General features: G+C 33.6%; 2 protein-coding genes and 1 long non-coding RNA gene across 3 annotated transcripts; 2 read left to right on the top strand and 1 right to left on the bottom strand.

Annotated features, from left to right (window-relative positions):
* Window positions 1-2,585: 2,585 nt before the first annotated feature.
* LOC129915267 (uncharacterized) lies at window positions 2,586-3,129 on the bottom strand. Its single transcript, XR_008772265.1, has 3 exons — window positions 3,031-3,129; window positions 2,789-2,976; window positions 2,586-2,734 (listed from the first exon to the last, which is right to left on the bottom strand). It is a non-coding gene; the product is annotated as an uncharacterized LOC129915267 (long non-coding RNA).
* A 6,999-nt stretch (window positions 3,130-10,128) lies between these two features.
* On the top strand, window positions 10,129-12,439 carry LOC129915260 (segmentation protein fushi tarazu). Its single transcript, XM_055994746.1, has 2 exons — window positions 10,129-11,073; window positions 11,167-12,439. Exons 1-2 carry the CDS (start codon window positions 10,194-10,196, stop codon window positions 11,829-11,831), a joined length of 1,545 nt encoding a protein of 514 aa, XP_055850721.1. The 5' UTR covers window positions 10,129-10,193; the 3' UTR covers window positions 11,832-12,439.
* Window positions 12,440-63,868: 51,429 nt separating this feature from the next.
* On the top strand, window positions 63,869-142,609 carry LOC129915263 (homeotic protein Sex combs reduced). The gene is made up of 3 exons (XM_055994748.1): window positions 63,869-64,107; window positions 88,354-89,329; window positions 141,585-142,609. The coding sequence occupies exons 2-3, from the start codon at window positions 88,435-88,437 to the stop codon at window positions 141,890-141,892; spliced, it is 1,203 nt and encodes a 400-aa protein (XP_055850723.1). The 5' UTR covers window positions 63,869-64,107; window positions 88,354-88,434; the 3' UTR covers window positions 141,893-142,609.
* Window positions 142,610-144,179: the final 1,570 nt, after the last annotated feature.

Genomic DNA, 144,179 nt, shown 5'->3' with positions numbered 1-144,179 from the left:
TCTTGCGTCAGCTTTTTTAGCACTTGCTTCTTGCAGAAGGCGTTTTCTTCTGGAGTCATATTTTTTGTAGGACTCGCATCCTCTAAAGTTAGCTGGGTGGTCTGAGCCGCAGTTGACGCAAGTGGCCTTGCTCTCCCCCTTGTTCTCCACAGTGCAGGCGCCGGGCTGGTGGTTATTGGTGCATTTTACGCACCTGTATTGGTTTGCACAATTCTTTGCGAGATGGCCGAACTGTTGGCAGCGCCTGCACTGTAGGGCGCCCGTGTTTCCCTTTGGCTTCTCCCAGTGAACCCTGGTATTAAACAAATATTTGATTTTGAGGAGTTCCCCCATGCTGGTGCCTGGTGTTAACCGGACCAAAAAGAGATTATAGTTTATTTTCTTTTGCCTAGACCGAAGTGTTTCAAATATAGAAACCTTTTCCGCGAAAGGGACTCTCATTTTGAGCTCGTCCAAGATCTCGGATTCCAAATAATCTGAGGTGAGGCCCCTTAGGACCACGTTGGTGGTTCTGTCTTCCTTCAAAGTGAAGGAGTGTGCTTGGGCACTCTCTGTCTTTCTCATTAGATCCATAAGCTCCCTATGGACTTTTGCGTTATCGACGTACAGCCTACTGCTGTTCCCGCGATTCACTATCCTATACGCGAAGTTTACCGACTTTTCTCGGAAATCAAATAATAATTTTCTAGTGTCTACATTTTTCATTATAATTGGCGGACAGTACTTACTTGTATGTGGTATATCGCTAGGGATGCTTTCCTTTCCTAAGGTGTTGATTGGAGTATTGTTGGTACCGTCTTTGGTGCTTCCATCGGTGTTATTATTTTGTCCTGGGACATCTTCCTCCACGTTGCTGACTGCTGATTGTGATAATTGTCTCGTGATGTTGTGGTTGTGCGAGTTCTTTTTTAGCGTGTGGATTGTTATGTCCAGCAGAGGGGCGAATTGGTTTTGTGATGGAGCGCCAGTGTCCATGTCTTGGCGGGGTGATGGTGTTGCTGCCTTGTGCCTTTTATCCGGCATCTTCCATTCCTTTGTCAGGAGGTCGTCATCGATTTCGATTTGAAGGGCTCGGGTTGTGGCGCCATTGTTGGAGGTACCAGGATTTCCATCGTTTTGTTGCGAAGGTTGCTTTGGCGGGCGGCTGAGTACAACGAGTTGCTGCGCCACTTCCATCTCGATGGATTTGTTGATGGTGATTTTGGGCTGTTTTCGTTTTCTAATGTTAGAAGAGGTTTTGTTCATCTCTCCGGCTTGTGCCGTGTGGCATTTTTTGAACAAATAAATCAATTAAGATAGCAGGCAATTTAGATTGCTTTTGTTTTAAATATTTGATTATTTAAGTTTTTTGAGGGGTTTTTGTTTGGTTTTAAATGATTTTTATTTAGTTTTTCACAATAAAATTGCTGTGTTAAACACGTGTCTCAAAAAGCCGCCAAAAATCCAACTTTTCAGGGAATTAATGCCTGTGATGCAAATAGGCTTTTTGTTTACATCATTAGTTTGCCTGACGTATACACGTCCTCGTCTAGTAAACACAGAATGCAAAAACCCGTTTTTCCTTAATTCATTGGCCTTACGAAAAATTTTATGGTTGTTTTTTGTTAAGCTTTCGTACACCCGCACGAATTTATTTCCCTCATAGCCTAGATCATTTAATGAAACAGCTCTGGAGTGTTGTCGGTAAAAAGCCATTGCATTTATCAAAACATTAATTTTGTCTTGTGCGTGTGGCAGTTTGACAATGATTGCGCTACTTGAAGAATTATTTCTAGGTTTAGTGCGAATAATGTTGTTTGGCATTGATGAGGGCGAATATTTTATCAAAGAACAATAACGTTGGTAGATGTTCTCAAGGTTCTCATTTGATACAATTGGGATGCCATGAAGCACAAGATCACCAGAAATATTACTCCGCTCAAGTGCATCTATTTGTATTTTAAGCATAGTGTTGTCTTTTTCCATCAACTGTGTCTTAACAAAACTGATTTCTTCTTCATGTGTATCCAATTTGCTTCCTTGTTGCTCTAGTGTGTCCATTCTGCTACCCATTGTAAACAATGAGTGGTTTAAAGAACTTAATCTTTCATTGAATGTTTGTTCGAGTGTTTTAATTTTCTGGTCAAAATCAAGTTCAATTTTGTTGATTCGTAGAGAAAGACTCTCACATATAGCATTTATTTCAGCTTTTAATTGTAACACAATTGATTCCGTCAGAGTTTTGGCGAGCGAATCTAAACGAGTTTCTATTTTATCCCACAACTTAGTTGGAATTAGAGACGTTGCAGGGGAGCTTGAGTAAGGGGAAGTATATGAGTGTTTTTCCGCAGACCGCAGCTTTCTTTGTTGCTCATTTAATTTAGACTCACTTGGCTTCGAACCTGACATTTCGAGTTATTTATTGTTACTAGTGTCCTTATAATGGGACAAACAAACAGGTACGACTCCACTAACATAAACACATTCAAACACAATTATATTTTACTATATTCATGAATGAAGGCTATGAAAGCTTCAACATCATAATCCTGAAAGCATCTATTACAAGCGAGTGTAAAATTTAAAATGTATTTCTTCTATGTTTACCCTCACGCGCGTTAATTTCCCCTTCCTTTATTTATTGGAGATATGACTTCTTGCTTTTTCTTGACTTTGTCTTTCCGCTCAGTGGTGATGTATTTTTCACTTCAGAAGTCAATTTGTATTGCCTTCTTTTGACCTTGATGCCACTGTCCTGTTGATATGACGACAGTAAAAAGTAGAAAAAAGGAAGAAAAATTCTATATACACAAATGTCCTCGAATTGATGTGAATGAAGATGACAATAAGTAGTCACATTATGTTCAATTCTGTTGACAGGTTGTGAAGGACATTGCCGTGTTGGTGGCACACGACTGATATTTTTGTTTTTTGTTTTATTGTTTGTTTGTGAGAAAGAAATGTTTGTCCTTAAGGATCTTCTGTTATGATCTGTATCTAATGGGAATCGTTATTGCGTTATGCTTGTTTATAATATTTGTTGATACTTACTTGATTTTTTTGAGTGACCTTCGGGTAAAAAAAAAATTAGCTGGAAGTTTCAATATATTTTGTTCCAATTGAGCATTCTCGAAAATAGAGAAGAAATTTATATATGAAAATTTTGAATATTAAAAAATATGAATTTCATTACTTTAAAAGCAAAAAAAAAATAAAAAACATACTTTTTCGGGTTTCTACACATTGGATCCTTTCAATCTCATTTGACCCAATCATAAAAAGTATTTTGACAAAATTGATTCACCGACCGTAAAACCAATCTTTAATTGACCTAGACAACCAGCCAGCCTTCTGCCTTCGATTGCTTACTTCAATCATTAAAATGCCCTCAAAATTCATCCGAGTAAAACTATCGTTATCCGAAGCGATTGATAAAATCATCATTAACTTGCTAATCCAGTCAAATAAGGGTTTAACCTCGGAATGAATGTTAGTAGAAATTTTGTTTGCTCAATATCTTCCTTTTGCCATTCTATAACATATCTCAAAAGTCTAGAAAAATCTCATATCCGCTTGTCGCGATTTCAAGGTCAAATCGCGAAATGGAGATTTTCAAAATTAGCAAAAATAGGCTATGGTATTATACACACATATGATACATGATTTCAAGGTATTTTTTAATGCTGATTCCAAAAAATCTAAAATCAAGACAATCTGACGTCTCTGGAAAAAGTTATACCTGTTTTTCATCTGTCAACTCATATTATTATAACAGTTGCAAACTTACTGCCGAAAAACCCTTAAAAGTTATGGTAGATGAACCAAATTTTGCATGAAGATTTTAGAATCCATCATTATTAAAAATCAAAACAATCCATTACAAAAAATACATGTACCTACGAAATAATGGTATTTTTTGATGGAGGGGCAAATTTTAGGATATGCACTAAAGAAGATTCTTGTTTATCTTAGGAATAAGTGTTAATAGGCTAATTTTTTCATTTTAATCTTTGTTTGGATATTCTTTAACTACCCTCAAAAATCTAAAAAAATCTCATGTCCGCAAGTCCTAATTTTCTTGGTTTGAAGATAAGGTGCAGATTTTAAAAAATTGAAAAACTACACTTCACATATTTGTGTCAGATCAACATGAATAAGGTGCTTTACTTTTCAGGGATGGTCAGGTTGACTTGTTTGTGAGTTTTGTTGGAATAAGTGTTAAAAAATACCTTTAAATCATGTCGCTTATGTTGGTAGGTATACATATAAAAATTTAAACTTATCTTATTAATTTTTTAAAATCTGCACCTTATCTTCAAACCAAGAAAATTAGGACTTGCGGACATGAGATTTTTTTAGATTTTTGAGGGTAGTTAAAGAATATCCAAACAAAGATTAAAATGAAAAAAATTAGCCTATTAACACTTATTCCTAAGATGAACAAGAATCTTCTTTAGTGCATATCCTAAAATTTGCCCCTCCATCAAAAAATACCATTATTTCGTAGGTATATATATTTTTTGTAATGGATTGTTTTGATTTTTAATAATGATGGATTCTAAAATCTTCATGCAAAATTTGGTTCATCTACCATAACTTTTAAGGGTTTTTCGGCAGTAAGTTTGCAACTGTTATAATAATATGAGTTGACAGATGAAAAACAGGTATAACTTTTTCCAGAGACGTCAGATTGTCTTGATTTTAGATTTTTTGGAATCAGCATTAAAAAATACCTTGAAATCATGTATCATATGTGTGTATAATACCATAGCCTATTTTTGCTAATTTTGAAAATCTCCATTTCGCGATTTGACCTTGAAATCGCGACAAGCGGACATGAGATTTTTCTAGACTTTTGAGATATGTTATAAAATGGCAAAAGGAAGATATTGAGCAAAAAAAATTTCTACTAACATTCATTCCGAGATTTACCCCTTTTTTCTCCTTATTTGACTGTATTATGCTGGCTTTTTCCGATATACAGCGTTTGATCCCTTTTTACAGTGCTGGTAATCGTACATATGCATCTGTGGCAACACTCATGAACTAATGAACATATACAACATCCTTAACTAAAAGAAAGTGCACTAGCCACGTACCAAACCAAACCATTTAAGGGACTCTTCTCTACCAGTGTAAGTAAAAGAAGATCATGAATTATACGACTCTATACGAACGGTGGCGTGGCAGACGGGTGGGTTGTACCATCAATGTCAAGGTAATTTATTAATTTCTCTATTTTTTCAAAAATGTAACAGCTCAATTCGAATGATTCACATGTAACAATGTGTGATTCGAGGAATTGTATTTGGCGCACGGTGTTCAACTTTAGAGATACTAACAATACCTACGGAAGAGGTCAGAGATAGTCTGATACCGATAGATTTCATGTTTGTAGAGAGAGGGCTTGTGTTAGAAAGGGGGCCAAATATGTGTATAAGGGATCGGCGATGCATGCGGCTGCGGATGCAACTACAAAAATTTTACAATGAATCGAAGAATTCGCACATGATAAAAGGGGGTTGTATTGACTTGAGATTTATGGTATTTTTGACAGAATTTTTAGGGTGCAGCGGGTTGACATTAGAGTAAAATTTATTACCTCAGTATAGTTTGTTTTTTTATTTTTATGAAATTACAACATTTTTTTGAGGAAAAAAATGTTTATTTTCAATAAAAATGAATCCTTTATATGATTTTATATTTCACTTTTTGAAGCTATATTTTAAGGTAAGCAAACAAGAGCTCAGCAATAGGTAGGTACCTATGATATTTTTAGAAAACAAAAATCAAAACAAGAGCTTAAATGGATCTGAGTGTCTTTTTCATAGACTATTCGTTAATTCCATTTTAAGGTAAATAATTTCTTATTTTTTTTATTTCTGAAAATTTTAATATTTAACATAATTTCTTATTTTCACTTTAACGATTTGAATGTTTTTTTAATTTTTTAAAAAATCATCTTCAAAGCAGAAATTAAATGATAATTAGAATTGAAAACTACTAAAAAAACATTATGACTAGATTAAAATTAAAAAAATACCGAAAGAGCTGACGTTCCAACTACATATTTAAAACGCCCAAAGTTTATTATGGAAATGAAAAAAAAATTCGTGTTCGTGCTAGAAGTCTAAAAAGGATAGGTATAAATTGTAACATTTCCAGAAAAATTGTTAATTTCAGCAATACTAAGTCTTGTAGATTACACGTATAGCTTTGGCAAGCAAAACACCACTTCCAGAAAAACCGATGCCAAGTTTTTCAAAATTAAGGGTGTTTTCAGAGTTTTTACCCACCATCTACCTAACTACCTCTTGCAAAAAAGAAAACCAGGTTAAAAGAAGATAACAACTGAAAAGTGAATGTTGAGTTGGCAGAGCCCGCTGAGAGCCGAAAAAATTGTGACCAATGTTGGAAAAACTATTTCTCAACAAAAAACACAAAAAACAAGAACATTGAATCCAATGCAAAAAATGTAGAAAACGGATACTAAAAAATTGTACCCGGTAGAAAAAAAAAACGAATTCATCAATCGTACTGATTGTATACGTGATGATCAGAAAAAACAACTTGTTCCACATTAATTAACAAAAACAAATTCAATGCATTTTCTATGCGGCATCTCTCCCACACATTAAGGGAGAGATGGCCCACTTAATACTTTTTTCTTTGTTATTAATTTCATAAACAAAAAAAGATTTTTTAGGTTAGGAATTTTTAATGATAGTAAACAAAGCCAATCTTACGTTTTTTTTTTAAATTAAATATTTTTCACCATTATATAATTTCAAAATTAATTTTTCAAAAACCGCGGCATCTATCCCCCAATTACCCTATGGGAAAAATAAAATTTTCAAATAAACGTTGGACCACCCCTTAGTTTGGTTCCACATCCTATTGGTGACATACTATTTTCAGCCTTCTATCTTTTATAGAAGGGGGTGCTGATCGATATTGAAAAATTGTATTTTTTTGGAAAAAAAATAAATAAAAAATTATTTATTTTTTTTTTTTGTATGTTAAAAATTGCTTGAAAGTTGTGGTTGTTTTACTTATTCTAAAAATAATATCGAAATAATAATTTCTGGAGCCACTTCCAAGTAAATTTCGTCAATAGTACGCAGACGTTTTATTTATGTAGGTATTATTGGTAATTATTTATTGCTCACTTTTTTTGGAAAAAAAAAAATATTTTATATGTTTTATAAAGACAAGTAAAACTTAATATAAAATAAATATTTGCTTTTCAAAAACATTAAAAACCTAAAAATTGAACTGTTACTAGCACCCTCTTGCGTTTAAGATAGCGAATTCAAATTTCACTACGTTAATATTATAGATAAGTGGAACAAATTTAGCTTGTGGCCCGACCGAAAATCGAAAAAAATATTTTTTTGGACCCCACTAGCAGGAATCTACACTGTGTTCTCGAGACAACTATATCACAAGTTTCTTAAAGAAGCTTGTTTGTTAAGAGTGTAATAATCTTTGGTATTCATCGTTTATGCATTTTATTTATTTATAATTTATGTTACCTTTTGGATAGTAAAAATCTTTTATTTGTAAGATTTACCTAAGTCAAACAAAATTTAATGATCAAAACAATAAATTGCACCTGCAGAACCTTCTTGATTGATACTTGGGGTGTAAGATGTACTGCGACCTGTAAGATCTATTGTACCCCTTCTTATACGAAAATCTTTCATAAAATCGGTTGATACTTACATGAAAGTCAAATTTTCTTCTAGGAAGTTAGAAAAAAAACTTTAACAACTCACATTCTATATTTTTACATCAAATTCGGGGAAGGAATGAAAAGCAATAAATACTTATCCTAAAATGAAACTGTAGGTTGCTAAATTAGAAACACATAACCATATCCACGAATTTCTATAATATAAATTGGAATCCAACGATTTTCTCCGTTCGTGAGGTTAATAATTACAAACCTTTTTTTTTTTTAATACAGCATTTGTCATGTCCAACTTTTCTTCACTTCAAATTGAACACATTCACTAAACTTCCAAAATGAATTCAATATTAATTGTGGATATTTCAGTAGAAATTTAACAAAACGAAAGAGCTGACATGCGAACCTTTTTTATTTTTAATATGTAGTTAAAAGCAATTTTTGCACACTCTAAGTAGATACAATTTAATCCAATGCTAAAATTGCTAAAACCGGAGCCTTTCCAAGCCAACTTGAACAATGAACAACATATTTAATAAAACACGAAAGATTTAATATATTAAAAAAGGTATTGATATTTGACAAATACTTAAATTAAAGTTGGTGGTCAAGAGATGAATTTCGAAAAAAAATCGGGGTTTCGACCAATTCAACCAATTCTTTATCGTATGAGAAAAATAAATTGGGGGCTGTGCAAATTTGCTCTTCAAATATTGGCAGCTTTGCCAAAAGAGAATACTTTTTTATATTATTTTAAGAACAAATAGTTCAATATGTTTTTTTTAGTATTCTAGGTATATTGTTTGTAATTTTTTTCAAAATCCCTCCGTTAGATGTAAGTTTTGAAGAAACCCATCCATTTACCAAAAAATTAGTCATATAAATCAATTTGCCAATGCCAATATTAATTCTAAAAGGGTTGAAAATTATAAACCTGGGTATTCTAAATAAGTTCCTGAAACTAAGATCTGTCTTTAGTTTGTTTTGTGGTCCTTTATCCATACCACTGGATTTAAAATTCACGTGTTCATTTCCTTGATGTTTTATTTGCGCAAAAGAACCATATTCAATATGAATTGAAACCCCTTTTAGATGAAATTCGATATCTTGCTCTCGATATAATTCATACCCATATGCTCTTTGTTATATTATATTGAGGGTGGTTTTGATAAAAATCAATTGACTGAATTAAAGTAAACAAGACAAACAATATCTATATCTCCCGACTTTTTGACTTTTTCACTGATATATTCCAATAATTCATTCAATTTTTTGTCTCCCATTGTGACAGATGTGATAATCCACATATACATACGTTATTTACTTAATACTTACGTGTGAGTGATATCGAAAATAAAAAAATAAGAAATCCGATTAGGTTAACTCATGTGTGGTTTAACAGAAGAAGACAAAAAAAAAAAAAACCAAAAATCTTTTATAAACAAAAACCTAAATACACACGAAACGACCTAACAACACGCTACTGGACCATATAAACTTTATTGCCTAACTATATCATAAAAAGAATTTATTCATACTAAAATCTTTTAGCTACTTTTCGGATCGGTTTTTGAAATTTCTTCAGAATTTTGAATCATAAAATTTTGTCTAAAATCTAAGTTGAAATGACAAAATGTTGTAGGAGTGAGAAAGAGGCTGGAAAAACACAGTCAAATTCCTTTGCCTGGAGAGTAAAGCACGAAAAATAAAAGAAGACAGAATAATCATCCTCGTAAGGACCTTCAGATTCGTTTCAGAGAAAAATCATTTCTCGCCCCTCCACATTCGCATATAGCATCGCGTGTTTCTTTTCAGAATTTATGTATTTATGATTAGGTGCAATTAGGCCTTAAGAAATGTCTAATGTTTTACGTTTAAGGATGAACAATGCAAGAAGTCTTAATTACCCTAAACAACAGAATCCCTCTGATGTACCTACCTTACCTTTACATAGCAAGTACCTTCAAGAAGGAGAAGTTTATACATCTGGATAAAAACTAAATCACAGGTAAATATATCTGAGGGGTAGAACTATGAACGGATAAAAATTTCTTCCTAGGATAAAATATACTTCCACACCATCAGGACTTTCTTTACCCCTTGGTACAATAATATTTCCTATTTCCCTTCGTTACGATGTCAGACGTGCAATAAATAAACATTCACTGACCTGCATTCGTTTGCCATATTCCACTGCCTTGAATCTGTGCACACTATGGGTAAACGGTTCTACCCTCGTAAGCAAATATAAAAAGGACACAAAACTAGGGGAAGCTAGCAGTCAAAATCTATTGTAAGGATGAAAATTTATTGTTTTTTTGTGCAACAACAATATACACAGAGAGGTCGTGTGCCAAAAACACTGTCATATCCCTGAGCCAGCTCGGCGAAAAACTATATTAGGAAGGATCAATGCCGTTTTAGAATCATTCGGCTTCGTGGCCTCGTCGTGATCTCATCTCCTTCGTCGACTTTGAAATTTATTTTTATTATATTTTGTTTATATCTACTTTTTTGAGTAAAAATGACAACAGCAACTAACTTTTACCCGGAATATACACAAGACTCGAGCTCATACAGCATGTATCACCATCAGCAACAACACATTCAGCAACAACAAAACCAACAATCAGTTCCTCAGTTTTACGATGGATATGCAGGACATGCAGAAGCTTATCAGCCAAGTTATCACAGTTGGAATCCAGCAGCTTATAGCAATCAATACTATCGTCCAGAACACAATGCCTATTTTGACTACGCCAATTTAGCGGATTTCACAAGTCCATCTCAATGCGCACTTGCAACACCACCCACAAAAGTTGAATCTTCAAAACCAGTGGAAACAGGTGTTTCCAAGGTTCAGTCATCAAAACGTAAGCATGATGAAGACGAAGAAGAAGATTCCGAACCACCAAGTGCCTTAAGAGCTTTACTCAGCAATCCAGCAAAGAAAGTAAAACACAATCCTGAAACATTTTACGACCAATTTAATAATAAAAAGCAAAGGAAACAATTATTGAAAAAGGATAACAAAACAAAATCAGTTCCATCAGGTTTACCCGACTTGGATTCAACATCCATTTTGTCGCCAAAGAACAGTGAAATCGACTTCCATGATGTTTACACTGCAAAATTGCTGAATCATCCGAGCAAGGATGGATTCCCAACACCACCACCACTACTACCGCCATCATCCAATATCACATCCATCAGCAGTTTGAATTCTCCAACAACAACTTCCATTGTTGAAGGCATTAGCACTCCACCCCTATCGCCAGGGGATGCTAGTTGCTCAGCGATATCATCACCACCAAGTTATTTCAATGAAATCAATCATCAAAATTTGACAGCTGTCAGTGATGGCAGTGAATTCAATTGGTCGCAGAGCGATGAAGGTTTTGCAGGTAAATTAATATTTCAAACCAATATCTACCCTTCTCTTTCTCTCTCCATTTTTCTATGAAAACAAATTACTTATGATAAATTTTTCATTTTAGATTCAAAGGATTCAAAAAGGACTCGCCAAACTTATACTCGCTATCAGACTTTGGAGCTTGAGAAGGAGTTCCATTTTAACCGGTACATTACCCGACGTCGCAGGATCGATATCGCAAGTGCTTTGAGTCTCACAGAGAGGCAGATCAAAATCTGGTTCCAAAATCGTCGTATGAAGTCGAAGAAGGATCGTTCTTTGGCTACCAGTCCTGAAGCTTTAACACAACTTTCATTTGCCCCACATGTATCACAAGATCAGCAGCAACAACAACAACGAAGCGCCGCCATGGCCTATCCTAACCCATTGGAGATGCCTTTGTCTGTTCCTTCGACAACAACACAAAGTTACATGAATTCTGCAGTGAACCAGTACTATAATACTGGTCCTTCAGCAGCCACAACAACAGCATCCTATTTGCCTCATTACAACAATACCTCATCCGGATATGAATCTTCTTCGCACAACATGCTTCCTCCCACAAACCAGTCGGTTGCGGCTGCGGTACCGTCACATCTTGGACATCAGCCTCAGCAACAACAACCTCACCACCATGAACTCTACCATCAACATCATCAGCAGGATCACCACCATTATACCCATCATCAGTATGCTCAGCAGCAGGCATCCCAAATACCAGCAGGATCTGGAATGTATCAGTTGGCATGAAACGGAGTCAAAAACCGAAGAAAAAAGGATCTCGAAACTTTTTCCGTTTTTGTGAAAAGAGGATGATGAAAGTGAAAAAAAAGGAACAATTTTTTTGCTAACACACACAGAAAACTGCTGACTCAAAATGTAGTCCCTTATTTCGAGCAAGATATGCTACAGTGCGCACACAAGAAACGAGGGTATCTATATGGAAACAGAGTTACTATTTGTTTGAAAAAAAAACTAGAAAACCACTGTGTTTCGAGGATATTTGTATTGGCAAGGATAAAAGGTATACACACAACACACACAGGAATCCCCTTTGGCTTGGTTTTGGCTATGTTTTGTGAAGGATAACCAATAAATTATGTGTTTTGTGACACGCACAGCGAGCTCCGGCTAGAACGGAGCATCGAGAGGGTGCGTATAGCTCACAATCATCATATCACGCTGAAGACAAAACAAAAAAATTAAACGGTTAGGAATATTGTGCAATCAACATCTGATGGATGAAAGGATGGAACAGTTGGCGATATTTTTTTTGTAATTATCACTTAGATTTTTGAAACAGAAAATGTTTAGATCGATTTTAATGAAAATTATTGCCAGCATTTATATTTTTTCTATATGAATGAAAAAATAAAAATTAAGACTGAAAAATAACATTGAAAAATCACAAAGAAACTTTTGTAAATATATCACTTTTAGTTTTATTAATTAATAGAGAAAGGATATTCAAAAAATATAATAAATCAAATTGCCTACAATTATTTAAAATATTGTGTTTTTGTTGTACTTTTTTTTAGTTTTATCAGTTAGTGTTCGCTTACATTTTCTAACAGATAATAATTGTATTACAATTTATTTAACCAATGTAGGTGTTGGCAAAATAAGAAATATAAGAGCTGTTGATTGATATGAAAAAACGCAGTTTTTATAAGGATCTTTTTGGTTTATAAAAATATCCGGCTTAAGAAATCGTTATTTTTCTCAAAATAGCTTCATGTTAATTTTTTATTAGCGAAGACTTGTCGTTCTTTAAAGTGATTTTTTTTTCAAAAACAGTTCTTAGCGAAACTTTCTATTATTTCGGGAAAAAAAAACGATTTTTTTCTTTGGGAAGCCGCCATTTTGTCAAAAATCAAAATTTTGACTATTCCTCCCTTCATTACTTGAATTCGTCTATCCTGAAAAAGAATCTTTTGGTTTTTTTAATTTTAAGTGACTTGGATCAGAGATATCTTGCTCACCGCCAGACACTTTTTTTTGGAGGTCGTCTAGGAGATCAACTACAAAAATAACGGAACCCAATATATTTTTAAATACACAGCGAATTCTTATGATACATTAAATTTGCTATATGGATATGTAGGTATTCATTATGTTTATATTAAATGCCTCTTTACAAAAAAACCACAAAAAAAGAAGGTTTTTTTTGCACTTACAACTACACTTAAGAGCAAAAAAACGGAATCAAAAAAGATAATTTTTATTTAAAACAAAAATTGCAATGCATAAAATAATGTTTCTTCAAGTTTTATGGTCTCATTTAAAAGCTTGAATTTTTTACTTTTAATTGCTGGTAAAAACTTCAAAATGCTACGATAGTATCATAGCTATCTGTCAATAAATTGCACTTCATTTTTTTCTAAATGTTAAATTTTCTTGATATTCTCTGCTTCAATTTCAGTTTTTTTTTCCTACCGTTACTATTGACGTTATCTGTCAATAAATTGCACTTAATTTTTTTAAAATGTTAAATTTTCCAGATACTCTCTGTTTCAGTTTCAGTCTTTTTTTGCTTACATGCTTCATTTATGTTGATTGGATCCTTATAAAGTGAACGGGTTTTAAAGTTCCTAGTATTGATTTAAAGCCTTTGTTTCAAGCTTTTTAATGGTGCAATTAACATTCATGTATGTCAATTACATCCTGACCAATTAACGTTTTAAAAAAACGCAAAAGTTTGATTCCATTTTTTTGCTCCTAAGTGTAGATATAACCCCTTAAAGCTCTTAACGATTTCGAATTAAAATTTTATCAAAAGTTATTAAAATCAATGAAAATTAAATTAACTAGTTCATAGGCACCTTTATCTTGGTAGGGATTGAAATTTATTACTCATCTTCATTTTTTTAAACCAGAATATTCAATTTAAATCAAATTGTGTTTTTGTTTTCTAAAAAATATTGCATTTAATGATAATAATTTTTATGATACAAAATTTAAATATGAAAATCAGAATTTCTACTATTTTGAAGGCGTTTTATGGTTTTTATTTCGAAGTTAAATGTATGTGTTAATAACAAAATTTGAAGGGCAATAAGATCAATTAAATTTACAAGTTTGAAAGAGGATTGCTTTTGGTCAGGGACAACGTCATTGGGACTTTGGGAATACGGTGAAGCCATTTTGAATTCTTTAGTTTAGTTTATTTCATCAATTTGATATTTTATTTTTTAAATAATTTTATCATCATATTATATTATATGATGTCCCGAGCATGTCCCGAGCATGTCCCGAGCATGTTCCGAGCATGTCCCGAAGATGTCCCGAAGATGTCCCGAAGAAGTCCCGAAGATGTCCCGAAGATGTCCCGAAGATGTCCCGAAGATGTCCCGAAGATGTCCCGAAGATGTCCCGAAGATGTATCGAAAATGTCCCGAGCATGTTCCGAAGATGTCCCGAAGATGTCCCGAAGATGTCAAGAAGATGTCCCGAGCATGTCCCGAAGATGTCCCGAAGATGTCCAGAAGATGTCCCGAAGATGTCCCGAAGATGTACCGAAGATGTCCCGAAGATGTCCCGAGCATGTCCCGAAGATGTCCCGAAGATGTCCCGAAGATGTCCCGAAGATGTCCCGAAGATGTCCCGAGCATGTCCCGAAGATGTCCCGAGCATGTCCCGAAGATGTCCCGAAGATGTCCCGAAGATGTCCCGAGCATGTCCCGAAGATGTCCCGAAGATGTCCCGAAGATGTCCCGAAGATGTCCCGAGCATGTCCCGAAGATGTCCCGAAGATGTCCCGAGCATGTCCCGAAGATGTCCCGAAGATGTCCCGAAGATGTCCTGAAGATGTCCCGAAGATGTCCCGAGCATGTCCCGTAGATGTCCTGAAGATGTCCCGAAGATGTCCAGAAGATGTCCAGAAGATGTCCCGAAGATGTCCCGAAGATGTCCCGAAGATGTACCGAAGATGTCCCGAAGATGTCCCAAGCATGTCCCGAACATGTCCCGAACATGTCCCGAACATGTCCCGAAGATGTCCCGAAGATGTCCCGAAGATGTCCCGAAGATGTCCCGAAGATGTCCCGAAGATGTCCCGAAGATGTCCCGAAGATGTCCCGAACATGTCCCGAACATGTCCCGAAGATGTCCCGAGCATGTCCCGAAGATGTCCCGAAGATGTCCCGAAGATGTCCCAAAGACGTCCCGAAGATGTCCTTAAGCTGTCCCGAAGATGTCCCGAGCATGTCCCGAAGATGTCCCGAAGATGTCCCGAAGATGTCCCGAAGATGTCCCGAAGATGTCCCGAAGATGTCCCGAAGATGTCCCGAAGATGTCCCGAAGATGTCCCGAAGATGTAACGAAGACGTCCCGAAGATGTCCCGAAGATGTCCCGAGCATGTCCCGAAGATGTCCCGAAGATGTCCCGAAGATGTCCCGAGCATGTCCCGAAGATGTCCCGAAGATGTCCCGAAGATGTCCCGAGCATGTCCCGAAGATGTCCCGAGCATGTCCCGAAGACGTCCCGAAGATGTCCCGAAGATGTCCCGAAGATGTCCCGAAGATGTCCCGAAGATGTCCCGAAGATGTCCCGAAGATGTCCCGAAGATGTCCCGAAGATGTCCCGAAGATGTCCCGAAGATGTCCCGAAGATGTCCCGAAGATGTCCCGAGCATGTCTCGAAGATGTCCCGAAGATGTCCCGAAGATGTCCCGAAGATGTCCCGAAGATGTCCCGAGCATGTCCCGAGCATGTCCCGAAGATGTCCCGAGCATGTCCCGAAGATGTCCCGAAGATGTCCCGAAGATGTCCCGAAGATGTCCCGAAGATGTCCCGAGCATGTCCCGAAGATGTCCCGAGCATGTCCCGAAGATGTCCCGAAGATGTCCCGAAGATGTCCCGAAGATGTCCCGAAGATGTCCCGAAGATGTCCCGAAGATATCCCGAGCATGTCCCGAAGATGTCCCGAAGATGTCCCGAAGATGTCCCGAAGATGTCCCGAGCATGTCCCGAAGATGTCCCGAAGATGTCCCGAGCATGTCCCGAAGATGTCCCGAAGATGTCCCGAAGATGTAACGAAGACGTCCCGAAGATGTCCCGAAGATGTCCCGAAGATGTCCCGAAGATGTCCCGAAGATGTCCCGAAGATGTCCCGAAGATGTCCCGAAGATGTCCCGAAGATGTCCCGAAGATGTCACGATGATGTCCCGAAGATGTCCCGAAGATGTCCCGAGCATGTCCCGAAGATGTCCCGAAGATGTCCCGAAGATGTCCCGAAGATGTCCCGAGCATGTCCCGAAGATGTCCCGAAGATGTCCCGAGCATGTCCCGAAGATGTCCCGAAGATGTCCCGAAGATGTCCCGAAGATGTCCCGAAGATGTCCCGAAGATGTCCCGAGCATGTCCCGAAGACGTCCCGAAGATGTCCCGAAGATGTCCCGAAGATGTCCCGAAGATGTCCCGAAGATGTAACGAAGACGTCCCGAAGATGTCCCGAAGATGTCCCGAAGATGTCCCGAAGATGTCCCGAAGATGTCCCGAAGATGTCCCGAAGATGTCCCGAAGATGTCCCGAAGATGTCCCGAAGATGTCCCGAAGATGTCCCGAAGATGTCCCGAAGATGTCCCGAAGATGTCCCGAAGATGTCCCAAAGACGTCCTGAAGATGTCCTTAAGCTGTCCCGAAGATGTCCCGAAGATGTCCCGATCATGTCCCGAAGATGTCCCGAAGATGTCCCGAAGATGTCCCGAAGATGTCCCGAAGATGTCCCGAAGATGTCCCGAAGATGTCCCGAAGATGTCCCGAAGATGTCCCGAAGATGTCCCGAAGATGTCCCGAAGATGTCCCGAAGATGTCCCGAAGATGTCCCGAAGATGTCCCGAGCATGTCCCGAAGATGTCCCGAAGATGTCCCGAAGATGTCCCGAGCATGTCCCGAAGATGTCCCGAGCATGTCCCGAAGACGTCCCGAAGATGTCCCGAAGATGTCCCGAAGATGTCCCGAAGATGTCCCGAAGATGTCCCGAAGATGTCCCGAAGATGTCCCGAAGATGTCCCGAAGATGTCCCGAAGATGTCCCGAAGATGTCCCGAAGATGTCCCGAGCATGTCTCGAAGATGTCCCGAAGATGTCCCGAAGATGTCCCGAAGATGTCCCGAAGATGTCCCGAAGATGTCCCGAGCATGTCCCGAGCATGTCCCGAAGATGTCCCGAGCATGTCCCGAAGATGTCCCGAAGATGTCCCGAAGATGTCCCGAAGATGTCCCGAAGATGTCCCGAAGATGTCCCGAAGATGTCCCGAAGATGTCCCGAAGATGTCCCGAAGATGTCCCCAAGATGTCCCGAAGATGTCCCGAAGATGTCCCGAAGATGTCCCGAGCATGTCCCGAAGACGTCCCGAAGATGTCCCGAAGATGTCCCGAAGATGTCCCGAAGATGTCCCGAAGATGTCCCGAAGATGTCCCGAAGATGTCCCGAAGATGTCCCGAAGATGTCCCGAAGATGTCCCGAAGATGTCCCGAAGATGTCCCGAGCATGTCTCGAAGATGTCCCGAAGATGTCCCGAAGATGTCCCGAAGATGTCCCGAGCATGTCCCGAGCATGTCCCGAAGATGTCCCGAGCATGTCCCGAAGATGTCCCGAAGATGTCCCGAAGATGTCCCGAAGATGTCCCGAAGATGTCCCGAGCATGTCCCGAAGATGTCCCGAGCATGTCCCGAAGATGTCCCGAAGATGTCCCGAAGATGTCCCGAAGATGTCCCGAAGATGTCCCGAAGATGTCCCGAAGATGTCCCGAAGATGTCCCGAAGATGTCCCGAGCATGTCCCGAAGATGTCCCGAGCATGTCCCGAAGATGTCCCGAAGATGTCCCGAAGATGTCCCGAAGATGTCCCGAAGATGTCCCGAAGATGTCCCGAAGATGTCCCGAAGATGTCCCGAAGATGTCCCGAAGATGTCCCGAAGATGTCCCGAAGATGTCCCGAAGATGTCCCGAGCATGTCTCGAAGATGTCCCGAAGATGTCCCGAAGATGTCCCGAAGATGTCCCGAAGATGTCCCGAAGATGTCCCGAGCATGTCCCGAGCATGTCCCGAAGATGTCCCGAGCATGTCCCGAAGATGTCCCGAAGATGTCCCGAAGATGTCCCGAAGATGTCCCGAAGATGTCCCGAGCATGTCCCGAAGATGTCCCGAGCATGTCCCGAAGATGTCCCGAAGATGTCCCGAAGATGTCCCGAAGATGTCCCGAAGATGTCCCGAAGATGTCCCGAAGATGTCCCGAAGATGTCCCGAGCATGTCCCGAAGATGTCCCGAGCATGTCCCGAAGATGTCCCGAAGATGTCCCGAAGATGTCCCGAAGATGTCCCGAAGATGTCCCGAGCATGTCCCGAAGATGTCCCGAAGATGTCCCGAAGATGTCCCGAAGATGTCCCGAGCATGTCCCGAAGATGTCCCGAGCATGTCCCGAAGATGTCCCGAGCATGTCCCGAAGACGTCCCGAAGATGTCCCGAAGATGTCCCGAAGATGTCCCGAAGATGTAACGAAGACGTCCCGAAGATGTCCCGAAGATGTCCCGAAGATGTCCCGAAGATGTCCCGAAGATGTCCCGAAGATGTCCCGAAGATGTCCCGAAGATGTCCCGAAGATGTCCCGAGCATGTCCCGAAGATGTCCCGAAGATGTCCCGAAGATGTCCCGAAGTTGTCCCGAGCATGTCCCGAAGATGTCCCGAAGATGTCCCGAGCATGTCCCGAAGATGTCCCGAAGATGTCCCGAAGATGTCCCGAAGCATGTCCCGAAGATGTCCCGAAGATGTCCCGAGCATGTCCCGAAGACGTCCCGAAGATGTCCCGAAGATGTCCCGAAGATGTCCCGAAGATGTCCCGAAGATGTAACGAAGACGTCCCGAAGATGTCCCGAAGATGTCCCGAAGATGTCCCGAAGATGTCCCGAAGATGTCCCGAAGATGTCCCGAAGATGTCCCGAAGATGTCCCGAAGATGTCCCAAAGATGTCCCGAAGATGTCCCGAAGATGTCCCGAGCATGTCCCGAAGATGTCCCGAAGATGTCCCAAAGACGTCCTGAAGATGTCCTTAAGCTGTCCCGAAGATGTCCCGATCATGTCCCGAAGATGTCCCGAAGATGTCCCGAAGATGTCCCGAAGATGTCCCGAAGATGTCCCGAAGATGTCCCGAAGATGTCCCGAAGATGTAACGAAGACGTCCCGAAGATGTCCCGAAGATGTCCCGAGCATGTCCCGAAGATGTCCCGAAGATGTCCCGAAGATGTCCCGAAGATGTCCCGAAGATGTCTCAAAGACGTCCCGAAGATGTCCTTAAGCTGTCCCGAAGATGTCAAGAGCATGTCCCGAAGATGTCCCGAAGATGTCCCGAAGATGTCCCGAGCATGTCCCGAAGATGTCCCGAAGATGTCCCGAAGATGTCTCAAAGACGTCCCGAAGATGTCCTTAAGCTGTCCCGAAGATGTCAAGAGCATGTCCCGAAGATGTCCCGAAGATGTCCCGAAGATGTCCCGAAGATGTCCCGAGCATATCCCGAAGATGTCCCGAAGATGTCCCGAGCATGTCCCGAAGATGTCCCGAGCATGTCCCGAAGATGTCCCGAAGATGTCCCGAGCATGTCCCGAAGATGTCCCGAAGATGTCCCGAAGATGTCCCGAAGATGTCCCGAAGATGTCCCGAAGATGTCCCGAGCATGTCCCGAAGATGTCCCGAAGATGTCCCGAGCATGTCCCGAGCATGTCCCGAGCATGTCCCGAAGATGTCCCGAAGATGTCCCGAAGATATCCCGAAGATGTCCCGAAGATGTCCCGAAGATGTCCCGAAGATGTCCCGAAGAAGTCCCGAAGATGTCCTGAAGATGTCCCGAAGATGTCCCGAGCATGTCCCGAAGATGTCCCGAGCATGTCCCGAGCATGTCCCGAAGATGTCCCGAAGATGTCCCGAAGATGTCCCGAAGATTTCCCGAAGATGTCCGAAGAAGTCCCGAAGATGTCCCGAAGATGTCCCGAAGATGTCCCGAAGATGTCCCGAAGATGTCCCGAGCATGTCCCGAAGATGTCCCGAGCATGTCCCGAAGATGTCCCGAAGATGTCCCGAAGATGTCCCGAAGATGTCCCGAAGATGTCCCGAAGATGTCCCGAAGATGTCCCGAAGATGTCCCGAAGATGTCCCGAAGATGTCCCGAGCATGTCCCGAAGATGTCCCGAAGATGTCCCGAGCATGTCCCGAAGATGTCCCGAAGATGTCCCGAAGATGTCCCGAGCATGTCCCGAAGATGTCCCGAAGATGTCCCGAAGATGTCCCGAAGATGTCCCGAAGATGTCCCGAAGATGTCCCGAAGATGTCCCGAAGATGTCCCGAAGATGTCCCGAGCATGTCCCGAAGATGTCCCGAGCATGTCCCGAAGACGTCCCGAAGATGTCCCGAAGATGTCCCGAAGATGTCCCGAAGATGTCCCGAAGATGTAACGAAGACGTCCCGAAGATGTCCCGAAGATGTCCCGAAGATGTCCCGAAGATGTCCCGAAGATGTCCCGAAGATGTCCCGAAGATGTCCCGAAGATGTCCCGAAGATGTCCCGAAGATGTCCCGAGCATGTCCCGAAGATGTCCCGAAGATGTCCAGAAGATGTCCCGAAGATGTCCCGAGCATGTCCCGAAGATGTCCCGAAGATGTCCCGAAGATGTCCCGAAGATGTCCCGAAGATGTCCCGAAGATGTCCCGAGCATGTCCCGAAGATGTCCCGAAGATGTCCAGAAGATGTCCCGAAGATGTCCCGAGCATGTCCCGAAGATGTCCCGAAGATGTCCCGAAGATGTCCCGAAGATGTCCCGAAGATGTCCCGAAGATGTCCCGAAGATGTCCCGAGCATGTCCCGAAGATGTCCCGAAGATGTCCCGAAGATGTCCCGAAGATGTCCCGAAGATGTCCCGAGCATGTCCCGAAGATGTCCCGAAGATGTCCCGAAGATGTCCCGAGCATGTCCCGAAGATGTCCCGAAGATGTCCCGAGCATGTCCCGAAGATGTCCCGAAGATGTCCCGAAGATGTCCCGAAGATGTCCCGAAGATGTCCCGAGCATGTCCCGAAGACGTCCCGAAGATGTCCCGAAGATGTCCCGAAGATGTCCCGAAGATGTCCCGAAGATGTCCCGAAGATGTAACGAAGACGTCCCGAAGATGTCCCGAAGATGTCCCGAAGATGTCCCGAAGATGTCCCGAAGATGTCCCGAAGATGTCCCGAAGATGTCCCGAAGATGTCCCGAAGATGTCCCGAAGATGTCCCGAGCATGTCCCGAAGATGTCCCGAAGATGTCCCAAAGACGTCCTGAAGATGTCCTTAAGCTGTCCCGAAGATGTCCCGATCATGTCCCGAAGATGTCCCGAAGATGTCCCGAAGATGTCCCGAAGATGTCCCGAAGATGTCCCGAAGATGTCCCGAAGATGTCCCGAAGATGTCCCGAAGATGTCCCGAAGATGTCCCGAAGATGTCCCGAAGATGTCCCGAAGATGTCCCGAAGATGTCCCGAAGATGTCCCGAAGATGTCCCGAGCATGTCCCGAAGATGTCCCGAAGATGTCCCGAAGATGTCTCAAAGACGTCCCGAAGATGTCCTTAAGCTGTCCCGAAGATGTCCCGAGCATGTCCCGAAGATGTCCCGAAGATGTCCCGAAGATGTCCCGAAGATGTCCCGAAGATGTCCCGAAGATGTCCCGAGCATATCCCGAAGATGTCCCGAAGATGTCCCGAGCATGTCCCGAAGATGTCCCGAGCATGTCCCGAGCATGTCCCGAAGATGTCCCGAAGATGTCCCGAAGATGTCCCGAAGATTTCCCGAAGATGTCCGAAGAAGTCCCGAAGATGTCCCGAAGATGTCCCGAAGATGTCCCGAAGATGTCCCGAAGATGTCCCGAGCATGTCCCGAAGATGTCCCGAGCATGTCCCGAAGATGTCCCGAAGATGTCCCGAAGATGTCCCGAAGATGTCCCGAAGATGTCCCGAAGATGTCCCGAAGATGTCCCGAAGATGTCCCGAAGATGTCCCGAAGATGTCCCGAGCATGTCCCGAAGATGTCCCGAAGATGTCCCGAGCATGTCCCGAAGATGTCCCGAAGATGTCCCGAAGATGTCCCGAGCATGTCCCGAAGATGTCCCGAAGATGTCCCGAAGATGTCCCGAAGATGTCCCGAAGATGTCCCGAAGATGTCCCGAAGATGTCCCGAGCATGTCCCGAAGATGTCCCGAGCATGTCCCGAAGACGTCCCGAAGATGTCCCGAAGATGTCCCGAAGATGTCCCGAAGATGTCCCGAAGATGTAACGAAGACGTCCCGAAGATGTCCCGAAGATGTCCCGAAGATGTCCCGAAGATGTCCCGAAGATGTCCCGAAGATGTCCCGAAGATGTCCCGAAGATGTCCCGAAGATGTCCCGAAGATGTCCCGAGCATGTCCCGAAGATGTCCCGAAGATGTCCAGAAGATGTCCCGAAGATGTCCCGAGCATGTCCCGAAGATGTCCCGAAGATGTCCCGAAGATGTCCCGAAGATGTCCCGAAGATGTCCCGAAGATGTCCCGAGCATGTCCCGAAGATGTCCCGAAGATGTCCAGAAGATGTCCCGAAGATGTCCCGAGCATGTCCCGAAGATGTCCCGAAGATGTCCCGAAGATGTCCCGAAGATGTCCCGAAGATGTCCCGAAGATGTCCCGAAGATGTCCCGAGCATGTCCCGAAGATGTCCCGAAGATGTCCCGAAGATGTCCCGAAGATGTCCCGAAGATGTCCCGAGCATGTCCCGAAGATGTCCCGAAGATGTCCCGAAGATGTCCCGAGCATGTCCCGAAGATGTCCCGAAGATGTCCCGAGCATGTCCCGAAGATGTCCCGAAGATGTCCCGAAGATGTCCCGAAGATGTCCCGAAGATGTCCCGAGCATGTCCCGAAGACGTCCCGAAGATGTCCCGAAGATGTCCCGAAGATGTCCCGAAGATGTCCCGAAGATGTCCCGAAGATGTAACGAAGACGTCCCGAAGATGTCCCGAAGATGTCCCGAAGATGTCCCGAAGATGTCCCGAAGATGTCCCGAAGATGTCCCGAAGATGTCCCGAAGATGTCCCGAAGATGTCCCGAAGATGTCCCGAGCATGTCCCGAAGATGTCCCGAAGATGTCCCAAAGACGTCCTGAAGATGTCCTTAAGCTGTCCCGAAGATGTCCCGATCATGTCCCGAAGATGTCCCGAAGATGTCCCGAAGATGTCCCGAAGATGTCCCGAAGATGTCCCGAAGATGTCCCGAAGATGTCCCGAAGATGTCCCGAAGATGTCCCGAAGATGTCCCGAAGATGTCCCGAAGATGTCCCGAAGATGTCCCGAAGATGTCCCGAAGATGTCCCGAAGATGTCCCGAAGATGTCCCGAGCATGTCCCGAAGATGTCCCGAAGATGTCCCGAAGATGTCTCAAAGACGTCCCGAAGATGTCCTTAAGCTGTCCCGAAGATGTCCCGAGCATGTCCCGAAGATGTCCCGAAGATGTCCCGAAGATGTCCCGAAGATGTCCCGAAGATGTCCCGAAGATGTCCCGAGCATATCCCGAAGATGTCCCGAAGATGTCCCGAGCATGTCCCGAAGATGTCCCGAGCATGTCCCGAAGATGTCCCGAAGATGTCCCGAGCATGTCCCGAAGATGTCCCGAAGATGTCCCGAAGATGTCCCGAAGATGTCCCGAAGATGTCCCGAAGATGTCCCGAAGATGTCCCGAGCATGTCCCGAAGATGTCCCGAAGATGTCCCGAGCATGTCCCGAGCATGTCCCGAGCATGTCCCGAAGATGTCCCGAAGATGTCCCGAAGATGTCCCGAAGATGTCCCGAAGATGTCCCGAAGATGTCCCGAAGATGTCTTCGGGACATCTTCGGGACATCTTCGGGACATCTTCGGGACATCTTCGGGACATCTTCGGGACATCTTCGGGACATCTTCGGGACATCTTCGGGACATCTTCGGGACATCTTCGGGACATGCTCGGGACATCTTCGGGACATCTTCGGGACATCTTCGGGACATGCTCGGGACATCTTCGGGACATCTTCGGGACATCTTCGGGACATGCTCGGGACATCTTCGGGACATCTTCGGGACATGCTCGGGACATCTTCGGGACATCTTCGGGACATCTTCGCGACATCTTCGGGACATCTTCGGGACATCTTCGGGACATCTTCGGGACATCTTCGGGACATGCTCGGGACATCTTCGGGACATCTTCGGGACATGCTCGGGACATCTTCGGGACATCTTCGGGACATCTTCGGGACATCTTCGGGACATCTTCGGGACATCTTCGGGACATGTTCGGGACATCTTCGGGACATCTTCGGGACATCTTCGGGACATGCTCGGGACATCTTCGGGACATCTTCGGTACATCTTCGGGACATCTTCGGGACATCTTCTGGACATCTTCGGGACATCTTCGGGACATCTTCGGGACATCTTCGGGACATCTTCGGGACATCTTCACGACATGCTCGGGACATCTTCGGGACAGCTTCGGGACATCTTCGGGACATGCTCGGGACATCTTCGGGACATCTTCGGGACATCTTCGGGACATCTTCGGGACATGCTCGGGACATCTTCGGGACATCTTCGCGACATCTTCGGGACATCTTCGGGACATCTTCGGGACATCTTCGGGACATGCTCGGGACATCTTCGGGACATCTTCGGGACATGCTCGGGACATCTTCGGGACATCTTCGGGACATCTTCGGGACTTCTTCGGGACATCTTCGGGACATTTTCGGGACATCTTCGGGACATCTTCGGGACATCTTCGGGACATCTTCGGGACATCTTCGGGACATGCTCGGGACATCTTCGGGACATCTTCGGGACATCTTCGGGACATCTTCGGGACATGCTCGGGACATCTTCGGGACATGCTCGGGACATCTTCGGGACATCTTCGGGACATCTTCGGGACATCTTCGGGACATCTTCGGGACATGCTCGGGACATCTTCGGGATATCTTCGGGACATGCTCGGGACATCTTCGGGACATCTTCGCGACATCTTCGGGACATCTTCGGGACATCTTCGGGACATCTTCGGGACATCTTCGGGACATCTTCGGGACATCTTCGGGACATGCTCGGGACATCTTCGGGACATCTTCGGGACATCATCGTGACATCTTCGGGACATCTTCGGGACATCTTCGGGACATCTTCGGGACATCTTCGGGACATACTCGGGACATCTTCGGGACAGCTTCGGGACATCTTCGGGACATCTACGCGACATCTTCGGGACATCTTCGGGACATCTTCGGGACATCTTCGGGACATCTTCGGGACATCTTCGGGACATCTTCGGGACATCTTCGGGACATGCTCGGGACATCTTCGGGACATGCTCGGGACATCTTCGGGACATCTTCGGGACATGTTCGGGACATCTTCGGGACATCTTCGGGACATCTTCGGGACATCTTCGGGTCATCTTCGGGACATCTTCGGGACATCTTCGGGACATGCTCGGGACATCTTCGGGACATCTTCGGGACATGCTCGGGACATCTTCGGGACATCTTCGCGACATCTTCGGGACATCTTCGGGACATCTTCGGGACATGCTCGGGACATCTTCGGGACATCTTCGGGACATGCTCGGGACATCTTCGGGACATCTTCGCGACATCTTCGGGACATCTTCGGGACATCTTCGGGACATCTTCGGGACATCTTCGGGACATGCTCGGGACATCTTCGGGACATCTTCGGGACATGCTCGGGACATCTTCGGGACATCTTCGGGACATCTTCGGGACTTCTTCGGGACATCTTCGGGACATGCTCGGGACATCTTCGGGACATCTTCGCGACATCTTCGGGACATCTTCGGGACATCTTCGGGACATCTTCGGGACATGCTCGGGACATCTTCGGGACATCTTCGGGACAACTTCGGGACATCTTCGGGACATCTTCAGGACATGCTCGGGACATCTTCGGGACATCTTCGGGACATCTTCGGGACATCTTCGGGACATCTTCGGGACATCTTCGGGACATCTTCGGGACATCGTCGGGACATCTTCGGGACATCTTCAAGACATCTTCGGGACATCTTCGGGACATCTTCGGGATATGCTCGGGACATGCTCGGGACATCTTCGGGACATCTTCGGGACATCTTCGGGACATCTTCGGGACATCTTCGGGGCATCTTCGGGACATCTTCGGGACGTCTTCCGGACATACTCGGGACATCTTAGGGACATCTTCGGGACATCTTCGGGACATCTTCGGGACATCTTCTTGACATCTTCGGGACATCTTCGGGACATCTTCGGGACATGCTCGGGACATCTTCGGGACATCTTCGGGACATCTTCGGGACATCTTCGGGACATCTTCGGGGCATCTTCGGGACATCTTCGGGACATCTTCGGGACATGTTCGGGACATGTTCGGGACATCTTCGGGACATCTTCGGGACATCTTCTTGACATCTTCGGGACATCTTCGGGACATCTTCGGGACATGCTCGGGACATCTTCGGGACATCTTCGGGACATCTTCGGGACATCTTCGGGACATCTTCGGGACATCTTCGGGGCATCTTCGGGACATCTTCGGGACATCTTCGGGACATGCTCGGGACATCTTCGGGACATCTTCGGGACATCTTCGGGACTTCTTCGGGACATCTTCGGGACATGCTCGGGACATCTTCGGGACATCTTCGGGACATCTTCGGGACATCTTCGGGACATCTTCGGGACATCTTCGGGACATGCTCGGGACATCTTCGGGACATCTTCGGGACAACTTCGGGACATCTTCGGGACATCTTCAGGACATGCTCGGGACATCTTCGGGACATCTTCGGGACATCTTCGGGACATCTTCGGGACATCTTCGGGACATGCTCGGGATATCTTCGGGACATCGTCGGGACATCTTCGGGACATCTTCAAGACATCTTCGGGACATCTTCGGGACATCTTCGGGATATGCTCGGGACATGCTCGGGACATCTTCGGGACATCTTCGGGACATCTTCGGGACATCTTCGGGACATCTTCGGGGCATCTTCGGGACATCTTCGGGACGTCTTCCGGACATACTCGGGACATCTTCGGGACATCTTCGGGACATGCTCGGGACATCTTCGGGACATCTTTGGGACATCTTCGGGTCATCTTCGAGACATCTTCGGGACACCTTCTTGAGTGTAGTTCGCGAACGAACTAGTTCAATGAACTAGTTCATCTTGGTGAACTAGTGAACTTAGTATACTAACTTAGTTCAATTTAGTTCGCGAATAGCGAAAACGATTTGTTTCAACAAACTAAACAGCAACCTAAAGCAGTCGTAATATGACATTACAAGATAGCTTGCGCTCACCTTACATTATCATTTTTTTTTATATATTTTTTGGGTGAAAGGAAGTCCCATCTGTATAGGGAATTTTCAAATTTGGTCCTTGTCTTCTTGTCTTATACGACGACAGCGCCCTTTTAACCCGACAGACGTTTAGAAACCAAAGTTCATATGAATTATGAAATTGCATCCAATTCTTTGTTGAGCGAAATCAGTTCTTCTGCTCTACCTCAAGATGTAAAACAAAAGGTCGCTTGTGCCAGTATCAGCGTTTCTTCTTCAAGCACCTTTTACTCTTATTTCTGAGCAAGAACAAAAAACAAGTAGCATATTGGTCCCTGCATTACTATGATTTCCATTTAATGAAAGCAAAACGTACTTCTTCTAGACTTTTGTCAGGAACCAGAAAGCTCGACAAGTATATGAACGAAATTTAGAATTTTTATAGAAAATAAAATATGTACATATCTGTTATTTTTAGGTTGCATTTGTTTTATTATGTAGAATGCGTCAATTTTACATAAATTTGGATACAGTTTGTACAAACTAATTTTGTTTTTAATTCTAACAAAACCGGAGTGACTAAAATAAATTGAACTAAAATGAACTAGTTCAGAACTAGTTTATTAGCGTGATTTGAACTAAAGTGATCGATCACTCAAATGAACTAAAGTGCCCAACTCTACCCCATAACCCAGCTTACCCTTTTTCCCCACACCTATTTAAAATGATTTCAATTTCTAATAGCCGCAGAGTGATCATGTGTTTGTGTATTTAAATTTTTTAACATTTCAATTTTTACTTGAGACTCATTAAACTGAGTAAATGACGCCTGAACGAGCTTCAGAAGTCAGTTGTTTCTTTCTGTTTTATAATCTCGCTTTTAGTTTAACAACTACTCTGGAAAATCTAGTTCCTATACGGGTATAACTTAACATATATAAATATAACCCAAATAAAATTCTTAAATAATCCTCGATATACAATAATTATGTGAAGTCAACAGAAATGCGTTTTTAGAACAAAGTGGTACACCACCACAATATTCATACGAGTACTTTTCTCAGCTCATGCTTTTCCACCCTGCACCTTTCATTTTGATTTCAAAAAGACAGCTGCATTTTTCCAGCTCAACACTTTGCTCAAATGTTATTGATACACTCACCAACCCCCAGAAAAGAATAACATTCCCTTCAATCTGATATTGACTTATCGAGAGTTCTTTTATCAGTTATACCCAACCACCGTCAAATATTATAATTCGACTTCGATTGGTCATTTTTCATTAAACATGTCCAACTTTTGTCCTGTCAACTGAAAGACTCTTTTTCCTTTCATGCGAGGGTTGATTTTAATCCCAATTCTTGTGCGAGTTTTCCTAAAGGGTCATGGGTTTGTTCTAAACATTATCTACCTTTTTGATTTGTAAAGAAATACACATGCCCGTTTGTACACCTTCATCTTCCAAAAATCACTTTAAAAACTAGAGCGGATTAAGCGCTTCTTCAATATGTCATTCAGATATACGGACTAATTGCTTCATCCTTTTAGGTACATTTTACAGAGACAACAAGGCCATTTAAAGAAGACTTCCACTTCTGTTTTGGAAGAAGGCGGCTGGTGGACAAAACACAGGCATTTTGAAAAATTCACAAAAATGCAATAAATACCAGCTCAGGACCAGGTTTCCATTACGTTTTGTTTACTGTAAATATAAAGATAATACTATTTAATCCTTTTCCAGTTAAAAGGATTAAACGCCTAAGGGTTAATTTTTTTTTTCAAAAATTTCAAAATTGCTTAGGTAGGTGTAAACTCATACATAAAATAGCAAGGATAAATGGTATTTGGATGTTGTGTTGATTCATAGGAAAGATACACCAGTTGAGTTTTATGATGCGACTCGCTTGAAACGTAGTTTGCAAATTTGCGAAAGTATTTTAAATATCTTTATGACTTTGTGTTTGGGAAAATGAGATTTTTCGCGAGAAGAAAGATTGTGTCGTTTGTTTTGAAAGGCGGTGTTTTATTTTGGGTTCTTAAAAGGATTACGGTAAAGGATTACAACTCTTTTAAGTTGAGCGAGAGCAGAAAGGGGTGTTTTATTTGATATTTTTATTTTTAAAAGGTTTTTGCATTTTTGTGTAGAATGTTTTGAAATTTTATTAGCGGACGATACTTTATTGTGAAAGTAATAAACCCTTTGCCTGTTTTGTAGTTTCATGAAGAAGATGACTTATTACAAACTGTTGCGTTTGGTAAAAAATGACTATTATATGAGTATGAAAGTCTATGGTGGCCTTCACGTAAGCAGTGAAAACTTACACAATACCATCTAACTCTTTAGGTAAATGTTTTTTAATGTTTCCGAGGAAGATGACCTTGAAAATTATTAATGATGCTGAAAACTAAGGAAAGGAAGGGTTTTTCTTTTATTTTTTAAGGCTAAACTAAATCTATTGTCAAATGGGTAGAAATTTCTCTAGAAGAACAGGGTAAAGAACACTTAATCGAAAGTATTCAAACAAAATATAAGATTCCTATAGAATTTTTTCTTAAGAAAGACCATTTTTGTATTTTTGAAAAAAGAAAATGTTTTGCTTAAATAGGTACTTGGCAGTATTCGACACCAAGTAGTGTGGGACTCTTAACCACTAAAACCACCTCTTAATCAGGACCAATCTTGAAAGATCGACATCAGATTTTTCTTTCTTAACTTTGTAAAATCACTTTGGGGGAAGTTTAAACTTTTAATACTTTCATATGTTTTTTAGACCATAAGCTCATGAGGCTTGGTTCTTCTTAATCTCCGAACATGGTTTAAATTAATAATGCGCTTGATGTACGAGAAGTTTATTGTATAGCTTATAGGTCTCAAACGCTCTAGGTGGACGTTTTAAACCTATGTTTTCAGTGCAATTTGGTGCTGTTTGACCAGAGATATATAGAAACTCTTGTTTCCAATATCCATTTGCTTGGACTAATCTTTTGGTAACCTTTAAATTCGAATGAATAAATATCAGCAAGCTTCCTTCATAGCCGTATTTAGGGGTGGGGTTACAGGGTTTAACCCCCCCCCCCCCCCCCGAAATTTTTTTTAGAAAATCATATGATAAGAATTTGAGCAAAAACGAACCACATACTTGTACAATGTACAACATAATGTATGCAGATCTTGATGGATTGATTTCATATTTTGGTTAGGTATACCTAAATCGAAAATCTCCATTTAAGACTTTTCCAATTTTGTCACGGTTAAGCTTTGAACAAATTAAAATATCTGAAAAAAGTATTTTTTTTTTTGTAACTATAAGTCGTATACACAAAAGTGGATAAACATATATTGAGTGTCTCTTCTTTTTAAACAATTTTTTTTTGCTTCACTTTTGAAATAATACGTCATAAACAGAAAAAATATGCATTTTTGTTTTTTCTTGGGCTTGCAACGAAACAGCTGAATATAAACAAGAAACGAAATGCAAAAAAAATCTTCCTTCAGCCTAAATATTTTTTTTAAACGTTATAATATTGAATATTTAAATCTTAAATGGCGTAAAAGTAATCAATTTTTTAAAATTTTTTTTCTGAACTTCGGAACTAGGGGTTAAAAATTCGAGTTTTCAAAATCATACGTGATATACAATTTATTTTACATAGACATTTAATAAAAAAAAAAATTATTTGAGGTGGAAGATTTCAATCCGAATTCGATATTAAGGCCGTGTGTGAATTGAGTTAAATATTTAGCCAAGGATAAAGATTTACCCTGTTCTGGGTGCAGATTAAATTTGTATCTTCAGAGAATAAATTTTTGATTAAAAGGGTTTTTGTGTATTTTTGTAAATAAATGTTCAAAATAAACAAAGAAATTTGAAAAAATAATTCAAGAACGTTGACCAAACATAAAACTCAAAGCACAACACGTTTTGGGAGTTTGAAATTGTAAATCTTTTTTTTGCAGTTTAAGAAAACTTTTAAGCCACGTCAAAAATGTATCCATTAAATATTCAACACATGTTGTGTGTATGTCAAACATTTTTCTTTGGCTGAATATTTAACCCAATTAACAAACAGCTTAAGAGACAAGAAAATCAATTTTTATTTCTAGATACTTTTTTTATAGAAGCAAACCATCAGTAAGAGAAAAGTTAATTTTTCATTTTATTGCTGTTTAAACCTTTGATTGTATCTAGTGTTTTACGAAATAGTTTTTTTTGTATAAGGCTTAGGAAAGCTTCTAAAAAATTTTTTTTCCTCGCTAACGCTCGCATATAGAAATATGTCAAAAAAATTTCGTCGGTCTAAGCTAACCCTCCCCGAAATGAAATCCTAGCTATGGGTATGGCTTCCCTACACAGAGAAAAATAGACCACATAAAATAGAATAAAAACAATAAGATTTCTCTATGGTTTTCATCCAAGAAAGAAACCTTATTAAAACAATCGGGTTTTCCTTATTGTTTTAAAATCTGCAAAAAAATAAAAAAAACGATGACCAGGCTGGGAATCGAACTGGAGACTTCAAATCATTAGTCGCACACCTTACCACCTGAACCAACCTGCCATGAAAATATTGATCGCCATTTTTGTTCTAGTGCTAACTTGCAAAAAAAATCAACTTTTCAGTCAAATTTTAATAAGATTTTCTCTATAAAAATAATAAGAAATCTCCTTAAAAAAACCTTATTAATCGTTGATTTTAATAAGATTTCCTTATGAAATGTATGGACGGTAAAACAATATGGCAATCTGTTAGTTTTTAGCGGGTCATATTTTTCTCTGTGTATCGAGATACATTTTAGAGAGGCCTACTTTATTGTTAACAAGATGACCAAGAATGAGAAAGGTAAAATGATCTATGAAAATGAGATGCCACTGCTCTGAATAGTTCAAGTACAGGTAAAATAGGCATTTTAAACTTGAAACTCGGCAAAAGTCAACAAGTAAATTAAGACCGAAACTCACGTAAAAAATATAATACCTTCATGATGAAATTCGGAATGATGGTTTTAGATAAAGCACCTAAATTTTTTTTTCAAAAATTAGAAAATATTAAAAAGCGGGTTGTTTTAATTTTTGACGAATTTTGGAAAAATATCTGCTCTCGCAAAATTTGCTGCTTATTTTATTAATTAGGTTGATACTTAGAAGGTATTACAAATTTTTTGATATTCATTTTGTTTTTTTTTTTTTTTTTGATAAATCAATACCTACACAGAGAAAAATATGACCCGCTAAAAAACTAACAGATTGCCATATTGTTTTACCGTCCATACATTTCATAAGGAAATCTTATTAAAATCAACGATTAATAAGGTTTTTTTAAGGAGATTTCTTATTATTTTTATAGAGAAAATCTTATTAAAATTTGACTGAAAAGTTGATTTTTTTTGCAAGTTAGCACTAGAACAAAAATGGCGATCAATATTTTCATGGCAGGTTGGTTCAGGTGGTAAGGTGTGCGACTAATGATTTGAAGTCTCCAGTTCGATTCCCAGCCTGGTCATCGTTTTTTTTATTTTTTTGCAGATTTTAAAACAATAAGGAAAACCCGATTGTTTTAATAAGGTTTCCTTCTTGGATGAAAACCATAGAGAAATCTTATTGTTTTTGTTCTATTTTATGTGGTCTATTTTTCTCTGTGTACCTAAATTAAAAAAAAATATCGAGAAACGGTATACCTTATGTTAAATACCTGCGAAAAATAATTAATAACTATTAATTTATCAAAGCAGAAAAAAAATAAAAAATAACAAACAAAATACAAAAAAATACAAAAAAATAAAAAAATATAATAAAATAAAAAATTGCTTCCTGTGGCTGTTCTAGTTTTTAAGAAGTTTGTAGTAGTCTAAGTACCTAGTTTAAGTAATTTTTATTACTTTGTAAGTTTATCAAGTTTATTATCAAAATCCAAGTTTTGTAAAATTATTTCTTGGTAAAAAATAACAACAATTGAAATATTAGTATTAAAATAGTTATAGGTAAGGCCGAAAGGCTTTAGAATTAAGGGCCAGTAAGTTAGTTGTAAGTAATGAATAAGTAGGATAGTTTGAATGAATTTTTGTTGATGAATAATAAAAATGAGTTTAAAATTCAAAAATTGAAGCAACATTTTTAAAACCAGAATTTTGAAATCAGATTTTTGAGCTGCTCCCAAAAATGGTGCTCCAATGAAAATTGGTAGAAATATCTCATTTATATAACAGAAACCAGGAATTTAAGAAACGGCTCTAAAGATTTCGATAAAAATTAAGTGCGTGTAATGATCTAATTCTAACAAAACTGCATGTTTGGTTTTTCTCAAAAAATTAGGATAATGGAAATATGGCGTTGCAGTTTTTTCGAAAACTGACTGGCTTGAACAATTTTTCACAGACAGATATTTCTAACCATTCTTAATGATTTAGTGTATTCAAATTTTCAAAAAAAAAATTGTAACAAAATACAAAAAAATTGCATTTTGGAAAATATTTTTTTTTTTTTCATTTTCTTCTATAATTTCTAACCAATTCAATATATTTCCAACAGTTATCTAATAATTCGTGCATTTTATTTTCATGTAAAAGGGTGTTTTTTTTTTTATAATGGTTCCCCTTTTAAATTCAATAATTATGTTACTTTTGATAAATTAGAAACAAGTATCTTAAGTGTCTATAAGAATATCATAGATAAAAGGGTGTTTTTTTTAAGTTGAGCACCTCTTTCTTTATTAGAACCTCTTTTCCGACCGTTTTCGGTTTCTTTTCGTGGAAATAGATACGGATAGTGGTTTATAACTTTAGTTGGACTAATTAGGTAGGTATATTGATTTCATACGATTAAGCAATAATAATAATTTAAGATCATGTTATCATATGGCCTCAGCTAATGAAAATTGGGTCACCTAGACCCAGCTTCATGGCTTCTCTATATGTATTCCATTCTTATATAGGTTTATCATGGAAACCTTTAAATACAATCATACAAAATAAAGTAATTTATATTTCCTACACAATGTTATTGACCTTTCACGCCTAATTCTACCTTAGACTTTAAGAAGTGCAGTATATTGTATATAGGCCTTAAATAGTTAAATTTGAAAAGACCATGTTCCTCCAACAACAAAATGTATAACCCTTTCTGTCCCTCAGTTAAAATATTTATTTACTTTTGTTGCCAGACATATGCCAAGGTTGATATACCTTTTTCACAACCCAAAACTCTGCTCTGAATATATCATTTATATCGATCACTTTAAATGAGAAAAAAGAAAAGACACACGCACCATGGCAGTGTGAAAGAATTTTTTAATTTACTTTCCAAATTGGTTCAAGGTTTTTCGAAAAAAAAACACCCCTCTCGTTTTTTGCCCTCGCCTCATTTCAACACTTCGACAATAAGAACCAAAAAAGACTCAGATTTAAGTGAATTTGGAAAACATTTCAACAAAATTTGCGTGTGACGTAGATATTGACGACTTGGCAGAAGTTGTGTTTTTGTTCGATGGTACCTATTGTTGCGATTTTAACACTAAGCCAAGGTCGCTTCAGGAGCATATTGTTTGGAGTTTTCCAACTGGGAGGGTGCTGCTCTCGTTTAGAAAAGGTCTTCCTCCTTCTAACACGCTTTCACTTCCGAATAATCATTTGTCATCCTGTCCGCTCTGTCTCTGCTGTCGGTATAAAAATTGTGTATTTCAACAAAAGTCATCACGCACAATTCGTTTGTTCGTGGCTTTAAATGCATAGACGAAAACTCAACCCCTCTCTCTCCGCCTCGTCTTAAAATAACAAAGAATCCGGAAACCAGATGGGAAATGTTTTGCCATATGATTCAAATTTTTTATGATTAAAAGCTTCCAACTCAAACCCAGAAAAAAATACCAAATTCGTGGTTGGGCACATTTCGGGAATCACTAAGCTAAGTGTTCAAATCAAGGATTTTCCCATTAGGCCCGCGTAAACTCGTTATAGAAGTTTTCCGTCTTTTTTTTTTTTGCAAAGCTTTTTTAAGCAAAACCATGAAGAAAACCAGAAGCAATTCAATTTGGAACATGCAAACAAGGCGCGCCACCGACATCAATTGAAGACGATGAATGACAGCCTTTTTTGATTCCTTAACCCTGCAACACCATGAAACAACAGTGTTACAAAAAATAAAAGTAATTAAAACTCAAATAATGGTGGTGTTTTGTCTTTGGTGGTTTTTTTTTTTCGGGTGATGGGTTCGTTTGAGAAATTTTTAATTGCAAACATTTTGGGCGAAATGGTAAACAATTTGAAGTTTTCATATTTTTCGCGCAGAGCGCATTTGCATGGAATTGTGCAGGATGTGGTGTAATTAAGAATTTTTTTGTTTTTTGTTTTTAATCATTTATGGAAAATTTCCCAAGTGAACTCTGTGGTATATAGGGTTTTGGTGATGGCTGTGCATTTAATTAGTTCTGGGATCGGGAATTGAAATCTCAAAGGAACAAAAAAAAATTTCTTAACGGAATAAGTTCTGCAAATTGAAAATATTTCAATTAAAAACAATGTGAGTTTTTTTTTGTAGAAGGATTTTTGTATTCATGAGTTGAAAGGTTAAACAGCATTAATGCATGCAATATTTCAAATTCAAAACAAAGTTTTGAAAGTTGAACGACTTGACTACAATTCCAAATTTTTGAAAGGGATTTTAAGAAGAAGAAGAAGAAGAAGAAGAAGAAGAAGAAGAAGAAGAAGAAGAAGAAGAAGAAGAAGAAGAAGAAGAAGAAGAAGAAGAAGAAGAAGAAGAAGAAGAAGAAGAAGAAGAAGAAGAAGAAGAAGAAGAAGAAGAAGAAGAAGAAGAAGAAGAAGAAGAAGAAGAAGAAGAAGAAGAAGAAGAAGAAGAAAAAGACAAAGAAGAAAAAAAAAGAAGAAGATGATGAAGAAGAAGTATAAGAAGAAAAAAAAAAAAGAAAAAGTAAAAAAAAATGGGATCGGGTCAAAATTCTGGCTTTAAAATTCTGCTTTTTTAACGAAAATTCTGTTTTTCAAAATTCTGCTTTTTTTCTATTCTGCTTTTCAAAATTCTGCTTTTCAAAATTCTGCTTTTTAAAATTCTGCTTTTCAAAATTCTGCCAGCATTATACTTGAACAAAAAAATTCTGCCAATTCAGTTTTTTTTTTTTTTTTATAGCATATGCGCTGACTAAAGAAAAATATACCTCATTAATGTAATTCAACATTGGTACTTTCCTAAATTTTTTTGTTTAAGTGTCGCAAATATTTTTTAAAATGCATAGACTGACTTTCTTTCAAATAAAATCTATGTTTAGCTTATTGGAACCGATGTTGTTTGATACAAAATATTCCTTTTCTTATTAAAATTTTTGAATATTCATCTTTATTTGATAAATTAAAAAAATTTTAATTATTTTCGGAAATGTATTAAAAACCTTCATTTATAAAACAAAAATTAACTTGCTTTCAAAGAATGACAAATTATGAAGGTAAGTAACCAAATAAGCAGAAAATTTTTCAAGAAGATGATTTTACAAATTTTTGCAAAAAATTAAAAAAGGGTTTGAAAAATGTTAAAAAGCGCGCGCTTTTTAACATTTTCCAAACCCTTTTTTAATTTTTTGCAGAATTTTGAAAAACAGAATTTTGAAAAGCAGAATGTTGAAAAACAGAATTTTGAAAAGCAGAATTTTGAAAAGCAGAATTTTGAAAGCAGAATTTTGTAAAGCAGAATTTTGAAAGCAGAATTTTGACAAAAGAATTTTGACCCCGGCAGAATTTTGACCCCAACCCGAAAAAAATACCTAGTTTGCCAAGTAGGGGAAGTGGGGGCAAGACCGCTTCTTTAGTTTTTGATTGTCTTACAAACCAATAATAAAAAAAAAAAAACTTTTAATTAAAATAAAGTCCCTATTCATTAAGTTAATTGTTTACTTAAGGAACTCTAATTACTATAACAAAAATAGAAAATATTGAACAAAAGATAATAAGTTTTGAAAAAACATCTAACAAAAAACCGTCTTGCCCCCGTCTTGCTACCAGAGCTTCCAATTTCGCCCATGATGGGCTATCTTGCCCTAGTCATACCTATCATATCTGATATACTGGATTATTTTTGTTTTAAATTCATCTTTATGACTACTTCTTCCTCAGAATTTATGTACTATAAAATATTCACTATCTATTAATAAGAAAAAAGAAAAAGTAAAAAATTTTAATTTTTTTAGTGTTAAAAATACATCTGACTTTCACATGAACGATAACAATTTTATGAAAAATCACAAAATTTACCGTAACTCTTGCGCGTCACATCTGAACTTGCTCAAACTTACAGACGTGATCGATCATACCAAAAGGCACCTATTTTATCTTACAAGTGCTGCCAATTTTGCTATTTTTCATACAACAAAGTACAAAAACGGTCTTGCCCCACTTCCCCTATAGTCTAAAAAAATTAAAAAATATCGTAAAAATAGAAAGGTTCGGAAGTTCTGACCCAATTTAAACAATTTTTTTTTTCTACTTAAAATTTAGCTCATAAAATAGTTGTCTTAAGCTATTATATTTAAAAAAATAATAAGGCATTAGGGTGGTCAATTTTTTTTTTTCTAAAACTACAATTTTCATAACTGGAGACAGAAGATATTTACCGATTTTGATTTTTTCTTAAACTCTTTAGTCTTAGCAACTTTTTCGCTCTATTTGGAATAAAAATTCGGAAAACCCTTTTAGGTAGGTATTACTTTTACTACAGATAGTTACTCCATCGCAGATCTGACCTACTCAATTTTAAATATAATACGACATTCTTTGAAATCACCGAAAAACCAAGCCATCTTGACCACAAATACAATTAGTAGGAAAAAATTCGCATTTTTTCTCCTTCTCCTTAACCCGATCCGAAACTATTCAAACGCAATGTGTGATAAGAATCACTTCTTCAGTAATAATTTATTATACTTCAAAAAGCAATTAATTTCGACCCTAATAGGAACACATCTCTTCTGATGGTCATGATGATGGTAGTAAATACATTCGACTTCAATATAGTGTATTTCTCAAGATCCAGATCCAAAAATTAAAGAGAAAAACAAAATAAACAGTTCAACAACTTGGTGAGAGCGTTGTCGGTCGGCAGCGGCAGCAAGCGACCTTTTTTCTTGTATACTCTAAACTCATCGTGCTTACTGTGGAGTCACATTAATATGATAATTTTGAATTTATGGGATCGAGAAATGCTTTATTGTGTGTCCCTATGACTAATTTATAGAATACTTTGATGATGTTTTGTAATTTATAGGCTATATTTACCAGCTTCGGGGGGTAAACCTAATCGGTGCGGTCACGACGACAACGTATACTCCTACCTAAGTTAACTTATAGTGTTTGCCCATATTTTACGCACCTTTGGAAAAAATGTGACCTCGTAAATTTGTTTATAATTTTTATTTTTTATAGTTTTTTTTTTTTTTTGTTTTGAGGAATTATTTACATGGGCGGAACTTTTGACTTTAATTACCAATTTAGGATATTCACTTCTCAGACTTTGTATGGATTAATAATTTTTTTTTTCGAATTTTTGACACTTTAATGTCTTTTATGAGTTCAAGATTTTCCGTTTTCTCTCATTTCGAAGACCCTTAAATTACAAGCAGGAATTTGAGGAATTTGCTTGACACCTAAGAACTAAAGGCGAAAAAATTCGAAACAACTTTTAGAACTTTGAAGTGCTGTTTAATTTGATGATTTTTTTTTTGAAATCAATACCCAGTACCTGAGCTACCGACTTCCTACTTTATAAATGTCATGAATAATTAAAAAGGAATTTTAAAACTCGTTCAGACAGACACATTAACACATAATTTTGATAAAAATCTGAACAAGCCCTGAGAGAATAAATTATTACCAATTCTTGTGTTCAACTTTAAGTTCTTCAAGTTTATTTCCACCTTCTTGTACATATGTGCGCCAGCACTTTTAATATTCACATCTTTCAGATTCATGTTTAAGGAATTGCAAAGTAGAAGGTTCGGCGCCGAATGCCTTTAACCCATTTATTTTAGAGTTTTTTTTTTTTTGCGAAAGAACGCATCACGCATCACAAAATGACAAGGGTTAAAAATCTGAAGCAAAGAAAAGAAGGCCTATACTTTACGTGTACTTTGCATACATGACAGCTTCAGGCATAAGCGGGTTATAAATCTTATGCTTTGAGAACACCACCAGCAGTTTTTTTCTTTAAAAAAAAAAAAACAACAACTTTGAAACCGTTTACTTGTTTGTATAACAAAAATAAAATGGTTAGCTTACGTTTACATACATTGTATTGGATATAATTAGTTTATTGATACTTTGTTGCATACATGGGATTGTAGGTAGGGGAGAGTGGGGCTAAATGTAACAGGGGTAAGAATTAACAGCTAAAAAAAGCGATGTTCCTTTCAATATTAAGAAACGCGTAAAGGAGAAAAATGCTCAATTTTTGCATATCTACCGGCACATTTTCTTCAGATGAAGATTAGACTACAGGGTGAGAAGTTACACTAGTGGTGCCCAAAAAATGCATGTTTGTAACTTTTTTTTTAAATTTTATTTTTGGTCTACCTCTTTACCCGAAAAAGATAGAGTGCTAAGTGTTTTTTTGTTATATGCAACTGTGTTTTGGCTCAAATTGCGTGTATATGTTATGTCTATATCAGTTTCGCTTTTTTTTTAAATTGATTTTATGTGCCAAATTTCATGCTGGGGCTAGTTGTAACATTTTTCGGGGGCAAGTTGTACCATGTAAAAACCTACCTATACTGAAAAACTGTTTACCTAATATAATTAACAACCCTGAATATGAATGCTTGTAATTGAATTTGTATTTATTTTGAAATTGGAAACACATTTTTGAACCACCACTTGAATTCATAAAGCTTATAAAAGAATTTATGAATTCGAATAACTTTTATTTAAGACTACTGTCAAATTTTCTCTGGAAATCTTGGATTTGCTCCACTTTTAACAAATTTGCACCAAAATTTCATGACTGAGGTTTGTTTTTATTGTTATTAATTAAAAATAAATAAATATAAACAAATAAAGGTATTTTTCTCTTATTTTTAGTTCTTGGTACAACCTACCCCGGTATGTGTTACACTTTGCCCCGTATGTGGGGAAAGTTGAAACAACACGATTTTTTTTTTTGAACCTTTATTTTTCAACATTACCGTTATGTTTTGCTAAATTTTTATGATGGATCTTGGAGCTAAAACATGGGTCTTTAATTTAAAAAAGGTCTGGTTGACCCACTTTCAAATTTGTAGGAGAACCATCGATTTTAGAAAAAAGTGTTACATTTGGCCCCACTCTCCCCTATATAGAAGAATTTATTTTTTTGGAAGCTCAGAACGTACTAGGTAGTAAGTTAAATACCTATACCTATAGGTATATGTACATTAGGGTGTCCGTTATTTTCCAAAGTGATGTTTTCGGGGGTGACACCCCCCAGATCGAAAGTTTAGGACCTAAATACGGGGAATTTAGCAAAAAAAATTTTTTTGGAGGTCATTAACCCGTGCCTCTAGGGTCATACTTTCCCCATACAAATTAATGGGAAATTTTTAACTCATACATAAAATTTTTTTTCTCTCGAGTTAAATCATCTATTTTTAAAATGTTTGATCATTCTGGTTGGAAAACAGTTACTTTAAAAGATCACATTCAAAATTTCCCGTTTAAAAATGTTTTTATATTTTATTTCGGTTTTTGAAATTATTAGCTGTTTTCGTGGATTTTGCTTTTACGTTTTATTTTATTCTTTTTAGAGTACACCACCTATCACACAATTTTAAATGCAGTTTTATTGGTTTTTAACTATTTTCAAATATTGCATTAAAAAATGTGTGTATAAATCAAAAAATTTAATTTTTAAAATTTTTATTTGAAATTTTTGCCGTTTTTATACGTTTAAATTTATTTTTTTTCCGAAAATTAAAAAATTATTTTACTGGAAAATTTTAAATGTGATCTTTTAAAGGAACTATTTTCTTACCAGAATTAACAAACATTTTGAAAATAGATGATTTAACTCGAGAGAAAAAAAATTTATGTATGAGTTAAAAATTTCCCATACAAATTTGTATGGGGAAAGTATGACCCTAGAGGCACGGGTTAATGACCTCCAAAAAAATTTTTTTGCTAAATTCCCCGTATTTAGGTCCTAAACTTTCGATCTGGAGGGTGTCACCCCCGAAAACATCACTTTGGGAAATAACGGACACCCTAATGTACCTACATAGAACATAGAAAATAAAATCAAATCAAAAATTTAAATTTTTGAAAAATTTGCGACATTATTTTAATTTTTGTACGAAGAAATTTAAAAAGCCTACTAATATTTTTAGGCTATACAATTTACATTAAACCACTTGTAAGGGTAAATCCGGGCATTATGGATAACTTAATTTCAATCTCAAATAACTTAAGCGTTACGTATACGACGAAGACTATAAATAATAAAAAAATAAAATGCACGACTGGGTCGCACAAACTTGCTCTTAGAGTTCAAATTGCTTAATTTTTTAAGACTTTTTATACATATAGAAATTTGGGAAATGTAGGTAGGTACCTATATAAAAACAAAAAACAATGTATGTATCTAAAAAAACCATAAAATTCTTTTATTTTTCACAGCAATAAATAAAAAACAGAAATCAAATTGCCGTCCAAAACAAGTAGATATGCAGTTTTATTTGATATATTAAGACCGTGTGTGAATTGTGTTAAATATTTAACCTATGTTAAATTTTCAGCTGTATGGTATGGCATATTGTTTAATATTTTTTTTTGCCTCTTTTGTGCCGTGACACTCCTTTTTAATAAAACAAAAAAAAAAATTTGCCAAAAAATTTAACCTAAATTTAACCGGGTGCCAGAGCCCATTAAATTTTTAACAGCTGAAAATTTTGCATTCACCTCAATAGTGTCAAAAATGTAACATAGGTTATATATTTATCAATTCACACACGACCCAAGATGCATTTTCAGAAAAAAAAAATCAAAATCGTTCGAGCCGTTTTTTTTAAAACTAATTTTTTATAAACAAATTTTTTGGAAAAAATTTTTTAAAATAAAATTGTTACGCCATTTTGAAGATATCACTAATAAACATCTGAAAAAAAAATTTAAAAAAAAAATTCAATGCAACGTTTTCGAAAATTTGATTTTTCAAAAAAAATTTCAAAATTTTTAAAAATCCAAAAATAATTTGTTTTAATTTTCTGATTTATATTAAAATTATATGAATACTTTTTTATAAAAATTTTCGTTGAAATACAATAATTGTAATTATTAGTAGTTTGGCAGAAAATCAGATTTGAAAAAAGCGGTTCTATGGCAGGTACAGTTAATAATGATTTTCAAAAAAAAAATTTGTTCGTCAAAAGATACCTAGACCTTGTTTTAAAAACTAACATTTGAATTTTTATTTTTAAATCGTTGAAGCCATTTTCGAAAAAATGAAACTTTTCCGAAATTAGTATATGACAGGTAGCGTTATTTTTGGTCAAAAAAAAATTAATTTCAAAAAACTCCTCTGGGGAGTCTCCAAGAAATGCTACATACCAAGTTTTAACAGACAAACAGACAGACGGACTTCCGGGATCAACTTTTTTGGCATTCTCTATCATCGTAATATCATGAAAAATTGTTATCTCAACTTTTTTTTCTGTATCTACGAATGCATAACTTGATAATATAGTACCTTTATCGCAAGTAAAAAAGGTAAAGTTAAGGTTATCATGGTTTTCAATGGTAGGGGTGACCTCCAAGTATAACACCCCTAAAGTCCTAAAACCAGGACCTTTAAGTAGAAGAGAAAAGTGAATTTCCTCATTTCGTTAGGTATTTTTTTTTAATTAAATATTTTTATTTGAAATTAAAAAAAAAATACAAAAATTAAAATTCTTAACCTACCTATCTAATGGTATTGAATTTATAACAAAAGTGAAGTGAATACTTTTTTATTCATTGATGCGCATATGGTCATACAACAAGCAGACCATAGGTACGGAACGTGTTATTATTGAATTACACACGGAACTAATGCTTTGTCTATGAAGCAATCAAAATTCAATTAATTTTTTTATTGGCCGGTAGAATCAATAAAAACTCATTCACGTGTTTTAAAAAACCACAAATGCACAAACAAAATGGTAGTAGATAGTTGAGAATAAAAGATAGGTAATTATAATTTATTACAATGTATTGCTAATAAGTTTTATTTTAATATTTTAATTATCATGCAGCCTATAAACTATATTGTATAGGTACCAAAGTTTGTATTGATCACTTCTAATTATTACATTTTTTTATTTAAATATTTATTCAACCGGAAATAGTTTTTGCAACGACCTCTACATTTGAAATACTGATACGAATATCTGCACGCAAAAACATCAAGGGTTGAAAATATATAAATCTAATCAGACTTCTAATTCTAATAAGAAAAGAAATTGGCGAACTTTCTGAATTCACCCCTAACAAAATATAGTTAGATTTTCAACATAAGGCTAGTTATTGAAAATTAACGAAACTATTGATGGTAAGGCAGTAGTTATGTTAGTAAATGCACTTTTTGATGCATGTAATTAATGTCAGAATGTTGTTATGTCGGAACACTATTGGTCTTTTATTAACAATGTAAAGTAATGAATCTGTAATGTTAGAATATGTATAATGTATATACATTGTATTGAAATGTTGACTAAATGGTAGGTATGACGAATCAAATGTAGGTATACACATGCACACATATATACTTGGTAAGAAGTAGATAAACATTTTGTTTGGGGCCTTTGCTATAGGTAATCTATAATTAGGCTAATATTATTATTTAATTTTAACTGTCTAAATTTTTAATATTAGACCAGGGTCGATAATTTTTGAAACCAAAAAAAATCATAGTAGAATTAAACCCATTGGAAAAGGAGGTGAATATGATAAAAATGAAACTAAAAATAAATTACGGGCGAACCAAGTTCGGGAAGTGGGTGGGTTGAGTTTTTAATGGTAAAAAATGGTATATCTCGATTTACGGCAAAACTACAAATCCTATAGAAAAAAGTTGTATGGCAAAGTTGTAGGTAATAAAAAGATCTACAACTTTTGTATCAACAATTTTTTCAAAAATTTCAACATTTCTTTTAAGATTCCGTGCAAAAAATAAGCCGATATTCAATTGTTTTTATAATACACCATTATTGGTGCATACAATTAATCGATTCTCAAATGAACCGAAATGGTATATTTTGTGCACTCTCTTTGGTGTAGGAAGTAGGTACACCCTGTGGACATAAAATTCACCAGACTGCATAAGTGGGAGACGTCATATTTTTCCATGGCCGCCATTTAAATAATGAAGACAGCGATTAATTATTATTTTACTATAATAGTACTATATCGGCCTAATTATCCCGCATTCTTACTTTTTTTCGATTCGTTTATATTACAATAAGAGAACGCTTCTAAAAAAATGTAAAAACAACAAAAAAATTATTATTTTTGAAAAACTGATTTTTAAAATCGAAAAAAAAAAATCATTAATTCATTGAAATTTTTGAGGCGCTCGATTTTTAGACGGGGTAGTATCTAAAATCAGTAGATGGAATTTGTTTCGTTCTAAAATTAGGCACTCAAATTCATATTTAATCATTAGTTAATTGTATTGTGATAGAGAATAATTTATTTTCATTTATTTCATAAGAAATCATTTTAATTCATTAAACTATTTAAGGTTAAAAAATAAACTTTGGTTCAAATTATAAATCAGAATAATTTAAATGGTGTATTTTATCCATAGATTTATTGTGTATTTTTCAATTTCAAAGGAATAATTTTTCACCAAAAACCAGTTCATTTTTTATACCACTAGCTATATTTATATGCCAAAATCGGTTTAATTTTTTAACCAGCGGAGTTTATTATATACGAGAAAATGGTATATTTTTTATATTCAAAATGCATATCACGAAAGTGCAAAAAATACTCCAAATATTTTGGTGTATTTTAGACTTTTGTGCTACTTGAGCTTATTATGTTCCAAATACACTGTAATTTATTTGATTTAAAATATTGATTTGTTTACCTTATTTTGACTTAATACAAAAAAAAAAAAACACCCTAATTTTCAATCGAAAATTCACGTGTCAAAATATCCGCTTTTTTCAAAAAGTTGGTGGGCATTTCGTTCGTTAAATTTTCTGATGGTGTAAAAAAAATTTACATTAGTATACTATAGAACATGTTCTCGTAAAATGCAACAAATGAAAAAAGCTTGAATTCGAAAATTTTTTTTATCATTGTTTACAATTTTGGCCTATTTATTCAAATTTACACTAAAAAAACGTAAGATTTCATGTAACATTAATAAATCTTACGTTTTTTGAGTTATTTAAGTGTAAATAGGCCAACATTGTAAACAATGATAAAAAAAATTTTCGAATTCAAGCTTTTTTCATTTGTTGCATTTTACGAGAACATGTTCTATAGTAGGTATACTAATGTAAATTTTTTTTTACACCATCAGAAAATAGACATTTTATCGAACAAAATGCCCACCGACTTTTTGAAAAAAGCTGATATTTTGACACGTGCATTTTCGATTGAAAATTAGGGTGTTTTATTGGTATTAAGTCAAAAAAAAGGTTAAAAAATTAATATTTTAAATCAAATAAAGTACAGTGTATTTGGGACATAATAAGGTAAGTTTTCATCAAATTTCGTAGAAAAATTTTTGTTTTTAAAAAAGATAAAAATAAAAAACCAAAAACTCGTTTTTTTTAATTTTTCACATAAATTTTGAGGTTATTATAAAAATTGTTGATACAAATGTTGTAGATCTTTTTATTACGTACAACTTTGCCATACAACTTTTTTCTATAGGATTTGTAGTTTTGCCGGAAATCGAGATATACCATTTTTTACCATTAAAAACTCAACCCACCCACTTCCCGAACTTGGTTCGCCCGTAATTTATTTTTCCTTTCATTTTTATCATATTCACCTCCTTTTCCAATGGGTTTAATTCTACTATGATTTTTTTTGTACTTTTAATGTTTTTGAAGGCATCGGCACTGGTCTATATGGATAGAAGGAAAAAAACATCTAAAAAGAAGATTTTAAATCAAGTTTAATCGAAATTAAGTAAAGTTCATACAAAATTTTTACAGAAATAAACCTTCAAATTTCAGTATTTTTAATTCTGTATCTTTGATGAAATTTTGAATGTTAAAGTTGTATATGCAATACAGAAAAGGACACATCATGGGTGGGTAATTCACTAGTTACGAACTGCAAGTCTTTATGGAAGTTTCTAGAAAAGATTTTTTACTATAATATCAGTGAAATATAATTTTTTTAATTCAACTCCCATTCCACTGTCAACCCCGACTAAAAATGGAATTCCGCCGCACCATAGCTGCACCACGTCCGCAACCTGATCAAACATTTCTAAGCCGCCGCACCACGACTGCACCAGGTCCGCACAATTTCATTTTGAATGAAACAAAAATCTATTTTCGTACTTATACAAATGTTTAAGTCGTCTTCAAAGTTATTTTGACTTAAGTAAGTGACAAACATGACTTGGTGGTCGAGTGGTTAAAGAGTTGGACTTCTAATTGAAAGTGCTCTGGATACTCGGGTTGGAATCTCTTTCTCTTTTTTTTTTATTTTTCAATAATCCAAAATTATATATCATGGTGCCGCGAATTTTTCATACAAAATAAAATGGTGCGGCGGTGGTGCGCCGAAATTTTTCGAAAAACGATCAGTGGTGCGACGGTAAATTTTTTTTTATTTTTTTCTTTAAAAATTCAATTTCTATTTTTACTCGGGAAGAGCTCGATAATTCGCAACATTCTTTAATCTTTATCCATTTCGATTGGGTTGCGTTCGGGTCAACAAAATTTGAGCAGCGCTATTAAGCAACACGTCCACATTTGATGCACTTTGTTAACAAAGCGTGTTGATCAATAATGTGGAAGCGGCTTAAGCTTGCCAACTACAGAAGAATTTCACATGCATGGTATAAAAAGACAAGGTATGATCATTAGAGCCGCCATCTTATAAAATGGGGTAATAAGGTTTTGACGTTTGGCATTTGGCACAGTCAAAAGCAAAAACAATTTCCAAGACAAATTTGTTTACAACAATAATTTCAATGGGCAGCTGTCAAAACCTTAAGTAGCCATTTTTAAGTTTTGACAGTTCTCGATACAGAGTTTTTTCTAATGATCATACCTTCTCTTTTTACAGAAAAATAAGACCACAGAAAAGAAGATTAAATCTATTAGTGAAGATGACAATATTCACTTGTGATTGCTAAAATAAATTAACATTTAAGCAAGCTTTCTTACACAATATTCGATTTTAAAATTACTCTATAGTGAAAATGCATCTATTCTTTATTTTTGCAACAGTAGATAGCCGGTAACATGAGTTACTAAATGATACCGTGAATTACCTAAATATATTTCAAATATTTCCTCGAAATATGGGTTTTTTCACTAATTTTAAAAGCTTGTAATTTTTAAGATTCTTAATTTTACAGAAAAACTTCATATGGACGGACTCTTAAAACTCGTGCCCAAATTTGTGTAACGTGAGTTGACAACAGACTTTCATTTTTTCTTAGTAAACGGTTAAACTTAAAAAAAAAATTACTTTATTATAAAAGTAATAGTAATGCTACATTCATGTACCTACAGTATTTTTGTATCAATTTAAGATATTAAAATTGACAAAAAATATTTATTTATGTATTGGAAATTTGTTGTCTTCTCATTTTTTTTTTGTGTTTGAATACGGATTGCTTTAGCGGCGGCAAACTTAAGCCTTTTACTTATTATACATAAATCTTATTTGCAGTACCTACCAGTTTCGACCTTCAAAACCTCATTTCTCATAGATCCTTCGCCGTTTTGTCAACATTTCTATAACCATTGTGTTTGCCAAAGTATAAATCGTCTGCATTTTTAGTATCTTCAGTATTCTCATTCTCTATCATTTATTTAGCAAAAAGCAATTCAAATTTGCACGTCCGAGATCCCAAAAAATTACCCAAAAAAGTCTTTCATCATTACGTTAACAATGCACCACATAATCTCAAGGACAAACTCCTTACCTATATCCTTTCACTTGTCAATCAGTCAATGCAAATTTTTCGCAAAGCTGAACAAAAGCGATAAACATTAAAAGATCTTTTCAACCCTAACTCTTAGTCATTCCAATATAGAAAAAGGCTTTCAATCAGGTGCTATTGTTCTTTCTAGAACTCTGAAAACATCATTGTCCAGTTGTTCATGTTTAGTATTATCACTTGTCCTCTTGATGTCATAAATTCGCATTTACCATGGCAAAACAATTCGCCCAAAATTTGACCATTACCACTCATTAACCGACATCATTTAAGATAATGACTTCTCCCAAAATACCATCATAGCAAAAACATTATTATATTCAGATCCATATACAAGGTCAACTTCGCAATGAAAAGGATATATTATTCTAATACAGCAAAGAGAAGAACAAAAACTAGGCCATCGGGTCATTCTTTATACCGAAAAATGTCCTTCCCAAAGCAAAAGAAGAAAATCCTTTCAATTTTGGCAATATTGTTTCACTTGTCTGGGAAAATTGCCTCTAATGCGTGGTCCTCTGTTAACCCACATTCTACCACCCGCAAATCCTGGCAACGCTTGATTTGCAAATCAATTACAAAATCATTGACATCGAACTTATACCTCTTTTATCTGTATCTACAAGGATACTCCTAAAATAAATAGATACATACAGAATACCTGTGTATATAAGGACATCTATGTATTTGAAAAAAAACCCATAGTTAGCTCAAACTCTGCCTCATCCTTCAGGATAAAAATGAAGAATAGACGAAATGTCATATAGCTATAGGAAAACGAGGATCAGACAAAAAATGTCTTAGGGACGACGTAAAATGAAAAAAAGGAGCAGATGTCAAGGTACGAATCAATCAAATTGACATGGGAGACCTTTAGAAAAGAACATAGCGGCTGTGCCATGATGCTCTGATGCCTGCCAACGCCAAAGGTTGCTTTTTCATAGAATATGCCTAAAAAGTCGAAGCGGACATGTTGTTTTTATTTTTTTTTTTCTCCAGATTTTGTTCGTACGTGTGAAAGAAATTTTTTTTTTGTATTTTTTCCAAACTCAAAAAAAAAAAAAATCCAGGGAGAAAAGAAAATTGCAAATTCATATCGCACATATGGCGAAAGGTGGAGCTTTAGATACATAGATACTCTCTTATGGCAACCGAATGACTATATGCCTCAGCATCCAGCATCCCACCACCCACCACAATATTTTATAATTTACGACCAGACATCCAGTGGTTACTGTGACTTGCGTGGTAAAACAATCTCCAAGTGGAAGCAGGCTGAATATAATGCCATAGAAACGTGCAGAGAAAAGTTAACCATCAGATTTCCTTGAATCTAGATGACTGGCGAGGGGATAAAACAAGGAGCTTTTTTTTTCTTCTCTGGTTTCTATCATACCTACATCTAGTATAGGTATATATGAAAGTTTGAAAGGCGATTTAAGGCTTTAAAAATTTAAAATATATACAAAATTTAAATTCAAGTTAGGTTGTTTTGGATATACCTAACTTTAATGTGGCGGCTTATATTTTTTTGTTTATATGAGAAACGAGATAGAAGAAAAACTGGAACATATTGTAGATGAAATATTCATCAAATGGCACTCAACCTCAGCTGTGTTTTTTTTTTACTGGAGCAAAAAAAAAATTGTGTAAGAAAATGGAAATATAATGAATAGGTGTAGGCTTGTTTAGGCTTTTGGTAGAACCACACTATCTGATATTTTAGACTTCTAACTCTTATTCAATATTTTGCATGTGCAACAAATTGAGCTTTTAAGATTCTATCACTACCAGATGCAACTTCGTTATACCTATTTTTTTACATATTGAATTCTAAGCGGGTCGTTATTTAATATTCTAAAATTAATGTCAACGTTTCAAACGTATTAACGTTCTTCGTAAGGACAAGTATGCTATCTATTTAAAACGTCTTTTTCAAGACTTTAAGGCCCAATTTATTGACACTCCATTCAATTTAAAGTATCCATTAAAAATTGGAAATTTTAAAATTTGTATGTGATTTGACAGATTTTTATTTTTAATGGAAACTAAATTTAGAATTTTTAAAAATTTATTGAAATTAAAAAAAAGCACCAACAACGAAAACCGACAATTTTAAGAAAACTCTTAAAATGAAAGCATAGGTGCCTACTAGTCCTGATGAAGAAGGTAAACATGTTTGAAACGTTGACAGTAATTTTAGAATATTCAATAACGAACTAAAGCCCGCTTAGGATTCAATATATTGATAAAAATGTCACGAAGATGGAAAGGTACAAAAAGTACCTAGAAGGATTTGTTTAAAATGGCTGATTTTTGAACAAAGTCTAAGTTTTGCAAATCCTTATAGGTATTGTAATTACCAATGTCAACTTTAACAAAAGTTATTGTTGATGTTAGCAAATTCAATGACACGAAGCGACACCCCCGAAAGATGTCAAAAATGATTTTTGAGACGATATCTTTAGTAAATTTGGCACAATTAAAGACTTTAGTGAGCCTAAAAAATTGTAGCTCGCATGGTTTTTGAGTTATTGACTTTTCGGCTAAAAAAGTCTAAGGTTAGCGGACAAAATCTGAAATGATTAAAAACAATAGGTTTGGCTTGCATCCACATTTTAAGATTTTAATATAGTTACCTACCTACTTTTCAATTCCACAAACTTCGTATCTATAGCCTCAACAGTTTTTTTTTTTGTGTTTCATGGTTTTTGAGTTATTGATTTTTCCGCTAAAATAAGAAAATTATTATTTATTCTATATCCAAAATTGTGAGTAGTTAGTTAGTGCTAATTTGTTGCGCAAAATATAATTTTATATATAAGTTTAAAATGTGTTTTGCAAAGCTACAATTTCTTTCTAGAAAAGAAAAGAAAATTACAAATGCAACTTTTTGAAAATTTTGACAGTTACATATGAGGCTCATTTAAGAGGAATCTTAAATGACAAGAAAACTGATCGAGCTACAAAATCGTGGTCATTTAGCGTTTCATCTGAGCAAAAGGTTATTTTTTAGGTATTTTGAAAGTTTAATTTTGAACTAACGTTTTTAAACAAAACCTTGAATATTTTAAAATAGTGTTTGTTTTCAAATGCTATACAATTACTGGAAAAAGTAATTGAAGTTAACTTTTTAAAATTAAAATTGAAATACAAAATAATTACTGAAGGGAACTACAAAATTAAATTTTGTGCAACAAATTTGCATCTATTTAGGTAACTGCTTACAATTTTGGATATAAAATAAATAATACTTTTTTCTTTTTCGTCTGCAAACTTCAGCTATATTTTAGCGGAATTTTGAAAAACAAAGCAAAAACTGTTGAGGATATATAGAAGCTAAGTTTGTGAAATTGTGAAAGCATTTAAAAGCTAAAAATTTGGAGGTCAGCCAAATCTATTGTTTTACACCGAAAGAAAAATTTGATAATAACAGCTATCAAATTAACATTTTTCAATGACAAAAGTCGTCCAACAATTGAACCATTTATTTGCAAAACATGATAAGTCCACTTTTTTTCAAAATTCGTTTTTTTGACTAAATTTGTACTCCAGGGATAACCACGTCTGTCTTTAAAATATGAAGTATCTACTCTATCTATATCCGATTTTACAGCTACGCGAAATATTTTTTTAGTATCAAAAATAGAATAAGTCCCGGACTTATCATATTTTGAAAATAAACAACAGCTTCTTTTTGTGTTAATGGTATATTAGATTAATGGCTGAAAATCTTAAGTTTAAAGCTACTTTTAAGTAAAACAATTAGTCCGGACATTGTATTTTATTCTCAAATACAATTGTTTGATAGACTGGGGCTAAAAGCAAAATTGCATATTCATTTAAAAACTAATTTCACATCCGTTTATTTTCAAAGTATGATAAGTCCAAAAGCGTTTTTATTTTTTATCTTTTGAGCTATCGCTCCAAAAATTAAAAACGAAACGGTATTTTGTAGCTAGGCAAGAGTTCTACAGAATATATTTTTTATAAATTTTTCTACGCATATCAAAAGAAAATAGAACGGTTTTTTCTTCTCCTCAAAAATTTAAAATCATGGACTTATCATGTTTTGCAAATAAATGATTCAATTAAAATATCAATTTTGATATTTTATCATATCATTTTGACATATTTTAATTTTAGGTGGATATCTAATGAAATTTTCACTTTGACAATTAAAATATCATTTTGACATTTTTTTTTAAGTTTAAGTGGATAGTGAAAATTTCACTTTGACAATTAAAATATCATTTTGACATTTTTTTAAGTGAAAATTTCACTTTTAGGTACAATTAAAATATCAATGTTGACTAGATTTTACGTTTTAGTTTATTATAATGAAACCTATTTCTTTCCTTTTCTTTTTTATTATTTTTATTATTTTAAGTATTTTCTTTCTTTTTTCAAAACATTACTGAAAGTGAATATTCTTTACAAAATAGTGGTGATATTATTTTTTCTATTATAGGTGATATAATTGTTTTGTTATTTTCTCCCAAACTATGTGAAGTAAAGTCTTATTGCCGATCAAATTTTCTCAGTAAATCATACATTTTACTTCGAAAAAACACAAAGCGTTTTTAAATTAGAACACATTACGAATTTTGTATTTAATATTTTTCAATAATTTCCAAAATGTGACATTTAAATATCATCCTGATAGTAAAAATGTTGTATTAACATTTTAAATGTCATAAAACACATTTTATAGAGCATTTTTGGCTGATATTTAAAAAATGTTAAATTGATATTGGTTTTTTTTTTTCGGTGTAATTATTTTAGATTTTGTCCGCTAATTTCATATTTATTTTATCATGGCTCAAAAACCATGCGTACTTACCAACTTAAAATATTTGATTTGAGCAACAAATTTGCATTTAATTATCTACAATAACTGAGATTAATTTTTTTGGATTCCAAAATAAGAGACATTATTTCTATTATTAATGTAGTATCCATTACCAGATTTCTTAACTTATCAAATCAGTAAAGATATGAGTAACTGTAAAGAAATGAAAAGGTGTGAACATCTTTTACATAAAAGTGAATAAGAATACCTAGGTAGGTATCTCTTTAATCAAAATTCACATGTTGATACGATAAAGCGCCGCACCATTTTTATTAAAATTTTTCCAACCACCAACAGAACCAAAACGAAATAAGTTAACAATTTTAACAATAAATAAAATAAATTCTTAAAGATTTATAACCTAAAATAATTTTATTTTAAAACAAACATCCATAAAAAAGAGAATAGATATATGAGATTTAATCTGAAAAAAATCTGCCTAAATGGCCAAATCTTAAAAGCGGCAAGCATGTCCACTGGCAAAGTAGGTATAAACAAAAATGGAATTAAAAGAACGTTTCAAGTCCAAACTGAATCCCAAAAAAAACAAAAAAAAAATATACAAAAAAAAAAAAAAAAATGAAGAAAACAAAAACAAATTTAAAAGAAAACTGGTAGTCAAGTTAAGTAAATTAATTTAAATTGTCTTTTAATGTAAATGAATTTTTCATCCATTTCAACTTTGTGTGTATGGCAATGGCTTTTAGCTCCATATACAAATAAATAAGCAATCTAGTAGGTATAGCTATAGCCGAACGAAATTCAGTCTTATTTTTAAACATTTAACACTACTGGAAGGAGATTTTCTTGTCTTTTTAGTTCTCTCATTTATTATCGGGAATTGGAGTGTGGTGCGTTTGTTGAAGAAGAAGGGGCACTCTGATTTTGTTTTTTTTTTTTTTTGTTGGGAGGATTCAGTCATCAGCTTCCATTTGCCCCGATGCAATCCTTCGCACATAAATTAATATAACCACATCAGGAGGCAACATGCGACGAACCGATGATAAAAAAAATCCGTCTCTTAAGTAACCAAAAGTGAAAGAAAAAAAAAAGTATCTTACAGTTTTAACTTAAAACGAATCTCAGATCAGATAGAAGCACCATGCTGCATCCCCAACTTAACTTTGAGACTCTTTTTCTTACAATTTTTTGTTGAATTTTTTTTTTTTTTTTTTTTTTTTAAGATTCGACCACGCAGAGGCGCATCCATCTTTGTTAGATTGGAGCAGCAAAGTCGTCGACGTGGAGTCAGAGCCTCGAGTTTGTTGGTCGTTCTTGGGGTCGTCGTCGTTGTTGTCGTTGTTTGTCGACATTTTTGCGGTTTTTTCGCATCATGTTAGCTGGCAAATCGATGAGAAAAATGGTCGACGTTGCTGAGTTGGGGTCTTATACGCGGAAATTTATAATATCATCAGAGGCTCTGATTTAAATCTGTTGGCTTCTCTTTTTCCTCCTCATCTACTTTATATTTGTTTAATTGAAAAGAGACGTTTGTTGTATTGCCATTTCCACTCTGATGGAGGCTTCCTTTCGGCTTCAAGCCTTCGAGATACATCTAGATACCCTTCTTGTGGTTCCATCTCTGCGAATGGAGCTCGTTTTTAATTTGTTTTTAATTCTTTTACTGTATATAGTTTATCTCCTTCGGGTGAAGCTGTGGCACCACCGCACCACATCGCATGGCATCGGTTAGATACATTGGCTAAAATCTGAGTCAAACTTGTGGCATTTGTCTGGCTGCAGCAACTGTGTGCAAAAATCATGTAGAAAATTAACACTGGCGCAAGCAAGCAAGCAAAAAAAAAATATTTAAATACAAAAAAAAAAAAAAAAAATACAAAACATACATATTAAACTTATACAAGAACGATTGTGAAAAATTGCTTGCAACATACTGTGGCTACTATGACAGTATTTAATTTATAAATGGCTTCATGCTCTTTTTTGTATTTTTCATTTTGCGAGCCGCTTTTGGCTAAATGGTGAATATAAATTCGTTTATAAGTTTTATGTTGTTTTTTTTTTCTGTTTTTCAGTTGTTTTTTTTTTTTATTTGGTGTCCAGTGCTGCTGCATGTTGTGTCAATGGGATGTATTATGTATATTTTTGTATATATTTATATATTAAGCAGTCGCATGTTTCTTGATTGAGTCATTTATTTTTTTGGATCTACCAGATACGAATGCGTGCGTATAGGTTTTTTTTTACTTTTCGCATGATTAAGTCCTTCTGATAAAATTTAAACAGTTAAAGAAAAACCATTTATTAAATATATAAAAAAAGTTTTTTTTTTTTGTGAATGTTAGAAACAACTTTTTTGACAAATTTTAAATTAATATTTAATTATTTATATTTGTTATAAAGAAAAAAGAAGATTTGTAGCATCCTCCGCAAAAATAAACTGGTATGATATTGATTTTAAAAATTTAGATAAAGTTGTTTATTTGCTGAACTTAGATAAATAAGTAAAGAAATCTTGTGGAAAAATATTGCTGAGAAAAAGTAATAGGCAAAAATAAAATTTACAAACAGGTTGCATGTTTATACTCTGCCCAGAAACTGTCTTTAAGTTGACCATTAAAAATAAAATACTGAGGAGTAAAAAAATTTCAATCTTTTCAAAAAAATTTCCAAAATTTTTGAGAACACAATGCCATAAACATAATACAATTTTCGTTATCAAAATTGAAATAAGATCGGTGGACTTGTCAACGAGAGTTACAGAAATAATTTTATATGTACATTAGGGTGTGTCAAAATGCAAAAGTATGGAATTTTCAAATGTAATAGCTTTTAAAAGTTGCATTGCTTATCTAAACTAAATCCTGCGTTTACAATTTTCATTTTAACTAATATCTTTGGCTCGCTCAAAATATAGGAAGAAATCGAAGAAATTTGGATTTTTAGAATTTTTTGAAACCTATTTTTGGATACAAAAAAAATATATTAAATATTTTTAGGCTTTCACGTGAAAAATAATTGCAAGAAAAAAACTTTAAAGCTTATATTTGTTGGAATTGAACACTTTGTAAAGAAGCTGCGAAATAATAAGTGAATAAAAAAAATCATTTTTTCATATAAAATCGTTTTTTTCTTAACAACTTCAACTGATTTGAGCGAGCCAAAGACAAGCCAACACATCATTAAATCTCAGACCCTAATACAACTTTTGACCACTATTACATTTGAAAATTAGAGTAGGTACTTTTTTTTCATACAAAAGTGACACACCCTAATGTACATACCTATAGGTATTAATCAAATTTCACAAAAACCAACAAAAGAAATATTAACATTATTCTTTTAGGAAAAACTATAAAGAAATTTTTATTGAAAGGAGATTTTAAAACCAAAAGTTAAAAAATTGAACAAAAAAAATTACTCATACGCCATACACAGTTTTTTTAAATGGAAGTTATTACTGCTAATCTTTTCTCGAATAAAAATTTGTTTTATGGTGCAAAAAGGAATCGAAATGCAAGAAATTTAAACATTGCGCATTCCATAACCGGTAAAAAATTCTGTCGTAGTTTTTAAGACAGGGGTTTTTCAATTAACAATAAAGGCAGTTTTTAATTTATATTTCGATCTTATTACACACTTTGGTGAAAAAAAATAGGAGTTTAAATATTTCTTTTTTTATACTGATGGTAAATGTGAATATAAATAAAATTTCTTGTTTATGGTTTCACTCGAAAATGCACCTACCTTTAAAAGTATTTTGTTTAAAAAAAAATAGGTACATTTGGTAGCCTTTCTTCAGATGAAAAATTTAATATAAAAATTTTAATTTGTACCTAGTAATTTATTGAAGGTTCTTTGTCTGTTTTCGATAAAATTTCATTGAATTTAAAAATGTTAAATATTCAAAGTATTAAATTTAAATAATTTTTGGCATTGTCTCATATGTACCTAACCCAAATTTTTGTAGAATAATTTTTTTCAGTGTGTTTGTTTACAAAAGAATTTATTTTAGTGAATTGTTCTTATTGTTTAGGAAAACGCGTGGTATTAAAAATAGTTACAAATTGTTTTTTACTTAAATCTAAGTTTTTTGTATTATTCTTGTAACTAAGCTTTCAATTACAGGAAAACATCACAAAGTAGTTAAAAGCAGAGATGGCAAAAATGCGATTTTTTTTTTATTTTCTACATTTGTTACGTCTACCACATAAATGAGGTAGTAAATGTAGTTTAATGTAGTTAACGTAGTTAAATGCAACAAAAGTAGCGCTAGACGTCAAAATGTAGTTTGAAATGCCAATTTTACCACCAAATTGTCAAAGTGTTATTCAAATCGAGGTACATAACTGTGATAGTTTGAATTTGAATGGAATATTTGAAACCAGATTGACTTGGGGTGATTTCTGTGAAAAGGTTTTACTTTACTAAACCAAATTCTCAAGAAAACACAGCTATTTTTCACTTGTTAATACCTATTTTTTTTTAAATATTTTTGAAATTTAACGTTTTTTATGTAGTTATTACACGTAGCAAATGTAGGTAGTAAATGAAACAGTAGTTAACCGAGTAGATTACCTGACGTAATCTACTCTGCCATCTCTGGTTAAAAGGCTTTATGATACGGTCACAATTCTTTTATCAAAATAAAACTAAGTAGGTAGGCCCTAGGGTAAAGTCGGGTGATATGGCACCACGGGTGATATGGCACCCTTTCAATATCTCCCACTTAGTGACTTCTTTTCAAAGCAAAAAGAGCAAAAAAGAATTAAGTCTGACGTAAGCTATCAGTGGATGCATTCGGATCCGCAGTAACCATTGCCACTAAAATTTAAAAAATGGACAAACAAAAAAGTGAGTTCAATTTGAGCGAAAAGTTTTTTTGTGTAAAATTGTTGTACGTGTGGTTCCAAAAGTATTTGACGCAGAGGGTTCATTTTAACACAAAAAGAACGGTAACGGTTATATTCTTGTGTTTGCTCATTACCATAGCTAAGAAAACGTGATTATTCGTGTCATTGGAAAAAAACAGAAGTGTAGTCAAATGGGGGATATGGCACCCAAAAACATCGGGATATATGGCACCGGTGCCATTTCCCCCGCATCTACTTTTGAACCTATTTATTTTTCAACTGACAATTGTATTTACAAAAAACTTCAGCAAACCAGGCCAAGTGGACTAAAACCCAGATCACAGCAGCCGTTGGAGCTGCTGAATGTCAAAAAAAGCAGGACCTAAGCATTTTGCGATTCCCTTCACACTTCACTACATTAAAAAGGCTTCTTAAATGACCAGAGCCTAAAAGTTTGCTAAATAGCTTTCAGATTGGCAGAAAAGTGCGGAATAAGGCAGTTATCATAATGTCACTTTTGGTCTCATGATTCGTGTACGTCTTTCAACAATACATGCAACAAGTGTCACAAAAAAATATCAAAAAGAAATAGGGTGCCATATCACCCTCGATTAGGTGCCATATCACCCTCCATTTTTTCAATCATGTTTTTTTTAATGTTTTTTATTTTTGCAAAAAATAACAAGAAATTATCTTTGAATTACACTTATCTACCTATTTTGTATTTAAGAAATAGTTTTAAAATAAATCCGCTTTTGTTTGAAATAGATGTCTTCTTTATTTCTCAAGTAATAACGAAAAACAAAAATGGGTGCCATATCCCCCGACTTTACCCTATAACACTTCGAAACCTTCACTTGGATTTACACCGCAGTTCGCAGTTTTTTGTACAAAAAAACTTGCACACATAAAGAGATCTTCATATGCGAATTTCCAAATTTGTGAAAGTTAACTGTTAACAGTTTCTGGCAATGGCTAATAGTTACTTCAATTTTATAACGTTATAAAATAAAACAATTAAATTTACTATTATAAAACTTTTACAATACAATTTTTTTAAAAACATATTTCTTAAAGTAATTCTATTAAATTCTTATCATCTAGATATTTCTCTAAGGTCTTCACGAAAGTAGTTACCAACTGCAAATTGTGTTTTATAATTTACAGTTGACCGAAGGGATTTTCTTCAAATTGGCAAACATTTATTTCGAAAAATTGATCTGGTTGTTTTCATTTTTATAGTGAAATTAAAATAATTATTTTATAATGCAAAAAGCTGATATAAGTAGAATAAACGAATGTATAAAACAAACAATAGGTATCTACAAAATATTTTTGGAAATGTGTTGATATTTTTTATTGTTAAAAAATGGAGTTCCGAAATTGTGTTTTTGCTAAGAATTTCACAGCTCTAGAATTGTGCAAGACATGTGTCAAAAAACGTTTATATGAAAAGGATAAAAACACAATTTTTATATTTAAAGACGAGTAAATATGTAGAATGAAGGTAAACAGAAACATAACTACATATTCATTAAAGAATCACCAATTTTCAATACGTAGTCATAGCCAGACTACATTTGCAAATAACCTTTATAATTATTAAACTTATTTTCATTGTTTCTCGCTTTTATATCGCCAAACTTTAATCAATCACAATTATAATTTAAAAAAAAAAAAACACATAAAATATTCTCACAATCCAAAATCAAATGGACATTTAATTGCAACAATTTTTCATTTTCACTCCTCTATAAGTAAACCTAGGTTAGATATGCACACCTATAGAAACTATAGATATAGACACTAATTTTATATGAATGACAAAAATAAAAATAAAAACAAAACAAAAAAAAAAATATAATCTAACAAAAGATAATAAAATATCTTCAACTTGCGTGTGTGCATACTTTTCATATATAAATTGAAAATAAAAATAGAAAAAAACAAACAAGAAAAAAAACAGTAACTAACAATGAAAGAACTTCTGTTATTTTTTGTTAAAATAAAAAAAAAAAAATCAATTGTTTTCTAATGAATAAAGAAAAATAACAAAACCCCACAAATCACACACCATTGTCATTTTTTGATAATCGTAAATTTATAACATCATTTTGTCAAAAAAAAAACTATTTCTACAAAGTAAAGACAGCAAAATTTAAAAAAATTTGTAGGTAAATAAAATTAAAAACAAGACAAATAAATTTATTTAAATTATCAAAAATAAAGCTTTTGAATAGATAGATTTCCTATAGGTACCCCAACGATAGGTAACTTAGGCAAAGTCTAGACTCTTTTGAGCTTTTTTTGTTTTTTTTTTTTGTTTTAAAATAAATAAATTACTTAAGTAATCTTTTCATCGCACATATTCATACAAGTCTCAAAAGATACATCTATTTACATATCCGCATAGATACTTTATAGATATCTACTTTTACCCCCTCCTTATAAGCTTTAAAATTTATTATTTTTAAAATACACATCATAAATTTAAATTCTACTTTTCTCTATAGATACCTACCTAACAGCCAAAACAATAATCAATCTCTGCTTTTCATGCAAGTAATTAAATGGAAATTAAACATTAAATTGCGACATCATTGGCCGACTTGACTCAACCAAAAGATAGGAATATAGATACAAAAGGCATTGTGTGCATCTAAATTAGTACATAAAACGCGTATCTATATCTATTTAAAATGTTTATATGTTTCTACCTTGTACCTATAAGATAGATAGAATCATCATGATTATGACTTGAATATTATTTATATCTATCTATGATTTATATCTTTCTATGAATGCAATAGAAATATTTATCTACACAGCAAAAAGATACATTTTATTTATTTATGCTAAACGACACAGCACATCGTTTGAATGTCAAAATGGATATTTCAACAGGATAATCAAAAATTTCACACTATTTGATATAGTGAAGATATAGGTGTATAATAGATAGATAGATAGATACTTTGTGTGTGCGTGAGGCAGGCGGGAATGATGGTCAAACAAAAACTTAAAAGAACTATACAATAATAATAATAATCACATCCATTGCGTTTGCCAAAAGAAGGTTGATAATAATGACCGACCGACGCACACACAACAAAACAACCAAAAAAAAAAAAGCAATAATAATCTTCAATTATAGTGTATCTTTGAAATACACCTTAAATTCACTGAGTAGTATCTACTACCTGTTCCATCATTAAAATCTTGTATCTTTTTCATTCTTACTAAATTATCTATGTATCTATCGACTTTTTACTCAAGGGGCGTGGTTTATATAAGCTAAAAGTAGACAGAATTATCATTCTATTTCACTCACACGAATGATTTACAACCCTCAACTCTTCCGTTTTGGTTGGTTTTTCATTCCCTCTTCTTTTCTAGATACTTTTTTTTTTTTGTATCTACATATATACAAATCCAATTCGAATTTTTCGAACTTCCATTTATAGGCTATGCATGTGTGTGTGTGTTTTGAGTGTGTTAGTGAAAAAGTAATGAAGTATTATCTACCATCATTCGACAGTGTCACATTGCATTGATATCCACTCTTGTGATTGCAGGCGCTCGCTCTTGCTATAGTGGGTTGTAACTTACGAAAAAACAACCGTCCGAAACCCTGTTTTGTATCTTTTCCAAAGCTCTCTCTCACAGCGCCAGCCATTGCTTGCTTGCACCGGAATATAATCACACATTGAATTTCCACTTAGTGTCGTCGTTCGTATCTATCTTAAAAGAAGGAAAAAAAAAATTATATCTTCCATGTGTTTTTATATATTTCGAAAAAAAAGTAGAGGTAAATAAAAAAAAAAAAAAGTATCTTTGTGTGGTGGCGCGCAAATACAATAAAAAAAAAAAGTATCTATGAACAAGAAAAAAAAAAAAAAAACCTCGAATTGGATGGAATTTCGAAAAAATAAATAAAAAAAAGAATCTATTTATTTGATAGTAGAAGTGAGCGCATGCATTGGTGGTGTAGAGCTTCTATAGGAAAGAAAAAAAAGACGAATAAAAAAGTATCTTGCCGGGCTGAAAAACAACACGAAAAGTATCTACGAGTTGTGTCGTTCGTCGAGGAGCACAAGTACTTTGCTTTTGCTTGGTGCTGCTTGCTGCTTTTGACTATTGTGTCGTTCTTCGTCTCTTGGCGTAGAGTTCTTCTTGTTCTTTGGGTTTTTGGTCGTTCAAGTCCTCTCATACTCGTCGTCGTCGTCGCTGATGTTGTTTGTGTCGTTGTCGTCGTCGTCGTCTTGGATGTAGTTTTTCGTGTTGTTGTTGTTATTATTGTATCGTAAACGTCATCTACTCTCCCAACTTAAACGTGAAAAAATACAAAAACAACACAAAGAAAGAAACAAAAATAAAAAAAAAATGAAATACCAACATTTTTGTATCTGTGTGTAAAACGAGAGGGAATAATAAACGAATATTAACGAATGAAGAATGAAATAAGTTAAAAAAAAAAATAACCAAGTATCTTGTAGATACAATTGTATTTTTATATCACGTCGCTCATATATACTTATATATAGGTACCTCTACTTATATTTTTGCCGTGTATCATTTTATTGATGCTCAGATATTTTTGATTTGAATTATGCCCAACTAGTCAAACTGAATCGTTGGCGCTTTGAGCACGTATTCGCGGATAAAAAAACCAATTTGTTTCAATAAAAATAATAATTCTTTCTTATAGTTTTTTTTTGTTATTTTTGTTTTGGGTTTGCTTTCAAACTTCATCATCAAAAAAATAGATATCTTATAGATACAATTTTTTGATAAAGTATCTGACTGTTATAATGCGGTTTTTGGTTGGATTCGTTTGAATGTCAAACAAACAATTAATTTTAAGTGCAATAAACAATTTATTTGGATAAACTTAAAACAACACCTGTCGCGGAAGGATATTTCAAAACACTCTGTCTCTCTTATTGGATTGTGAACAAAAATTTATAAGGACGAAATTTTGTGTTTTTTTTTTTGGGTTTTTATTTTGTTTTTCGAAATGATTTTGAATCTATTAAGATAACATTGATATCTTATAAGACTCGGTTTGTTTAAATCGAAAAGACAGGATCATGTTCCTTAACGTCGGAATGGATGATTGTCATCCAATGGACTTTTATTTGTAAGAAAAAGGACGAAAGTGACGGAAAATAACAAAAATTCGAAAGTGATAGGTACCTTTTTTTGAAAAACTGGGATACTTACCCACCTTTAACTACCTAAAGATACTTTTTTGGTCAATGAGATCAGAGCTAAAGGTTAAACTTCTTCTTCATATCATATCAAACAACAAAAACAGTGTTTTTGTGTATAGTGCGTGTGTGTGTTTGTGTTTACATATATCGATATTGGATCTATAGATATATCTTCACTTCTTCAGTTTAGAAAAAAAAAATAGATAGATTTATGTGATGATCCTGTTTACCAGTGCATTGTTGAATGTTTGATTTATAGGTTGAATAGTTAGTTGCCTACTAACCAACAAAACGAGAACTATTTAACGTCGGGTTACCTACTACAAGCAAGCTAAAAAAAAAGGATGACATAAATTATAAATTGTTTTGTTGTTTTTGATTTTGTTTGGTTTTATGAATAAGGAACAAGTGTTTTTTGGAGTTAAAAGTGTCATTCAGTGAGATCATTGATCAATATCTATCTAATTCATTTTTGTTGAAAACATAAATAAAAAGAAAACAACTGAAATAAAGGAAGTAAACCACTTGAAATAATATAAGTGGAAGTGAAATATAGATATTAAGTAAAGTTTACTGAGGATTTGGATTCCGTCAGGAAATTTGTTTAAAATATCGGTTTATATCAATCAGAAGGAGCTTTTAAAGGGTAAGTTTGCAAACAACATTAGTTACTATCGATATCGAATCTGTGGAACACAAATCATTGAAAATGATATGTACCTATTTTCAATGCAGAAGTCTAACTTCGAAAATCAAACTATTTTTAAGTACCTATTTAATAACCTTTTCAGAAAGTTGAATTAATACCTTAGTCTCCTATACAAGAGAAAATCTATTCTTAGTAATATCTTGGCCTTCTTCTGATATTAGAGAAATTAACTGTAGAAACTACTGTCAACAAATTCAATTGTTATCAAACTTCATCATTGTTATATCGTTCCGTCTGGAGGTATTTTGAGAAATCAAAATACCAATAACTTTACTTTGTTATGATTTCTTTAACTTTTCTAATGAGACACCTACCACTTTGATTAGAAGATAATTAATTTATCAATGTATTTCTTCAAATAGAATTTGACTATTAAACCTCTGCAGTGGGTAAGTTAAGTATTGGATAATATAATAGTTGGTCGAAATTTACAGTGTTTGCTTATATATCAGTTATATATCAATATCTTTTTTGTTCCACTATATGCCAATTTTAAAACACTAAATTTTTTGTACTACACTGCAGCTAATTTAAAAAAGTATTAATTTTCCCGGCCGACATCGGCTACTAAATCGTACCGAAAATGATTAATAAATGAATAAAATCTTCTAAGTGTCTTCTACCATGAACAAATGCGATATCAGAGAACCAAATTTGTCGAAAAAAATGTGCAAACTCATTCATTAGTAGGTAATTGAAATAACATCTGAAAAGTCTAAATTAGTTATTTCCATATCTGTAAACATGTATGCAATCGGAAAGTGTGATTTCTGATAGTTGACAGTCACATTTCACTCTTACTGGCTACCATAATAAAAATTGGAATATTTTTATCAACTATATCACAATTCACATTGCCGTTCTATCTCTAGAATATTTTTCCATTATCGGTCCGTCACCAAAATAAAGTCTTACGTACCTACAGTCTTATGTTATGTTAGATTCTTCCATCCTAGTAATCTTAAAATGTTTGAAATATCTTTTTTTGATCTTCTGGTTTGGACTTTGAAGTTCAGAAAGTGTAGTGGTTTATCGTCTACTTTCTACAATAATCACGTTTTTGCAAAGCAATTGTTGTTTTCAGTTCTTACAAAAAAAATTTGAAATAAACCACCAAAAGTCGAGTAAACTTTAAAACATATTGACTCAATTTTCAGCACATTTTCTAGAGATCTATCTTAGTGAGAGAAAAGCTTAAGCTCATTTTTATTGCATACGAGCCATTAATTTTTTTAATTCCTAGCAGCATTTTTTGATGTACGGGAACATAATCTTCGAAATGTCTACTGCGTGTTTCTCGTCAAGCTACATTTACTACATCGGCGACCCTAAAAACCAATAGTTAAGCTAATTTTGATAACGGGAAATATTATTTCTGGTCGGAACAATTTAAAAATACAAACATTTTATCCATGAGATCTGCTGGGACGGAGATATTGAAGTTTAAACCCGGTGGTGTGGTTAATGTAACTCAACGAGAAATAGGCCCGTGAATGTTTTAATAGTGCTCTAAAGTATGTAATATTCCTCTAATACGAAGTCAACACCATTTCTCTTCCAAATCAATTTACTCATAAAATTTATAAAATAAAAACACTTCTGTACCTTAGGTATATTGAGACTAAAAGTTAAGTTCAGAAATTTGTACTTTCTTTTCCTGCGAATGTTGATTTTTCTATCTGAATCATTTCTCACTGTTTCAACATCACAGCATGTATGTGCTTATCTAACAACTTTATCAACTCGAAAACAAAACATTTTACTCTTTAGTATCGTTAACTATTTAAAAAAAAAATACAAACTAAAATGCCCAATTTGCTTTCTAAAACTTTTGTATTGAACTATTACCTACTCAAATAATATAGAATCTATATATTTCCCAAAAGTCAACCTAGCCGCCGACAAAACAGACGGTAGACATATTGGTTTTCATTTTGGAAAAAAAAATGGAAGAAATTGCTGAAAGACTAATCAAAATTTTAATATAGCTCTGAATCCTAATTTTCTAAGAAGTGCGAACCCTATGAAGTAATTTAAGTGCTTTGGACCATCACGTATATAATTTCCGTTCAAAAATAAGACAATATTCTCACTAGATACTATAATTCTTTGTAATGTATTAATAACTCCTGCCAGGATATTCCAAAGTATAATTTAGTTAATAAAATTGGATTGAGATGGTAGTGTTCCTTCGAGGAAGTCTGCGTAGTTAGAAAAGATATGGATATGATCATTATACCTACATTCGTTCTTGTTCTGTTACAATTTAAAATGATTGGATTAAACCAGATGGACCTTAGTATTACATTCTCCTGCTTTAATGTTAAGATAGATAAGAAAAATTTATTGTTTTCAAAATTCAAGATTTTATCAAGGTTGTGGTGTGTTTGACAGCATAACACGTTTAACCTAAAATTATTACCTTTTAAATAGGAAAACACAAAAACCACTATATTTAATTATTTTTCTGAATGTGTGTTGTTGACTTCGAAATGAAATTAAATGAAATCTTCAAATTTAAGTGTAAAATATGTTAACCAACATCCCATTAGGTATATTGTCCCTTTTTTTCATTCAATACATACTAGGTATACCAAAAACATAAAAACAGATTCCCATTTTATATATTTTAGTGCAAGAAACTTCCAGTTATAAATCTTCACAAAACTATGACAATTTTCCAAATTTGAATTTAAAATTCTTCTTCAAAGTTTCATCGAACCTTACCAATGGTGTTAATTATTATAAAAGCAACAACTTAATAAAATATTTATGAGGCTCCTAATTAAATTGAATGAATTTATAATTTTGCATTATATAGCAACAAGAATTTTTAAAATCACCATCACTCTTGGTCTTCAATCCATAATTTTATTCAAAACAAAATTTTGCAAAGATTAAATGCAAATGGCCGGCGGCAGCCATGCTGAACACGTGTTTTTTCAAAAGTTATTGAATATTTTTTAAGAATTTCTTTCGACCAAAAGTTATTGATTTATGAATTAATATTTCAATGAATAAGGAAAGAGTTAAAAGTTAATTAATAATATCGCAAGCAGTATGAAGTTTTTATACTTTTTACTTGCCAACGAACTTCGAATTTATTATTTTCAAAAACTTTTCTTTAAATTTAATTGTAAAGTTTCGCAGATATTAAAAAAGGTGTCAACATCTTACCAATCAAAGTATTTAATTGCTCTATATTCCAGCAAACTAGAAGACTTATGTAGGTATGACCTAACAAACATGTTATTTAAATATTTCATATAGTTTAAAATACCTATAGTATATTTATGTTAGAACAAGTTTTTTTCTAAATAAAATCGAAACAAGATAAATAAATGTTAATTTTTGCCAGAAACAGACATTACTTTAACTTGATTAATTGTTTAACAGATTTCAAATGATAGTTATTTTTAATGGAATCGATTAAGTAGAATGAGATTATATGAATTTAGTACATTAATTTTGACTTTACTCAACGAAACGGATTTAGAGCTCTTAATTCACTTCATTTTTTCCCAAAACTGTCAAACTGCAAATATTTATTACAACTATTTAACGGATAAATTTAGATATAAAACCCCTTAGGGACGGAATGTTTGAAATTTATAATATGCTGATTGAGAGCAGTCCATAGATTTCTGGTAATACAGTTTGCAGTTGTTGTTCTTAGTAGTATTTGATAAGTTAATGGCAAAAGTTTGATTTGCCTGCACAATTGAAGTTAATATATTGTGTTCCAAAAGTGGTTTTAAGGCTAAGATTCAGATTTCGTCGGATAAAATGTGTTTGAAACATGGATAAAGAATTTAAAATTAACTAAACCGATATTTAATAGGTACCTACTGAACCGTTGTTGTTTTTCTAAATTTGAAATAAAACAACAAGTTATTGAAGTCTAATAAACAGGATGAAGATGTTTTGTTTACTAATTTATATTTAAAATCGAAAAAAACTACATAAAATACTTTTGTTGTTTTACAATTTTTTTTATTACAGAACACTAAACTTCTTTAAAAAAAAAAAAACAAACAAAACAAAAACAACTGAAATGGTGTTCTGCATACAAATCAATGTTATTAAAAAAAAATCTGAAATGTACCTAGAGTCAGTTGGGGTAGGTGCGCGCACTTTTCACTTTAAGGCAAAATTGTGAAGATTCTATAAGAGATATCAGAATAAAGTTTTTTACGTTTGATAAACCTATATTTTGGGAACAAAAAAACACAAAAAAAAAGTTTTTTAGTTTAAATATTTCATATGATTATAAACAAAAACCAAATGAAGTCAATGTGCGCACTCTTACCCCAAAGTCAGGGTAAGATCGCGCAAAATCTTGGGTAAGAGCGCGCACATAGTTTTAATAGGAATCTTGACAGTTTACGTGAACTAAATTTCTAAAAACTTTATGTTATACTTAGTTAAACAAAACTTTGTTTCAAAACTTCCAAGTTTTCACTAAAATTAATGAAAATATAAAAGAAAAAACAAATTAAGTTCAAATACAAAAACTTAAACTTTATTTACAAAATAAAACAAACAAAATAATATTTCTAATTAAATTAAAAGAAAACTGCCTTTCTTTTTTGAAATTAAGGAATAAAAGCCTTCGTTTCTCAAGATTCAAGTTTGACATTTCTCTGTCTTGTTGAAAAAAGAAAAGTTTAATATGGGAAGAAGTGCGCGCTCTTACCCACAAAAGGACTGCGCGATTTTACCCACAAAGGTACTTTTTTTTCTATTTATCAAATTTATTATAAAATATAAGAAAGTCTAACAAATTTTTGACTTAAATCAAATATAAATAGGCACAATTCAAAAATATATGCTACTTTCGGTATATAATGCTCCCACGCCGACGCCACACACTTTTCCCGCACAACTTTTTTTTTTTTGTTTTTAGTCATATTTTTTCAAGCCTGTTTTAAAATAAAATGGAGCTGAGCACACACTCCCGAAGGTTATCACTTATTGACGTCTTACTAAGCGCTGATTTCCTCATTTACAGTTTTAGTTTTTTTTGGACACAACTCGAGAAATAAGCAGTGCGCGCTCTTACCCACTGCGCGATCTTACCCCAAATGACTCTATAGGGTAAATCACCATAAAGCCCTTTTGGATTGCATTGAACATTTTTTAATTAATTTATCATTATATCAATTACATGAATTGTGAAATTGTATTAAAATTTCAACTACAGAAAAAAAACTCAGTAAAAGGTCATATAGGTTATTTCACACAACGCAACGTAAAATCTATAAGAAAAAAAAACATGATGATTAAATTAAATAAAAGTTTAATGAGATACTAATTGTACAAAGTTTTTATTTATATAGAGATATAAAGTATACCTATCTATCGCAATGCAATAACGAAAAAAAATTATTTTCCTGATATTTCCGATCAAAATAAATTCCTAACAATTTATTTAACAAAAAAAAACTCACCAATTTTCTATTTCTCTTAGCAAATGCCTGATCCATGATGAATGTTAAATATTCTGTTTTGAAATAAACATGATGCCAACTTTTTAAACTTTAAAATTGTTAAGTTTGTGAGTACCTACAAACATTTATCTAATAATTCTTCGCTGATCAATTTTGTTTGAATTGGAAACATTTGAAAGATAAGGGCTTAGAAATTTGATGATGTACCTACTCCTACATATAAATGTGCTCAAGCGTTATTGTTTTCATCATTTGTGTATCGGATAGAAGGCACTGATAAAATGCTTGGAAGCGCAACTGAATTCTAAGCTGTTAGCAATGATTTTCTAAATTAAGTTCTTTTTGCATACACTGCCGATCACTTCAACATAATCCAAGACTTTTTAGAACTTAAATCCTTCGTAGCGAAAATGACTCAGTTTTTGGTAAAATTTTCTAAAATGACGTAAAAAAAATGTTATAAGGAAAAATAATTAAAAATATTACCTAAACTTTAATTTTTTTTATTGAGAAAATGTCAGTGTTGCAGATTTTCAACATTTCGCTTTCTGTGTCATTTTTAACAAATTACTTGCAATTGAATTTTTGAAACAATTATTATTTGTTTTGTTATTGCATAGGCCTACTGCACCCTTTTCACATAAAGTTTGTGTAAAACCAATTTTTTTTTGATAATTTTCTACAATCAATGAAATCAGATTCGGCTTTGGTCTACAAATAAACTTTGACAAATGATAGCTAGATGCACAAGTCTTGTAGCGAGTTCGAACAGAGGTCATGCTTAGGAGAACAATGTTGCAAATCAGCAACATTGCTCCGATGTAGAAAAAAAACGATACAAGCATTTTTTATACTTACAGTGAAATGAGCTCGACTAACAAATTTGCTCCTATAAAGCTTTACAGGTGTTAATGTGGCTCCTGTAAAGCCTTATAGAAGGGATAATGTTTGTTGGGAGGAAAGTTGAAGATCTGCAACTCAGTGCATCGAAGGGTTTAGTTTATTAATGCAAAGAAGTCGCTTTTTCAATTATTATTATTATTTTGATTAGAAGAGTGAAGGGGTAATTCATGTATACCTAATGAAATAATTTACCCTTTAATCCACTTCTTCTCTTCCCAAATGGTATTAAAAGAATGTAAAAAGACCGCTTTTTCAACACATCAACATTCTAACAACATTAGATTTTCAAAGGAAAAACTGTACCTAGTTATTAGGGTTCTAAGATTGAGGTCGATATTCTAACCAATGCCGCTTTTTTGAACCAATGATACCTAATAATAACACGGTGTAACACTCAAAATATACGCGGGCGGAGACCTATCAGGTTTTGTAGAGCTAGTCGCACTGAATACAAAACGGTATTTGAAAATCCCCTAACACCCCCAAAATCTGGAGTTACGGGCAAAAAACGGTTTTTTGGACCTTCACCCATTGAAAAAATTCTAGCTTCGACAATTTTTTAACTTTGAAATCGATTATTTCAAAAACTATTGGTTATATTATATTGATTACTGTAAGTGTTGGCGTTATTTTTTCATAATTTTTTTTTATTTTGATAATTTTTTTTTTAGAAAAATGCCCCTCCTACCTAAACGGAGAGAGATAGACCCCCCTCTCAAAGAAAAAAATGTTTGTATTGAGCTCCTCTACAAAAACCTGTTATCAAATCCTGGCGCCCAAGTTATCCTACTACGTGCCGAAACAACATTTTTGTTCTATACCTAAAAGTTCGAATTTCTGTATCTGGGTTGAAATCGAAAATTTTTTTTTCTAAGCCAATTTTGAAGTGATTTTCATAAAAAATACCTCGATTAATTGGGAAATAGATATAGTTTTAGAACATATTTTTTAAATAGCATTTTGTTTTGAAAACATATACTTGAAATTGATACCGAAGTTGGGCAAATGACAAAAAAAATTGAATTTTTGAACTTTGACATCTTATAAACTCTAAGTGGTTTAACCGAGTTACATGTTTTATACATTGTTAAAAAGGCATATTTATTTTCTATCGAAAATGGGTAAAAAATTGTCGAAGCTAGAATATTTTCAATGGGTGAAGGTCCAAAAAACCGTTTTTTGCCCGTAACTCCAGATTTTGGGGGTGTTAACGGATTTTCAAATACCGTATTCAGTGCGACTAGCTCTACAAAACCTGATAGGTCTCCACCCGCGTATATTTTAAAACCTCATTTTTGTAACACCGTGTAATTATCTTACGATGAAAAAATAGCTTTAATATAACTAAGTTTTTGGTAGTACCTAACCTATGTACCTACATAATGAGCCCATAATTATGAAAGTGGACGAAGTCACTGCTAAAAAAACATTTAAAACTAGCATAAAACTAACTACAATTTTACAATCAATCAATTTTACAATAGGTACCTAGGTACTATTTGAAAAAAAAAACTGGAACTTTATTAGGGACCAGTAACTTTTTTAATCTTCAATCAACGATGAAGTATTACTGATGGTAAACTGGTCTTTTTCTGGTGTTTCAATCAGAATTCTAAATAGGTAGGTAAGCCTGAAATACAAAGTGTGTATGATAAACAAAATTAGCAACAAGCTGAGTGCAAATTTAGCTCTTTTTCTTCTTTTTTCAGTGAACTAACGTTAAAAATGTAAAAAGCGATATTTAAGACTTATCTCCTTACGGGCACCTAAAAATCGAGAGATTAAAAAATCGAAAAAGTTAGCCAAATTAGAAAATATACCACTTGAAATAAGTACAATTTGCTAAACAGCTTCAAATGCAAGAAATAGTTTTTTTTTTAACTGAAATCATGTCTTTTCTACTATTAGGACTAATTTTCTGGACCTATCTCAAAATCAAATCCTAATTTTTCAATTACATAGGATATCTATCTTTTTTATCTTAAACAAAAAACCATATCCCACCCGCATATCAAAATCAAAGTTTTTATAAAATTGTGCGTCCATTGTTTTTCTTTTCTACACAACAAGACCCTTTTGTTACAATTATCACCACAGGAGTCTTTGTTGGCTATTATGCAACATTCAATTTTTCATCAATATGGTGCGCTCTATAGCTATAGCTAACCCACCTTACATTTCTCTGCATGTTGCTATTCTTCGATTCTTACGCAAAAAAGGATCAATATCAAGTGGTGGCTAATTGAAGTCCCTGTCTAATACATATATATTATATAACAGCACATAGATGCCACATGTTGGTCAGTCAAAGTCAATTAGACAGAGAGTCCTTTTGTGTATAATAGTAGCGACATTATTTTCCAAATGACAAAAGAGAAATGGGAATTTTTCACGTTCCAGTGAGTGGACTAGGTATAAAAATGTGGCGGCGGCGGCGTTAGGTAAGGAATACCTATTCTAAAGCCAAGTCAGGTCATATAGTCTGCACGCCATTTCTTTTGTTTCCATTTTTATCTAGGAGGACAAACAAACAAATAAAATTTTTTTTTCAAAGTAGAAATATATTTCTTGACTTGCCTCTAACCCAGTCTAACAACAATTGGACAACGCGTGTATGACTTATGTTAATTTAAAGGACTTCTATTTCTCTCGTCTTTTGAATTTATGACCTTTAATAGCGAGCTTCTATACAATATCCTTAACTAGAACGCAAATAAATTTCTCGTCATGATAAGATACACGCAAATGCCTCCTTCACTTTGATGCCATTGGACACACACACACAAGTCGAAGTAAAGAATATCAATGAATTAAAAGGACATTATTACAAATTTTTGAAAATGATTTAAAATACCTTCTATAACATGCTTATATAAGGTCTATAGAAGTATATTGAATAATTGTGTGATGAAACCATAAATATTGTCATAATAACATGTCCTCTTTTATGGATAACAACACAACAACAACAGACAACGAAAAAAAGCAGGACAATAAATCATCTCCGATTTATGATGTATCTTTCTACACTCTGGGCTGTGATAATGTCCCCAGCACGGGTGGTGACCACAACGACAATTAACAAAAACTAAATACAACATCAAGGATCATCAGGACGACAAGACTATATATAATACACTACCGAATCTCAGAGAGAATCAACATTCAACATCGCACTTACATACAACAAACAAAACAGCACAACAACAAAAACAACACAACACAAAAAAAAAAAAACCTCAACAAACTAAAAAATTATTTATGACTATTTTTATGAGGTGCTTACAAATTTTTATGAGCATTTAATGGACCCATCTTTCACGCCGCACCGACCGGCAAGGCGACCGACAGGCGTTTTGGGCTAAAGAATTTTTTTTTGTTTGTTGTTTGTTTATATGCGGTGGTCTCGGTGATAATTTTTTGTATTTTTGCTTTTGTTTTTTTTTTTTGAAATTTATGACATTGCCACGAGTCCATGAAAAATGATTTCCCAAAAAGGTAAACTGCATTTTCTCACCATCATTTTCTTTTTGGTTATAGGGGCAATTTTAAGGGATGAACCTACATTATTTTTGCCCATACAGAAATGAAGACACAAATTTGAAGAAGATCAAGATGTGCATTAAGCATCTTATAGCCCTTTTTTCGTTCCCATATTCGCTGTCAAGACTTCGATTGATTTATGTATTTTTTTGGTGAAAATTTTCAAAAATCTTATTTGATTTGGGTTAGCTGCACTGAGAAGAAAAGATTAAACAAAAAAGAAAAGAGTATATTTTTATGCATGATCTCTGCATGATCAAATATTCAAAACCAAAAGACAGAAAAAAAAAACCTCAACTTTGATAAAAAAAAAAAAAATATTTATACAATAAGCCTTTGGCACACAGAAGCCAGATACAAAACACAAGAACAAATAGATACTCGTATCTGATGCTGATGGTATATAGATATTTATATAGATACTTCATGATCAAGACTCGCATAATGACAGAAAAATAATTTATGGCAATAGCTGCAGCCTGGGCTTGTCTTTTTAGTGACTTTTTCTTCGGGGATTTAATTAACACCAATTGATCTGTATGTCGCTCTTCAAAACAATTTCAAATAATTTATGGTAATTCCTACTGCTGTTTGGCATTTTTATATCTACTACTATACACTGGGTGATGTTTTTTTTTTTTGTTTGTTTGCTTTATTTTTTCACTTGGTTTCGTTTTGATATTGTATTGTTTTTTGTGAGATGTGAAGATGTTTTATTGGGGAATTTAAATACTTAATTGATTCGTTTTGCGTTAATAGAGCAAAAAATAAAAACAACAACAAAAAAAAAGTAGGAAAAACAATGGAGAAGAGTATGAGTACCTAGTGGGTAGAGTATATTTTTTGTCACTGACTTGTATTTGTTGAATTTGAATTAGGAACAAATTTTTGAATTTGTCAAAGAAAATGAATCTTAGGTTAAAATGTGGGTTATTTATTGCTTGTTGCCTTGGAGTTTTGAAATCGTTGAAATTTGAAAAGACACATTTTCTCGGCTTCGATTTGATACATAGGTAGGTATGAAGAAAAAACCTCCACTATTGTTTATAATAATAGTGCGTAGGTATATTTTTAATTTTAATTTGCTTCCTTAAAAGGCCGTAGGTAAACAACTTTGAAGATGGCTTTGACTCTTGTATTTTTTTCAATTTTCTGATCTAACAAGCAAGTAAAACAATTCCGATTTTATTTTTAATGAAAACCGTTTTTTATACATTTTTTAAACAAAAACGTTTTCTGACAGAATGAAGCTGCCGCTTTTTCATTTTTATTTTTAAAACTTTTTCTTTCATCTCATATTTATGCAGTGTAAATCTCATGCTAAATGCTTTAAGGCCCTGGGACATACCGTAAAACCGGGTGACTTTGGCACGTTTTCAAATTCAAATGTGAATAACTTCTGCAATAATTTTTTTTTTAATGAAGATTTCAACCAATTTACCTACTTCGCTCATTCTATAGGTATGATTAATCTTGAAGAAATCTGTCCGACAGTTCTATAGATAAATGCCAAAATATGGGTGGCCAAAGTCACCCTCCATTCCAGGTGACTTTGGCCGGTAGGACGTTTGCTATATTTCCAGTTCAACTACAAGTAGCACGTCATTCTAACCCAGCCCAAATGAAAGAGCAGATTTTTTAAAACATGTGGGAATTTTTTTTATTTTCGTACACAGAATTGTCGGTTTTTATTTGATTAAAAAAAAAATAAAAAATTAAAATTAGCATAAATTTTGATATCCTTCAAAGGATATGGAAAAAAATAGTCTCTCTCTGCGGTCAACCATTGGACTAGGAAGTTTCTTCTCCAGATCACTTATGGTGACTTGAGCAACGACTTTTTTCTCTGAAGCTGTACCCAGCACCTCTTCGCAGGAATGACACTGTAACCTCATCGTTATCAACATTTAAGATGCAGCCGAAGTAAAATGTTATTTTAGAAGCCTAGGAAACACATCTTTCGGCACTGTTTTGTTTTCGAGTTTGCCATTTTATACGCTGTTAAGGTCTTCATCCATAATATTTTAAGAGACCGAAAGAAGGCTACGTCTAGTGGTTGAGCTGCCAAATGTTGATAGGTATATGTATGATCTGATAAAATTTTAATTATATTGCCAAATATCAGTTTTGTCAACATATACCTACCAATATATAAAAACAAAGTCTAGTGCAAAAATTAAGAGGGTGACTTTGGCCACCCTACTATATGGCATTTTTTATAAACAAATTAAAATTAATTTTTATGAAATAGTTACAAGGGTAGAATAAAAGTAATTCAACTTGCAAAACAATACACATATCGGAATTAAAGTCATTTTGCAATCCTATTTCTGCAACATGTTCAAACCATCCAACGTTTTCAGGTGATTTTTTTTTTTTAGCATTTTTAAGAAAACTAAATTTTAGTATAAATTAATATCTAATTTTAATTAAATAAAGCTAGTATGATCACTTTTGAATTCATCAAATTATACGAATTTACAAATAAGAAACTTGGAAAAAATCAAACAAGTCCTTCATATATTAACAATTTTTTAAAAAAGTGTCCATGTCAAAGTCAAAGTCACCCGCCAGGCCAAAATCACCCGATTCTACGGTAACATTCAATTTTATTATTGTTATTTATATTCCACTTGAGTGAGACCCAAATCGAATTTTGGACTTATGTATGTAGGTACCATCGACTTTCAGTTGTGACATAGGTAACTCCAAATCTCCAAATTTTGGTCTTATATCCCTTTCATATAAAATAAAATGAGTGTTATTTTTCTGGGCGTTATGCCCCCTTGTCTGCTTTTATCTAGTGCTGTTTATCATTTATAACCAATAACTGAATTTTTAATAACCGACAGAATATTAGAATTAGAATGGTTCATGGTTCATCTGCCCAAAATGTTATAAATGTTATTATAAACAAAAATAGGTTAATCGGTTAATCTATCTATCTAAACACCAAAAAATACATAACAAATTTTGACTTTCAAAAACAGAAAAAAATACTGCAAAATCAAAAAATCAGGATTAGATTAGTTCTAAAAAAGATAAAAATGATTAAACAAGAATAATTTTAGTAAAAGTTGAATTTGGAAACTTGTCTTTACAGTGTACAGACACAACGAATGTCTTGTGTAAAAAGGCAAAGGATTTAATTTAAATTTTGAAATAAATTTTTTCCCATATTCTTCAAAAATATACCTCATACCTATACTCATTTTGTATTTTGGTATAACAGTAGAAAAATTTTTGTTTATTGTCAAAATAACAGTATTAACATAGGTATTATTTTTTGCAAAGGTTATTCAATTTAACAAATTCTCCTGCTGTTTTTTTTGAAAATCTATGTAAATTTTGTACACAATTTTAGAGCGAAACAATAAATTTCATTTTACAAGCTGTGCCAATGTACAACAAAGTAGGTATACATCGCGACCGTAAAATTTACTAAAAATTATGTGCAAGTCTTACATTCCAAACCAATTCTATTATTTTATTGTTTTGTAGGGGAACGTGGCCTAAAATGGCACCCCAAGGTTAAATGGCCCCCTTGAAATCGTAGAATCGAACATAATTAAAAAGTTTTATGAACGCAATTCTTTAGTTTATATCTGGCAAAATCAACATATACGAAATTTTAGCAACTTCAAGTCATTATTTGAAATTTGACAGGTCAAACTGTCTCAAACCACCTTAAAAAAATACACTCGTTAAAATTGTGTGAATTTTTTTTTTGCAAAAAAAGTAGGTATAAAAAACATTGTATTTTGGAAAAAGAAGTTAATTTATGTATGCATGAAGTATTTCTTATTAATTTATTGAAATAAGTTGGCTTTAAACGATTTTAGATACTGAAAATGGTTGCTTAATATAAAAGATCTACAGAGAGGAAGTCCTGGACTGAAGAAAGTTCCAAAATCTGGAAAAAAGCATCCAAAACTTTCGAAGTTGCAAAAACTACAGCAAGGAGACGAGCAAGCAACATGAACAGGTTTTTAAATGACTCGTATAGAAAGATCTGGGGGGATTAAGCACCACTTGTTCCAAGAAAATGGAAAAAGGAGCCCTTTGGACTCGATTTTTTATTTAAAATCACGTATTTTTGGACTGTGTGGCATTTTAACCGGATAAATTTGATAAGTTAACGTCTTGATAATCATTTTTAGCAAAAAAACAAAACCGACTTCCATGGATCAAAACTAGGTTTTATGGTTTTTAAAATAGTTCCTATGAAAAAAAGTGAACGAAATTAAAATGGGACCACACTGCAGCCACCAGCTATCCAATACAAAAAGAATTATCAAAATTGGTTCACTCAGTCCAAAGTTATGCGGTAACAAACATAAAAAAAAAAAAAAAAAAAAAAAAAAAAAAAATACAGACGAATTGAATACCTCCTCCTTTTTGGAAGTCGGTAAAAAATTAAAAAAAATTAAATACTTTTAGGAATTTTTTAAAACTCGCAAAGTAAAAAAATGTGAGAGTAATATATTAAACTTTGAAAAGTATATACCATTTAAGTTTGAATGTTACTTTTTTTTTTGAGGTATGGAACATTTTCCTTAGGGGGGCCATTTTAGGCCACATTCCCCTACAGACAAAATAGTTTGGAGTAAATAAAGATGGCGGACAAACAAAATAACAGCCAAATGGAGTTGACATTTTGATGTTACCAATAATGATTTTTTCGTAAGCCATATAGAAAAAAAATTGTAGGTATAAGATTTTTACTTGGAAAATTTATAACTAATAGCTGAATTTCAATGTTTGCAGAGAGTCATTTATTGGTATGGGTTCGTTTATTAAAATTCTAAATTTAACTTTGATTTTCTTCCACTTTATAACCAGTACGTCTTCTCTATTTAAGTTGTTAAAAGTTTCCACAACAAATAGGTACAACTTTTTTTCACAAGTAAACTCAAAAACAATTCTTATTCGAAGTATATATACGACGAGTAGATATCTATTTATTTATTATAATTCATCTATCTACTTTTCTTGTGTGTCTAAAAAACTTAAAAGCAAATTTTTGTCAAAAGCCGACACCAATTGTACCAACAACTAAGTTATTCCATGCTTAATCAGCACAATTGTACAAAGAGTTCAAGATTTTCCTTGTGTCGTGGTGCTGGTGCCTCATATTGTATTTGTTTTTTTTTCGTTTTTTTTTTTATTTTTATTTTCCGAAAAGAAATCGCGTGTATTTCGTGATTCCGGCAAAAACTCGGATAGCTATCATGACATTTGTTATGTTGATGAATTAGTTTCAAGACGTATACAAGAGAAGCAAAAAAAAAACAAAATATAACAAAAAAAAACACAAAAATGAAAACGAATTCCTTTCCCATAGAAACCGAAACAAATGAACAGAAAACATATACAAAAGTTATAACTAATATAGGTACCTCATGTACCTACATATCTGGGTATGTATATAAATAGAAATTTACACACATAAATATTTTTTTGAATGACAAAGTAGGTAAAAATGGCATTTGTCAAATAAATATTATTCCAACCCTTTTAAAGAAACAAACAAAAAATATAAGTCGAAAGGGTTGAGCCGACTAAAATATAGAAATTCTTATTAAAAAAACGCGTTGAAATGTGTTTGCATGCGAAACATTCTTACTTTTGAAATATATACTCTCTCTCATGAAACAAGGTATGACTTTTGTAAATTGTATACAATTAAAAGAAATTTCTAAAGCCATTTGCATCATCGCTTAGAATAATCAATTAAACTTGAAATAAAAACAAGCTGCGATTTTAATTATTGCGCTGAAGCGTGTTATACTTATTAACAATTTGTTTATCGAGCGCAAAAACGACAAAATTTTAATTTATTGCAATTTACTTGTTTGTTTTTTTTTTTTTTCATTTTAATTATTACGTATTTGTACTTAATACAATTTAAATCTGTCATCGGAGGTCCAGTTTAAGTTCAAAATTAATTTATAGGTAAATATGCGAAGATTTATTTAATTTTCTTCTAACAATGTTGTATTTGTTCCGATTCAAAATAATCGATAATATCGAAAAAATGTGAATCTTATGGTCTTAAATATACAAACCAGAGATCAGAAATAAATCTCAATCTTTTGAAAGGTTCCTTAATAACTCTTATTTATCGCCATTTTCAATAAAGGTCATAAAATAACCTTTATTTTTAAAAAAGAAAAATTTCGGTCAAGGTCTGAGAGAAACCTTTATTTTGTATTTTTTTATGTTTCGGTCAACCAGTGAGATTTATCGCTGAGAGAAAAAAATAAATCTCATCTGAAAATGTATCAATTCCTATATATGTACATGGGAGTGGTGCCATATGAAAACTTATATTCTCAGCTACCCGATAGTGGTATAATCGGATTTTTGGATTTTTTTTTTCAAAATTCCGAGAAAATCGCGGGGTAAATTTTTTTTCGAAAAATCCCTCGAATCTTTGAACGCTCCTGGAAGCTAAGCCGCTTGAGAGCAATTTTTGGGAGTTATGTCAAATGATAGCTTGTGTCATAGGCCTACGCTTTGCACATTTTCAGATTTTTAAAAATTCATCTTTCATGTGAAACCGCCACATCATGCCTATTTTTTCAGAATCGGGCTTAATTTTTTTTTACCTTTAAGTTCTCCAGGTTTGAGAACGCGTACACCTACAGGGATGTGAGTTGTACCCAAATGTAGGTTAGGTTGATACCTTTTGGCATCAACAAATTTTTTTCATTTTTTTTTTTTCAAAATTCCGAGATATAGCCGTTTGAAGTTGGAGGGGCGAAAACGCTTCTACAAGCTGAACGCTTTGACCTAGATATTAGAACATCGGTCTCCTGAAATAATCGAAATTATGCATTGGTTATGCTTGTCGTCCCAGCGACTCAAATCACAGTGGAAAACACATTTTCGTCTTTAGATTTTACTCTAAACGAAAAGAGATAATAATCTTGGGTCTAAAGAACTTTGAGAATCTATTTAGTTCATACATTATTAAATACATAAACTTATAGAAAAAAGATCCTTTTCATATTTATTTTTGCAATATAAAGACATTCTTGACAAATTCGACATTTTCCTTTGAATTGACCACTTTTGATTTATTTTCAGGGAAAACGGTTAAAGGTTGATCTTTTCCATTTATTTTTTTTTGTAAAAATCTCAACCATTGAGAGATATTTAAAAAAATAAAAAATTATAAATCTCAACCGATAACCTTTATTTTTCATTTTTAAAAATAAATCTCAATTAACCGAAACTATTTAAAGTAATGTGGTAACTCTTAGAGAGAAACCAATTGAAAATAAAGGTTGAATGTTATTTCTGGTCTCTGATACAAACAGAAAGTTCAACATAATCGTGCTAAAGGTATAACTACTTTTTTTTTTTTTTGACAGGAGGAAATCTTCAATGACAACGTCTCCTTTGCGTATCAGAAGTTTTCGTAACACCTTATTTTAATTCTGAGTTTTGAGTTTAAAGTATAACAATTTTAAATAGAATTTTTACATAGTCTTGTTGAAATTAAAATTTCTGTCTAAAACAAAAATTTTCCAAGTGATACAATGTACCTAATTTTGCCTTAATGCGTAAACTTGAACACCTTCAAGTTTAAAAACAAATTTTAATAATGTATAGTATAGTTACGGTGACCATATTTCTAGGAGCGAAAGTCGGGACAGTTAAAAATTCGTTAGATTGTTTTGAAAAAATTGATTTTTCAAAAAAAAAAAATAATTTTTTTTAAAATGACTTTTCAAAATTATTCCTTATTTGAGGTCTAGATTTCTTCAATGATTTTGAGAACATTTTTATAATAGATACTGTAAATAGCTTCTAAAAAATATTTTTTATTCAAAATCGTGGGAGCTTGTTTTTAACATTTTAATTTTATTTAAATCGATTTTGAAATTGTGTAATCTTTAATTCAACTTTTAACATGCTCTTAAAAGTTTTAAAATTTTGCTAGGTTCTTCTTAAATCTTCTATATATGTTGTTCATTATTAAAAAAAAAAAACTTTTCCTTTGGTAGCTATTCAAGCTGGAACTAAACAATTGATTAATGCTTTTATCTGGGAAATAAGAAAAACTTTTATTTGAATTTTGAATAAAAAATCAGGGAATTTGCAAATACGGGACAATCACGGGACAAATTTCAAAATACGGGACACTTATAGTTTCCGGGTTTTTAAATAAAGACCCGGGAAAAGCTATAGAAATACGGGACAGTCCCGGGTAGACCGGGACGGATGGTCACCGTAAGTATAGTGTAGGCTGTAGGTACGTTGGTGTACCAATGCCAACATAGTATTAGATTTCTTCTTTTACTTACTCTTGCCTTTACAATGTTGCGAATCATTACACAATGTTGCTGCTGCCTTATGCATTTCAGCTTTGAAATTATATTATGTATGAACCTTCAAAGAATATAAGTTTCAGCTTTCAACAAAATCCAAAAGAAAAAAAAAGAAGGTCAATATGTCATAAGCCCAATATTACCTACAATAGTAAAATTTTGCCAGTTTAGTATGTCACTACTGATTTTTTAGCACAATATACAGTTACAATCAAATTTGTTTGTTTTTTTTTTTCTGAATAGAAGCAACCTTGTTCAAAGTTTGAAATTTAATCATTTTAGTGGTCTGAACAAAAGAACAAGCCATCCAACGCAAAAGATGATGCTAATGTGATGTGATATCTCTCTAATATGATTTGAAAAGAAAAAAAAAACACACCTTTGTATGAAAAGACAGACATATATTCTCATGAATATCTGATAACTTCTTCAACTTTGTTGTACCTCCAATATTACCTTTTTTTTTTGCTGAATGGCGCATAAACTTAATACCACTTTGAACTTGTCAAAAAAACCATGAAATGGGACCTTACAATTTTCTGCGAAGATTCAACTTTTAATTTTTAATTGTCTTCAGAAAAAAAAAATAATAAGTTGAAATTCTTTTCGCAATAGGTATAAAAACTGTGTTCACTTTGAAGTTCAACTTTAATACTCTTCCGTTTTCCTCAATCGCATTACTTCTCGATTACTATTATTATTACAATGAAAACCTTAAAGCTTTGCCAGTATAGTGTAAAGATATCTAAAGAAAGATTGTATAGTTCATTGCATTCAAGCATCCGATGAAAATTATATAGTATGAGCTTGTTTTGCTTGTTTTTCATGCACAATGATGGTGTCTGCACAGAGTGTATCTATACATCATACATACAACTACAACATGGGTCTTAAATTTTAAAATGCCCTCAAGATAATTCAATATGTGTTTAAATTTTTATAATGCGTAAGAAATTCAATTAGTTTTTTTTTGTTGTGTTATTGTAATTGAAAATGATTTCCGGCTTGGGTTTTTTATATAAAAATTGAATTGAGAAGTTTAAAAGAACCTTTGAATAATGTTGATTGGGCTATCTATACAAAAGTTCATATTAATTTTGAAAATTTTGAACTTGAACTATAAAAAAAATGTACGATGTCATTTAAAAACGTATAGGTACAGATTCCACTGAGGGAAAAAACAACTTAAAATCAATGAAAACCACGTTGATTCAACTATTTTTCGGAATGATTTTGCGTTGAAGACGAAAATTTTAAAATCAAAGTAGAACATCGTTTGTTTAAAGTGGTTTACCGCTATAAAACATGTTTAAACCAAAGTTGTTTTTACTTAAAAAAAAAAAGCATCAATTTATTAAAAAAAAAGAAAAATGGGCAGCCGCTGGGGATCGAACCTACAACTCTTAGGTTATTAGGCGAATGCTTTACCAACGTGCTATCTCACTGTTGAAAATTAGAGTGATAAAATGCAACAAAAGCTGAAGTCCGACAAAAATAAAAAAAATTCTTACGTTGTTGTTTCAATTTTATTTTGAAGAAGTTTAAGGTTAATTTTTTCAACATTAAAACAACGTTGAACATTTTACATTTTACGTTGCGTTTTTTTCCCTCAGTGTCGTTGTTGTTTATTTTTGCAAGATTTTGGCGTAAATCGGACGGTAAATTATTGACTTTGATTAGCCAACGAATATCAAAAAGAGATTAATCTTTCATTTTCTATGAGCTTCTACTTCCTCATAGTCAATTTTCAGGAACTTTGCAAATATGAACCACTTTGTTGGATCTATTACAAACAAGTAATATTATGGAATAGCGTCCTAGAACAGCTTGTAACATGGAACATGGAAGCCATTCCTTCCAAAACATGGTAAATTTTGTTTTAAACGAGAAAATTCGAGGTCTTCAGTCAAGTATTTCATTTATTCAGCGATCTGGGAGAAGATCAACTAATTCTTGGTGAGCCAGTTTTGTCTTCTAGCGATTGCAAAAATGGATAATAAGCAGGAAAATTGAATTTTTACGTACTGGTACTGGTACTGGTAGCTTTTTCTTTCGGAATTAAAATTCTTTCGACCTTTATTAGTTTTTATGGACCCCAAGATCAGTAATCGTCATATTGACCTGCTGATGACATTTAATTCCGATTTTATTTCGAAATTCTAGGGTTTTTCTAGGATTTGACTCAGTGTGATGGTTTGGTCTATTGTTGATCTATTTCACCGTGACTAGGAGACTAGCAGACTAGTTAGTGCTGGCTAAAAAGTTGCTCTTAGACCATAAAGGTTAGGTTGTTTTCTTAGAGGATATGAACAACGTCTTTTAACTATTTATAACATTCCTAGTTCAATAGTTTTGCAAGTTAGATATTATAGCTCTTTTTTTAGCAGTTTTTAATGACTTTTTCGGGTAATTTTTTCAGCTGATGTGTTTTTTTGTTGATTTAAGCATCTTTTTGAGATTTTTTCGTTCTTTTGAGCCTTGCGGTGTTTAAAAAATTGAGACAACTATATAATTCGGGTTCTACTGAGAGACATCGTGCAGCAATCCATATTTCAAATCTAGTTGTACCAGATTTGTTTGGTCGCTAAATAAATGACTAAGCATTTTAGTAGGTATAGTATATTTTCAGAAAAATTGGACTCAGGATTCTAGATCACTGGAACATTAAACATCTTAAATTGACTCCACCACCTAAAATTTAATGAAACGTTTTTTTTTTTAAGGGTCAGTGTACCCTTTTTTCGATTAATTAACAAGGTCTTGGAGCGGATTTTTGTCAGTCACATTAAGCTCTTAGTCCTCAATTTGGATATATCAGGTAGAATTCGCTGGAATGATTAGAAAAGGGTAATAATAGACCCTGATTTGATATCCATAGTGATCTGGTTAGATATTTGAGCAGTTTATCAATAGTGGTTTGCAACAAAACTGGTAACCTAAACCTGGAGCCTGTTTCATCAGCTTTATCAACGACTTTAAACAGGTTCGGCGTATTGGACTTCTCAAAGGATTTTTTAGAATATTTACAGCATTTACACTAAATTAAATTTTTTATTATACTTTTGACAGAAATCCGATGATTTTTAAATCATTTTTTATTCGATTCAATCAACAGAAAAGCACCCAATATCCATTAATGTCCTCCCAACAAAAAAATAAACTCCTGGAAGCAAAAATTCAAACAATCTAGATAGCGGGCAGTCATTTAAAAACTCATTAAGGTGTAAACAAAATTACACATTACCTACTGCTGCTGCATATATACCATACATAACTTAGTTAAACGAGCGAAATAAAAATCCAATCGAAATTCCCGTTAAATTATTTCGAAAACTCCTCCTTCGGTCAAGGACCCTTCTGACACTTAAAAAATAAAAAAAAAAAAACACAACACCAAAACACAAGGCGAGCACCAAAAACAATTTAACCAACACAGGACAACTTAAACAACGTTCATACAATTCTGGGCCTTTTCCACTTGCCACCACCTTCGCCATTGGCTATTATATTTTGGTAAGCTGAGTGGCGACCACACTATAAAGGAGCTCCTAACACTTCTTCTTATATTGATTTTCTCGGCCATTCCGGATAAATTAATCGATAAAAATGCACATAACTGCGTTCCGTGTCCGTCGTCTTCGTTGTCGTCGCTCTTATACAACTTCTTTCGCAGTCTTTGGTAGGTATTTTCTGTGTAGGTAGGTTCCTCTCTAGAACCGTATCGAGATAAATAGCTTACAACATTCCACAATGTTGGTCTTATGTTGATGCAAGTTTGTTATTTTCAATGCATGCCGGCCGGTTTCTCATCTCTTTTTAGCCTAAAACAATCGAAGGAACAAGGACAACGAAAGGGGCTTAAATGTATGCTATAACCTTTTTATAGGAGAAATGTAATTTAAATTGTCAAGAGTGCGGGGAACAACCGACGAAAGGGGTCAAACGGTTTTTTTTTGAGGTTAATGCCTGATCCTTCAGGCTTCACAAGGGTACACAAAAGTGTAGGTACGTTCTCCAGGAATCCTTATCTCTCTTTTCTTTTGGTATAGATTTCCTGTTTTAACTTTGAAGAACAAAAAGAAAGAAAACATATTCCTCCAAAGGCAAGTTTCTGGATCTTATTTTGTTTATTTTTTAAAGGTTTTTAAGTTTTTTTTTTTTTTGTATTTTTTTTTAAACATGCTAAAGGGCTAAATTGCCCAGTGGTTTGAAATTATATGTTTCGTGAATGAAGTCTCGCAGAGAGAACAAGTTGAGGAGTCGAAGGTGTGCAGAGTGCATATTGTTGAACATAGAGGAGGTGTGTGTTGGTATTCGTTCATTTTGTTACAAGCTCAAACAGAAACAAAACAACTTTATGGATTTTCGATTAAAGGAAGTAAATTAAGCCCCAGAAGAGTAGTTCCCATAAATTCTTTAGCAAACTTCAACTCGTGGTTGCATGAGTGAAAATTATATAGTCCACACATTGAATGAAATCAACTTTAAACTGTTATTTTGAGAGTTTTATAGGTAGGTGCCTTCGTGTATTTAGGACAGTGATTTTGGGGGAAAAGAATGCAGAGTTTTTTTTTAAGGGAATTTTGGGAAAAAACAAAATTAATATCAAGTTGCTTCCAAGATTTACCAGTTAAGGATTTTTTTTTTTGGGCGGCCTTTAATTATTTTGTATGCAAAACAGAATTTCCTGAAGATCAATTTAATTTGTCGTGACGAAGAAGTTATTAAGTTTTGTTGAGTACATTGAAAAAAAAAATCGTTTAATAACCTCTGTTATAAGTGGTTTTAAATTTTTTTAATCCTAGATCCCTTTATAAGCATTAAGGTCATATTCAAAAGGTATTCACAAAGATACTTCGTTTATGATTATAAGTCGAGGCTCGAGGGCTTGAGTCAAAAAAGTTTCCCTACGTGATCCAAAAGGTTCTCCTATTTCTTAAGCATTTAAAGCCGCCAAGGATCTTAGGTTTCTTACAAATTCTAGAAGGTTTTTTGCTCTAAATAGCTTGCCTGGAACTACGGAGTGTCCTAAAAAGTTCTTAAAACAGTGTTATTAAGAGTTCTTAAATTTTTTTTTCTCCCCAATCGTACACTCGGAACATAAGGGTTACGAAAAGGTTCTAAGTTACCCATGAATTTCAGAACACCAGAGTGTCTTTTGAGGTTCCTAAAGAGTTTTTTTTTTAAACAGGTCCAAAAAGGTTTTCAAAGATTGTTCTAAAGAGTCAAGAGTTCTAAAGGTCTGAAAGGCCTCGAAAGGTCTTAAGTTCTCAATAAATTTGAGAAAACCAGAGTGTCTTTTGAGACTCCTAAAGAGCTTTCTTAAAAGTTATGAGGTCCAAAAGGTTTTTTCTCCCGAAATTGAGTTTCCTCAAAGGTCCATGTTAGGTTTCATGAAGTTTTTTTTTCGAGAAATGTACCTAGAACAATAAAATGTTTCAAAAGTTCCCGAAAAGCTTTCCAACGCTACGAGACCCAAAAAATTCCTTCTCCCAATTGCTCACCGATAACTTCCAATTTTCTTTAAAGAAGTTAAGCTTGACTGGGGTACTAAAGTATCACCAAAAAGTCCCAAAAAGCTTTTAAAAAGTTCCAAGTTCCAAGAAGATAATTTTTTGTATGTTAGAGCTTTCTTCAAAGTTACAAGATACAATGGGTCATTTCTTTCGATTGCGTAGAAATCCTAAAAGACTTTTGAGATTGTTTAAGGTTCTCAAAGTTCTTCAATTGATTTCTACGGCAAGCAGTTGTCTATACAAAATAATTCTCCCAGTAAGTTCCATAAGTTTTTTTTTCCTGGATTGTGTGCTAGGAACATCGGGACGATCAGGCGGTCTTTCCTATTGTAATGAAAGTCTTAGCAACTACATATCTTTTTTCCCCTTTCTTCTCCCCTATATTTAAATTTTAAAATTAGTCTAATCTCTCATTTTTTTTTTCTTCTACAGATCATCACACTGGACGTATTGACAGGATATATACCACCTTACTATCGATCGGGAGAGAGTTACAGTGAAAAACCGATCAAAATGGATCCCGATTGCTTTGCCATGTCCTCCTATCAGTTTGTTAACTCTCTGGCCTCATGTTACCCGCAACAAATAAATCCGCAACAGAGCCACCAACCAAATCCTGTTGCGTCAGCAGCCAGCAGTCAAGGGGGTTCGAGTGGTAGCGGACCTGGCAGCGGAGGTGGCGGTGGTGGCGGCGGCGGAGGTGGTATTCCCAATCCCACGGGCGGTGGTGCCACACAAACTCCTAGCGCAAATGACTACTTCCCAGCGACGGCAGCCTACACACCGAATCTCTATCCCAATACACCACAAGCGCACTATGCTAATCAAGCTTATAGCTTAGGTGGAAGTTCGGGGGCGCAGCCAAATCCTGCCGATATGGTTGACTATACGCAATTGCAGCCACAGCGTCTACTCCTACAGCAGCAACAACAGCAACAACAACAACAGCAGCAACACACGCAACAGCAGCAACAACAACAACAACAGCAACAATCCAGCTGTAAATACGCGAACGATCCGACAACACCGACCGGCAATAATAACCAACAATCGATAGCAAGCCCACAAGATCTATCGACACGCGATATCTCACCGAAGTTATCGCCCAGTTCGGTGGTGGAGAGTGTTGCCAGATCATTGCAAGCAAAGAATGTGGTTGCCGGTGTGGTGGGCGCTTCTGTTGTTGGTGTTAGTGGTGGCAGCGGTGTAACATCGTCCAATGTTAATAATAATCACAGTAGCAATAGTCATACGACAAATGTTCCAATGCATAGTCCAAATGGTGGTGGGGACTCCGATTCGGAGAGTGATAGTGGCAATGAGGCTGGTAGTAGTCAAAATAGTGGCAATGGCAAGAAGAATCCTCCGCAAATATATCCATGGATGAAACGTGTACATTTAGGAACAAGTGAGTAGAAATTGTTTTCATTTTAGTTTTTGAAATTCGTAATTTTAAGATAAATCTGGAAATCAATGTCCTTTATGCAATATTGGTTTCTTGAAAAATGGTTTCGCATATGTTTGTGAAAAACGTCAAAAAACTGGTTCGCAAAAACTATGCGAACATGCGAACTTAATAAGGTGTGTAGTACCTTGCAAAATAATTTGTTTGCAATAATCCTTTTAGGTGAAATAAATCCAGTAGGGTATTTTGCGAAAAAAAAAGTTTATGTTGCAAACTAATTAATTACAACAACCAATTTGCGAAATGTAGAAGGAACTGCGAATCTTGAATGATTTTGTTTGCCGATAGTTTTCGCAATACTGCGGCCACTCAAAATGAGGTTCGATTTTGTTTTGCAAATTGTTATTTAATATTGCATTGCAATTTTCTTTATACGAATTCATTACACTTATTTAAGATTTAAGAGGGATGTTCGCGAAAGAAATAAAATTTTAGTTTCGCCATTTAAAAAAATTGCTAAAATTTTCATAAAAATAGCAAAACATTGTGAAAATTTGCGAAATAATTGTTTGCGAAACCAAGTTAGGCGCATTTTCTAATCAAAGTAAAGCAAAATTTGCAAAACGAAATTCGACTTAACAGCAATCACATTGCGAACTAAAATTTAAAACAAAAAAAAAAACATTTGCGAAGTGCTGTTTGCAAGTTAAATTTAACTGATAGAAATAAAAGGTTTAAAATGCCAAAAGAACATTCCTGCCATATGATAACTTTGCAACAAAATCAAATTATATATTTTTGAAAATTTGAGAAATTTTGTTGCCATCACTTTTCGTAAATGCAAAATTTGCAAAAAAAAAAAAGATTTTGCAAAGTTAACATACAACAAAAAGCCTTGAAAAAAAAACTTTACATTTAAATTAACTGACCATCTTACAAACTAAAATCAAAGAATTTGCGAAATTTTGCAAAGTTGCATTTGTGTCTGATTTCATGAGTGCGAAACAAATTTCCACAGTATCCATTTTATATAAAATCATATTTATTTAGTTCCTTTGAAATACCAAGGCGTTTAATTTTTTTCACTAAGCTTTGAGAACTTTAGAAAGTGACGAATGTGTTCAATGAATTTAAAAGTACTTAATTATTGATTTTCTGGAAGTGACCTTATAGACAAATTATTTTCATATTTCCAGGTATTCAAAATATATAAGGCCTTCAAAATTGAGTTCAATTTATTATATTTTTCTTTCGACAAAAAAAAAATTGAATAGGTACAAAATGGATATGTGCTATGATGATGATGCCAATTGAAAATGAATAGCAATTACTCTAATGTTAATGGAAAGGAATGTTGCTGGTATTGCTTCTAAACACAAATAAATTCAGTAAAGCAACATATTATACTTCAATCTTCAACAAATTTATATCTTTCCATCTTCTGCACTCAGCTATTTCAAATTTTAATTTATAGCACTTGTTTATTCAAAGCATATCGGTCGTGAATTTGTCCATCATTGATGCTGTCACGTTTCTCATAAGAGCTACTATTTCATCGACACTTTGCAAGACAAATCGATATTCAATTCCGAAAATAGAAATTTCAAAAAAATAAAAAAAAATAAGTTGTTTAGTGGGGAGCAGAAATGATATGGAATCTTTTGCGTTTCCATTCCAACTCCATGATTTCTGGAGCAATTTTTCAATGATGTTTACATGTTTTGACAGGGTGCTTGAAATGTACTTTCTTGATTTTCCTGTACTAAAAGGACTATACGAGTGTATATGGAGAGAAGAATCTCATTTAAGTAATCGCATATAGTTGATTGCTAAATTTCATCGACCGACACGTTCACAACACAATGCAAATAATTGCTATACACGATGGCTCTTTGGAATGTGCAAGGAATTTCAAAAAAAAAAAGCAAAACAATAACAAAAAAAAAATTAATTAATTATATACAAAGTTTAGGTATATTTCATATACCTAACATTTTTGGTTTTTCTTGTTTTTTTTGTGTACTTTTCTGCAAACAAAAACACAAACATCATGAAAATAAAAAAAAAAAAGAAATAATAGATTTCTACTTATTTAAAAATTTCAACTTGAAGATTAAGTGATACATGAGAGGGAGATGATCTTAAAATTCAATTTAAATTTAAGAGATAATTTGTTTTATTTGATATGATTATTCAGAATTTAATCAGAATTAAACAGTGTGTCAGGGAGTGGGCGATGGTTGTGTGTGGTGTTTGTTTTTTGGGGTTTTTATTTTTAGTTTCGATTTTTTCTGATTTGATTTATATTTACAAAATGATTTACACAAAACAGCAGCATTTTACTTTTTAAGTTTTTTTTTTTTATATTGAATATTTTTAGATTTATTTTACGTTTAAGTTTTATATCAAGACTTCATACGTTGAAGTTGAGTAAATGAAAGCTTATTGAAATTCCTTTAAATGTTTGTTTTTAGTTAAATATTTTTTTTTGTTACTATAAAATTAAGAGATACATATAATGTAGCTATGGTAGGTGTAAAGGTATGGATTTTAAGTAATCAATGATACATTTTTCAGGGAAGTCAGATTATTCGTGTTTTAGTTCCATGAGATGCAGGATCGTAAAATACCCTAACACCATTTGTTTGCTTGTTTTTGGTCAAAATGCTCATGGTAGACAAAAGGACCATTAGATTTACGTGCATTGTCATATTCCAATCTAAAAAAAATTTGAAGGAATTAATTTTAAAAAAAGTTGGTTTAATTCTATATGAGGAGAGCCGATCAAAATTTTAAATGCCATATTCTAACTATAAGTATTTTTTGAGAACAACTTAAAGTGCAGTTTTGTTAGAGTTACTAAAGTATTACTTTTATTAAATTTTATCAAAATCGTTAAATCCGTTTTCCAGAGAATTACAATTACTTAAAAAGTTTGTTTTTTTTTTCTAAAAAAAAAAATACAAAGCAAAAAAAAAAACAACGAAATACAAAAAAAAAATCATCAAAATTTCGAAAAAATCCGTTCACCCGTTGAGGCTGATGGATGTCATGACAAGAACCACTTTTTTGGACTTCTCCATCGTCGTAATGTTAGTTTTGGTTAAAATCTCGAGTTTTTTTTTTGTGTCACTTTACCAATATTTACCCAACAATTTTTTTGTATTTTAATTATTTTATTTCAATAAAAAATTAAAACGAAGTCAGTTGAGTAGACTTTTCTTTATAGAAGAAGATTTTATTAGCACCTCAAAACCCACAAAAGAATAGATACAACAAAGCAACAAAAAAACAAAAAGCCCTGTTCTTGAAGCCGTTTTTAAGTGTACACCTATCAATGAATAGGACTTTAACACCGAAAGTTAATGGTCAGTTTTGCATAAAAGCTAATTGGTAACATACTTTTGTTACCAAAAAAAAAACATTTTTCTTATCTTACAAAAATGATTCAAAAAAGGTTACACATACGCCGCAGTGACCGATTTAATTTAACTTTTTTATATTGATGTGAAATTTGCTACCGCTGTAAAAAAAATTAAAGAAGTAACAACTAAGATTTTTAAACGAAACCTCAAACTAATGTCATGCATTTGAAAGTTGTACGTTATTAAAATTATCAAGAAAAAAGGGAGGCAATTGAGGTAATACGTTAACAGAAAGAAAAGCTATATTCAGCTTATAAATTCCAACTTTGTTTTATTTCTTAAAATTCGCTTCAAATAGATCCTTGTTTTACAGTTTTGATCGTTGCATCTGTACGTGACGTTAATAAAACTAGAATTTTGTTTTTAAGGAAATAAACTTGTAAAAACTGTATACATTTTTCAAAGCAAAGAAAAATAATTGCATTTCGTTAAGACCTACACTTGAAAAAAAAATTAACATAAACTACAATGTTGTTGAAAATAAAGCTAACTATCATAAAATACTATTTATTAACAAACTAGTTAAATGTAAAAAAATTCTTCGGCGAAGAAAGAACAAAAACAAGCCCACACGCACATAATTTTTTGTGATATCTACCTCCTTCATGTATTGCATTTTTAATTATAAACTCCATCGAAGCATTAAAGTAACGCAGGAATTCATATAAAATTACCTATTTCTCATTTGCTATTTAATTAAAATTTAATGTTGCTTCACATTACAATGCGTTTGTGATTAATTTCTTTTAACTTTAAAAGAAACCGAAACAAAAAAAAAATACCTACCAACTAGTTGTCATATAAACGAGGGCATCGTGTCAAAGTATAAAATAAAAAAAACTCAACCAGACTCCGATGATTTCATAGACAAACAATATAACAAAAAAAAAAAAATAATAACAACAAGATAGATTATCCTTAATGGGTTTATGCCTCTGCTCAGAAGCACACTTTCTTATCGCATTCAAAAGAACATTAAGCACCTCTCTATACTATAATATATAACTCGATAAAGTCTACTGTATACCTACACTCTTTGGTCTTGGCAAACTCAATTATTCGCTCGAGGTATGAAATGATCTTCCGATTGATTGCAGTTGTAATAATACAAAAAAAAAAACCTCACAAAGTAGGTGAACTTGCAACTTGTTGTTGTTGCATCTACACATTCTACAAGGTGATGATGAGAGCTTGTGATGGAGATTTTGTATGGAAACCAGCACTTGAGTTTGATGCTGACGCGATGCGACGGATGGCAGCAGCTGAAGATTTATTGAAACGAATCGACTGCAACTTTTATTACCTAAAAATAAAAAATGTCCATCGTATAAATCAAAAAATAAAAAACTCAGGGGAGCAAGGAACTTCCGCGTGTAACCAAGAACTTGTTTAGCCCCAAGGTAAAGAATACTAACAAAAAAAAAAAACTGTATCTGGATTGGAAAAGGAAGACCCAACCTACATTAGCTTGATGCATTGAACTATCACCAATTGAAGCCCACAATTAATTTGATTGCCTGCAAGCGATTAATTTTATCGACCTGAGAACTGAAGATTGTGTTTTATACTTTTTTTTTTTTTATAAAAAACAGGGAAACTTGAAGAAGTTTTTTTTTTTTTTGAATAAAGTATGACCAAACCCACCTCCTAATTAGCGTGATCGTTTCGATCAAAAATACGCCTTCGGCTGACAAGATCGGCAAAGATATTTGTTAAAGTCACATAAACACTTTGAAATAATTTTTTTTTTTAAGACTATGCATGTTTTTTTTTTTTTTTTATAAAATACGTAAACTTATGTAATCAATTTATTCAGACAGGTATAAAATACTAATTATGGCAAATTTTTATAAATAACTTGTGGGAGTATAGGAATAGTTTAACACAGCGCGCGGTTAGGTAAGTTTTTTTTTTTCATTTTTCTTCTATAATTTATTCGGTAAATATGTGCCTTCAGCACTTTTCTAGGTAGGTATACCTACTTGATGGCATAAAGCCAAATCGAATTAATCAGATAGTCTTTAAAACTGTATAGAGTGATGGCATAGAAAAAGCCATTTCTTTTTCAATTGAAATTTGAAAAAAAAAACGAAAATTTTTTATACTTTTTAGCTAATCGCAATTATTTTGAAAAATGATAAGATTTGTAAAAAGGTCGTGTATAAAATTGTGTGATAAATGCAATTCTTTGATGTTCGATGTCTTCTTTGTATTTTTTAATTTAAAATTAATTAATTTTAACAATTCAACCTTAAGATGATTTTTTTTTTCTTTGCAAGAAGAGAATCATCGAGGCGTAGAACAACAACAGTTTGCGCGTCTGTGCATAATTTTAAATTCGAGACATGAGTTTTTATGGTTTAGTTAAGTTGCAGAAAAAGATACTAATCAAAATTATTCAAAAGTGATTTTTTTTTGAAGTAGGTACATATATAAGGTTTGTAGTTACAAACAATACAAACAATTTTGATAGTAGGTAAGTTAAGTTCATCTTCCCATTTTATAAATCTCGATCAGGTGAAAACTGGAGAACCTATTTGATTAGTTTTTTTTTTTTTTTCTTCTAAAAATATGATTCACAGTCAATTTCAACCAAAATTATGTAGGGTTGAAAGAACATAACCAACCATGATGAAATATTAATAATTTTATTTCGGCTAAGAAAGAGTATCATTCCAATGTGCTGGGTAAAATCTACATCGTCTATGTCTGTATCGAAATATCAGTCCTCAGCGTTATGAGGAAGGTAAAACTCGTAGTCATTGAATCGTAGGATTTTTTCCGAACTAAAGTCACCTTATATCGTCCCGACTGCAACCTAGTTCTATATAGCACTTATCGAACAATAATTTACATAGGTACATATATCTCAGAAAAATAATGTTAACTTTCCGGTGAAGTTCCTGCTTAATTCAAAAAATGGTTTTTCACGAACCACGGGCTCACAGTAGTATATTTGGTCCTTTTTGGTATCAAAGACCATTTTCATGTCCATAAGTCGTGAAATTTGGTACACTGAGGCATTTAAGTATGAGAAATAAGAAAAACCTGCCAACTTTTTTTTTCTCAAGATTAGAATTTTCCTTTTCAAATTCAATGAAAAATAAAAAACTCAAAATTTTGAAAATAATGTTCGACAGTGCCAAATTAGTACAACACAGTTTTAGTCCCATTATATTACTATTTCTTGGATTTCTCGAAGATAAAAACTCATCTTGAGCATCTTTTAGGTATCTCAAAAACGTGAAGTCATAGATTTTTCTTTTTATTTTGAAATATTTACTTTTAAAACATACCTAGTTAACAACAATATAAAGCTAAAATAGTAACTATTTTTTATGAAAATAAATAGAAAAAATATGGAAATTGTGCTGATTTCTAAAAAAAATCGAAGAAATTGCGTAATTTTTCGTCAATAAATGGCCTTGCAAATGATTTTTGACTCCAAAAACCACCTGAGCACCACTGTAAGGTGCTCTGTAAATTTGTTTCATTTGTTTTGTGTGGATTGGGTTCGATACCCCGATTTTTATAATGTTTTTTTTTTAAATTCCTGCCATTAAAATCCCGTTTTTTTTTTCAATACCTACTGTTTTTTAAAATCCTGCCTTTTTAAAATCTCGCTTTTTTAATCCCGTTTTTATAACCCCGCTTTTGGAATCAACACAAGGTGTTTTATTTTAAAATCACTTTTTGGCATACCTTTATTCTGTTTCCATAGTTAACTTTAAAAAAAAATCCGCTTTCTTCCTTTAAATTAAATGGCAGGGAAACATTGCAAAAACCCATCCCAGCAATTAAAGAACACCTATCTTCTGTGCAGTGTTAAATTACAACTTTCTTAAAAATCGGAACATACACTGGTGGGTACCTTTTAACTTTTTCCTTCATCCATCATTCACCCCAATCATCTTATACGTAACATTTTTGTAATTTTTTAATTTTTTTCTTAATAACTATTTAAATGTTTGACGTGATAACATATAATAAGCTTCCTCTTACAGTGAAAAGTCTTTAATACATTTGCACGCAAAAAAAAACTAAATTCCACTCAACAAAGTCACGGTTAAAACATGACCAAACCGCCATCGCCACTCCGCCGCGGCACCAAGCCTATTTAATTTAAACACATCACTCTCCGAAAAATAACTACTTTGCATACTCACACGATTGAGTAAACATGATGTGGTCATTGAAATATGTAGTATGCGCGATGTTCTTCTTAATTACAACTTGCAACTTGCTTATCGCTATGTTTCAAGACTCAAAAATGCACTCATACGTATAGTGTGGACCACTTTAAAAGTCAATGTAACAGTACTAATAAAGTAATTTTCTATAACCTTCAAGCGTGTAAGACGGCAGTAATTCACTTTTTTTTCGGTTTGCCAGTATAAATTGTTAACAATTCATGCTTAATATCGTGATGCGTGTATGTATATGCAAGTGGTTGATTGGCTAGATGGATGCATGATACCCAAGAAAAATGAACAAAAAAACACCTGTATCCTACACACCAAAGAAAAGAGGTAAAGAGGAACCTCTTTGCATCGACACCATTTCTTGACCAAAGTCAGTAATTTTCTTTATGAATTTGCATTTGTAAATATGGCTCAGATGATGAAAGTCATGCATCGAACGTTAGCACGGATGATTGGCCATTATGTTAGCGAGGTTCTTCTATAGACTTCCCGCTGAGAAGATAACAAAAGACTCTCTCCCGCCCCCCTTTATACTCTGGCTGTCTGATACCTACGGACCTGTCATCGGGATATGGCAACCATTTATTTTGAACCAGTTTTTTGTTGTGAAGATGACTACTCCCTTCTCCATTATACCCGCATACTATTTCTGTGACTTAACAATCTGGTTTTTTACTTATACAAATTTTTGCTGTTGCTGCTTTTTGCTTCACTAATTAGTTTCCCAGAATAGGTTCCCCAACAAGTTTTTGGCTTTTAGTATAGGTATTTGTGTGATGTTGATGTTTCGAGATGATGATGGTCTCATGATCATCAGTTATTCTGATGCGGACACTGGACAAACGCGTAGTAGTCTTTAAAGCTAATTATGATAAGTGCAATCGATCTGATTTCTTTTATCAAGCAAGCCATCACTTTTGTTGGAAGTGAGCACTTGCAATTAGACTTGGACCATAATTTTTGTTTGCCATCAAGTCTAGCCAGTTGGCCTGTTTATTTTTGAAAAGGTGGGATTAGACAGAATTTAGTAGTATGGTGTGTTTATTATCAGCGGGTTTAATGCGATTTAACTTTGAGTTATAAAAATGAGTAACTTCAAGAAGCTGCTAAACTAAATCAGATGGGACTTTGAGTACTGAGTAATTGACCAAGTCGTCTTGAAGATAAAATTTTTTAGGTACTCTTTGTTTTTTAAAAATGGTCGTATATTTTATATTTTTAGTTCTGTAAAATAATGATACCACCTCCGAGTGAATGCAAATAACCCAAAAGTTTTGTAAATAATACTGTTTGGACATTCATATGTTGACTGTTTGTCATGAAATTTGGTATACCTACTGGATGATGTTATTATGTAGAGTACGAAAAAGCAACTTTGAAAGGTGCAGCTGTGGTGCGGCGGTGGAGCGGCTAAATTTTTCCACCAAACTGTGGTGGTGCGGCGGCCGGCGGCGGTCAAGCATTTTTTCTCTTTCAAAACTCAATTTCTATTTTTACTCGGGAAGCTGACAGTTTGTTGTTTATGTCAAAATAACTTCGAAGATGATTCAAACATTTATATGTGCGCTTAATTATGAAAGTTGACTATATACATATGTATAGGGGAAGTGGGGGCCAGACCGCCCATTTAGTGTTTAACCGTCTTAAAAACTAATAAAAAAACATCTTTTAACTTTAATCAAATGTTTATTCATTAATTTTAATGTTTTTTGTAGAAAACCTCATGATTAAAAAAAAAAAAATAAAAAATACTGAACTGAAGATAATACGTTTTTAAAAAAATAAAAAACAAAAAACGGTCTTGCCCCCACATGGGGACAAGACGCCCTATCAACTTCTGTTGACATTAAAACCGTTTCTATCTTAAAATATGGAATCTTTTTGCAATAATCACAAATGTATGCTATATTTTCATCGGTCTCCAACTTTAATTAAAAAAAAGGAAAAGTTAAAAGTCTTAAATATATTTCATTTAAAAAAGTACAAATTCTTTTTCACACAAAACATGACGATTCGATGAAAAATCACAAAATTTACTTTAACTTTTCGGGATTTCAACCAAATTTGCTCATACTAACAGACGTTATCGATCTTACCAGAAGCCATTTATTTTATATTACTAGTCCTGCCAATTTATTTTTTTTTTTTTTCATACAACATAGTACAAAAACGGTCTTGCCCCAACTTCTCCTATACAAATAATTATAATTACAATTTAAGGGGTTAAGTTAATTTGAAAGCAAAATTGCAGTAAATAAACATCTTTATTGCTCCTTCATTGGTTTCAAGAAAGAAATACAATTTAATCGTTATAATAAAATTATTAAGTAAGTTTTTTTTTTAAGCAATAGATAATGCACAAAGTGACTTAGTCCACTTTCATAATTATGGGTACTAAAAGTACAAGAATATAGTTTTTGATCATGGTGTGGACGGCGGTTTAGAATTATTTGAACATGGGGCGGCGATTAAAAACAGTCCGGCGGTTCTGCAGCGGTGAAATTCCATTTTTACTAGGGTTGACGTGACACATAATATAGCTTTGCACCGGGCTCTAGACTATTGCGAAACATGGAGAATGTGATTAACATCAGAAAATAGCTATGGAGGAGCTCGACAGCTTCTCTAGCCAGGTCTATCTTTAGCTTGCTTCTTCCAGTTTCACTTGCGTGTGCCATTTAAGACAAGGTCTTTCTCTACTGTGCCACCGTTCTTCTGGGTTGGTGTCGACAAATTATCAGGCCGGCTCAAGCAATGTTAACGTGCACCTTTACAATCAGAGCATGATTTCAGAAGACGAAGTTTAGAAAAGACTGAGTTTAGAAATGTAAATAATTATTCCCATTGCCTAAATGATGACTTGACATTTGCAACGTTAAGTTATGATATGAACATAGACAGCTTTTGGTTTCAAAAGCACAAGGACACAACGCCATTGAAGGTGTCTAATAAGTACTCCCAAAATTCAAAATATATTTTTTACTTGCGATAGGTACTTAACAAAATTCAAATGTTAGTTTTAAGACAAGGTCTATCTTTTAATTAAAAAATTATTTTTGGATTTTTAAAAAAATTTTGAAATTTTTTTTTTGAAAAATCAAATTTTCGAAAACGGGACATTGAATTTTTTTGAAATTTTGTGTTTAGATGTTGATCAGTGATTTCTACAAAATGTCATACCAATTTTATTTAAAAACATTTTTTCCAAAAAATTATATACCTATAAAAAATTAGTTTTTTTAAAAAACGGCTCTAACGATATATATCAATCAAAACTGCATACTTGTTTTTGGGGGCTATTTGATTTCAGATTTTATATTATTTAAAAAAAAAAACGATTTTTTTTTTTAATTTTTTTTTTCTGTACCCATATAGAAGGTAGAGGTAGGTACCTACATTTTCCAAATTTCTATAAAAAAAAAAGTCTTACAAATTAAAGCAACTTGAACTCTAAGAGCAAGTTCGTGCGACCCAGTCGTGCATTTTATTTTCATCAGTGGCCAACGAATCTTGACAACACGCTGAAAAAATGACATGAAGGTGTATAAAATACAGGAATTCCAAGTTAAAATAGGGCCAGTCTGAGGTCGGAGCATGGTAATCATGTTCAGAAAAGAAGAAATTAAATTTTCAGAATCCAAATTATCAATTCCGACTCCTTTCATTCGTGATCGCATACCCTATTTACACCATGCGATTTGATACCTTCTTCTATATTTATCGTTCTTTTGATGTGTTTTTGCGATAAGATTTCGGTTCGATCAAGTTCAAGCGCTAAATAGCAAAACTATATGAACCCAACCATAAAAGGTGTAAGAATACCATCCATTTCCATTATAAGAAAAGTTTTGCATAAAATGCAACAACAAAATTCTATAGAAAAGGCCGTTCATCTTGTATAAAAATCAATTAAAACAAACATTCCTACAAATCATCAAGTCAATCATATAATAATAAAATTCTATAAATCTTCAATTTAATAAACTGTTAACTTGTACATACAAATAAAAAAAAAAAAAACTAAATAAAACCCGCCTCTTCATAATTTAAATTCTGATGGATGTCTTTCCAATGAATAAAAATTATATTGCCACTTGGTGCAATTTTCATATAATCGCTGCGCATTCTCGTTCGCAACAAAGTAAATAATGACAGATAAGTTTATGACGAATAATGATTTCCAATTCATGAAAAAAAAAAAAAATGATTAACCCCACCTCATACTTAAATTCATATTCACTTCCTTAACGCCTCTTTTTTTCATATTCTGGAGATACATTTATCAGAATTGGAAGCTTTTTTTTTTATGCGCAACGATGACGATCCGATCTGATCTCGAATTTATAACTCCATGCATAATTATTTAAATTCACAGTTCGCATTTTAGTTGGATGGACAAGGGACGACCGACGACGAAGACGCAAACGACGCACATCAATTTCGTTGCATTTACATGGATTCATCGATGAAAAATCGATTGGCATCGTAAATTGATTCGATTGATTGATTGTTTCGAATTGGCGTGCCATCACCGCGGCAAACTCTCTGGTGGCTACTATATACCTACTACTGGCTGTTGATGGTGCGGTTGATGCGTTCGTTTGTTTATGGACTTCACTTCTTGAAATCGACTTGAAAACACCTTGCCTACAACTCCTGACTGTATATCTCTTTAGATAGAATGGTTGGTATTTGACTTTCGACGTGTGTTCTGCGTCTTGAAATTCTTCGTCGTGGAGTTTTCAACTTCATTCCAACAACCGAAGACGTCGATAATGGTGAAATGATATTTAAGGAAACGTCGAGGTATGCATTCGTCATTAAACGGGTTGTCTGTCTTCGCAGAGTATAAGCTGTTTCCAATTTTGTGAAACGAATAAAACGGTCCTTTGCAAAGAAGTCCTATAATTAAGGTGGTCATTCCATCAATTACCGATGTGATATCTTTCTTTCAATTCTATTTTTGTTTTATTGTTTCTTCTTTTTTGGGTTCTGCAGAATGTTTGTTTTGCCCAACGAGTTGTGTGTATAGTTTGAAAAATTAAAAGATCATTAATTACACTGGTCAACAAGGTTTTTGCCACAAGAACCAAAATATACTTTCCTAGTAGATTTTGGGGTGCTGAATCCGAATCTGAAGTCAGAAAAATTTGATTGGCCTTCGTTTTTGAAATATTACCGTTAGAAAATGCTAAAAAACGTCATTTTGACTGTTTTCGAGCTTCTGTTTTTATATGGGGTAATTCACTATAAACAAATTTGTAACGGTTATTATAAGAACAGATATTCTTCTTTCAAAAACTGTTTAAATTTTCTCGATATCTCTTTTATTGCTCGAGATATCTTAAGTTTCATTTAATAAGCCAAAGAGAAACTAAACTTAATCTAAAGTTTAAGTCACTGGTCACAGAATTTTTGCCACAAGAACTAAAGTATACTTCTCTGAAGGTTTCCGAGTTGCTGAACTCAAATCCGCAATCAGAAAAATTCTATTAGCCTCCGTTCTTGAAATATAACCGTTATAAAAAAACCCTTTTTTTGCATTTTATAACGGTAATATTTCAAGAACGAAGGCTAATAGAATTTTTCTGATTGTGGATTCTAGTTCAGCAACCCAAAAACCTTTAGAAAAGTATATTTTGATTCTTGTGGCAAAAAAAGTTTAATTCGGTTGGCCAGTGCTGTTTTTGATTCAAAGACCGCTACTTCAATTTTAAATATCTCGGGCAATAAGAGAGATATCGGAAAGATTGAAACATTTTTTGAAAGAATAAAACTAGCTCTTATAGGCACCGTTACAAATTTATTCATAATGAATTACTCCACATAAAAACAGAAGCTCGAAAACAGCCAAAATGACGTTTTTTAGAATTTTCTAACGGTAATATTTCAAAAACGAAGGCCAATCAAATTTTTCTGACTTCAGATTAGGATTCAGCACCCCAAAAGCTACTAGAAAAGTATATTTTGGTTCTTGTGGCAAAAAAAAATGTTAAATTTTGTTGACCAGTGTTATTTAGCCCAATGCGATTGCAATTAATTTTTAAACTCCAAAAAAAAACCGATGACAAAAAACACCCCTTTTTTGTGGAAGTTGAAGAAGTTTTTCAATGTTGCTGTTGTCGGTAATAATTGTAATTATATTTGACTTCTCTTGTTTTGGACTTAATATTAGGATTCGTGGACCCTTTTTATTCCGATTCGTTTCGAAGAATTTTACTTTGGGGGTTGTTATACAGGTTTTGTTGTGAGTATTTAATCTTTCCGGAAGAAGGGAATCCCTTGGAGAGTTTGGTATATTTACTTTGGGAAATGTAGGCATATAACGAACCCTTGTTTTAGAGGGTGTAAATTGTATTAACGAATACTACTACCATAATGTGGGAGAACGACTGGCTGTTTTATTTTTTTATTTCAGTGAAACATTGGCAAAGACAAATAATCTTCGTGTTAATTATTTGATTTGTTTTTATTTAATTGGAGTTTTGGGAATCTTGTTCAAACCAAATGCTGGGATTCTATACGTTGAGAGCCAATGACAGGATAATGGAATTTATCATATTAAATTTGTAGGCATGGATTTTCTGTGTAGGATATTTATGTTTGTATGGATTGCTTTGATTTAAATTAGTTTTTTTTGCATTATTATGGAATGAAAAAGTTTTGATTCGTTAGTTTTTCGAAATATTACATCAGGCGCAGTAGCTTTTCTTTCCCTGAATTTTTTTTCAATGTCACTCTAACTTCTTCAACATTTTAAAACTATAGGGTCTTCTTTTGGAAAGTATCCTAGGAAACTGCTAACTTAAAAATCTCATACACCAATTATGAACAATTTTGTGAAGTTGGCCTTTATTAATGGTTAATTAATAATGATTAGGGAATTTCCGAAATATTTTTTCTTCCTTGAGCGACTTGTCACCGTTCCGCAGAAATCCAATTTGCCTTAGCCGGATATAGTATTTGAGTCCGATAAATATAGACCGAGAGCCAGCGACCTAAAGTTTGCAGGTAATTGCTTAGTATTCACCCCTATGAAATATGTTTAAGGACATCCCCAGGCATGTTACTGCAAAAAAAAAGTCTCGTGAGACGTGGCAAAAACGGTCTGCCAAGCACTTGAATGTAAAAAAAATTTTAAATTAAGAACTCGACCTTAAATAAAAAAAAAAAATATTTAAAGAGAACGGCAACACTTACAAAACTAAACGATACCTTTTTTTAAAGGTTTTGGTTTTTATATAAATGTTTTTTGATGAATAGTTTTTGAAACAAAAAATTTCAAACACAAAATTTTGAAAAAAAATTCAAAAAAAGTTCAAACAGTTTTTTTTTTCATAAAATTTACCCAATCAAGTATTATTTTTTTTTTTGTTTTAATTTCTCTTATATATTTTGAGTCAAACACCGAAAACTAAAAGTCAAAATCTCTTTTACTATTCGAGAAAACTGAAAATTACCAAACCTTCTATTTTTTCACCAACGCCAAAATTACGGCTATTAATTATGTCTTTCAGAAAGGAAGTAAGATGTTCACGGGTTTTATTGCAGGAATCGTTCAATGGGTTATAAAAAAGATAAAACCGCGGAGTGCTATTAAATGAGAGGGTGGGAACTGGAGATAGGGGTGCAAAAGCCCCCTTTTTGGTTTTTTCAATATATCTCGTAAACAAAGCATAATTTTGAGATATTGTTCTTAATAAATTTTGTAGAGAATAAAATTTCCTATAATAATAATGTTTTTTAAAAATTTATAAAAAAAATTTTCTTAACAAAACAGTCAAAACAAACAAAAAAAAAAATCAAAAAAAAATCAATTTTTTTAGTTTTTTTACTTTTTTGGTTGTGTCTCTTATTTGGGCTGAGATAGACATTAACATTGCTCTAATAAAACATAGAATATTAAATTTTCTTTGAAATGCTGGTCTCATCAAATTTTTTCATTGAAAATTAACCAAAATATGGCCATTTGAACCTATCTTTTTTTCGCAGATTCAGTTTTTCTCAAGTAAAAAAGAAAAATTTGAGGGGAAAGTACTATAACTTAGCAACCAAGAATTGATAGCGGTTTTTTGTAGAAGGGTTAAATACAATCATTTTTTACTATGGGAGGGGGTGTCTATCTTCCCCCGTTTAGGCGGAAGGGGTTATTAAAAAAAAGAAAAATACTTAAAATCAAAAAAATTTAATAATAGTTAGTTTTATAGTTGTTAGTTTAATAGTTGTTATGGTTTAAAAAAAACAATGAAAAGCCATAGAAGACTGTTAAATTCTTGCATTCTTTTTTAAATCGGAATGTTTTTTTGTCTTGTTGAATAATTCCAAGCAGTGCATTTCAGAACAATCAGACACATTCTTTACATAGAGAACAACATAATATTACGTATTCTGTACTTTCCATTTAAAAGCACATGGTTTAAAATTATTTCGTAGTTCTTAAAACAACCTTTGGAATTAGGCCTTTTTCCAGTTTCGTAGCGTGGTTTTTTGCCGCCCGGGGCAGAACCAATTTTTGCCGTGCCTAATAATTTTTTTTTTTTCTGGTGCATTTAGATTTTTTACCAGATTTTAACAAATTCATATGAACAGCAGCCGCAAAATTAACTTTTTTATGAAATAATTATAACTCATAGATTAATGCTTTATTCATACATTCATTGACTTATCCTGTGCTGATTGATGGAAAAATACACCTCTTTTCCAAAAACTAACCTCATTCATAATAATAAGTTCCGAAAATTTCATACAAATCGGTCCGACCGAGAAACAAGCGTTGATAAAATTGGACGTTTCTGAGGGATTCGCCCCATAACTCTGGTTGTGCATGGTGTTCGAGGTCTCAATTATGGATTTGAGTTCACTAACTACCCCCAATACAATCCACAAAATTTCAGCCTGCCCCGAATTTTTTCCATTTGCTCCATACAAAAATGTCTAGATTTATTGCACTAAGCCCCTGCAAGGGCCGTATTTAATATTATCGATAATTTCCAGAAAGTCAAAGTCAGAAAGTAAAGAAGATTGGTCAGATATGGTCAGTGCATGTCTCAAAATAAGTAAATAAATTTCCTTAGTTTCCAAATCTGTCAGCAAAGTGTTGTTGTCTTCATTAATCAATAAATCTAAAGTTAATTTGGCGATTGCTTAAAAAGTCAACAAGTTGAAAACTTTTGAAATTCTTCTTCAACACTCTACTAAACAAAACACAAAAACATAAAGTTTACACGACAACAGCCAGAATACACATTTCTATCATGATGCATTTCAAAATTATGCATCTTTCAACTTGCCCCATGAATAAACATCATCATGATAGTTTTTCAAATAGTATAAAACTTAGCGCCATGCATCTTTAAATTTTAAGAATTTTCCTATTCAATCTTCAGTTCTATTCATTTTGCATTGGATTATAATTTAAAACGAATTATGTATACCGAAGAGCTCTGTCTCGAATAGATAATCTAATTTTTTTTCTAAATATTTTCAGAACAAACAAAATACAAAAATAGATTTTCGAAAGTTAATCTGGGAATTAAGTCAATAAGGCAACATCATTTGTGAAAACCTCGCGTTCCCTACAAAAAGTTCTGTGTGTTTTTATAATGAATTAAGACCGAAGTATTTTCAAACACTTGGGGATCTGGATTGTTTTCTTATGAAAGCTATAATAGCAAGCAACTTCTTGAAAAACTAAACATCAGATATTTCAAACAAATAAATATTTATGTTGGCGTGCGAAAATTTCAGATTGGCCCTCTCCATCAAGAATATCTCGAAATAAATTTATAAATACATTTTTCAAATATTTTCTTTTTTTTTTTTTTGAAATTTCATTTTGTATTTTGAAAAACTTTTTTTTTTCAAAAAAAAAAAAAAAAACTGTCTGATTCGTCTGAAGTGTGACTAACAAGATGACCGAAGGCACCCACTGTCTTTTCATCGTTGACGTATTTTCGAGGAGCTATGGGCAAATAGTTCAGACCCAGCTGACATTTCTTGTTCGGTTTTCTGTGAGACTTTTTGGTAGGCTGTCAAGTGTTTTGAAAGAAATGATTGCCAGTTAGGGGTGGAAGTAGGTTTTGTTTTTTTTTTTTTTTTTGTCTTTTTTAATTCTTGGCTAGACACCAAGACTATAAAGCAGCAGTCAGTGGTCAAAGAAAAAATAAAAAAAAAAAAACAAAGTGAAACGGAAACGTGCAAGTTATCCTCTCATGTTGCAACATAGAGTTATAAATCAACAACAAAGTGGCATATCTACGTGAAAGAAAAAAATAAACGAGAAACGAAACAAATTCGTCCGATACTAAAGTCATTCGTGTTTATTGGGATGACCCGCATGCCAACTATGTGCTCCTCTGCCACCACTATCTCCTTCTTGAAGGCTTATTTTCTGACACCCTATTAATAAAACATTCAATGTTTTTGCTTTGCAATGAATATATTCATAAGTAAAATAGATTTCATGCCTAGGTATACACTCCTATTGGTGGTTTATATTCATTTTGTGACTTTGTATCACATTGAGAGGCTTTTGAGGTATTTTTTTGCAGATAGAAAAAAAGGGCTTTTTGAATTGAGATGAGGGTGCAGTTTTGGGTTGAATTTGATTTATGCACCTGTGAGATTTTGTATGGCTATATACGGGAATAGGTAAATAATCGAGAGATGATGAAGTTGTTTGTGATGGAAAGGAATTCCTTGTGGCCTTGAATATTTCAATTGGGACTATAAGACTTTGTTTAGTTCTTTTACAAGTTTTATAAATAAATAATATGTATTTGTTATGGATCACAGTTGGATGACTGCTTAAGTGGTTTTTACGTTTCAGTACTAACCTTCAAGCGTAATTCATTTAACAAGTTGTTATTAGTTTTCTATCGGAAAAGTCATTTGTTAAAAGACTTTTTAATTGAGTTTCTCAGTTTGTGTGCATATTTTTTTTTTTTTTTTTTTTTGTATTACTTCAGAACTTTGGACTGATGCATTCAGCCTGGTTTCATTTCAATGTGGTCCACTTCTGACTGGCATGTATGAGAAAAAGAAAACGATGATCCATGTTTCGAACCATAGAGATTGGTTTTAGTTTTGATAAAAATGATTATTTTGTTTTGGTCTATTTGAAGTAGGTAGTAACATGAAAAAAATTGGTCGAATTCATCAAATAAAATGATTGATTACTATAAAGAAATACTTTCCTGTTCAAAGTAATTCTATATTATGTATTTTGGCTTTTTTGTATTACATAATAATTTAAAAAAAAAGAGTGTGTGTACACATGTACACTCGACTGAAGTTATACTTCTCATTCAGTTTATAAATGAATTTCATTTGATTTTTTTAATTTCTATTATTAAATTATTAATTAATCCACACTTCGTTTTTTACATTTTTATCAAGTGAACAATAAATTAATTCTTTCATCCTCCTTGCGTCCATGTAGTTTTCAATTTATTCTGTGAAATTTACTCATGTTGTGCGGTTCAGAACGTACGGTATATGGTTAACGAAAGTAAATAAAGTGATCTGAGCTGATGGTTGAGCTGAGCTGATGGTTGAGCTGAGCTGTTGGGTGAGCTAAGGTAAAGTGAGCTGAGCTGAGCTGTGATGGGTGAGAGGATACATTGATTTTTATTTGGAAAGTATAATGAAATATGAAGATATTTTAAACTTTTATATAACATCACAGCTTAAGATGTTTGGTTCTAGTTATTAATGGAATTATTTTAACACATAGATATTTTTATAAATAAGACAGATAATTTTTCGTGATCTTTTCTCTTGGTGTTTTTGATAGTAAATATATTTCTATTTTTTTTAGTAAAATATTTCTTTTTTTATCATAAAAAAAATTCCGGTACAATCCGGTTTTTCGACTTTTTTCAAAATTCCGAGAAAATCGCGTTTGAAAGTTGGGGTAAATTTTTTTTTTTCGAAAAATCCCCGAATCTTTAAACGCTCCTGGAAGCTAAACCACTTTAGAGCAATTTTTGGGAGTGATGCCAAATGATAGCTTGTGTCATGGGCCTACGCTTTGCACATTATCAGATTTTTAAAAAATCGCCTTCCATGTTAAACCACCACATCATGCCTTTTTTTCAGAATCGCGCCTATTTTTTTTTTACTTTTAAGTTCTCCCGGTTTGAGAATGCGTGGACCTACAGGAATGGGAGTTGTACCCAAATGTAGGTTAGAGTCCCCGCTATATTTTGGCATCAAAAATTTTATTTTCATTTTCTTCAAAATTCCGCGATATAGGCGTTGGAACGCTTTGATCTAGAGACAGGGGAGTAATGCCATATGAAAGCTTATATTCTCAGCTAGCCGATAGTGGTATAATCCGGTTTTTCGATTTTTTTCAAAATTCCGAGAAAATCGCGTTTGAAAGTTGGGGTAAAATTTTTTTTCGAAAAATCCCCGAATCTTTGAACGCTCCTGGAAACTAAACCGCTTGAGAGCAATTTTTGGGAGTGATGCCAAATTATAGCTTGTGTCATGGGCCTACGCTTTGCACATTGTCAGATTTTTAAAAAATCGCCTTCCATGTTAAACCGCCACATCATGCCTATTTTTTCAGAATCGTGCCTATTTTTTTTTTTTACTTTTAAGTTCTCCCGGTTTGAGAGCGCGTGGACCTACAGGGATGGGAATTGTACCCAAATGTAGGTTAAAGTCCCCGCTACCTTTTGGCATCAAAAAATTTTATTTTCATTTTCTTCAAAATTCCGCGTTGGAACGCTTTGATCTAGAGACAGGGGAGTGGTGCCATATGAAAGCTTATATTCTCAGCTAGCCGATAGTGGTATAATCCGGTTTTTCGATTTTTTTCAAATTTCCGAGAAAATCGCGTTTGAAAGTTGGGGTAAAATTTTTTTTCGAAAAATCCCCGAATCTTTGAACGGTCCTGGAAACTAAACCGCTTGAGAGCAATTTTTGGGAGTGATGCCAAATTATAGCTTGTGTCATGGGCCTACGCTTTGCACATTGTCAGATTTTTAAAAAATCGCCTTAACCCTTTCGACCCTGTTGGGACACATATGTCCCAGCGAAAGTTCATACTACTCTGAAATTTAAAATACACTTCTGAGTTGGGTGAATTATGTCCCAATTCGTAGATTTACTATTTCTAACGGGTTTTTTCATACTGGAGATGCAGTTATGGAAATGTTTGCAAGTTCAGTCACGTTTTTGTGGTTACAGTTTTTGTGTCTTACAACTAATTTTCAAGAAAAAAAATATAATTGAGTATTTCCAAGTGTTATTTGTGAATAAAAAGTGAAAAAAAAGGTAATTTGATTTGTTGTGAATACAGTAAAAATTATCTTTGTATAGATTTGTGTTATATTACAAGTTTTTTCATCATTATTGTGAGGTGGGTTATATATGTCCCGCCCGTATTTTTCCATCATACATATGTGGGACACATATATCCCATAAGTTATTTTGTAGCTAGTTTTCTAATAAATGTTTTTTCCGAAAAAGTGAATTACAGTAAATAAAATGGCCAGAAAAGCTGCGTCACATCAAGCTGTGTCTGACATTATGTTTTCCGATGATGAGGATGATGGAGATTTCAGTGTTAGTGCCAGCGATTTTGAACCATCAGACGATGATTCTAATTCAGAAGACGATAGTGACACTTCTTCAGAATCCAGTGAAAATGACCAAAACGTTTCCAATACAAGTCTTATTCAAGGAAACACTTTATGGTCAAATCCCGAACCGACTTTTGAGCCCCGACTGAAGGTTAGTTCTTACCGCGATTCAATCGTAAATGACGACTTCAATCGTGTTGACACCTCACTGGTAATTTTTAAAAAAATTTTCCCTCAAAGCCTTTTCAATTACATTGCTCAATGCACTAATGAGCGCATTCAGATAATGCAAAAGAAAAAACCTAAAACCAAAATAAAACTTGCTGATGAGGGAGAAATAAAAATTGTTATTGGCTGCATGCTAATTATGTCCTACAACAGAGTGCCTTCTACCAAAGATTATTGGTCCAAAAATGTATCGCTTAGAAATGAGGCAATACAAAATGCCATTTCACGGGATCGGTTTGTTATGCTTATTTCCAAAATGTATTTCGCCCCACCAGAAAAGCCTGATGGAGCAGGAAAAACATATTACATTGATGATATAGTAGATTGTTTGAAGCATCGGTTCTTGAGAGCAAGACAGGACAGCCCCTTCCAGAGCATTGACGAGTCTATGACAAAGTTCAAAGGCCGTTCGTCGCTGAAGCAGTACATGCCACTAAAGCCTACTAAACGTGGAATAAAAATGTGGCTGCGTTGCGATGCTTTGAGTGGCTATACGTATGACTTCAACATTTACAGCGGTCGTGAAGAACGAGTATTAGAAGGAACCTTAGGGGAACGTGTTGTAAATACTCTGGCAGAGACAATCAAGGAGAAAGACGTTACACTTTGTTTCGATCGCTTTTTTACAAGTGTACATTTGCTTGAAAGCCTGAAACAAGCTGCTCTTGGTACTATTATGACTAACCGCAAAGGCTTACCGATTATTGATCAAAAATTAAAAAAAGGTGAATCAGCCTTCAAGGCCAGCAGTACAGGACTAATGTTCGTAAAATGGCACGACACTAAGGAGGTATCTGTTCTGAGCAACTGTCATACTGCAAATGTCGTCCAAGTCAATAAAAAGCAAAAGAACGGAGAACAAATAACCATACCATGTCCTGAACTTATCAAATTCTATAGAGAGATAATGGGTGGCGTAGATCGGGCCGACCAACTAGCAGGGCTGTACGAACTAGACAGGAAATCTACAAAATGGTGGAAAAAAGTTTTTTATAGACTCTTGATGATGAGTGTTGTAAATTCAAACATTATTCATTCACAACTTTCCCGAACAAAAACACCTTTGATAGGATGTCTTGTTAATTTGGCAGAAGATCTAATAGCCGAAGGAAAGCTCACAGCAAAGATCCATCGCTCATCCAGATCTGGATGCATTTCCAGAAAGAGAAAACGGATGTCTGCAGTCCATCTTCCTGTGGAGGGACCTACTAGGAGGCGTTGCACTAATTGCAGTGACAACAAACGAGAGAGGAGCACTAAAACTATATGCGAAGAGTGCCAAATTCCACTCTGCAAAGACTGCTTCGCCAGCTATCATAAGTGAAAAGATCCATATATTTATTTTTTTATATTTTTTATATCTTTTACATGAATTCATATTTATTTTTCCTTTTTTTCCGCCATTTATAAACAAAATGAACTAATAAAAAACATTATACTTAGAAAATATTTTTTCTGAATCTGGGTTTATAATTGCCTACTGGGACAAATATGTCCCACTCAAAAAGCCGAGTGGGACATATGTGTCCCAGCCCACACAGCGCCCCCTGTGGATATTTTTGGAACTTTTTTGTTGGAAATATATTAAGATTAAATCATTTGATCGGTTCAACAAAAAAAATTTCATGTTAGGTTAATAACAGCATTCCGGGTTGAAAGGGTTAAATGTTAAACCGCCACATCATGCCTATTTTTTCAGAATCGTGCCTATTTTTTTTTTTTACTTTTAAGTTCTCCCGGTTTGAGAGCGCGTGGACCTACAGGGATGGGAATTGTACCCAAATGTAGGTTAAAGTCCCCGCTACCTTTTGGCATCAAAAAATTTTATTTTCATTTTCTTCAAAATTCCGCGTTGAAACGCTTTGATCTAGAGACAGGGGAGTGGTGCCATATGAAAGCTTATATTCTCAGCTAGCCGATAGTGGTATAATCCGGTTTTTCGATTTTTTTCAAATTTCCGAGAAAATCGCGTTTGAAAGTTGGGGTAAAATTTTTTTTCGAAAAATCCCCGAATCTTTGAACGGTCCTGGAAGCTAAACCGCTTGAGAGCAATTTTTGGGAGTGATGCCAAATTATAGCTTGTGTCATGGGCCTACGCTTTGCACATTGTCAGATTTTTAAAAAATCGCCTTCCATGTTAAACCGCCACATCATGCCAATTTTTTCAGAATCGTGCCTATTTTTTTTTTTACTTTTAAGTTCTCCCGGTTTGAGAGCGCGTGGACCTACAGGGAAGGGAATTGTACCCAAATGTAGGTTAAAGTCCCCGCTACCTTTTGGCATCAAAAAATTTTATTTTCATTTTCTTCAAATTCCGCGTTGGAACGCTTTGATCTAGAGACAGGGGAGTGGTGCCATATGAAAGCTTATATTCTCAGCTAGCCGATAGTGGTATAATCCGGTTTTTCGATTTTTTTCAAAATTCCGAGAAAATCGCGTTTGAAAGTTGGGGTAAAATTTTTTTTCGAAAAATCCCCGAATCTTTGAATGCTCCTGGAAGCTAAACCGCTTGAGAGCAATTTTTGGGAGTGATATCCAATGATAGCTTGTGTCATGGGCCTACGCTTTGCACATTCTCAGATTTTTAAAAAATCATCTTCCATGTTAAACCGCCACATCATACCTATTTTTTCAGAATCGGGCTTAACTTTTTTTTTACCTTTAAGTTCACCCGGTTTGAGAACGCGTGCACCTACAGGGATGGGAGTTGTACCCAAATGTAGGTTAGAGTCCTCGCTACCTTTTATCATCAAAAAATTTTTTTTCATTTTTTTCAAAATTCCGAGATATAGGCGTTGGAAGTTGGGGCGCTCACTTTCAGCTCAGCTCACTTTCAGCTCAGCTCAAATGAGCTAAGCTATGGTACCTAGCTCAAATTTGAGCTGAGCTGTGAGCTGAGCTGAAATGTGAGCTTTTTGCAACCCTGGCAACTTGCCACATGTAAATTACCACATGCAACTTGCCACACGCAACTTGCCACATGCAACTTGCCACACGCAACTTGCCACATGAAACATGTAACTTGCAACGTGTTGTGTGTTTTATGTTTGCCGTACTGCGGCGTACTGCATTTTTAAATACTAAAGTACTGCCTACTCTAAAGGTGAAACGACAGCCCTGCTACCCAGGGTGATCGCGTCATAATCCCTTTGACATTCTTGTCAAAAAGTAAATTTTCATACCCACCCTCCCATAAGAAGTATAACTTCAAAAAAAGTGAATTTTACATTAAAAGTACCTCAAAAATCGCGTAGACCAGTTTCAGTGATATTTTCTAGGATTTTAAATATCGCGCCAAGGAATTCTTTTAAGCAACATTCAATTTACTGAAGTTTTTATCAGATTCTCGAATGGCATTTTTCTTTTTAGTGTTCTTCCTCAACAAATGTATGTACAAATTTAAAGTAGTTTCTTTAGGTTTGTTTCAATTTTCTAAATTTTTCTGTCAAAGCTTGATTCATTTCCAGTAAACCTTTTATATTTTTCAAGGTTTTTTTTTTGGGTTGGGGTCGAAATTCTGTATGGGCCAAAATTCGGATTCCAAAATTCTGTATTCCAAAATTCTGTATTTTAAAATTCTGTAAATTCAAAATTCTGTATTCTAAAATTCTGTAAACACAAAATTCTGGATTTTAAAATTCTGTATTCCAAAATTCTGTACTCCAAAATTCTGTAAATGATAAAAGAAAAATTGTTTTGATAATGAAAAAAGTGCGTAGTTTTTTCATTATCAAAACAATTTTTCTTTTATCATTTACAGAATTTTGGAGCACAGATTTTTGATATTTTATATGCAGAACCTTGAAGCAGTTTGCGTTCGACAGCTTAAGTTAAGTGTTATGAGTTAATCGTGATATAAAATGAATTCAGAAAAATGGAAAATATTAAATTATTAAAACCTAATAAAGGAAAGGATAAATTGTGTGTCGATGGTTTTATGTTTAATAACGAAGAAAGAACAATTTACAAAAAAAAAGTGCATGACAACTCCATTCGAATTTTGTCGAAAAAATTGAATTTTTTGAGAAAAATGAAATTCAAGCCATCAGAACATGAAAATCTCGAAAAACTTATCGGAAAATGGAGCGCTTAATTCAAATAAGTTGAACATTCAATTATTTATGTAAAATTTTTTCGAAAAAGTGGAATTTTTTGAAAAAAAAAAAAACAAATTCAAGTTGGTAGAACATGAATTTGTATGGAAAATGAAAATATTTTTTTTAATGTAAAATTTTTTCGAAAATTGGGTACTTAACTCAAAGCACTTAATTATACAAGATAATTTCAAAAAAAAAAAAAAAAAATTTCGACGATCACAGAAAAAAAGCACTTGATATAATTTTGGGGTACTTGCTCTGCTTACTTGAGGGACATGTTTTAATGTAGGGATTTAGAATTACAGAATTTTTAAAAGCAGAATAATGGATTTACAGAATTTTGAAAAACAGAATTTTGAATTAACAGAATTTTGAAATACAGAATAATAGAAAAGCAGAATAATGGAATACAGAATTATGTTCATACAGAATTTTTTCTTCAGATACAGAATTTTGCTCATACAGAATTTTGGAATGCAGAATAACGACCCGTTCCCTTTTTTTTCGAATTATTGAGATACTCGAATCTTAATGTAAATGTGTTAAGTAGCGGAGAAAAGTTATTTTCAACACGAATAACTTGAAAACTCAATTTTGAGTGAGAGAGAAACGTCGCATTAGTAAAAAAAAAAAAACACTTGCAAGAACTATGTAAAACTACGTTTTTGAGCAATGTGTTTTGTTTTTCTTTTCACACCAGGAAAATCAGTACTTTTGTCGTGGCAGTATTACAAAAGTACGTAAGAAGTTACTCTAATAGCAATTTCAAAAATCTTTTTGTTGTATTTGTTCAAGTATCGCAATTAATTTAAATCGATTTTGAGATTTATTCACGTACCTACCTACTCAATATTTCCAATTCTGATACTTAGCAAAAAAGGCTTTTTATTTAATTTACTTCTGAAAACTACTGGCACAAAAATGGGAAATAAGTACCAAACTTTTGAGAAATGTTTAGAAAATAATTATTATCCAGCAATGTGTCATTTAGCACACGAGTATATCTTTATAAATAGAAGAAAAGAAGATAATGAAAATTTATTTTTAAATGTTTTTTTTTTGCAGCCATTTGGAAATAATTTATTCCACAAAAGTTCCAGCAGTATTCACGATAATTTTTGAAAATTTCGTATATAAAAAACATTTATAGAAACTTTCGGAAAAAGTTCTCGAAGGAGATTCTTGTTTAGTGACATAGTGACAAATTTCATGATATCCTTTAAGTCTAAAGCTATGATTACACGGTCAACGAAATGGGTCAACGCGTTGACTCTCTGACGTAAAAATGACGTCACAATCTGTCCCAAGAGTGTCACGTCGTGTGATCGTCAACGAAAACTGCTGTCATTGCATTGACGGCTACGATGACACTCGCGTTGACACACATTTTTGGGTCAACGCATTGACTATTTTCGATGACGGTGTAATCTCTCTGTCATTGCCATTGGGACGCGTTGACAGGGTTTTAGGACTGGGTGTCATCGCAATGACCCTGTCCCAGCGTTGACGCGGCAGAATTTAATAACGTGTCATCGTTTCAGATTGACATTGTTTTTTGTATAGAAATGTGATGAAAGTTGGATGGGGAAAATATTTTGTAGGGCGATTTTTTTAATGGAGTACCGTTTTGGAGGGAGGGCGGTTCTTATTTCACCTTTTTGTTATTTTTTTTACAAAAAAAAAAAAACATTTCGGTATGGCCATGGCATCCATGTTGGATGCAAAAAATTTTTTTTTTGCAAAAAACCAAAAACCATTTGTATATTCCAAACTACATTTTAAGACCATAACCATTAACATTGGGTGCGGCGTTCCTATGCTATAAGCGTTTGAAGGTGGCCATATTGATTTTTATTCGATTTTTTTTAAATCAAATGTCGAAACTTTATTAATTTTTTTTTCTAATTTTTCTACAAAACTTTGGTAATTTTACATTTATATTCGTTCAACAATCTTATCAGCAATCATTTAAGACTTTCATCTTAAAAGTGCATTGCGTATATCTCGAAATTTTTACATTTCAATGCAACCATGTCAAACTAATTTGTGTTTAATTTTTCTATGAGAACTTTTTTCAAATCTCATTTTCTCCGCTTTTTTTTTCAAAATATTTTTGGAAAATTTAAATTTTTGGTTTGTGTCAAACATTGTGATCAACAGTTTTGCGAGTCAACGCGTTGACACTGCTAAGTAAACGTCACGTTGACACACCTGCCCGTCAACGTAATTTAGCACAATATTGACGCAATAGTGTCAATCGTGTGATAGTCAATGTTTTAAGCATTGACATTGTGAACGTTGACGGTGAGATGACAGAGAGAATATGGATTTTTCTTGACGTCAGAGAGTCAACGCGTTGACCGATTTCGTTGACCGTGTAATCGTAGCTTAATGCCTACAAATAAAATTGAAAAATCTTTATTTTTTAATATTGGCCTATGATATTTTGGCTAATGATAACTTGTTTATGAAAGTGTCCAAACTTTTTTTGAAAAAAAAAAAACTATTTAATACAGAGCTCAGTGTGCAAAAGTTAAAATATCCATTGAATTATGGTCCAACAAATGAAGCACAATAGGTGTACAGCTCTTCATCAGTGGGCATACTTCGGGCACAAAAAGTTACTTTGTTACCACGCCAGGAGCGCATCATTTGTAACTCTTGAATATCTACAACAATACATTTAAACCATAAACTTTAAGAAATTAATAGATCGAGTCTCACCAATAAATTTCTTGGGAGTAAGTTTCCTTTTACAAGTACATAGGTAGGAGATAGTTCTTAATAGTAGTTAGATTTGTTTATTTTTAATAAATTAATTTACTTGAATACATTTTTCGTATATACTTATCTAATTGCATATTACTCGTTTAAAAACACATCTCTAATTGAAAACTTTTCCACAATTACTTCATTGCAGACAGACGTAAGTATTTGACCCACATGAATTTGTCATAATTACCTCAAAATTATGCAATTTTTTGCTGCCCGCCAAAACATCATGATACAAGAATTTCGAACAGAACAAAAAAAAAAAACAAAAAACATAAGGTATCTTCTTCTTCTTAATAATAGAATAGAAAAACAATTTTCCCAGCAGGACATGTGTACCAATACCATAGTGCATTTAAAAAAAAAAGCATTTATACCTTCATTTTTTTTTTGTGTTTGCTTGAACTTATACTATATACCCTCTGGACCTCAATAAAGAAATAAATTCTACTTTAAGTCAAAACATCTCCTCACAGATATTTATCAACTGTCTTCATCTTACCCGACACATAGTTCATAGAGAGCAAAAAAGAAAACGTTACAGATACACCATCATGGTTTCTAGTCAGTTTTTTGTTTGTTTGCAATTTCAAAAATGGGATTCTGTATGTTTTTTTTTTTTTTGTGTTGTGTTTTTTGCTTATCCCAAGTCCAGTTGTTGGTATAAAAGGTTTACACAGTGTTCATTACACAAATCGAATTTCTTGGTTACATTTCTAGCAAAATCCCCCAGCCGACTCAAATCGGTTACAATTCGAAATGGGATTGTGAATTATTAATGAACCCACCAACAACAACTATAACCAACCCATACACACTCATGTACGTGCCAGCCATCCCAGATCAGCTTCATAACCATCAGCAGCAACAGCGGCAGTAACCTGGCCTACACCCAGAGCATTTTGAAAATCGAAATTAACGCAGCTCTGGAATATCTAAAAGATTGAAACGCGGGCCAAGACGCAAAACGAACACAGAGCTATCCTCCCTCAGGCCTTCGGTACTCGTTAATTTTTAAATGTTGCCCACATTTGGAGGCAAACAGACAGCACGGTGGGATGCTGAACGAAGAACAAGTACTATAACATACAATGACTGAATCCCATTTGAGTTGCGCGCGCGCAATTCAAGCCCCATAAGTCCCTCCGCGCCATCGAAAAAGCAAATTACTTTCGAGGCCGCCAACAATGGCGGGCAACAATTGCAATTTGTTCGCACACTCCCGGTCTCCAATATGTTATAATAATATTTTTTCCCCCCTTGCGAGTCTGCGATGCCAGCAAAGCGGACGTCATATCACAATCTTGAGCGAGCTCAAATGAGAGTCTTAGAGAATATACAAAAATGGAAGACGACTATACACGCACGAGAGGGCATGAGAAAGACGTGCAGAGCGGTGGAATAAGAAGACTGAAGACGAAGCAAGATACACCTCCAAGACATTGGAATAATAGGTCGGAGACTGCTGTGCCATCATCGTGATCTTCTCGAAAGTAGGTATGATTCTTGCTTTAGAGAGCTCTTCTTCGTCCTTTACCAAGCTCCATATTATTCCCCCCAGTTTGCGCAGCAAAAACCCAATTCCAACCCCTCCGATGTGTCGTGTAGCTCATTTGGGAGCTTATGGGCGATAACTTTGATTCACTTCGCGGTTCATTAAAGGCTGGAAAGACTTATGTGTGCGCAAAGATATGATGCACTGGTAAAGTTCTTGAAGTATAGAGAAATGAGGATGGATGAAGCATAGAGCAGGAGCATGTTGATGATGACGATGATGAAGAAGAAGAAGAACCTTTTAATTTCGTTGAAGGTTTTTTCTGTTCTTTTTTTAAGTTTATTTACTTTAAAACAAGTTGTTCGAGGTTTTTTAAATTTTTTTTTTAATTTTTGTTTCTTGGTTAGAATGTGTGGGTATGAGTGTCTCACGAGCCATATTGAATTATTTTTTGTTGTTATGTTTTTGTAATTTTTTTTTTTTGTATTTTTTTGAAACCGGAAACCCACACGCAACCGCAAACCGCATATTCACTTAATGGGGTATTAAATGAAATCAGCTTCTTCAAGGAACGATTCTTGTTTTTTTTTTTTTTTTGTATCTGTGTTCTCGTCATCATCGTTTTCTCCACTTTTAGTATAGGTAGTCTTTTTCATCTTTTTTTTTTATGGCCAGAATTCTTATAGTGTGTGTGGTAAACGAAATTTTATTTTAATTTCATCAATATGCAATGAATCTTATTTTGGAGTCAGAGCAACAGATAACATTTATGTGAGTTTACAGAAAATGAGTTTTATAAATTGCGCTGAAATGCAATTAAGTTATATAGAGATAAAGATGAAAGTTTAAAATATATGGCTAAAATTTTGATTGACAGATTTTTTGAAAGATAAATTTATCACCTTTAGCTAGTTTGTGTAATAATTTAACGATACCTACATATATTAGCATCTTAAACTTTGAAACTTTAATTTCTTGAGTAGCTATGTACCTAACACCTGAATAAAGAACTCTTTTAAGGGGTAATAACACTTTGTAAGCACGAAATCAACTAACAGTTGTACGTAATTGTAGCCTAACGATTTTTTTCCGAATTTTTTAAATTTTGTCGAAATCGAGTGTTATTTTTTCTTTACAATTTTTAGCCAGTCAGTGGGTGGTTTTAAAAAAAAATTGATTTTTATGAAAACTGATATCTTTTAACTTCGTCGTTTAATATTTGCAAAATTGCATTTAGTCGCTACCAGTCACACCTATTTGTTTTTTTTGTTTTTTCAAAAATGAATTAGGTTTAAAAAGAAATTATTTAGTAATCCACAAAATTTCAATAAAATACAAACATACATAAGTCAATTTTTAAAAAATTGATAAAAAAAAGTTTAGGTAGGTATGTAACTTTATTAAGAAAATCAAAAAATGATTTTTTTTTTTTGTTTTTGAAATGAAACTTTTTTAAATGAAATTGATAACTGTTGTATTTGACAAGATTATAAAACACAAAAAAGGATGAAAAAATATTATGCTTGCGTGCAAGTTTTTGCTTTTTTTTATGCAGAACTGAATTACCTTCTTTGTATTTACTTCTTTATTCCTTCTTTTAATGGTATTACGTTTTTTTTTTTTTTTTCTTAAAAGGTTTCTTAAATACTTTATTCTTTCTTAAATAAATTGTTTTTAAAAATTATTTTTTAGTTGATTTGCTTGCCCTTTTTTTCTTTGTCCATAATTTTTCTCTTCAATGTTGCCTTTTTTACAAAGAGATCTTTAATTATAATAGTATTTGAAGACTCATTTTACTCACCTGCGGCTCCTATTGGTATTCGAACTCCAGTTCCTTTGCATACTATTCCAGTGCGCTATTACCTAAGCTAACCTCGTATGTGTAAAAATGCATTTCCAATTTATTGAGTACGTTAGGGTTTTTATGATTTTAAAAGCACAATATGTAGGTATGTAGCTGATATTGTTTGAGTAGCTTGTTCTTGATTCACTTTACAATTAATATTTCTTACGTTTTTGGTAAGTTAAAAAGGTTTCAAAAATAGCATGTGCTGGGTTTCTAAGAGTATCCTTAATGTGCCAAATTTGTTAGAAAACTGCATAAAATCAAAACTTAAGTTGAGTAAATAAATCCATCTTAGTTTCCTATATAGTCTAAGTATGTCTGTCGTTTTCCTGACAGCCATTTCTACCGAACCTAACCTAGTTTCCTATAATGTTATAGTAAAAATTTTTGCAATCAAAAGATTCACAAGCTTATGCCATTTTATTAGCCAAACCAATGTTAGATATGAACGTCAACCATATCCAGAAGTTTACTTCTTAAACTCCAATTCGTAACTAAAGCTTTAACCTTTCGCTTTTTGGTAGCGATTTAAAAGAAAACAAGTTCCTTAAACTGACTTTTCCTTATTGGTTTTAGCTTTGACTTCTTCATTTTGAATAATGTCTGATTCTTGATGAAAAAACAATAACCTTTTGTTCGGCATTAAAGTATTAAATAAACAAAAAATGCTTTCATTTTTCAAACCCGAGTTAAAAAAAAAAAAAGAACACTCAAAAGCCAACGGGAGGGCATGGCCTCAAATGACATGTAATTAATTAGATGTAAATCGTCGGGATTAAAAATTAAAACGAACAGAAGAAATGTGATGTGAACATTTCGAGGAATTACCCTCTGCTTCACTTTGAAGGCAAAAAAAAAAAATTTACAAAAAACCGTCTCTGTTCTCTGTAGCCACAAAAAAAAAATGCTAAACGAACTTTTTTCATCTTCATTCAAACAAACAAAAAAAAAATTGTTCAATGAATCGAATTGCAGAAAAATCTGTTTTTTATACTCTCTCGCTTTGAAATAATTTGACAAATCGATTATTGACATTTGAAAAATGCTCAACATATTAAACTTAATCAAAAATGCTATCGCGATGAGGCGAGATGCAAGAGAATTATTGGACTCCATTAAAGATCACCAAAGCGACAAAATGACCGTTGATATTTCGAATTAAATCCACAATTAACTAAAAAAAATAAAAATGTCCGAAGAAGTGGCATAGCTGGCGGCTTATTCAGACTTTTATTTGGTCCCAAAGGAAACCTCTTTGGGAGATGCCGTCTAGGAGGAGCGATGAACCGAATTGCACCGGACGCGCGTGCACAGATCCATACAAAAAAATTGCAATTGATCGAGTGCAGAGCGCAAGAGAATCCTCATCACGCTTCATTCGCCGCCTTCCTCAGACTGCACCGTCTCAACTGTGCACTTCCACTGATGAAAATCGCATGATGGAAAAAAGAGAAGAAAATCTAGTGCAAGAAAAGTGCATGCAACATGCAGCGCAAGCGAGCTATATCTATTCTACACAGAGTGCGCATAGCTAAGCAGTTGTTACTCAATTACAATTTCATTAACTTTGAACACGATTTTCTAAATGGTTGCCACAAATCATAACGATTGCTTGCTGTTTCTTTCTGCTATACAACCATCCTGGACAGTGCTCAAGGTGGAAGTTGAACTTAATCTATATAAGTCTATAGACCTAGCACCAGCCAGCCCCGCACTCTCTTGTTGCGGCCGTTTGTGTTGTTGATACCATTTTCATTTTACTTGCGGAAAATGATTAATGGTTGCTGGTAAATGAAAATTTAGTTATTCTTAAGGAAATATCTAGTTAATACGTTTTAATATAAAATCGATTATAGGTGGTGCTGATGGGGCATGGGTTACGATTTGATAAACTGCTGCATCGCGGTTTGACATAAAAGTTGGACTTTAAGCGCGACGCTACGCTTTGTCTTGACTTGAATTAGAATTTTTTTAACAGATTATAATAGGGTCGAAAAGTTCAGTCGTCAAGAGAGTTGAAAATTGATAATGGTGAAAAGGTTCAAGTTCAAAGGTTCAAAAAAGCGTTTAAAAGATGATGTTTCTAAGCGATCTTCAAACATTTTCAAACATTTTATTATTGGTAAGAAAAAAATTAAAGATTAAAGTATCTTCATCTGAACATAAGTTTCCAAAATGTCAAATAGCATCTTTTTAGTTCTCCAATCGTTTATAAAGCTTTTAATAGCATTCTCCAAACATATGTCGCGTCGGCTAAGTATTTGAAGTTTTATGGAATTATACCGAAACCACAAAAATAACACTGTAAGACTGTTCATATTTTAAGAACAAAATGAGTTGTTTTAGCTGAATGTAATAACAAAAAGTTTATTTACCATCAACAAATAGGAAGTCATTTGTTGACAGGTGATAGTTTGTGATCAATTTTTATAAAAGTACACACAAACATGTCAATGAACAGCCTTCAAGTAACAAACACGCAATAGAATGAGTAAAATGCTAAAAATTGATCTATATAAGCGAACCATACACAATTAGCTATCTTCGATATTACTTATCCCCACTTTTCAAGACTCGTTTTCACAGCACAATATGTGGCTTACGTTCAGAAGACGAGCCGATGTACGCCGAAAAGTTTAACCACACGTTAAAACCCTACTTGTGTAAAGCCGACATTCTTACGGGTCTCACGGGTCTCAATGTTTGGCTGCCAACAGCTAAAGAAGTCTTCTTTATTTCACCAACTGGTAGCGAACCCCTTACTATAGAAAAAGTTGACAGTTGAATAAAAAAAATGGCCAATAAAAGTTGAGGTTCGGTTCTGATTTTACTCATTAACCCTAATGACAAGAAGTCAAAAACTGACAAAGTCTATTTCCTGAGAAAAGATTTTTTATTTTCTTGTAAAAAAAAGGGTAATTCAGGAGGAATGTGCCAAGAAAATATACATATGAAAAAAAAAATATTACAAATCAGCGGTGTACCTTTTTGTTATCCAAAAAAACTCATCTATTTTCTTGTTTAAAGCTGTTCTATGAAAAATTAATTTTAAAAATCAAAATTTGGAAAAAAAAATTTTAAAAAAATTAATGCAAAACGTTAATTCCCTTCTAGGAAAGAAGAAAATATTTCCGGGTCTAAAATTGTCCATGTAAAACCCACAATAGGGCTAATTGACACCAAGAAGAGTATAAAATAATAATGTGTAGTTCCTTTTAACACGTATCAGTGTCAAATACAGAATGGAACTGGGTACATATTGGGATTCATATTCAGAAGTACTTTTCTGCATTAAGTTTTTTTCATCATCTCTCTCAGCCTGATGTTAATTTCATTTGATTTGAATGCCGACCACGTAATCAAGAATGCAGTTGTTCTTACATATTTTGAGAATAGTTACTCTTATTTCTTATTTATTAATGAGATAACTGTTGATTTAAGTTTTGATGGAGTTAGCAGGAATTCTTTGGGAATAATAGAGTTAGCTGTTTTACTCATCACACAATTTGGCTGACTTATAAGTGGAGTTGAACGAAAATTTTTATATCAGACGATGTTCCTTCCTTAGACCTTTCAAACTGCATACCGAACTCAATTTTGCCCAAAAGTAGAGTTAGCAGGTTTACACTCTAAGCCGACGATATGTTTTTTCTACCATTTAAAAGGAACCTTTAACAAAATACTTTCAAGGGAATGAACACATTTTCAAAATCTCCAAACACAATACAAAGTGTTAAGGATTTCTCTAATAATTAGGTTAAGTTGTTTAAGAAGTGTGGCTGCAATTCAGTGTCCATCGCCCTTCTGAATCGAAAAATTAATAGGTACTAGTCAAACTTTCTAAGGAAGCTAATACTTACTAACTTGAGATTTGTATTTTCATATTATTTGAAAACTGACCATAATCTTTCCCCCTTTAAATATGTTTATACCACCTTCTTTACTTTCGTTACAATATTCTCTCTTGACCTACACTAATTTTTATGCAACTTGATCAACCTCCTCTGGTACAAATAACATGTATAACATTCCATCTCAATGTACGTCAACGAAAAAAGTATTTCTCATTCAAAAGAAAATATTTGCATTGAAAAATCCACTTCGAAATGCTAATCCACAAGTCTGTATTATGCCTCATTTGAATGTGTCCCTTTTCACTATACACAATTTCTACACAGATCTTACAGTCGACTGTTAAGAGCATGTCCCCCACACATCAGCATCATGATGATGTTGATGTGGAATCTCTCACCGATCGACAGGATTACTTTGCATCACATCAGAGCTTCAGCAATGACATAGACTTCAAATATGTATATAGTCTCTCTCTTTCACTCCTCTCTCATATCATCAATGAAAACATACCAAAAAAAACACAAAATTATGTACATTTCAGTTAAAAATTTGAATTGCGAATTGCATGTCAATGTCATACAGCACGCCACATGCAGCTCTCTCAACAAAACAGCACAACAACACAAAAAATCACTATTCTCTCGCTTAAACCATTGTCTGTTACGTCAGAAGAAAAAGAAGAGAAAAAAGTTGTCAGAAAAAACCATATTCAAATTTTTGTTTGGCGTTGCAAGTTTATAAATCCTTTTCTTTGTTTTTTTCAATTTTTGTTTTTCGTCTTCTGTCACAGGACAAGATTTTTGCATATTAACCCGTCTCTATACTTCGTCAAAAATTTAGAACAAAAGACAACAAAAGTTTGACATTCAAAATGCATGTTTTTATTTCGAGAGAGAGATATTGTACAACGAGAGATATCATCGTTGTTCAATGTTCACACAACCCCAATGGCAGCTTTAAATGTCCCCCACTCCCCCCTTTTACTCATCATGATGATGATATGGTGATGAAGCAACAACAAGACGAAAGATGCAGCAACATCGAAAATGAGGACAAAGTTGTAAAATGCTTTAAATGGACATTGACGCTGTCAAACACACAGTTCAAACCCAAGTGACATAAAACGTCAGGTGGTTTTTGTTTCGGCGCGGGATCTTGCTCGGATCTCACTCGACTACGCGACGATGTTGTCGTTGCGTCGCGTCCGTCTCACGATATACTTTATAAATATTCCCAGAACGAAATGTCAAAGAAAAAGAATGTTCCTCGTGCCCTGGCCGGGCGTGTTGTTGTACATAGTTCGTCTTAAGACTCTTCATGATCTGCATCCGCCCGCCATCACTATCGCCTTGCCGACCCATGTGTCACATGGTGGTGTGCACATAATCATCACTTGATCTTTCGATGATTTTGACAGAGTGAGTCAGTCCCCCTTTGTCTAGGCACACACAGAAATCCACATTGAATTTGTGTACGCGCGGGGAAATGCTAGAAGAAATTTCCGAGCGTGTAACTTGTCTATTCCGCTGCCTGACGGGCTACAACGTCGAATTATATTCTTTTGGCCTATTGAACGCGAGAGCGATGATAGCGACAAGCAGCGTGGTGCGGTAGGGTGCAATGAGACAAAACAACAAAAAATTGTCATATTGTGCTCACCAAAGCGGTACCGTTCGCTAGATCTTCGTCGTGCTCTTTTCGCCTGACACTCGCTTTCGATAGAAATGCAGAGAGTTATTAATTCTTATGGCATCGGTGAAAGCCGAGATGAATTGGCAACATGACGCTTGGCGGCGGCGTTGTTGCAGCCCTATAGCAGCCTATCCTTTGTGTATATTCAAACAGTGCGGTCCGAAAAGTAACATAAAAGTGATAGGCTACCCTAAAGAAGACAGTGTTAAATTATTTGTTTGTTTTGTTGTTGTTGTTTTTTTTTTTTTTTGCAAGTAGACTTTAAAGAGCTTGAACAGGAAATCGATTTCTTCATTTTTCTGAGGCAAGGTCATGTTAAGTTGAGAGTGAAGTGAACTGATGACGAACTAGCAAACCAACCCCAGGGTGATGCGGTAGATATTTATATTATCTTCTTTCTCTGGCAGCTTAATGGAAAATAAGAAAAATTGGTTTTGGTGTTGCAACGGACAAGTTTTTCTTTTCAAAAATTGTTTTTCACTCAATTTGACAGTTTTTTGTTTGGAGAAAAACTCTTTCTCTCTCTCTCTCTCAAGTTGCTCTCTCAACTCAACTGACAAAATATTAAATTGGACAGATAGACGAAAATTACATCACACTTTCTTCTTCGTCGTTGCTTGGTTTTTTTTCTGGACATTGCCGGTCCATAGTTTGATGGAGTGTAAGAATGAAATACTATGTAGGTGTAAGTATAACCTGTCCTGGTGTTCAGGAATTCCAAATGGAATTTCAAAATACAGGAAGAAGAAATGTTTGAAGGTGGTCGCTTGTTCAGTTTGGGTTTGTTTGTTTGCATTGGATGAATGATGAATGTGGCAGTTGATTGTGACGGACTATCTCATTCTCAATTTAATGCAACCCCAATGGTTATATTATTATTTTTTTTTTTTTTGTGTGATGCTTGGCACATTGCATACTTTGAGATTGTTTGTATTAAAATGTCATTTATATTATTTTTCGATTTGTTAAGGAACGTGTGTGTGACATTCTTTCCTGCAAGGCTATTCGGGCGATATTTAAAAACGAAAAAAGGTTTGGGAGAGTGTTTTAAAACATTTACAAAACAAATTTGGAATTTTTGAAAAAATTGAGGTTATGTTAATTTATATTACGATACAAGAGGACTCGGAAAAAAAAATCGATTTTGGCGGATTCCGCAGAAAACAGAAATTTTTTGGATTAAAAATAATCCAATATACTTACCATCAAATTGTTAAGGGGTTATATCTAGTTGTAAGTGCAAAAAAAACCTTCTTTTTTGTGGATTTTTTGTGAAGAGGCATTTAATTATATAAACATAAAAAATACATATCCATATAGCAAATTTAATGTATTAAAATAATTCGCTGTGTATTTAAAAAATATTGGGTTCCGTTATTTTTGTAGTAGATCTCCTAGACGACCTCAAAAAAAAGTTGCCTTACGGTGAGCAAAATTTCTCCGAAACGGCTGGAGTAATCGGCTTGAAATTTTTACACAATTTTTTTAGATACTTTTGTCAGGTAATGAACGAAGGAAAAAGGTTTTTGACAATAATTCGATTTTTTAAGCAACTTTAAATTGTAAATTTTCGTGAAAAACAACGTTTTTTTTTTCTTTGGGAAGCCGCCATTTTGTCAAAAATCAAAATTTTGACTATTCCTTCGTTCATTACCTGCATTGGTCTATCCTTAAAATGAATTTTTTAGTTTTTTTAATTTTAAGTGACTTGGATCAGAGATATCTTGCTCACTGCCAGACACCTTTTTTTTTGAGGTCGTCTAGGAGATCTACTACAAAAATAACGGAACCCAATATTTTTTTAAATACACAGCGAATTATTTTAATACATTAAATTTGCTATATGGATATGTATTCTTTATGTTTATATAAACAAATTCCTCTTCACAAAAAATCCACAAAAAAGAAGATTTTTTTGAACTTACAACTACATATAACCCCTTAAAGAAGAATTTTGTCTCGAAAATGTTTCTAATAGTAAATGTACCGACTTGCAAAATACAGCCATATGTTATCAAAGCTCATATTTTGTTTGCTATTTTGCCGAAATATATCGAGTTCGAATATACCTAAATTACAGTCATAAATTTAAATGTTATCACCTCACCTTTACTGCAAAAAATTTTAACAGGTCATGGGGTTGCCTCGATTGCTCGATTCTATTCTTTGGGTATAGGTATCTACATCCGGAGAAAAAGAAAAAGAAGGAAATCCACTAAATTTAAGATGGAAATTTTCTTATATTTATGATTAATAAATAATAAAGTGAATTTCAGCTTGATTTACAACGGAAGTCATCTTGCCAAAAAAAACTGTGCAGAAACCCGCTTGTTTTTAGTTGGTCTTTTTCTCTGTACATTGACATAAAATTAAAAAAAATAAAATGCACGACTGGGTCGCACGAACTTGCTCTTAGAGTTCAAGTTGATTAAATTTTTAAGACTTTTTATATAGAAACTTGGGAAATGTTGGTATATAAAAAACAAAAAAAAATTAGGGTAAATTAGGGCATTATGGCATACCTAAGCACAAACTCAAATAACTTTACTACGGACAACAATTTTTATTTCAATCATTTTTTTTTAATTAAATTTCATAAAAACGTAACATAAATAAATTATTTAAGAATAAAAATTCAAGCTTTTTAACAAAAACTAAATTAAATTAAAAATAGTCCAAAAAAAACCATATTGCCCTATGTACGGGCAATATGGCGAACCCCATTTACTTTGGAGCCCTTTACTTTTTTTACGTATATTCGGCATTTTTGAAATATAATTGTAAATAACTTTCATAAAATTAACCCTTAATTGAGGTTAATTTGAAATTTAAAAAAATGCAGAGACATTATGTAAGTTACTTTTGAAATTAGTTTTGCATAAGGGCGTTATGGCGCAGTCGGCTATAATGTAGCGCCATAATGCCCCTATTGCATCTGCGCCATATTGCAAAATATACACATATTCACAAAACACAAAACCAAACACAATTCTTACTTCATTTAAAATATTACAAGTTATATAAGATAACCAAAACTGTACTCTGCATTCCACTCTTCACAACAATCACGTGCACTGTATAGTTACCGAGATACACACAAACAAAAACAAAAAGCGATATTATATTGGAACAAAGAACCGGTATATTTTTTTTGTTTTCTTTTTTGTTTGATACAAAAATAATAGCACTGACCTGCGATTTTCACAAGGCTAGTGTTCAACGAAAACCAAAGTTTCTGCATTGGTTTTATTTAAATGCGAGTATTGGAAGTATGGTAGTTGAGAGGTGCGCCATAATGCCCGGTGCGCCATAATGCCCGAAGTTACCCTAATTAATTTTTCAAAAAAATAAAACAATATCTGAAATCAAATCGCCCCACAAAACAAGTATGCAGTTTTATTTGATATATAAAGGTGCATTTTTAGAAAAAAATTTTCAAAATCGTTAGAGCCGTTTTTTAAAAAACTAATTTTTTATAAATAATTTTTTGAAAAAAAAGTTTAAAAATAAAATTGGTATGCCATTTTGTAGAAATCACTAATCAACATCTAAAAACAAAATTTCAAAAAAATTCAATGTCCCGTTTTCAAAAAATTGATTTTTCAAAAAAAAATTTCAAAATTTTTTTAAAAATCCAAAAATTATTTTTTTCAAAATTTTATTTTTGGCTTATGTTTAAATTATATAAATGCTTTTGTATTTCGTTGAAATACAATAAGTAGTTTTGCAGAAAATTCGATTTGAAAAAAGCGGTCCTATTTCAGGTACCGTTAATAATGATTTTCAAAAAAAAATTTTTTCTTCGAAAGATAGACCTTGCTAAAAAACTAACACTTGAATTTTTTTAACAAAATCGTTGGAGTCGTTTTTGTGAAATTAAACTTTTCCGAAATTTTTGTATGACAGGTACCGTTATTTTTGGTCCAAAAAAATTAATTCCAAAAACCCCTCTGGAGAGCCTCCAAAAACTGCTACATAGCAAGTTTGGAGTCAATCGGTCCATCCGTTTAGGCTCTAGTTCCTTATACAGACAGACAGACAGACTGACAGACAGACGGACAGACGGACTTCCGGGACCCACTTTTTTGGCATTGTCTATCATCGTAATGTCATGGAAAAATGTTATCTCAACTTTTTTTTTTGTACGAATGCATAACTTGATATATAGTACCTATATCGCAAGTAAAAAGGCTAAGGTATGTACACGTTCAGCCTTGGGCAAAAGTATTGAGCACCCCAATATACCTAATGCTTTTTTAGATATATCTACTTATTGAAAGCGCGGACTTCTATCAGGTTACATTTTTGTTTTTGTTTTTGTTGAAATTAGTCGTTATCCGCTGCTTCTCATCTTTTTTATATTTGCGTTTTTTTTTTCATTTTTATTTTTTTATATGGGTTTCTGGTCATTATTTTTTTTCATAAAAATATAATTTTAATTTTATTTTATATTTGACAAGAAATCTAAAAAAAAAATAAAAATAAAGTTTATTTTAAAATTACGAAAACATCTTTTTAACGAGGTACTATGTCACTTTAAAATTTTGTTTGAAAATTGTTCTCGCCGTTTTTGAAAAAAAAAAAAAAATTGTGTGTGTATAGGTACCTATTGAAATTTTCGAAAATTTTTCAAAAAAAATATTTGGTAGGTATGCCGTTATGAAGAATTTTATTGAAACAAAATTTCAAGTAAATAGGTACTTTTTTTTTGGCTTTGAAAAAAAAAACGATTTTTCAGAAAAAAATTAAATGTGTAGGTGGTATTTTTAAAAAACTCAAAATTAATTTTTTTGAAACCGTTTATGAATTTTTTAAATAAAGTTATAATTTGGGTTTTGAGGTGAGGTGGTGTATCTTAATTCTAAGTACATAAAAATAGAATTCGGTGTTCATTTTGGCTTTTAGCTAGAGTATTTTGCCTAGTTAAAGAAAAATTATAGTTTGTCAAAAAAGCTTGAAGAAAACTGTGTTTTTTGCTCTTTGCTCTTACGTCTCAACTTATTTCTTACCATCTTGCACATCTATCAAAGAAGCTATAACTTTCAAAGGTTAAAGGACTACCACATGACGGTAGTAGGTCAGAAATCAACTGGCTTCATTATTTGTCAAGAATTAAAAAAAAAATATTACTCATACGCCACAGTGAACTTTTTTTTTCAATATTGACACAAAATTTGTTACCGCTGCTGTCTCTGCTTTTTTAAACGTACATACAATCATATCTTTGTTCACGGAAAAAAATCAAAGCAATCATAGAAATTTAAAATTTTATTTAAAATTGACATGAAAAGCCCAAACTTTCGAACAGCAACAAAAAAAAAATCGTCAGAAGAAAAATATATTAAAAAGGAAAAGTATGTATTGTATGTTTTTTACATTATCTATGTACACTGCAAGGTCTTAATTTTACTTAAAATTATAAAAAGCATTGTAAGAATTAGTTTGAAGTGCAAATTCGAAACAAAAAATCATCAACATATCAAGTTTGAATTTTTTTAGATTTGACCTTGCAATTCTCGGGTGACTAAACGTCATATTACTATTTATACATTAATGTTTGATCATTACTGTTAGAAATCTTAGAAATATAAGGAAGTATGTATAACAAATGAATCTCCAATTCATTGACCTCCTTCTTTAGGCTTCTCATCATTTCAAAGTCGATGTCAAAACCAGATGTTGTTTGTATGTATGAGATTGCACTATGTTGACTGCACACGTGTGTTATTAAAAACAAAACACAAAATAAAAGTTAAACAAAATAGCCCACCCAACCTCATCATCAGCAAAAGGCATGCAGCGCCTGTGATGGGACCTCATTGCGAAAGTGTCATGTCGTCGTTTCGTGCACATTGACGATTGTAAATTACTTTATTTAAATATCTGACAAATTGACTGTAGAGGCATTTTTCATAACAACAGGTAACTTGTCACAATCGGATGTTCTGATCATTTGTCAGATGCTTCATATGTCATCTTTATCATGATCACGTTCGCATCAATTCTATACTTATACTATAACCACGGAGCATAGAACGGGTATAATATTTGTACAACAGAGCCTGGGCCGGCCATGGATGGCGGCCCAGCCTCTTGCTTTTGCTGATGTTTTTCTTGATTTTTTTTTATTCTTTGCGAAAGTTTTATATATTTCTATACAAGATTCTATAAAAAAAACAACAACAACTATACTCATCGTCCCCATTCAAATGGATAAAATAAAATTTATAATTTTAATGTAAAATGCAACATTGACACATCTTTGCAAACGAATAACTATTTGTTAGAAACGAAGGAAAATATAATAAAGAAGATGCACGCGGCGGTGGTTTATATCTGTTTATGTATCTTTAAAGCAAGGAAAAAAAAAACAAAACACAAGGAACAACTATTGTTTTTGAATAATTAAAACTGAAGACGCGGAGACTTGCCTCATTTACACTGAGACATTCCATCTGCTTCGCCATAAGCAGAAGCAATACCTACCACACAGTTCTTTTTATTTTCTGTTTTTTTTTTTGTTCTTTCATATGAAAAAATCGTGTTTTATTAAAGATTATCACAACGGATCATTAATATATTTCTGCAGAAAGATTCATTTTTTGTTGGCAATATGGGCAATTTGTGTGTGGTTTTGGTTTGATGTACTGTAAGCCTGGGGATTGGATGAGTAAGCATAAGTGATGGTATTAGAAAAACGATGGACTACTAGCCCTTATAATATTGAAGGAGATTTAAGGACCACGTATGATTTGAATCATCAAACAGTCGCGTGCGGCGATGATTTCTCGAAGTTTTCAACACAAAGCCATCTATTGATAGAAGTTGTTTTATGACTTTTTTAAAACGTTAATGTTGTAGTTTAAACCATATTTGCAGCACTCTATAAAAATCGGGTATTTTCACTAACAAGTTGGAATGTTCTCTTTTTCTCTTAACTTGTTCCGTTCAATACCAAAACTTTTAAGCGAAATATCAGAATAAGCTAAATAAGTATCGGCTTTCAACCAGCTTACGAGATTATCAAGGGTTTTTTAACAATGGTTTCAATATAACCCGTTCACCAAAAACCGTTTGGGCTGGTTTGTTAATCAATTGGGATCGCTTAATGCTGATGAGAGAAAGTCGAAAAAAAATTATTAAATGACTATCTACTCAAGAATTATTTCTGTAATTGGGTTTCGGATTTTAAAGAAGGTATCGACTATGGTCTTTAACTTTCTGTTTCGATTTTACGATTGTGTTTGTTTGATACAATTATTTGTTTTAAGTGAGTGTGAATTATTAAACTAAAAAAAAAAAAAACTGATTTATCTAACGTTTTTCGCTGTGACTATTATAGATCAGATTACACAGAGAAAAATAGACCACATAAAATAGAACAAAAACAATAAGATTTCTCTATGGTTTTCATCCAAGAAGGAAACCTTATTAAAACAATCGGGTTTTCCTTATTGTTTTAAAATCTGCAAAAAAATAAAAAAAACGATGACCAGGCTGGGAATCGAACTGGAGACTTCAAATCATTAGTCGCCCACCTTACCACCTGGACCAACCTGCCATGAAAATATTGATCGCGATTTTTGTTCTAGTGCTAAGTTGCAAAAAAAAAACAACTTTTCAGTCAAATTTTAGTAAGATTTTCTCTATAAAAATAATAAGAAATCTCCTTAAAAAAACCTTATTAATCGTTGATTTTAATAAGATTTATTTATGAAATGTATGGAAGGTAAAACAATATGGCAATCTGTTAGTTTTTAGCGGGTCATATTTTTCTCTGTGTAGATAAATCTTTATTGTAAATTTAAAAAAATAAATACAATTTTATATTAAAGATTATAAAGACTAGCCGCTATCTAAAAAAAATTTGATAGCACAAAGATCAGTAAATTTACAAAAATTTTATTTATTTATTTATTACAAAAATATAAGTGTTGAAAAATTAAATGTAGAAATTAAAAATTAAGTAAAAAGTAAACTTTTAATTTATTTAAAAAGATAATACAACAATGAAATTAACGATTGTATGTACATTAGGGTGTGTCACTTTTGTATGGCCGAAAAAAAGTACCCTAATTTTGCAATGTAATAGTGGTCAAAAGTTTTATTAGGGTCTAAGGTTTAATAATATATGTAAAAAAAAATTATAATATCGTTTGCCTTTGGCTCGCTCAAATCGATCGAAGTTGTTAGGAAAAAAACGATTTTATATGAAAAAATGATTTTTTTTTTTCTTCGCATATTATTTCGCAGCTTCTTTACTAAGTATTCAATTCCAACAAATACAAGCTTAAAAGTTTTTTCTTATAAAGATATATATTTAATTTATTTGTTTTTGTATTTAAACGGAGCAATTAAAAAAAAAAAAAACATATATTTAAAAAATCTCTAAAAATTTAAATTTCTTCGATTTCTTCCTATATTTTGAGCAAGCCAAAGATATTAATTAAAGTGAAAATTGTAAACGCAGGATTTATTTTTGATAAGTAATGCAACTTTTAAAAGCTATTACATTTGAAAATTCCATACTTTAGCATTTTGACACACCCTAATGTACATAGGTATCTAATGAAAAAAGAAAAAAATGGGCAAATTATTCAATCTACGACTTATGGGAAAAATATTAAAAATTTGACTGTTACATATTTTGTCACAATTTTAAAATGAGAAGTAAAAAGTTGTGACTATTTTATTATGATGCTTTTGTAGAAGCTTTTTTCGATACTTGCCATTTAGGCAATTCAAAAATTAATTTAGATTACCAAATCTAAACTTCTAAAATGTCGGGTACCTGAGCAATTTCAGTAACCCGAACCAAAATTCCTGAGCGAATCCCTCGTTCTTTGTAATGACCACAAAATTGTTCTAAGCGAATGAAATTTTCTGAGACCTCAGGAACTTGTATTAATTACTAAATTTGAAAGCTTAAAGAGAACACATTCGGGGTTTTTCAACGTTAAGTATCATGTTTGCACTTTTCTTTGTCTTACAAATATTTTCTGAGCCAAATTTAAATAAATTTGTCTTTAAACGTACCTACAGAAAAAAAAAAAACAATAATTTCAGTATTTTCAACTTCGACTGTGACCCATAAAATTTGTTACAAGCAAAATATCGGTCGATGGTGCCTTTCGCGAAAAAAAAACACAACATTTGTCAATTTTCTCATCATTGTTTGAATGGCAGGTTGGATGACGTGGTTGTATGGTGCTTTGCTATTATCTATTTTGGTGCTCTAGAAAATGATTTTCTTCACGTTTTTTTTTTTTTGTTTTGTTTCTTGTTTTGTTTGGTTATATGAAAAATGAGCAGTTTCTTTTGGCATTTTCATCATTATAACAGTCTCAGACCCAAAGAGTACCCAGTATTCCTTGGTTTTCATTTTAACGACGACAGCAACAACAATAACCAAAAATGTTGTCTCTCTTGTCGACGACAAAAAGACCATCACCATCACCCTCGATTCTCTTCAAAAAAGGAAGATTGCTTCAACTAAATTACATTTCGACACGTCAAAAATATTTCCTCTTTCCTACTTTACAAGTTGTAAAGTTTCTGCACCATGAGCAAGAGCATGGGGTCGACTTCCAGTTCCACAATAATTTCTATTGTTGTGTACTGACGATGATGCCAATGCGGGGCGTAACAGTTAACTATGGTTTGTTAAGTGAACATCACCAGTCAGTGGATTTTTATTATCAAAGTTAAGGATCTTTTGATGGAGGGGTATGGGATGGGAGTGGCTGGTTTTGAAAGAAAAGATTTGAGTTTGTGTCTACAGAAATGAAAAGTTAATTCTTAACTTTTAGCAAATTTTTGTATTGATGGGCGGAAATGTTCTTCGAATATTCTTTTTGGTATAAGTTTTTGGACTTTTTTATTTGAATTTAAGTTAATGGATTGATATTTTGATGGAAAGTCATTTTGGGATAGAAAATCAATACTTTGAGGAAGCAAAAAAAAATGGGTTAAAGGTTTACTAACCTACCAAGGAAGTCAATAGTTAAAATTTAGGTAAAAGTGGTTCTATGAAAATAACTGATCTGAATAAGTTTGTGTGTCAAGAAGAAATTTAAGCTGCTAAGAACAACAGAAAAAATAAAAATAAAATTGAATGAGGTTTCTATCATATATGTAGCATTTCTTCTAAAAATCAAGACATTAATAAAGTTTCTATCATAAGTATTAACGAAGTTATTAATATTAACATGAGTAAAGGCATACCAAAGAAAGCCTTTTCTTAAATCATCGCTAAAGGGTATCAACTTTGCAGATGGAGAATTACTGTAGAACAATTTTTTTCTTAGAATATACACAAGAATCATCCCTCAAAATGTTCTTATCTCATTCCGGGACACCCTGTATTGTTTGAAAATATTAAGAGAGATTGCTCTTTAAAGTTCCGTATCTTTGGTTTGAAAAGTCATATAATCTTCAAAACTATGCCTAATTAATGGAAATTTGATGTTCTACAACTTGTATGATGCTAAAAAATTATGTTACATAGAAAATAAAACGTCAGAACCTCAAAAGTCTTGTTCTCTCTGAAAAACAGTGAATGCACAAGAAAAGATATTTATATTACCTGCAACTTTGGTCGAGTAACTTATTCGGTCAAGCCAATAGTTTAGTAGATATAGACCAATTCGCGTTTTTCAAAATGGCGAATTTCACAGAGGGTTGCGTCCCGAAAACCAGGACTTAAGCTTTTCTAATACGCTTCTTTCAGATTTGCAAAAATCGGCCTTCTTGTATTTCGTTCCACGAAAAAGTCTATCTTTCCTGTAGATACTACCTATTACAAATCCGACTAAAAATAAAAATAGCTTTAGTTCCAGTTTATCATTCCAAGTGAAATAGCATAATGGTAAAGCACTTGCCAAGTGACTTAACAATTGATCCCCAGTGGCTGTCAGTTTTTTTTTTTTTTAGTTAAAATGTTTAAAAATTAGATGATTTTCCTCTTAAATTAAGCGGATTTCTTTTAAATTAGTACATTCAGGAATTTTTGAAAATTTGTCGCAAAAAAACATGCGCAGAAATGCGCTTAATTGAATAGGGGAAGGTGGCCTAAAATGGCCCCCCTGAGGAAAATGTCCTATATCTCGAAAAACAGTAGCATTCAAACTTAAATGCTATATACTTTTCAAAGTTTAATATATTACTCTCACATTTTTTTCATTTGCGAGTTGAAAAAGTTCCAAAAAGTATTTAATTTTTTTAATTTTCAAGACGTCTACAAATTTCACTGATCAAATTTACCCGGGTAAAATGGCACAGTGTCCAAACATACGTGATTTTAAATGCAAAATTGAGTCAAAGGTCTTCTTTTCCATTTTTTTGGAACAAGTGGTGCTTAATCCCCCCAGATCTTTCATCGAGTCATTCAAAACCCAGTTCATGTTGGTTGCTCGTCTCGTTTTTGTAGTTTTTGCAACTTTGAGTGTTTTGGATGCTTTTTTCCAGGTTTTTGACGGAATCAAGGGCTTTCCTCAGTCCAGGACTTCCTCTCTGTACATCGTTCATAAATAGCAACTATTTTCACTTTAAAAAATGAATATGTGAAAAAAAATTTAAAATGACATGTGAAATAGGTATGCCATTTTACCCGAGCACTAAGTAGGCCATTTTGCCCATTTTGAGTTTTTTCAATTTAATTTTTACACCAAAAAATTTTAAATCGTTTTAAACCAACTTATTTCAGTAAATTAATAAGAAATACTTCATGCGTACACACATTAACTTCTTTTTCCAAAATACAATGTTTTTTATACTTTTTTTTTGCAAAAAAAATTTCACAAAATTTTAACGAGTGTACTTTTTGATGTGGATAGAGACAGTTTGACCTGTCAAATTTCAAATAATGACTTGAAGTTCCTGAAATTTTGTATATGTTGGTTTTGCCAGATAAACTAAACAATCGCGTTCATAAAACTTTCTAATTATTTTCGATTCTACGATTTCTAGCAAGGGGGCCATTTTACCTTGGGGTGCCATTTTAGGCCACTTTCCCCTACAAAATCCACTTTTTTTAAGAGGTTTTTTTATATTATGAATGCATTGCAAATTGGCCATTTTTTAAAACTATTCAGTCAAATGCAATTTCAAAATTTACTTAATTTATTAGCTTTCTTAAAACTTCCCATAAAACATCTCTTCATAGATAAAAGGATTAAATAGCTCACACACAACACCGCAAAGTAAGTCTAAAAGGTCACCACTTTCATAACAAAAAAGAAAACGTCAAAAAAGACAAATAAAATACAAAACGACAAAAAAAACCGAAAAACAAAATGTTTACAATATTCCACCAAAATGGAACACCATCCATAAATCTTCATTTCAGGTTGACACAGTCGTGATCTTTAAGTCATTAGGTTATGTGCACATCGCGCGAGCAACGCGTATTTGTGGCATTTATTTGTTTTCTTCTGTTTTTTTTTTTTTTTTTTTTTTTCTAAAATAAATATCAAATATTTGTTTATATTTCTTCTATACTTCCACCGTGCGTCTTAACACCGATACTATAACACCGCCAACACGGACGCATGCCACTTTTATATGGCTGAATGCTGCGCGCCGCTTTTAAAGCCGCCCGCCCGCCATTCGTTTGTGTTATATTCGTTGTAACAACATCACTCAATTTGCATTCGAAAGTTCATAAATATAAATCGCTCTCAACTTGAGAGCTCGCTGGCTGGAATTGCTGCTACTCTCGAGGTGGCTGCAAAAGGTCTGGACCTCTTGTGGTACTTAGTGGCTCTGAAGGAGCAATATCCCCCAAAGATTAATCAAATCGTTCACAAGTGATAAATGATGCTGCACAACTATTTTACACACAACACTCCAGATGATGACGATGACGATGGTGTCGGTGATGGTGACGAGGAGCGGGACACCAAGAAAAGGAGAGAAACTTTTATTTGGTATCACATTCACATGGGCAAAACAGGTGTTTTTTTCAGTGCAGGGAAAAGGCAATATTGTTTGTTTATTTCTTTTTTTCTTTAAGTTCATTGAAATGAAAAACAGGATAAAACATCAAAATAAACTTAATTTTCTCTTGTTTGGGTTTTTTAGTCCAAAAGTGTAACAAATTTTACACCAAAAAAATGATACTTCCTATCGTTTTCATGAACCAGTTTTTGAAAAACCTCCAACACGTCACACATAGAAAAAGAACACAAAAATCCATCAATCAATTCATAAAGGACCTTCGTGACAGTTGTATAGACTCTTTAATCGAAATAAAAAAGAAGGGCAATCGAAATATAGGTATGTTATGTAGGCAACAACCCTCGAAAAAAAAACCATTGGCCCTATGGTGGATATCAATTTGTCGAAAACAATAAAAATGGGCCACAGACGGTTTTTTAGATATCATTCCAAGGGCCAACAAGGCAACAACAACAACAACAAAAAAGTAAAAGGAATATTTAAATTTGAAGAAAATGGAAAATTTTATTTTGACTTAAACAGTGGCTCCATTCTTATTCGTATACACTTGAGTGAATTTTTACTTGACACGGAAGCAGGGTGGTATTATTGGAAAGGTGAATGAATACCATTATGGTACAATTCACAATTATTGTTGTATGGTGAATTAATTTTTTTTTTCTCCGCCTTCGTGAGGAGAAACAATTAATTTTAAAAATAGAGTCAAATTGAATATTATTTTTAAGGACCGATATTATAGAAAATTGGGGTAGCAGAAAGGTAGGAAGGTACGACATTTTGAGGGCACTGTGACATTTAAATCTGTTTTCTTCTGCATTAGGGGACTAAGCAGCGTTTTTTTTCCAATGTGTCTGCGTTAAAATTAGTTATCTTCATAGTTTGTTTACGGACTATCCTTTGTCAAAAAGACAGAAACGTTTAGCTCAAGGCAGGTACTGACATTATTATCCCAGACTTGTAAATGCCCATGTTCAGAATAATAAAAAATGTTACCATTCAAATTTAGTTTAGTCCATAACTTTAGGACCTCTGAGGGCGCAATATTTAATTTAATGTGACGTCATAATATCCTATAACCAGCTAACGTTCAAGACGCTTGCAGAAATGCCTAATTTTTTAAATTATGTTTAGTAGCTTAGAAGTTATGTTGGAACATATACTAGTAAAAAAAGTTAATTTTCATTTAAATTAAAGCTGAGAGTGTACTTATTGTCCGCCTTTTTTTCGAGAAAGGTGTCTTCGAACTTTGCAAAATTAAGATTTTCGAAAAAAAAATTCCAAAGGGTGTATACCTACCACTTGCCTAAAAAAAAGACATTTTCAAAAATTTCACCTAAATCCATCGAGTGATACATCAAAAAAAAGGTCTCTATAAGCTTCATTAATGAAATCCAAGAGAATCTGTGAGAACTGGCTGCTGAGTTATATTTTTTTTTAAGCAAACAAGGTTCTTCACTAACTCATTTCTCCGGTGCGCTAAAATCCATTTGGTGCCTGGGGACCTAGCTGCCCCAATGGTACACGCTCCTGCCAGAATTCCGAAAATCCAGAATACAGCAAACCCAGAATAACGAAAATACAGAATCCCGAAAACTAACAATCTTGAAAACCCAAAATCCACATGTTTTTTTTTTTTAACTGTTAAGAAAAATGTTACCTTCATTATTTCCTTAGGCTCTTGAAAGTGCTGATGATTCAATTTTTCACCAGATAAAAATTTGCACAAATTTTTCATTTCATATAATTTTTCGGGCTTCCAGGATCCTATTCACGATTTTGGGTTTTCAAGATTTTGGGTTTTCAGGAATATATGGGGTTTCGAGATTCTGGACTTCGGGATTATGGGTTTAGGAATTTTTTATTTTTCGGGATTTCTGTTGTCGAGATTTTGACCCCAACCCGACCTTACCACCTGACATCTGCATCAAAAACTTGATTTAATAAGATTATTTCGAACAGTCAATTTCAAATTCCATTTATTAATCAAAGAAAATTCTTCAACTAGGGATCCTGCAGCTTTTCAATTTTACATATATTTTTATCAATATTTTTTTCAATTCGACAAACCTCTTAAACCCAATTTTTATTTCTTTTCAGGTACTGTTAATGCCAATGGTGAAACAAAACGCCAACGAACCTCATACACCCGCTATCAAACGTTAGAATTAGAAAAGGAATTTCACTTCAATCGTTACCTGACCCGCCGGAGACGCATCGAAATCGCCCACGCCCTCTGTCTCACCGAAAGACAAATAAAAATCTGGTTCCAAAATCGACGTATGAAATGGAAAAAAGAACATAAAATGGCATCAATGAATATTGTACCTTATCATATGGGACCGTATGGACATCCATATCATCAATTTGATATTCATCCATCACAATTTGCTCATTTGAGCGCATAGGACGCGTGGCACTTTTCGGGTACTGGTTAGAGGCTCAATCAGTTGTATCAAGAACCATATCAGGGATACCAGAACAATCAGGATGCCAGCGGGGGTGGCGGTGTTAGCAGTGGTCCTGGCACCGGTACCAATTCGCTGTTTAGTAATTCTGAGTGTTCTAAGTATCCCCAAGAGTTCTGATCTCAAATTATGTAAAAATTACATTATTTTTATATAAATTATAGAGGTATTAAAAACGTCTTCGTTCAAATCAAAATTAAAAAAAAAAAATAACAACAATTTTATGCATTAAGAAATTACTAAGCCTTCATGATAACAATGTTCCGTTTTATATGTATGTGGCTTTATGTCTCTCTGGAGACAGTAACTGGCACAGAGTTATAATATGGAATTGAGTAGCGTGAAGGCTTTGTAGTTTTTATCTCTGACATTCAAGATTCAATCCATCAGCTTAATGCAACGTAGAACGCTTAATATCACAACAATTTTTACAACTGATTCGTGCTAACACGAAACTAACAAAACACTCTCACTATGATGTCATCGCATCGTGTGGATGTGCGTTTGCAAATAATCGTGTTGGTTTATGATACTGGTCACAATCTGCGATTTGGTTTCATGGGATTTTTGTCAAAATGGTTTTAAATTTTCCTCTATTTTTTTTTTAAATTATTTTTGTGCTTAGTTTGATTATATTTTATTTTTTGTAATATTTTTTGTCCCAGTAGAATACAAAATTGTTAAATTTTTTACAAGAAAAATTTAAATTTAAGTTTTGTTATTGTTACATTTTATATAATTCTGTTATACTTGTGCTTTTTTAGTTTAGAAAAAAAAAACAAATTCAATTAAAAAAACCATATAGACAATATCCCATTAAAAAAAACATTTTGCAGATTTTTAATAAAATGAAAAATTTAAAAATTGTAAATAGAATTATAATAAAACGAAAAGAAAAATAAATAATAAATTTATTGAGCTATTCAAACCGTCCAGTATAATAAACCGAAATCTCTAAGCAGTATTCGAAAAGCCATTAGGTTTAAGTCTAGATTAATTATAAATTATATATTCGAAATTCGAATTTTAAGTAGGTTTATGTATTTACTTATTCTCTAGTGTTGCACTATTGGTTGAGTTATTTGCTAAATGTGGTGATTTTTTTTTAATTCTTCTTCATGTTTCACAGTTTGAGAATCACAAATGGTGAGAAAATATAAGAAAAATAGTTTGAAAGCAATAATATTTTAATTTGTGTATCCAGTTTGAGAAGCTTAAGTTTATGCTAGAACCATTGGAAATGTGTCTTCTTGGGTAAAAAATGTCGTCGGTAAAATGAGAAAACTACTTTACCTGCGTTTTATGTTTGAATTTTGTCGTTTAAATTTGAATAGTTTTTATAAGTCAAGAATATTTATTATTGAAATAAAATTTGAGCTCTGACATCAAATAACCCAAATACGTTTGACCTCTCAAAATATTCAAGAAACTCATGAGCTTGGATTATGGTTTATCTTTAAGGTTTATTATTTTTGTTATTTTTTTTCTTCGATGGCATGTCCCTTCAAGCAAGAAAACGGAGTTCAGAAAAGACACTTCGACCTCCGACCGAGAAAAACGGGGTTGCACTCACACACTTGCAACTTTTTGTGTATGAACACAAAGTCGAAGGAGAAATCGTGGTGAAAAAAACCAATACATATAAAATCGGCTCCGCATTGATTATAATTTCCATACTAATCTGAGCCGCCTTCGGACCCGTTTCGGAGCGGATTCGGACCTAGGTCGGACTCGTTTGCTTGAAGGGGTTTCTAAGAATCAATCAATTACTCATAATTTAACAATTGACACACTTATGTATGTTAAACATGTTTGTAAAATATTTGTTAAACAATTATGTGAGTGTCAATATTTTAAATATTTTAAAACATTATACAATTATAGCTGTAAACTAGGAACATCACTGAACTTCGGGGTTGCACTCAACCAGGGGCCTGTTTGAAGAAGTGCAATAGGCTGCATCTTAGCTGATGTAGATAACCATTGCATTATTACAAAAATGAATTTGATTTTCATTTCTTTTGTCCCTTAACGGATGTCTCGATAGTACCTAGTTTGAATTCCGGACGGAAGACAATTTAGTGCCCGAACTTCTGCCAAATGTATACCTCGATAGTGCTGATTTACCCTTAACATTTCATCGTTTACGCGATAGATGCACTTTTCTTAAAAATTGACTTCAAACATAAAAAATATATTTGAACACACCTACAATATTAAAAGACAC

This window comes from Episyrphus balteatus, chromosome 3 (assembly GCF_945859705.1).
Source record: "Episyrphus balteatus chromosome 3, idEpiBalt1.1, whole genome shotgun sequence".
NCBI classification, from domain to species: domain Eukaryota; kingdom Metazoa; phylum Arthropoda; class Insecta; order Diptera; family Syrphidae; genus Episyrphus; species Episyrphus balteatus.
The sequence above is the reverse complement of the archived record's forward strand: the minus strand, read 5'-3'. Positions and strand labels throughout refer to the sequence as shown.

What these genes read in the sequence shown, in the direction of transcription:
- LOC129915260 (XM_055994746.1), top strand. Translation starts at nt 10,194, where the DNA reads ATGACAACAGCAACTAACTTTTACCCGGAATATACACAAGACTCGAGC. An exon ending in GAGCGATGAAGGTTTTGCAG is followed by an intron (nt 11,074 to 11,166) that starts GTAAATTAATAT and finishes TTTTCATTTTAG; the next exon opens with ATTCAAAGGATTCAAAAAGG.
- LOC129915263 (XM_055994748.1), top strand. Translation starts at nt 88,435, where the DNA reads ATGGATCCCGATTGCTTTGCCATGTCCTCCTATCAGTTTGTTAACTCT. An exon ending in ACGTGTACATTTAGGAACAA is followed by an intron (nt 89,330 to 141,584) that starts GTGAGTAGAAAT and finishes ATTTCTTTTCAG; the next exon opens with GTACTGTTAATGCCAATGGT.